The 103,714-nt window shown below is 49.0% G+C and overlaps 2 protein-coding genes and 1 long non-coding RNA gene across 4 annotated transcripts; 1 reads left to right on the forward strand and 2 right to left on the reverse strand.

Annotated features, from left to right (window-relative positions):
- Nucleotides 1–20,264: 20,264 nt before the first annotated feature.
- On the forward strand, nt 20,265–21,345 carry LOC146893508 (uncharacterized). The gene is made up of 2 exons (XR_015002950.2): nt 20,265–20,367; nt 20,493–21,345. It is a non-coding gene; the product is annotated as an uncharacterized LOC146893508 (long non-coding RNA).
- Nucleotides 21,346–35,681: 14,336 nt separating this feature from the next.
- Nucleotides 35,682–37,016, reverse strand: Utf1 (undifferentiated embryonic cell transcription factor 1). The gene is made up of 2 exons (XM_048455357.3): nt 36,367–37,016; nt 35,682–36,256 (listed from the first exon to the last, which is right to left on the reverse strand). The coding sequence occupies exons 1-2, from the start codon at nt 36,923–36,925 to the stop codon at nt 35,796–35,798; spliced, it is 1,020 nt and encodes a 339-aa protein (XP_048311314.1). The 5' UTR covers nt 36,926–37,016; the 3' UTR covers nt 35,682–35,795.
- Nucleotides 37,017–39,366: 2,350 nt separating this feature from the next.
- Nucleotides 39,367–85,581, reverse strand: Kndc1 (kinase non-catalytic C-lobe domain containing 1). Of its 2 annotated transcripts, none has more exons than XM_048455296.3 (30): nt 85,126–85,581; nt 79,212–79,410; nt 78,434–78,492; nt 72,818–72,964; nt 72,338–72,455; nt 70,354–71,087; nt 67,089–67,203; nt 66,312–66,383; nt 66,129–66,190; nt 60,731–60,889; nt 60,180–60,257; nt 59,527–59,620; nt 58,845–58,962; nt 58,182–58,768; nt 57,771–57,915; nt 57,057–57,142; nt 55,575–55,984; nt 53,442–53,535; nt 53,259–53,356; nt 52,820–53,040; nt 50,161–50,274; nt 49,527–49,674; nt 49,241–49,420; nt 48,463–48,669; nt 47,768–47,850; nt 47,374–47,524; nt 43,617–43,739; nt 43,476–43,535; nt 42,493–42,650; nt 39,367–41,138 (listed from the first exon to the last, which is right to left on the reverse strand). In XM_048455296.3, exons 1-30 carry the CDS (start codon nt 85,225–85,227, stop codon nt 40,907–40,909), a joined length of 5,154 nt encoding a protein of 1,717 aa, XP_048311253.3. In that variant the 5' UTR covers nt 85,228–85,581; the 3' UTR covers nt 39,367–40,906. The 2 variants fall into 2 exon arrangements, with proteins under 2 accessions (XP_048311253.3, XP_048311252.3); XM_048455295.3 differs by having other exon boundaries at nt 58,845–59,007.
- Between the last annotated feature and the right edge of the window lie 18,133 nt (nt 85,582–103,714).

A 103,714-nucleotide genomic window follows, 5' to 3' on the forward strand; every position in this document is an offset into this window, starting at 1 on the left:
AGGGTCTCAGGAAGTAGTAACAGAAGCTCCAGATTGAGGTCATGGTTTTACAACTGCCCCCAGAGATCCAGGCACCGTTTCCTTCCTGAGTCAGAATCCGAAGCACGTCACTAGCCGCAGGTCTATCACCTTCTCCACTCTGAGTCACTTTTCAGAACGTTAGTCAGGAAGGCAGTATCCTAACGACTGACTCTGTCAGCAGTGGTCACCTCTGGCCAGCTGCCTGGAGAGAGAAGCTTGATGCTCGGAGCTGAGGCAGGGGAGCTCCAGGAGAACAGCCCCTCTCGTCTTCCCACAGTCCTAGCCAAAGTACACTGGATAGAAGGGGACATCTCTGTTGCATGTGGCATATTTGGGTTCCTAGTGTCCAAGCAAGGAAATCTTCCTTAAATCACTGTAGAACCTCCCAGATGGGGCTTCCACAGCACTAGATATAGAGTCAGGCTTGTATCTCAGGGTGGCAGAAAGAATGGAGAGGGGCCAAGGAGCTTAGCGCAGGCCCAGGCAGCTCTAGACCTGGCCAGCCAGGCCTCCAAGTCCCCGCATGCAGTGATCGTACAGGCCAGCTTCTCCGGGCCAGCTGTGCATACGTGTGCACATGCTTGCATGAACAGACATGTAGCACACACAAACACGGTTGCACCCGTGTGGAGGCTGCTTCCTTGAGGAGTAAACAGGCTATCTCCGGCCAACATTAGGGCTTTAGGAAGCGGGGCCCAGCGTTGTGGGCTTTGGTGTGACTACGTGTGTGACGATGTGTTCGACTGTATGTGACAGTGCGATCCTGCGTATGATTAAAGGTAACGCTGTGTGACTATGGACCTCACGCCGTGGCAAAGTGTGCCTGCATATAACTGTGGCAGTGTGAGTGTCAGTGGTGCTGTGTGGCAGTGAATTTAACTGTGTGACACTGTGTGATTATCTATGTGACTGTAGATGTGACAGTATATACAGTGTGATGGCCAGTAGAGGTGCCAGAACGGTAGCCTCAAGATGGATGGCAGAGATGCCGTCCAGGGGTCTGCGAGACTGTGGCTCTCCTGCTGGCAGGACAGGCAGTGTGCCCCACACCGGCTGTTCCTCCCTGTTCCAGGACGGCCTGCTGGGCCTCACGAGCTGGGCCTGGGCCAGCTGATGGGCTTCGGGGCAGAAAGTGTAACTGGGAAAAGAGAAAGCAAGGCTTTGGGGTGATCTGTCACTCCCTGGGCGGGACTCACTAATACTGGAGTGTGTGTTATGCCAAGGACAAACAGAGATAAACAAGCGGGGCTTAGGTAACTGGGAGCTCAGGGGTTTCACCGGCAAGCCCTGGCTTGCCCACCCAAAGCCAGCACCCCGAGAAGCACCTGGAGTAGAATGGGTGGAGCAGGAGCCTGACTGGAGCTGCAGTACCCCAGGTACGAGGAACTAGGATACCCATTCCCAGGTGACCTGAAAGAAGTCACATAGTCACGCTAGAGTAGGAATCAGGCCCACAGTGGTGGCTTCGTGGTGCCAACCCCACAAGATGCTAACCCTTGGCTACTGTGCCTGAGGACTCCAGATAATTACTTCGGCTGACTTTGCACAGGACCAATGAAAAGCAGGACCGAGAACTCAATCCTGGTCACTCCCTGTGCCCACAACTTCAAGGTTCCTCTTTTGCATCCCTGACCATGATATCATCTGACCTCTTCTTAGCCAGTGAACTCTCAGAAGTACCACCCATGCTATCGCTATGTCTAGAGTCACAAGGGACTCTGCCTTAGCTTCATTTCCAGTTACTGTGACAAAACACCCTGATGAAACAACGTAGGGGAGAAAGGGTCTATTTCAACAGTGGAGAAGCTGCCGCCGCCGCCGCAGTAGCAACTTGAGGATGCTCATCCTATTGCACCGTACTCAGAAACAGGGAAAGGAATGCATGCAGTACTTATGCTCAGCTTGCTTTACTGTACAGTCCAGGATCCAAACCAGGGAATGGTCCCACCCACCGTGGGTGTGTTTTCCCACCTCAATTAGTGTTATCGGGTTACTCCCCATAGACATACTCACATAGACTGTCTTTCAACTGAGACCCTTCCCAAGTGATTCTAGATTGAAGTTGACAAAATTAGTGATTGCAAACTACAGTTTTGGGGGATAGGGTAGCTGGAGCCACTGAATACACCAGGCTGCTTGCTTCAGGGATAAATCCTTGTTTTGCTCTGGCTAGGGACACCTGGTTTCTGCAAGCTGATCGGAGAGGGGAACACAGGGAATGGGGAAGGAGAGAGAAAAAAAAAAAATTGAGAACCTAGGGTGCCACCTGGAGGACACTTGTGGGACTGCAAGTACAGGAGTAACCCAGGCCACAGAGCTGAAAGTCTCCCCAGGACAAACCTGGCGTTGTGCACACTCCTTTAATCCCAGCACTCAGGCAGCAGGGGCAAGCGGGTTTCTGTGAGTTTGAGGCCAGCCTAATATACAAAGCAAGTTCCAGAACAGCCAGAGTTACATAATAAAGAGACCCTGTCGTTACATAATAAAGAGACCCTGTCTCAAAAAAAAAAAATGTGGACAGATGAAGAATTAAGGCCCCCTGCCACAGTACCCTTCCCCCAGATTTACCAGTATCTTTGGACAGAAAATTCGTTGCAAGACCTGGCATGATTGCTGGGGCTGCTGGGGCATTCTTTGGAGAGGACTATAGCTTTCATGATCTAATTGGCATTCTCTTCCCTTAGGGACCTTACATAGCACATTGAGACCCCGAGTGGTTATTGTTTGTTTGTGTTTGTTTGTTTTGAGACAGGGTCTCCATAAGTAGCCCTGGCTGTTCTGGAATTTGTTATGTGGGCCAAGCTGTTCTCAAATTCACAGAGATCCATTTGTCTCTGCCTCCCAAGTGCTTAAAGGCACGCAGTTGGACCCTGAGATCTTTAGAGTTGAAGGGTCGTTAAGGTTGTTCTTCTGGACCCAAATGAAGTTCTCAAAGGGTAACTGAGGCCTTCCCACACCTGGGGGACAGACGCCTGGAGGTCAGCCTGCACTGCCAGCCCAAAAGCCCCAGGAAGTGATCACAGACCTCAGGTTTTCCCTTTGCTCTCAGTGATTGCTCATGGAAATACCCAGTTTTAGCCCTACTTCAGAGAAACTAGAGACTTTTTGGTGAGGTACAAGAAACCAGCTAGTGTCACTTCCCACTTGGTGGAAATGTCTCCCATGAACTTAAGGCCAGAGCTAAGCCCATGAAAGGCTAGGTATAGAGAGAAGCTAAGTGGAGTCACAGGATCCAGTCCTTGCTGTGTTTGCTTTTTAAATTTCATTTTATAAACCAGGCAGCGGTGGCACATGCCTTTAATTCCAGCACTCGGGAGACAGAGGCTGGTGGATCTCTGAGAGTTCGAGGCCAGCCTGGTCTACAAGAGCAAGTTCCAGGACAGGCTCCAAAGTTACAAAGAAACCCTGTCTCAGAAAAAAAAAAATCATTTTATAGTTGTTCCTGCTATGCAATAAAAGAAATATGAAAAATACCAGAACAAATTAAGTGCCCATAAGAAAGGATTCACTCAGGCTGGGCAGTGAAGATGCAGGCCTTTAATCCCAGCACACAGGAAGCTGAGACTGGCAGATTTTCTGCGAGTTCAAATCCAGCCTGGTTACGAGTTTGGGATAGGCTCCAAAAGACACAGATTCTCAAACAAAAAGAAAAGGAAGGATTCACTCCCAGTGTGGTAGTACACACTTGTAATCCTGGTTTTTTGTTGTTTGTTTGTTGTTGTTGTTTTAATATGGCCTCACGTAAACCAGGCTGGTCTTGAACTTATAGAGATCCTCCCACCTTTGCCCCTGAGTGCTAGAACTAAAGGGATAGGTCACAACACCAAGCTGTTTTTTGTTTTGTTTTTGTTTTTCGAGACAGGGTTCCTCTGTGTAGTAGTTCTGGATCTTCTGGCACTTACTGTGTAGACCAGGCTGACCTAGAACTCACAGAGATCTGCCTGCCTCTATCTCCCAAATGATGGGATTAAAGGCGTTTGTTGTTTTTTAGGAGGGTCTTGTTATACAATCCAGACTGGCCTCAAACTTGAAGCAATCCTCTTCAGAGGGCCTCAACCTCTGCGGCCCTGCTCCGCCACTTGGATGCTGAGATTATAATCTTAAACCTTCAGGCCTGTCTTAGAGGACAGTTTTAGGAAGAACACTTCACTGTGCCACTAACTCCACTGCCCCTTCTTAGCTGTTGTCGCCTCTGTGACTTTGTCCTCCTGCATCAGCCCTTTAGTTACAGTGCACTCTAGGGGGTCAGCACTCACTAAACATCTTTATGAAAAGAGCGAAAACTAAACGGGTGGAATCCACTCTTGCAGGACCTACCACACTCCATGCAAAGAGAGCGGTTTTCACGACCGCAGTGCTGCACCCAGAAAAGGAGCGCCTAGAAACCATTTCCCCAGAGCTGAGATACTGACGGGTCAGACCACTGACCAGGACCAAATGCTCCGTCAGCTATGCGAACCTGACCCCTCTTTTGTTTCCCTTTTCTGTAACATCTTAGTTTCCACTTGTTCCTTGATGATGGACCCGGGTCACTGAACCCCTTATCTCTTCCCAATGTGTCCACTCTGCTGAGACCCCTTTTCTGCGTCCTTCACTGCTACTGAGTTCTGTGACTGGCACAGCGGGGAAGTAGTTAAGCCTGTTCCAGTTGCTTTTGTCCCCGAAACTATTAACACTCAAGGATACACAGGGATGGAAATGACCTGCTGTTAGTCCCTTCGTGCCTGGTCAGGTCTGCATTGGCCTGGGAGCCCAGCTGAGCAGTTTCCTCATTTGCAAATGAGAAACCCTGGCTCCCCAGGGTGGTGCGGCAGGGTGTGACAAACAGACTGGACGTGGTTAAGCCGCTTGCAGCTGCTGTTCAGCCAGATCAGCTGCCTTCGGTCTCCGGATGACCCCACCTGGCCAATCTAAGTATCTCTCTTCCTTCCGTGAAGTTTGGCGTGCACCATGAGAAAGTCTCATTTTCCTCATTTTTCTTTTAATTTCTTCCCCTTCTTGGCTAGAAAGGACTCGGGCTCACGTTGATGTTCACATCAACCATTTGCAAGGTCTCCTGGGGTGGGCACCTGGGATGCGGAGCCCCTCTGGTGTGTACAAATCTAAAGACAATCTGTACTGGGCCTGCTCATGAGAGGCCTCTGGCACTTCCTGATAACAGAAAAGCCTGTGAATTCCAGCCGAAGACAGGAGTACTTTAAAGGGTGGGGTTGGCTGGGAGTGTGGTCAGGTCAGCATGTGCTGGCTGCAGACAGTGGAATTTCTCAGCTAATAGAGGTTGGTCCGGCATGACAGTGCTCTCAAATTACCGGAGCTGGAGAGATGGCTGAACAGTTGCGGGCCCGCACTGCACTTGCTGAGGACCAAGTTGAATTTCTATGATCCGCAACTGCCTATAACTCCAGAGGATCCGACACTCTCCTCTAGACTTCTCAAATACATAGTTAGAAATAAAAATTTTAAAACTCAGCCAGGCGGTGGTGCACACCTTTAATCCCAGCACTCGGGAAGCAGAGGCAGAAGGATCTCTATGAGTTTGAGGCCAGCCTGGTCTATAAGAGCTAGTTCCAGGTCAGGCAACCAAGTGACACAAAGAAACCCTGTCTGGAAAAACAAAAAACAAAACAACAACAAAAAAATTTTTTTTAACTCACTTAGATCTAACTGTGATATCATGTTGAAGAAACAACATCATTTAAAACCCGAAAGCTTCATTTCAACTGCTTTAGGTCAAGCCAGAGATTATACCAGAAAACTTAACAATAGATGAAGGAAATCAGAAGTAGGTGTTATGGGCAAATTGGAGAGGATCCTATGCCATAGTGGACAACTTGTTTGTAGTGAAAGATGCGATGTGTATGAATGAGTGTATACTCTGGAGGAGGGGAACATGACCCAGACTACTCATGGGGGGTTCTGATGCTCGGAGTGTCTGGGAATGTTCCTGTGACACTCCCTCTCCCTCCGTGCTGTTGTTCAAAGGTCTGGGCCACATCTCTCCGTGGTAAACTCAAAGTGATTGGCAGCAGGACCTATCAGGACTCCCCCATAGTGGGCACCATGAAAGGCAGGTCACCTGTATAGGAAATAAGTGCAAGGGGGCTGAAGAGATGATTTAATCAGTGAAGTGTGTGCCACACAAGCACAAGGACCTGAAGTTGGATCCCCAGCACCTACAGAAAAGCCCAGTGTAGCGGTACATGCCTGTAACCTCAGCTCTTGAAGGCAGGGCTGGGTTCGGGATGAGCGGACAACAGAGGATTTCTGGAGTTTGCTGGACAGCCAGTCTAGCCTAATTGGCAAACTCCAGGTCAGTGAGAAATTCCTTCTCAAAAAATAAGGTGTGAAATGTTTGAGAAAGACAGCCAACATTAACCTCTGGTCTTCAAACACGCACACACACACACACACTGTGGGTATCCTAAAGGCTGAACAACAACAACAAAGAACTATTTAAAATATTTACCTCTTTTCTGTATCACTCAGACTCTCCATAAGAGTGCACTGTTTTATAGTGAGGAAGAGTGGAAATAATGATTCCTTACAGGCCTGTGAGAGAGCTCCCCCACCCCGCTGCTTGGTCATGCGTGCTTCTGACATGCATTTTCACAAACTGAAAAGGACATATGTGTTTGTAAGAGCTGGAAGAGCCCTGGAGAAGTTGTGGATGTGGCCCGGTGAGTATGGTGACCTCCTATGGCCAGTTGATGCCTTGTGGTCTCATCACCTCTCACTGTGACAAACGGGGACACATAGGTGGAAGGGGGCCATGGTGAGGTGTGTCACCTATTTTGGGGGAACATTTGTTGACCACTCCTGCTAAGCACCTTCACTTTATCCCCTGAGCTGGTCAAACTGAAAGGAGGTTGGGCAGGGTTGAAAGACCTGGATAAATCCAGATCCCCCTAGCAGGAAAATAGAGCCAAAAATCTAGCAGGAAGAGAAGAATCAGAAATCTAAGGTTAACCAGTTCCAGGGTTCCAGGAACTAGCTGAAGATAAAGGTGGATTGTAATCTTGAGAGTAATCTTGAGAGACAAAGAGATCCCCCCCTAGTAATTGTCACCCCCTAGTAATTATCACCGGAACAGGAACTAGCTGATTACGACCTTTGAGAATGATCTTGAGAGGCAGGGAACTGCCCCTTTGTAATCATCACTGGAATTTTCGGAATCTTCTGTGACATCCTCCCTGCCCCCCCTTTCGGATTACTAGGCTATGTGGTTTCTTCCTATAAAAACTACTTCTCCCGGTCACTCGAGGTCAAACTCTTCCCCTGCGTGGGTTATGAGTCTCGGCCCCAGTGCACTGGTCCCCGTCTTGTCATCTTGTCATTAAACCTCGTGTGATTGCAGCAAGGACGGTCTCTCGTGAGTTACTGGGGGGGGGGGTTCGCGTCTTCCCGAGGCTCCAGTGAGAGTCTCCCCAAATTGGGGGTCTTTCATTCTGGGGGCTCGTCCCAGGATTAGTGACCACCCTCGTCTCCGAAGACCCACTTGGAGGTGAGATATTGTCTATGTATCTTTGTCTTTGTGTGCAGGCAGGTTCTTTGTGTTTTTGTGTGCCAGCTGAATTCAGGTTCGAGTTTGTACATTAGAGGTTACAGTTGTGCCTTTGTGTTTTCGTGCCGTTCAGGTTCTGTACAGTCGTGCCTTTGTGTTTTTGTGCTGGTTAAATTCAAGCTCAGTACATTCAGGTTTACAGTCATGCCTTTGTGTTCCTGTTGAATTCAGCTTCAGGTTCTGTATTTTCAGTTTTGCAGTCGCCCGTGTCTCGGGAGGAGACAGAGGGAGTGATCAGCAGACATGCTAGATCACCGACTGCTGCCCTGGGAGACGTCCCGGGAGGTGAGAAGGGACCCAGGGATGCCTGGGAGATTCTCATCTGGGTGCTGGTGAGGATATGGAAGATGGAAGTTCTCCTGGATTGGAGGAACTATGTCCTCTCAGCCGTCTGTATTTCTGGAATGGTTTTGTCTGTCTCAGTGGAGACGGACATCTGCTTGCGTGTCTTGTGTGCCTTTTATTTTCTTACTTGTGACTTTGATGATTGGGACAGACTGTGACATTGACTCTTGAGTCAGTGGTTTTGCCTTTCTAAAGCTTTGTTAGCCCTTCTGTATCTTCGGTCTCTGTTTTGTCCTACATGCAGGTAGCGTGTTCAGTTCTCTGGTGAGATATGCGGGTGGTGTTTCTCAGTTCTGTGGTATGATACATGAATGACATGGTCAGTTCTCTGTAGAGACTGCATGGATAGCGGTCTCATTTCAAAAGTGGGGCTGGTCACACCCGTGAAGCAGCTTGAAGTTTTTAGTTTGTCCTGTATGTCTGTGTAATGTGTGTTGTGCTTTTGTCCTGACGTAGACTGACGCTGACTACTCAAATAATGACTTCTTTGACTTTGATATTGTGACCACTTACAAGACTTTAGATATATGGCCATAAGCATAGGGGTATATTTCATTAAAAAAAAATGAGTCAGCCTCAGTCCCAAGCACATGGCTGCGGAGCAGCATGCTTGTATGGATGGTTGGGCCATTCAGCTTTGCTGTTACAAGGTATTGAGGCTGCCAGACACAGTTGTAGAAGGTGGATGTACCCCAACAGGATTTCAAACACCAAACAAAAAAAAATCTGAGGGTAATTGCTATGACCTAAAGAGGTTAACAATCTTTTTTCCTCAGTGCTGTGTAACACCCTGCCCCCCCCCCCATGCTGATGGATGAGTTCCCTCTGTCTGCCCTGGGAACTGTGCACCTCAAACCTTTGGTTAAAGCTGGCCAAGGCTTAACTCCACCTGTGATGAACTCTTTCAGATCCTATGGGTTATAAGTATTATAAGTATCTGCCATCATTTATAGAGGCTGGTTACAAATTATTGTTGGTTAATGTTAAAATAATTGCTGGTCTCAAATGTTTCACACTGGTACAGGATTTTATGTGCTGTTCTTGTTTAAAAATTATCATTGGTTAATGTTTTATTTTTTTAAAAAAGAGCCTATTGTTGATCTCAAATGTTTCACAGTGGTATAGGATTTTATATGCTGTTCTTGTTTAAAATATAGCCATATATCCCCACTGAGAAAAACCACAAGAAAGACTTTGGTAAGAGTTTTTATGTTGTCTACTGTGTTGTCTAAAAAGCAAGAGAGATTTTGGTTAAAAAAATATGTAAACAGATGGGCCTTATCTAGTTCCCCGTGTATGTTTTTAAGGTCAAACTTAAAGCAGGTAGGGAGCAGCTGACAGTCTATCACCGCAGGGCTCTGCCATCTGTGTTTCTCGAGCATTTAAAGGAGGCTTACAGGCATTATACTCCCTTTGACCCAACCTCTGAGGGTCAGTGGTAGCTATGGCCTTTATAGGACAGTCAGCATCAGATATTAAGAAAAGTTACAATGGTTAAAAGGGTTGCAGGATTATATCTTGCAGGATTTGGTTAAGGAGGCAGAGAAAGTGTTTCATAAGCGAGAAACTGAGGAAGAGAAGGGAGAGAGAGAGAGAGAGGTGGGAGGCAGAAGAAAGAGGACTGGAGGGATCACAGACAAAAGAGAAATTTGATAGAATTTTGGCCGCAGTGGTAGGAGAGAAAGGGAAGATAGGACCTAGACAGATAGGGAACCTGGGCAACAGAAGACCAAAGATGAAGATGGACAGGCACCCCTTAGACAAAGAATGATGTGCTTATTGCAAAGAAAAAGGACATTGGGCAAGAGAATGCCCAAAGAAGAAAGGAAGGGACTCTAAGGTACTGGCCCTAGAAGAAGATGATTAGAGGGGATTGGGCTCAGACACCCTCCCCTGCGCCTAGGGTAACCCTGACTATGGAGGGGACCCCTATGGATTTTCTAGTGGACATAGGGGCTGAGCACTCTGTGCTGTAACAACCATTGGGAAAGCTAAAGAATAAAAAGACTATAGTAATTGGAGCAACTGGACAGAAACAATATCTGTGGACCACCTTACGAACTGTAGATTTGGGGAGAGGACAAGTGACTCATTCCTTCCTGGTTATCCCCAAGTGTCCTATGTCTTTATTAAAAAGAGACTTGTTAACAAAGTTGAAGGCCCAGATCAGGTTTACTCGAACCAGGCTGGAGGTGATTAAAGACTTTCGTGGACTGAACCAGTGACCTTCGCTCCTCCTGCTGTCCTCAATTCCGCTACCCTACTGCCTGAGACTGATGACACCTCATCTACTCATCACTGCGCTGACATTTTGGTAGAAGAAGCTGGTACCCGAAATGATCTGAAGGATCAGCCTTAGCCTGGAAGTCCGAGCTGGTACACGGACAGCAGCTGTTTTGTGGTTGAAGGTAAGCGGAAGGCGGGGACGGCAGTGGTGGATGGGAAGCAGCAAGTAGTCCTCCCTGAAGGACGTTGGCGCAGAAAGCCGAACTTGTGGCTTTGATACCAGCTCTACGCATGGCAGAGGGAAAAGTCTCAGCATCTACACTGACGGCAGGTATGCTTTTGCCACTGCCCATATTCACAGAGCAATATACAGACAAAGAGGACTGTTAACATCTGCAGGAAAAGACATAGACTTGTCCAAGACACCAAAAAGCTTGAAATGCTGTGGCTGAAGGAAATTAGATGGCAGACCTAACTGCTAAATAGGCGGCCCAGGGAGCAATGATTCTGGCAGTCAAAGATTATCATGATGACAGGGAAACCAACTTTAGATACACCCCCGAGGACTATCAAGTTATGGGCAAATTAGGACTGGTAAAGAACCCCATACGGGGCAGTAGAGACAGAGGAGGAAAGCTAGTCCTCCCAGAAAAAGAAGGGCACAAGTATGTTGTTACCAACTTACATGACCTGACCCACTTGGGGGCCAAGAAACTAAAAGATGTGGCTAGGTCCTCTGGCTATTATGTTATAGGACTCTCTGACTTGGCAGAAGAAGTAGTCAAAAGCCGCAAGGCCTGTGCTATGATTAATGCAGGACACTCCATATATGCTCCTGGGAAGAGGCTCAGGGGCGATCGGCCTGGAGCCTACTGGGAAGTATATTTTACAGAAATTAAGCCAGCCAGATATGGCAACAAGTACTTATTAGTTTTTATAGATACCTTTGCAGGCTGGGTAGAAGCTTTTCCTACCAGGACGGAGACAGCCAATGCAGTGGCTAAGAAGATCATAGAAGAAATCTTCCCAAGGTTTGGGATACCCAAGGTAATTGGGTCTGATAATGGACCTGCCTTTGTTGCCCAGGTAAGTCAGGGACTGGCCGCCCAATTGGGGATCAATTGGAAATTACATTGTGCTTACTGACCCCCAGAGTCAGGACAGGTAGAAAGGATGAATAGAATTCTAAAAGAGACCTGCGGGAATGACTGGACAGCCCTCCTTCCCTTTGCCCTGTTCCAGGTTTGGAATACCCCAGGGCGATTTAAACTCATCCCTTATGAGATCCTATGTGGAGAACCACCACTGCTCACTGAGTCGGGTGGAATATATAATCCTGATGCTATTCTTTCTAGACCTTTATTTTCCCGCCTAAAGGCCCTTGAAGTGGTGAGACACCAGATCTGGGAACAACTGAAAGAAGTATGCATCTCTGCCTGGATCCACGCCTCCCACATGAAGCGAGCTCCTGAACTATCTGAATTGCAGTATCTGGGGCTTTTGACAACACTACCAGTCAAGAGGCTTGTGTTTGGAGGACTAATCATAGACGGACTCTTACTGAGGTTATGTAATGAGACTCTTAAGAGCCCTAAGACTCCTGACTCCGGGTACTTGGTTCCTGGTTTAGGTAGATGATGGGCTTGTAGTACAGGCTTGATGCCTTGCGTGTCAATGTTAGTTTTTGATGATACCAAAGATTACTGTGTGCTCGTACAACTGGTATGAGTTTGACAGGCACCCAACTCGCTTTCGACGAGAACCTATTTCTCTGACACTAGCAGTAATCCTGGGTCTTGGAGTAGCTGCCGGTGTTGGGACAGGTACTGCTGCCCTAATACAGGCCCCTCAGTACTTCAATGAATTAAAAATAGCCATGGATGAAGATTTGAGGGCTTTAGAACAATCTGTTTCCAAACTCAAAGAGTCACTGACTTCCCTCTCAGAAGTGGTCTTACAGAATAGAAGGGGATTAGATTTGTTATTCTTAAAGGATGGAGGATTAAGCACTGCTCTCAAAGAGGAATGTTGCTTCTATGTGGACCATTCAGGAGTAATTAAGGATTCCATGAGCAAACTTAGAAAAAGATTAGACAAAAAACAGAAAGACAGAGAAGTATATCAGGGATGGTTTAAGAGCTGGTTTAATAGATCTCCCTGGATGACTACTTTGATATCCTCCTTATGGGACCACTCCTAATTTTGCTTCTGCTACTGATATTAGGTCCATGTATATTAAACAGACTAATTACCTTTATTAGAGAAAGAATAAGTGCTGTTCAGATTTTGATGTTACACCACCAATATGGTGCTTTACAACGTCAAGAAGATGCTGAAATCTAGTTCTATGATTAGAACTAGGCACTAGAAGAAGTGGGGAGATGAAAGACCTGGATAAATCCAGATCCCCCTAGCAGGAAAATAGAGCCAAAAATCTAGCAGGAAGAGAAGAATCAGAAATCTAAGGATAACCAGTTCCAGGGTTCCAGGAACTAGTTGAAGATAAAGGTGGATTATAATCTTGAGAGTAATCTTGAGAGACAAAGAGATCCCCCCCTAGTAATTGTCACCCCCTAGTAATTATCACCGGAATAGGAACTAGCTGATTACGACCTTTGAGAATGATCTTGAGAGGCAGGGAATTGCCCCTTTATAATCATCACTGGAATTTTCGGAATCTTCTGTGACATCCTCCCTGCCCCCCCCCCTTTCGGATTACTGGGCTATGTGGTTTCTTCCTATAAAAACTACTTCTCCCGGTCACTCGAGGTCAAACTCTTCCCCTGCATGGGTTATGAGTCTCGGCCCCAGTGCACTGGTCCCAGTCTTGTCATCTTGTCATTAAACCTCGTGTGATTGTAGCAAGGACGGTCTCTCGTGAGTTACTGGGGGGGGGGTTCGCGTCTTCCCGAGGCTCCAATGAGAGTCTCCCCAAATCGGGGGTCTTTCAGGGTAAAGACAGGAAGGTACGTGGGTGCTGGCCTCCATGGTGCCACCTTGACCTACAGATACCAGCCTCAGAGGACAGTCTGGGCAGCAATGAGCCACCTCTGCCCAACCCGGGATCCCAGAGCAATTAATGACAATGAGCCACAGTCCTACTTATGCCTGCCTTGTTTGCTGAAGCTTGCCAGAAACAGCCAGACCCTCTCTGAATTCTTCTTTAAGCCTAATGACTCTCTTTCATTCCGCTGCCCCCAGTATCCTGGTGGTCCCCTACCCGTGGGCACCTGCCCTAGCTACCCCTCACCTCGGCTAGGTGTAGTGCATCACGAGCTTGGTCTTTCCATACTGTTCTGCCTTGTCTCCCAGACTTAGCTGTGGAAGGTTGAGGGACAGCGGGGCCCTCTAACACCCTTCACCCTCCACTGTCACCTAGCCTGAAGCTGCCTACATCTGGGTTTCTTGGCATTTTCCACACTCCAAATTTAAGCCTGAGTCCCCGTTCACTCACAGACATGCACCGTCTCCCATCAGACAAGTTCACCCATGTGCATGTGATACAACCCTACATGCCCACTGGTCTCTCTGACCCACTGAGCAGGATGTGAACCTGGAGCTGGGGTCAACCTGGACCTGACTTGGAGATAGAGAACCTGTCTACTGAGGCCTATGATTGCCCTTTTTTGTTCAAGGACAACATCCCTGAGTCCAACAACAGAGGACCCAGACCAGTCCAGACTCAGGAGGTACACAGCCTTTCCAACCATCCCAAGGACCAGGGCATGAGTTGCATTGGCTGCATGGCCTGGAAGCTCCCTGGAGAGACGACAGCCTTCAGCCCAGTCAGGTCAGGCCAGGTGGCCTCTCCCTTGATCGGGAGAGACAGGTCTCCTGAGATACTCTGGATGCTGGAGTCAAGGAGACACGGGACCAGAGCCTAATTGTTCCTCAATTTTCTCTCAGCAAATGGGGAAGAACCACAGGCCCAGGCAATGCTGAGGGACCCGAACCTACCACAGTCAGCCTAGAGTCATTCCCGGTTCAGCTGGTTAAGGGGACAAGGGCAGGGTTTGGTGGGACCTAAAGTGTTGATGCCTCCTTACCATGGGGAAGCTTAGCTCTTTTCCAAGAGATCCCGGGAATCAATGGAAGTGACCATGCTGAGCTAGCATCCCGGGACTGGCTATGCTTTGAGCTTGGTGTCCAGACCCATGAGGACAGAAAAGAAGTCAACCAAACATGCAGGCTGACGTGTGTATATGTGATGTGTGCACATGAGAGGGGGGGACTTGGGGTATTTCAAGACACATGTATGATGTGTGTTCCTGGGGGTGACATGCTCATGCATTTGTGTTCAAGATACCCAGTCAGGTGCAGGCTTCTGGCTTCCAGTCAGTTGCACCAGGGTCCCCTGCGGTGGGCAGTCAGGTGAGCATGCTGGACAAAGCAATCCCAGTTCTTCTAGGGTGGAACTTGGAGAACTGTGTGTTTCATGGCCTTGGAGGGCCAGCAGGAGTTCCCACGGCCTGAGTTTTTCTGATTTGCTGGTGTGGGCAGGGGAGAAGGAAAGAAACATCAAGAAGCTGAGATTATTTCCCTAGAGGGAGTGACAGGCTTCAGCCTTGAAATGAAGCCCTGGGGCAGGGACCAGCTCCACCCAAAGCCCAGGGCCATCTGTGCTGCCCCTACTCCCACCTCCAGGGCCAGGAGTAGCCTGGGCAGTACTAGCCACAAAACCCTCTCAAACCCTGAGGACTTTCCCTATTGCCCCCTGTCTTTCCCTGCTGAGGGTGCAGACCAAGATCTAGCTCCGGGCCCCAAATCCACATTCTCTATATAAACTGGATTAAGGTCACCACATTTAGCAGGTGAAAATCCAGAGCAACCAGTTGAACTCAAAGTTCAGATGAAAGAGTAATTTTTGGTTTTGGTAACCTGGAATGGGAAGTATTTATGTTAAGAAATTGTCCATATTTCTTTCCAGGCTCAGGCCTAGGCCATGATGGTGTGGTTCAATGAACCAAGGAGGTGAGGATTATTAGTAAATACAGAAGCAGCTGGGGCTAGAGGGCTCCCTTAAGGGCACTTGCTGCTCTCGCTGCTGTCAGGCTTGACTCTCGGCACCCATAAGGTGATTCACAGCAATCTGTATCTCCAGTTCCAGGAGATCCAGCACCTTTTCCTGACCTACGTGGGTACCAAGAATGCACATGGTGTGCATATATATATATACACACACACAGAAAATAAAGTTGTCTTAAAAATGGGACCATTTATGGTGTGTTCTTCTGGGAAATGGTGGACTGAAATCAGCCAGCACACCACGTGCATTGGCTTCTTCTGTGACATTGGCACCCGATACTCTGGTTCCTGAATGAGTGGCTGGCGAGGCTTGGCCTACAGCGCTTCTGCTGTCACAGTCAAGTTCGCAGACAGAAGTCTGAAAGAACTGAAAGACCAGGGGAAGGGCTACCATTTGACACATCCCCGGTCCACAGTAAGCAGGCCAAATTACATAATAAAAAAAAAGAAAAAGGAATAAAAACTTCATCCGTGTTTTCTGAGATGCAAATCTGGTCATGGTTCCCAAACGTGTCCCATGCTCACACACACTGGCACCAGAGGGCACACATTTGGGGATATTTGGTATCTCTCTCTATCACTCTTTCTCTCGTTCCCGGAGATGATCTCATACAGAACCAGAAGTTAGGCAGGCAGGTTTCCCTTAGGCTGGCTGGCCAGAGAGTTCCCTGGGTCTGCCTGTCTCTGCCAGAGCCAGGGTTGTAAGGACATACACCTATGCCTGACTGATTTTCAGCAGATACTGAGGATTTGAACTCAGGTCCTCTTGCTTCCACAGCAGGTGCTTTGACCCTCGCCCCCAGCCTTCTCCGGAATCTGGCTTGTGTTTATTCAGTATGGCCTTATGGGATCAGCTATTAAACTGTCTCAGAATGGGGACACCTTCCCCACCTCGCTGGGCAGCTTCTTTTGCATTTCTACTTTATTTTGAGACCTGTTTGCAGCTGGTGTGACCCACAAACCCCTCATGACTAGGGTTCAGTGGTAGGATGTTTGCCTCACATGTAGCTGCCCTAGGTTCAATCCCCTGTACCACCAAAACAAGCAAACCTCCCAGGTTCACTATCCTGGGATTTGACAAATGCTTGCAGCTGTGAGCGTCACCTCTTGGGATACAGCATCCTGACAGCCTATCGTTATGATGCATGCAGCTTCTACCTACTGGTCCCCTCTTCATGGCTCTCATCCTTCCTGTGGTCCGAGGAGTGGGGTCCAGTTTGGGATCATCCTTGCTCCACTTTTGGGAGACCAGCAACTTCAAGTGCTCTTGCCTTGGGCACACATCTTGTGTAAAAATTGCCAGGCCATTGGGTGCAGCGAGTTTGTAAGACTCCCAGGGGCTTGTGCCATTTCCGCACTTATTCTGGTGGATGGGTACACTGAGGCCAGAAGAAATAGCTGAGCAGCATGGCTGTGGTGAGCTACTGTTGTGGGGTACATCTGGCAGTCAGCCTAGTCTGTCCTAGGCTTGATACATGGTTATTCCCAGATTATTATTAGTCACAAGGAGGGAGGAGAGGCAAGTTGGGATGCAGGGCATACTGGTATGTGGTTATGTTGGGGTACAGGGAATGTTGGGCTATAGGACATGCTACATACAGTGTGAGGCATACTTGGGGGTGGGGTATACACAAACATGTTTGGCTGCGGTGCCTGTCGGTCTGTGGGGCACACTGAGGTGTGGGAATGTTGGGCTGTGGTACATGGAGGGATGTGGGGCATGTTGGGCCATGAGGCATACTTGAATTTGGGGAATGCTGGGCTGTGCAGTATACTGAGGTGTGGGATTTGTTGAGCCATAGGGCATACTAGGTTAGGGGTCATGTTGGTTTGCCAGACATGCTAATGCGCAAGACATGTCGGAATACAGGAGAGACTGGAAGAGGGGCTCAGCCTTACACAGTGGCCAGTGCAGGGACTGAGGTCTCCACCGAGGCAGGCTGGTAGGCCCTTTCCTGGGGCTGGGGGGGGGAAGCTGCAGCCGGGGAGTCCAACAAGGTTGAGGGTGGACCGCCTTGGAGACTGCAGCCTGGTACTACGTGAGGACAGCTGCAGCTCCCCTCTACCCCACCCCCGCCCCCAGCTCTGAAGGGCACAGGATGGAAGGAGTCAGTGAGGCGCCCTGAAGGCCACGGCTTATCGTCGGAGTTCCGTGCCAAGCACGTCCTCCTGATGCACAAGGATACTTTCTGTCTCCTAAGCAGAGGGAGGCAACCTCGTGCGCTAGCGCAGGGGCCACTGCTGGGGGCTACGCGGTGCCCTTGGCAGCAGGGATCTTCTGATGTGAGCACTGGGTGGGGGTCCTTCCTGGGGCTGGAATTTGGCGGCAACCCCCCAGCCTTACCAGGTGTTGAAAGGAGGCCCATGGAGAACTCACCACGAGGGATGGGAAAAGGGTCCACGTCTAGCTAGAGTCCCTTCTGCCTTCAGAGCCTCTCTCCCTGTCACTGCAGATCTCAGGCTTGGGCCCAGGGGCAGGTGGGAACCTGGCTCTGCAGGCAGTGGGGCTGCCCTAGGGGCTCCCAGCATCCTGTTCACAGGTTTAGGGTTCGCTCAAGGTATCAAAGTGACATGGAGGAACTTGGCAAAGGGGTACCTGTGGGTAAAGCTGATGGATAGCCAGTCCTTGAAAGAGGCTGAGACCCTAGGGGTCACACACAGGACCTTCTGTAAGTTATGGCCAAGCAGGCTAGGCTCAAGCTAAAGCCTTCTTTATCCTTAACTTCTTGGCTTTCAGTAAAATCAGCACAACAATCCAAGAGGGGTCTCTGAAACATGGGTCATTTAGCCTCCACAATGTTTGTGACTCTGTGGCCCATGGGAAACATAGTGGGCCACTACCTAGCCAACCCCCATCCTTCACAAGTCCAGCTGTGGGGCCAGGCCAGAGAAGGACAGTACCTCATATACTTTTAGAGGGACATCAGTTCCCACACTGGGCCACAGTCCAGCTCTCCTGTCGTGAGGTCCTCTGGCCTCTTACAGGGCCTTGCCATTACCAAGTGTTGGCTTTATAATCTGGAAGAGGGGAGAAGACGGAGCAAAGCAGCGAATGCAGCGGTGTTGGAGGGTGTCGGAGACGCGCCTCACCTGTTGTTACCTCACCCGTCTCTCATCCTCTCTCAGTCTCTGCCCCCTGCCCCCATCTCTCCTTTTCCCTCTTCTTCTTCTTTCTTCCCAAATATGAGGACAAGGACACAGCCCAAGGTTGGGAACAACCCCCGTAGCTGCAGCTGTGGAAGGGAGACAGCGGAGGCAGCTTTCATAACATTGTGCTAGATGGCAGTAGACGAGGACGGGCTCTCTGTTTAGGCCCTGTGGGCTCAGGTTCAGAAGACTGGTTCTGAGTGCTCTCTGTTAGGCCCATGATAATTTGAAACTGGTTCTCTTACCTACCAGTGTCCCTGAGAACACTTCCTCCAACTAAGGAGCTCAGAAATGTGTCTGAAACCAGGCATGGTGGGTGGCACACGCCTTTAATCCCAGCCCTCAAGAGGCAGAGGCAGGCGGATCTCTGTGAGTTTGAGGCCAGTCTGGTCTACAGAGCGAGTCCTGAGACAGCTAGAGCTATAGAGAGAGGAAAATAAAACCGTGGGTCTGTATACACCGCACGTGTGTGAATGGGAGCACGTCTGAACTCCGGGGGCTGTACCCCCTTCTCTGTGAAACAGCTCTCCACCACGACAGGGTCCACAGGCCTTTTTAGCCTAGGCCTCACGGGGTTCAGTCTGCAGATCCGGTCGCCCCGAGAGTCCCAAGAGCTCCTTAAGCCCCAACCTCTTTGACAGCCCAGCACCTGCAGTTCTCAGGTCCTCTGCCCTGTGCTACCCAGCAGGGGTCTGAGGCCTTTGTCAGGAAGGCTCTGGGCTATTGGTCCTCCCTGAATTTTCTTGCATGTGCCCATCACTGCGAGTCCTGTCCTTGCCCACTGCTCTCAGAATCTCTGTCAGATCCTGCTCTCTGCCCAAAGGCTGCTGGGAGGCACACCTGCCTCATGGTTACAGATGCAGCCTTAGGCCTGGTTAACCTCAGACAAAGCAGTGTGGCCTCCCTCTGAATATTATGGATACTCGCCATGTGGATGGATTTGGTTATCGCCAGCCCTAACTAGCACTGGCCAGTTGATGCTCACAGACTGTGAGAATGGAGCTGCCCAGCCTGGGCAAGGAGTGCTGTGCATGCCTGGATGTCTGTCGTACTTGGTCTCTGATTCTGCAGATCAGGACTGGAGCTTGAGGCCAACACAGACCCAGGAATGGAAGCACAGAGACCTTGGCTTTGCTCCCAGCAGTCTCTGACTGTCTACACACTGGGAGATGCCCAGCCAGGGCTAGTCCATGAGATGCTAGGGAATGGCCCTTTTCTGAGGTCTCTGTGTGGGTATCCTTGGTTCTTCGCTGTCTCTGAAGAGCCCTCTCTATGTGGTCATGTTTTCTTGCTCCTGAAATCTTGCAGCCATGTCCTCCATACCCCCCTGGGGATTCTGGGAAAGTGACAAGGTTCAGGTCAGCTCCGTAACAGAGAACCTTCCCTGGGCCTTGGGGCTCCTCCTGGTTAGCACCCATTTAACCCTCTGAACAGAAGCCATCAGAGGTCCAGAAGAGGACTTTCCAGGGGCAGAGGTCTGCATCTCAGGGCCAAGCTAAGTAGAGGACAGTTATGACACAGTGTCTTATAGACCTCAAGCCTGGTACCTAGCAAAGTCCAGCCTCAGAGCTGCAGAAGCACCTAGAGACACAGTTATCACTGAGCCGGGCAGGTCCAGGACAGGAGGAGGAGAGCCCTTCTCCCTGGACAAGTAGTTCTCCTCAGTATCCATTTCCCAGGCCCCTGACGCAAGCAAGAGATAAAGTGTTGAGGGGCAGCTGGCCAGGACTGGCCCTGTCCCAGTTCCTGGGCCGGCAGCCCCCTACCCTGGGGGCCCCACTGCCAAAAGACCTACTTGTTCATAGCAGGTCTTTGTGCCCCGGCCTCGCACGTGCGGGGGTGGGACAGGGTCCTTGGCACAGAACAGCTCTCTGACCACATGGGACTGCTGTAGTCAAGGTCTCAGCCATGCATAAATGGGGTGCCCCCGTAGCAAGGAGTAGGACTCCACCGAGCAGCAGCCAAGTCCTCCAACGCTCCTCCAAAGCTCTGCCTGACTCTCAGGCCACCAAGGACCCTGTGCTCCGGCAGTCTGGACCTAGGTAAGACCGGTTTGCCTCTGGGGACACATCCTGGGCTTAGCTGGGCTCCTTTATTATACCCACAGGAGGGCAGCGCCCACTGACTCTGGCCTCAGTCCTAAGCTATTTCTGGTTGTCTTTTGCAGGGGACTGGCCCTTCTGGTGGTTGCTGCTACCTGCAAGTTTGAAAGAATTGTCAGCACGGACTCGCTGGCTGTTCCTTTTTCCTATGCATATACTTCTTTGTGGCTCTTGTCTAAAGAGGTATAGCGCATGGGAAAATGGAGCAGTGAGATCTTCCCCGCCAGAAGGCTAGCCTTAGACCTGCTTCCTGACCAGGCGACTTCTGTTTCCCTCCCACTGGACCCGGGGCTGGGCGCTTTCCTGTCTGCTCCTGGGCACTGTAAGAGAAGAAGAGCCGCACTGCCTTTCCTGTGCCTTCGAGGGAACAGTGCTGGCCCCACAAAAGCAGATCTCAGGGACCAGTCAGGTGTGAGAATCGGAGGATTTGTGCTGGGTGGGGGAACTCTGGGGCAGATCTGACTGATCCCAGGTCTTACAGATAGTGTTAGAACAGCAACTGAGGCAGATCCGTTTGAGGAGTTTGTGTTTTGGCAAACCTGGGTTCTGGGGGCCTTAGAGGGGTGGATGAGCTCAGGACTTGATCTTGGAAATTTTCTTTACAGGTGTGAACTCAGTGTACGAACACGTTTTCACAGTAGGGGGTGAGCATGGGTCTGGTGTTGCAGGAGGTAAAAGGGCCGACTGAGGGTTCACTGGGCACTGGGTCCAGTCTGTGCTGTCACATTAGTACACTTTGGAATGATGGGTGTGGTTGGTTTTTTTTTTTTCTTTTAGCTGATGTTCAGGCTGAGGCTGGGTGCCACTCAGTGACAGAATGCTTCCTATTGATGGGTGAAGAGGTCTCGAGTTCAATTTCCAGAACTGAGAGAAAATAAAAATCAGGAAAGCTGACAAAAATAAAACTTTTGGACCAAACCGTTCTGCTACACTCTTCTTTCTTGCCATGACACTGGTGTGGGTGTGGGTGTGGGTGTGGGTGTGGGTGTGGGTGGGTGGGTGGGGAGTGACATCACCGGTGCCACACTGAAAGTGTCTTATCGAGGGAAGGCTATCAGAGGTATCACATGGGGGTGGTATTACAGCTGGAGGTATCACAGCAAGGGAAGGCCATTACAATACCACGTGGGGTTTGTCACATGGGAATGTCACATTAGGGGAGGTACGTGAGGGATATCACACAGGGAAGATGGACATTGGTAGTGTCACGTTGGGGGAGTCACACTGGATGATGTCACATTGGTGTGGAGGATACTGGGAGTCCCGCATCACGGGATGGGGCATCAAGGGAACAGACTGGGAGATATGATCAAAATGTCCAACCATGAGGAGATGAGTATTCTCCACTTCTGTAGTAGGGCCCTGGGGCTAGCACACGCTGGCTCACTTTTTAGAGGGCCAGATTCTTGGGAACTTGTTCAGTGAAGGAACAGGAACGGTAGAACCCAGGATTGGAAAACTTTTGAGTCTAGAGCAGGGTCTTTATGAAGGAGGAGCATAAGCCTCTGCAAACTGAGCTGCTGAGGCCTTGAGGCCTTTGCAGTTTGAGTCACTGGTCCCAGAGGGTGTGGGCCCTTCATCCCGTTAGCCTACATTGGGCCCAGCAAGATACCGGCTCTGTCCAGCAGCATGGCCCACTATCCACCCCAGGCTGTGCCTCACCTGTTCCTTAACCTTTTCTAAATGTCACGAGTGGACATCTCCCTTCCTGGGCCACTGCCTGAGTATGGGGAAGAGAAAGAAGAGAGGAAGTATTGAAGGGATTCCCAGAGGAAAGTTCCCTGCTTCTGTCCCCAGCCACTAGCGGCCTAGTAGGAGGAGAGATTAAGGGCTGTGGGCAGGAAGGGGGGGGAGTGTCAGCAGCTGCAGCAGGGTCTGTTAGGATAAGCCCTGAGTATAATGACTAAGAAGGGGGGAAGTGCCAGGATCCAGCCTGCTTATGGGAACACTGCAGATCTGGGGAAACCAAGGGCTCTACGGAGAAAAGAAAATGTGGTTCAAATCCTGGGGGCCACCAATGCCACAAAGTCCATGAGAGAGACTCACAGGGGAGAACAGAGTGAGGCAGAAAACAGGTCAGAAGCCTATAGGAGTCACTTGTCCCAGCATGGTGGACTGGCCGGTGACTGCTTCTTTGTGGAGGCTGCTTCCCTGTGAAGAAAGCCACAGTCGCAAGAACCCAAGTTCTCTGCCTCACTGCTCGCTTGGAGCCCCCTGGGCCCTCAAGGATCAACTGTAGTTTCCAGGGTAGTCTGCTACAGGGAGAACAGCTAGCTTAAACTTATTGGTCCATGAGGTGCCCAATTTGCAAGTCCTGACCCACCGAGGGAGCACTCAGGACTGTGTCCTTGGTTAGTACAATAAACAAACTGTCAAATCATGGACAACACCCCCATTGACCTGCAGACCTATCTATAATCAGCTATCTCCAGCTCCCACAGTCCTCAGGGGCTTTGGTTAGACACTCGTCATTGTACATCTCAGGGTAGATTTTTATATAAGCCATGGGTTCATTGTAAACATTCCCACAGCATGATCACAGAGAAGGGGAAGTCTAAGCGTTCCACGATTGCCTTTCTGAGAACGCAGAACCTTAGAACAGGTTTCTATTTCCTCTTTCACTATAACCTGTGATGCATGTGGGCATAACTCAGGAAGGTCAACCTTATCTTCTTGAAGATTGAGTGGGGTCAGGGGAATGAGTGTTCCCTGCTGCGTGTTTCAGTAACTTACATCCCACCTGCCGTGTGCAGGCCCTCAGTATCAGACTGGCAAGGGGAAGTTCACCTTAGACCAGTGCACATTATCATAAATTGGAACCGCATCCCCCACCCCCTACAGGAAGCTGCCGATGCTACCATGGCCATTGGCTAGGACCTCGCTAGAGGGCTTTCAGAGACTCAAGGCCAAGCTGAAGAATATATCACCCACATTTCCTTCCACAGCTTTTTATTACCTGCGAGGCTGATAATCTTTATTTTTTTTTCAGTATGAAAACCAGTTTTGGGGCTGGAGAAATGGCTCAGTGGTTAAGAGCACTGACTGCTCTTCCAGAAGACCCAGGTTCAATTCCCAGCACCCACATGGCAGCTCACAACTGGATAATTACAGGGGATCTGACACCTTCACACCAATGAACATAAAATAAAGATAAATAAAGCCAGGCGGTGGTGGCGCACGCCTTTAATCCCAGCACTTGGGAGGCAGAGGCAGGTGGATCTCTGTGAGTTCGAGGCCAGCCTGGTCTACAAGAGCTAGTTCCAGGACAGGCACCAAAAACTACAGAGAAACCCTGTCTCAAAAATAAAAAAAAAATAAATAAAAAATAAAGATAAATAAATCATTAAAAAACCAGTTTTGCCAACACTTTTTATTGACTAAATTATCCTTGTGGATTATCGTAAAAAGCTTCGCCCAGAGGGAGGTCTGGAAGTGCATACCTTTAATGCCAGCACTTGGAAGGCAGACAGGAGGACTTCTGAGTTCTAGGCTAGCCTGGTCTATATAAAAAGTTCCAGGACAGGCAGGAGTACATAGAGAGATCCTGTCTCAAAAAACAAGACCCCCCCCACATACACACGCACACGTGCACACACACATGTGCACGCACACACACACACCCATACACACATGTACTTTAAACATAACAAGCCCACACCTGGTTTTAGAATCTGTGTACTCACCTATCAATTACTTACAAATTCACTCTTTCAGTCATAGAATAGTTTAAAAACTTCTTCAGCTGAGCTGGACAGGGTGGTTCATGCCTTTGATCTTAGCACTAAGTTTAAAGCTAGCTTGGTGTACAGTGTGAGTTTCAGGACAGCCAGAACTACACAGGAAACCCTGTCTTGGAAAGAAGCAGTAACACTGGTGCTGGAAAGATGGTTCAGTGGTTAGGAGCACTGGTTGTTCTTCCAGAGGACCCAAGTTCAATTCCCAGCACCTACATAGTAGCTCACTGGTATCTGTAATTCCAGTTCCAGGGGATCCAACACCCTTCCACAGACACAACAACAATGCACAAAAAAATAAAATAAAATAAACTATTAAAAACAAAAACCCGAGATGGGGCTGGAGAGATGGCTCAGCGGTTAAGAGCACTACTACCACCTGTAATGAGATCTGGTGCCCTCTTCTGGCCTGCAGGCAGACATACAGGCGGAACATTGTATGCACAATAAATAAATAAATCTTTTAAAAAAAGCTTATTAAAAAAAAAAAACGAGGCTGGAGAGATGGCTCCGTGTTTAAGAGCACTGATAGCTTTTCCAAAGGTCCCCGATTCCGTTCCCAGCACCCACATGGCAGCTCACAACTGTCTGTAACTCCAGTTCCAAGGGATTCAATGACCTCATACAGACACACATGAGGCAAAACACCAAAGCAAATGAAATAAAAACGGTGAGTGGTGGCGCACACCTTTAATCCCAGCACTCAGGAGGCAGAGACAGGTGGATCTCTGTGAGTCTGGGGACAGCCTGGTCTATAGAGTGAGTTCCAGGAGGGCCAGGGCTATACCTTGTGAGGTGGGGGAAGGAAGGAGGATCAATTAAAAAAATAAACAAACAAACCTCTTTGGTCATAAATTCCCTAGTATTTTAGATAGGACTGAAGTCCCATCCAAGGAATGGGAGCGTTCCTACCATGATATACAGGATGAGGCTACCATACCAGGAATGTAAAAAATGAACATCTAAGCCGGGCAGTGGTGGCGCATGCCTTTAATCCCAGCACTTGGGAGGCAGAGGCAGGCGGATCTCTGTGAGTTTGAGGCCAGCCTGGTCTATAAGAGCTAGTTCCAGGACAGGCTCCAAAGCTACAGAGAAACCCTGTCTTGAAAAACAAAAACAAACAAACAAAAAAAGCTCATCTACCAGGCATGATTTGTGAACTCTGCCAGTGGAAGGCCACAAAGTGAAGTGCTTCCTCAAAAGACACACTTTGTCATGGGCATAGCACACAAACCCAGGGACCCACAGACAAAGCTGATCCCAGTGTGTGTACCTGGCTGCCAGGGTCTGGGAGGTGGGATGCACAGGCAGAGGCCTGGGGACTTGACCCACTTGGCAGAACTCCCAGGAGGAGTCAGGGGCACCATGAAAGCCTGGAGCTAGGGCAAGAGTGCTCACGGGTGTAGTAGCTGTGAGTCATGTTCCAGGGTGAGAGTCATGGTATCTGCTGAAGTCCCCAGAAGGGTGCATTCAGAGGGAGTACTGAGTTGGACCTTTGCTCCATTTGATAATTCTGAAACCATGTTTATCTGTAGAAATAAACAAGCCCAGAGTAGGAGTGAGAGCCCAGCCCAGCCCAACCTGATGTTGGCCCACGCACCTGTATCTTTTACCCATTCTAGGGACCCTAGGAATGAACGGGGCTAAAAGATACCCTCCAAAGTACTAAGTGTGTACAGGCTGTGGGGTGAGAGGCAATGGTGTAGGGCTCCTTGTTCAATCCTAGGGAGGAGGAGAGAACACTGGGTCCATGGGGCTTAAATACTGTGCACATAAGGCACGTTTCCTAGTTCAGAAGGGCTTCAATGGCTTGGGGCCTGCAGGTGGTGAGCAGATAAAGGGGATGGAATGGCCCAAAGGCCAAATTCTCACCAGCTGCCCATCCCTGTCCCAGCATCCCGCTCAGTACTGACAGTCAGCCAGTGAGAAAGCTTGTGCACGTGAAGCAGAGTCCAGAGAGACTCAGCCCCAATGACCAAGGGACCCAAGGTTTACTTTTGTTTTGTTCACACAGTTTTGTTTAATGCATCCTACAGTGCTCTTCCTATGTCCACACAGACAAGGCTCAGAAACATCTGCAGCCAAGGTACCCACTGCGTGGGGTGGGGGTGGGGGAGTGGGAAAGGAGGGGGTTGCATCCCCCGCTGATCCGGGGATGCCTGCCCCATGGCAATCATCCACTTGTTTATTACATGAGCCAATCAGCGCAACTGTCGAAAAGAATGCTCCAAATCTACATGAGTTGCTAAGGAATTGAAGCCACCAAGGCAATACACAGTACAGAGCGTTCAGAGGTGGCACTGAAAAAATAAAGCCACCCTCCATGACTTTTGCTGCTGCTAATGGCTCTGTGCTCTCTGGTGTCTGCCTCCTGCATGTCCCACAGTCCATGTCTGGTTCTGAATGACTCAGTTTCGTCTGGAATGTTGCTAGGGAAGACGGCTAAAGGGAAAACTAACATTTTACTGTTTCCCAGGGTTTTTTGTTTTGTTTTTTGTTTGCTTGTTTTTTTTTTTTTAATTTTTTTTTAGACAGGGTTTCTCTGTGTAGCCTTGACTGTCCTGAAACTCACTCTGTAGGCAAGGCTGGCCTCAAACCCACTGATCTGCCTGCCTCTGCCTCCCAAGTGTTGGGCTGAAAGGTGTGCGCCACCATGACCCGGCTATTTCCCAGTTTTTATTCTGGGACTGGAAGAAACTCGGTACTAAGTATTATAATATCCTGAAGCAGTTGCACTTTGGGGGGATGATGGGCATCCAGACTGGCCCTGAACTCAAGGTAATCCTTCTGCCTCAGCTTCCTGAACGTTGGGATTCTAGGTGTACACCTCTACAGGTGGCTCTAACTGCATATTTTATGACATAATTCCAACATTTGTAAGTCATTTCATTTCTTGTGTTTGTATGTTGAATTTTTTTTTGATTTGTTTATTTTGTATACAGTGTTCTGACTGCATGTGTCCCTACAGGCCAGAAGATGGCACCAGACCCCATTACAGATGGTTGTGAGCCACCATGTGGTTGCTGGGAATTGAACTCAGGACCTCTGGAAGAGCAGTCAGTGCTTCCAGCCCTTGATTTTTTTTTTTTTTTTTTGAGACAGGATTTTCCTGTATAGCCCTGACTGTACTAGAGCTTACTCTGTAAACCAGACTGGCATCCATCTGCCTCTGCCTCCTAAGTGCTGGGATTAAAGGCATGTGCCACTACTGCCCAGCTTTATATATTTACTTATCTTATGTGCTTGAGTGTTTTGCCTGCACATATATGTGCACCACATGAGTATCTATGAGCCAACATGTGGGTGCTGGGAGCCAAACCCAGGTCCTCTACAAGAACAGCCAGTGCTCTCTCAATCACCGAGTCATCTCTCCAGACCCTTCATTTCATGTCTTCCTTTCCATTTTCTCTCTTTTCTTTTGTTTTGAAATAAAGTCTTGCTCTGTAGCCCTAACTGACTTTGGGCTTTCTGTGCACACAAGGCTGGCTCTGCGCTCACAGAACCACACCTGCCTCACACCCGAGTACACAGGATTTCGAGGCCTGTGCTACCACATTCAACCTCTTTTACTTCCTGTGCAGGTTTATAGCCCAAACTGTCTAAAGACTGGGATTCTAGGTGTGAGCCACCGTAACGGTTTCCCACATCATGCGTTCTACCTTTCCTGTTTTTAATTAGTTAGTTAACTAACTAACTTTTGAGACAGGGCCTCACTGTGTAGTCTTGTCCGGTATGGAGCTTGCTATGGAGACCTGGCTTGGCTCAGACCCAGAGAGATCTGCCTGCCTCTGTCCAATGCCCAATCCTCTGTTGTTTAGATGTTTCCTAATTTTTTATTCTCACAAGGGTTGGCACTGTGCCTTTTGTACAGCATTTTTTTGTGTGTGTGTGATTTTGAAAAATCACGTTATTTATTTATTTTGGGGGAGGAAGTGGCACATACCTGTAGAGGTCAGGGGACAACCGGAGGGAGGTAGTTCTCTCTTGCCACTAAGTGGGACCCAGGGTTGGAGGCAAGCCCCTTACCCACTGAGTCACCTCACTGAGCATCTTCCAGCAGGGTGCACTGGCATCACAGAGGTCACCTAGCAGGAGTGCTGCCAGGACCCTAAGCTTTCCTTCCCTAAGAAGCTGTCCTCAGAAACAGTAGACAGCCTACAAGGCCCTAGTCTGGACAAAATGGTGTCGCCCTAAAACTGCTACCATGAAGCCCCAGTTTCTACTATAGCTGCACCTCAAGATAGGGCCTTCAGGTGGTAATTAAAGTTGAGAGAGATTTGGGGTCTGCTAGAATCAATTTAACCAGAGTCCTCACCAGAGGGAAACAGCTGGGCAACCAGAGAGAATCAAGGCCATGCGAAGACACACAAAGAGCGGCTGTCAGGCAGCCACAGAGTGGCCTTGGGGAACTAGGACTGTGTTGGAAGCATCCAATCTGTGGGTGTGGGGTTTTGTTTTGGCAACCCTAGCAACCAAAACACCTTTGTCTAGTTCCCTGGAGTCACCTAGAAGGTCCAGAGCTGCGCTTTCAGGAAAACAACTAAAATAAGCTGGCAACTGAAACTGGGAAAACGGGGTGGGGGTGGGGGGGACTCCCATAAAAACCCAGATACAAAGCCACACACGGCTCATGCTTGGAACACCAGCAGGCAGGACTTTTGAAGAAGTTTCAAGCCAGGCCGGCTTAGTAAAGATACCTTGTCTCAAAAACACAAAAACAAAACAAAACTGAGCTGGCAGGATGGCTCATAGAGTGAACCAGCTTGCCACAGAAGTTTGACAACCTGAGTTCCATCCTCAAACCCAAGAGAAGGAGAGAACCTTGTCCATAAAGCTGTCTTCTGACTTCCACAGGGCGCTGTACAGGGCGGATATTCTAGAACATACTCTCACATAGTAAATGTTTTTGTTTGTTTGAAGCTGAGGATGTAATTCGGTTGGCAGAGGATTTACCTAGCATACCTAAGTTTGATCCCCAGCACCATACAAACCAGGCATCACCTAGGGTACACATCAAATAAAACACACAGACACACAGACACACACACCTGCCCTCTCTCCACGGTTCTGCCTGACTGACCTCCCAGCAGCAGAACCACATACATTCTCTTCCGAAGCTTTTTAGCCGGATGGAGGTTGTTCTTTTCCCTACGGGACCAATCTCCGGATTTAAGTCTCTCCACTCCCCTCCCCGATCGCTCCTGCAGCCAACTCTCTTCTGGGTAACCCGCACTAGTCCCGGGTGTCTCCCCTTCACCTTCTTGCTCCTAAAGCACTTCTGGAGAAAGAGCTACCCCGGTAGACACCGTCTCCAGGCCCAGGAATCCGCCCCAGCACTCTTCCAAAAAGGGCGAATTGATTCCAAGGATCATAGGTGTTGAAGAGGCGCGAACCTCAAGTTTAAGCGCTAGCCAGGATCAAGATCCAGAGTTACAGCCTTCACGTCAGGGGCCCACTCCTTCACTCACGTGGCCAGCCCCGCCTTCCTACACTCGGCCCTCCCCCACTGCCCCCAGACTTTCCAACCCTTTCTTCCCCCATCTTTTCCCTACCGATCCTCCACCTCGTACCATCCCTCATTTCCTCCCTGTTGGTCACATCCCCACACTCATCCTTGTCGGCTCTCCAGACCCTCCTTATCCCTTGCCCCAAACCTACATGCTTTAGTGGAGAGCGGAAGGCTGAGTGTGGGGGCTGCGTGGGCATCAATATATTCTAACTTGGCCAACCTCGGGAGAGACCCCCATGTAAATGGAAGTTTCTAGGTTCTCCGAAGGTTGAGTCCTCGTGCGTCTAGGGAGAGGCTGCCTTCGGTCCGAACCTCAGAGTCTTTCGGGAGTGGGGGTGGAGTAGCTGCTCCCAGGACAGAGTGTTTTTCCCTGTATGTTTAGGAAGGGGCTTGCTTCGGTTCAGCCCACCGCCTGTGGTTCTCCACGGTTCTCGGGAGGACTCGGTGAGAAGAGAATGTGGTGAAGCTGGGGCCAAGTTTGGAAAACGCCCCCTCCTCACTAGGAAGCTTCGCGACGTGTGGGAAGGCCCGGTCCCAGCAGGAGAGTAACTGAGAGGAAGGCTGCAGCTGCTGACGGAGCTTGTTATGAACGCTGTGGGCAGTCAGCCCCCTGCTGGTCCTCTTAAGATTAGAGCGCCACCTCCCGGGAGGGGGCTTGTTTCCGCCTTACACCGGGCTTGGCCGTCGTCACTGGCTATACAGCAGTGCTAGGACAGAAAGCTTGGATTCTGCTCAGAAAGCTCAGTCTTTGCTGGCCCCAGGCTTCCAAGCCTCTCACCAACCCCTCTTAATGCTGGTGATTTAGAGGCCCTTAATGTCTCTCGCCGTGTGACCTTTGAGTGTGTGATTTCCAGAATGGCATGCTCACGACTCTCTTACAGTACAGAGAAGCCCTCCCCCCCGTGAGCAGTCCGTTAAGATGCCGTGTTCATAGCATGGCAGTAGAGTCACCTTGACTGACTCTTGAGATGCTCCTCAAAGATAATAAATAACAGGAGTGGGTGCTAGGGGTGAATTTGTTCCTTAAGGTTTGGGAGCTGCTCTGAGACAGATGACTGAGCAAAGAGCCCTCCCTGGCCAGTGCCTCTTTGTGCCAACTTTAGCCCCCCAGGGTTGTAACCCGTGGTGGAGGGAATAGAACTTTGTACTGGGACAAATTTAAATATAAAGTGCACCCAGCACAGATAGGAATAGAATTATGACCCCCGAGACACTTATGGCTGGTAATGTCTTGAATTAAAGGAAATCAAAAATTTTGTTTAGCATGGTTTGGTGGAGCCGGGCGGTGGTGGCGCACGCCTTTAATCCCAGCACTCGGGAGGCAGAGGCAGGTGAATCCCTGTGAGTTCGAGGCCAGCCTGGTCTACAAGAGCTAGTTCCAGGACAGGCACCAAAAACTACAGAGAAACCCTGTCTCGAAAAATCAAAAAACAAAACAAAAAAACAAAGCATGGTTTGGTGGCACACATCTGCTCAGGAGGCAGAGGCAGGAAGATCTCTGTGAGTTCAAGGACAGCCTAAGGTACACAGTAAGATCTTGTCTCAAATAAAATAAAATTCAGTTCTGTGGTTATACTGGCCAGATTCCAAGGTCTCAGGTGAGTTCTAGAACATTCTACAACCCCAGGAAATACTGCACAGCAAAGTGTACTGGGTTCACCAGTGCTATGAGAAAGTCATCAGTGACTGAGACAACACATTTTTAAAAACAAAAGTTCAAGCCCTTGAACTGGAAATGAATGACAGAGATGATGTTAGTGGTTCTAGACCATGAGAAAAGAGATCCGTTATTAAGAACTCACTTAAGTCGCCAGACATGGTAGCGTACTCCTTTAGCCCCAGCATTTCAGAAACAGAGGTAGAGAGATCTCTATGAGTTCGAGGCCAGCCTGGTCTACAAAACAAATTTCAAGACATTCAAGACAGTCAGGGCTATTACACAGTGAAGCACTGCCTTTAAAAAAAAAAAATTAAAAAAAAAAGTCACTTAAGCGTAGGTAGCATATCCCACGATAGAATCATGTTATGGTGCAAAGGGACACAGTGCCTCAAGGCTGAGGAAGGGGCCTGTGCACTCAGGAAACTAGAGCGGCTAGCTATGGGCTGAGGGGTACAGGAAGCATCACAGAGAAGCAAAAGCATGGGACCAGAGAGGGATACGGAGCTCGGGTCTTGTCAGATGCCTCACCAAGCCCCGGTTAAAAGCAGGACCTGCACTGACAACCATGTAGGCAACTGAACATTAGTGAGAAATGATAGAACCAGTAAAGAGGGATTGATTAGTCACAGAGGAACCAATGAGAGTAAATCTCTCCTTTAGATTGGCATGGGCATCATAGAGAAGCAGGAGAATGGAATCATAGTGCCCACAGCTTAGATTAAACAGGAAGGAAATAACTAGACTCTTCATTTAGCAGAAAACTTCCATGGAAGAACAACTGCTGACATGTGTGTGACTGGCTGAAATCAGGCTGCCAATCAAGGAAAGGGATTGTGATGCTCAAGGCCTGGGAATAGACAGAAGATGAAGCTAGATGAACCAGGTATGGTGATGATGCTGAGAAATGGTAGCAGGTGATCAAGAATCAGACAGCCCCGCAGTGGGCATTAGGTCAGCAAGACCAGCCAGTGACTGACTGGACAGCTTCAGGATGTTGGGGGAAGAGCTGTGGGGAAAAGGGAATCTTCAAACCTCCGAAGTCATACAAAGAGGGAGAGCTCAGGGTTTCCAAAACCCTAAGATGTGCTCTTTTCCGATAGGTCAATGTCTTGGTTAGTAAAGCCAATAGTCCCACGGCTGTGAAGGGATTTGAGGATTCATTAGATAAAAACAATTTGCTGGGCATGATGGTGCACACCTTTAATCGTAGTACTTGGTGGTAGAGGCAAGAGGATCTCTGTAAATTTGAGGTCAACCTGGCCTGCAGAGAGAGTCCACGATAGCTGGGGCTGTTACAGAGAAACCCCCGTCTCAAAAAAACCAATCAAATAAACAAACAAATAAATACCACCACCACCACCACCAACAAAATTAGTTACTCGCGGGACATTGTTTACCTGACATAATTCAGAGAAGCATGTGTAGATCAAGCATTAATTCAGACAGACAAGAACCAGGAGATGGGAGATTATGAACTCGAAACTGCAAAGGATTTATAGGGCTCAGTGCTTGCTTACAAGAGCAGTTCATCATTTACATTTGTTAAATTTTAAGAAGAATAGAGATAGGGACACAGTTCTATTGTAGATCCTTACCCAACATGGACAAGGCCTGACCTCTCATTTCCATCACAGCAAAACCAAAACCAAAACCAAAAAAATCTTAAAAGCCACAGAGCCACCTACTTCTGGGATAAAGAGCCCCAAACTGATAAGGTTGTTCACATATAAATATTCATTTATCGACACTGTACTAAGCCACTTGAAGAGCTGACTTTACAGGGCCCCAGATCATATATTAGGCATAAATTTGAGCAAGCATCAAGATGCTGGTCCCCTCAGAGCATAGCTTTGGGGTGGGATGGGAAGTCCACACAGGATGACCAGTGAAGAAGGGGGAAGCCTGGTCCTCACAGTGGAGGGCTCATACACAAAACCTTTGCCTCGAGGACAGCCCAGCGGGAGAGAGCATTACCCGAGGGCTTCACCCCAATTTCTTACAGAAGCCTGCTCCCAACTAAGGGTAGCGGCAGTACTCAATAACTGAGTTGGGAGACTTGAGTTTCTGAGACCAGGCTCAGAAAATGGAAAGGCTGCCCAAAGGAGCGGGTCTGTTTTGTATAGACACCATACTGACAGGCTAAGCACAGAACTCTAAGCAGGAAGCACAGACCACTAGGATGAGGGAGAAAACAAAACACCCACTCACGACCAAGGGCATTTCCGTAACTCCAACCATTGTAAACCCAGGTTGCCAACCTCTCACCCAATGGGAAGGAGACAACTAAGTTTAAAGACTTAAGAAACCAGGCTGGGTGGTGGTGGTGGTGGTGGTGGTGGTGGTGGTTATTAAAGGTGGTGAGCCTTTAATTCCAGCACATGGGAGATAAAGGCCGGGGCGGATCTCTGTGAGTTTGAGGCCAGCCTGTCTGCAGACTGAGCTTCAGGACATCCAGGACTACATAGAGAAATCCTCTCTCGAAAAGAAAGAAAAAAGAAAAGGAAAGATTGGGCTGAGAGTGGCAATTCACAGCTTTATATCAACACTCCAGAGGCAGGTAGCTCTCTGAGAGGTCAGCTTGGTTTACACTGGACCTCAAGGCCAGACAGGTTAACACAGTGAGATTCTGTCTCAAAACAAAACCACAAAAACCCAGGTCAGGTCAGCTAAAGTATTAGTAACAAAACCCAAAACTTTTCATCTCTCTAAGGCCATTAAAAACAGACAAAAATTATACCTCAAGTTTGAAGACCGAGCCAGTTCCTCGGTCTCCTCAGGCTCACAAGTAGCTAGCTCAGCCAGATCCTCGGATGAGTCTACTCCAGGACCAGAGACCAGCTTCTTCAGAACTAAGGTTAGTGTGGGTACACTTGCTGGTAAATACAATTTTATATATATATATATATAATATTTATATATAATATTTGTAGATATAATAAATATATATTATAATATTTATAGATATAAATATATAATTATATATAATATATTTATGTATATTATATATATTCACATATTTTATTATCTATTGAGACAGGATTTCTCTGAGTAGTCCTGACTGGCCTTGGACTCAAGAGATTCAATTCCCTCTACCTCCTGAGTGCTGGGATTAAAGACGTGGGTAAACCCCCCCTCCCCCGCCCCCGCTAAGGGAAATACAATGTTTTAGAGTTGTAGAAGCAGTTGGGCTGTACCTGAGGCCCCCACCTCCAGTGTCTACATCCTGTGGTTCTGCTGACCTCCCAGGTGTTTGTCTGGGCTGGTGGTGTATTTGCAGGGTAGGCTCAGCGGTAAAGATTCAGGGACTTTTTTGTTTTGTTTTTTTGAGACGGGGCTTCGGTGGCTCTGATCTCCCACGTGTTTATGTGCCAGGGAGGTCATTTGAAGGGCAGGCTCATGCATAGGTTTTCAGGAACTTTCTTTTCTTTTTTTTTTTTTGAGACAAGGTTTCTCCGTGTAGTCTTGGCTGTCCTAGAACTCACTCTGTAGCCCCGAGTGCTAGGATTAAAGGAGCGCACCACCACCTCCCGGCTGAGACTTTTTAATTTAATTCTCAATATGGAGCGGGGTCCTCCCCAAATTGGTCTTTGACACGAGGAGGCCCAGTCCCTGGCTGGAGATTCAAGCCAACAGTTCGTGCATAAAGGTACATTCCCAATCTTTAAAAGGGAGTGAACACCTTGGGACCACCTGAACAAACTCCTCAGGACTTCACTTAAGCAAGACTGCAGCAGTCCTGGGGCTCTCAGTGTGGCCGGATGGACCCAGAATTTGTAAAACGGTAACAGTCGGAGGAGGCATTGTCATGCTAGTGAAGGGCCTGCAGCTACATCCTTTTCTAACTACGGCCGAGCCCTCCCCCCACTCTGACTCTAGTCACGGAGGACCTAGGCATGTCAATTAAAATTAGAAAATTCTAACCGAGACGCAAGACTGTGGGACGCAGGCCAAGCCGCCTCTCTTACGGACCAGACACTCAACGAGAATCTTCCCGGGAACTGCGCTGTTGACTATCGATCCCCGTTAACAAGGGCTGGAGTACAGCTTGTATTCAAACTGAGTTTGGCTCAGGAGAGGGTAGAATTCTAGGGACGTTCTACACGTCCAGCCTGCCCCCTCAGCCTCACTTACTGCTGACCAGTACTCCTGGTGGGCGGAGTCCCGCACCTTGAGAACACTAGTAACCCAAACAAGCAACTGTGCAGCACCCCACCAACCCTTCACCGAAACGCCTGCACGATTCTCGGGAGTGGGGCTGCTTAGCCTTTCCCTTAACTTCCTAGTACCCTCTTATCCGCAGGGGTCCATTCTTACTTAGACGTGGCAATGGAACCCAGACTCATTCACAGGATTAAGTACAAAACACAATCTTTATTTTAAGAACCTAGGTTGGGGTGGGGATGGGGACTCTAAATGGGGTCAAGGTAGACTAGGGGTCGGCTCTGAAGGGGAGAACTGACAAGATTTATTGGCGCAGGTCCCCAAGGATGCCCCGCTCGGAGGCTGCACTGCCCAGAATGAAGCCCACAGCCAGGGACACTGTTTGGTCGAAGGAACCTCGCAGCTGCTCCACGTGCTGGTTCAGGGTCGCCAATTGGTCGCGCAGAGGGCCCAGAACTGTCGAGATGTCGCCCAAGTGCGTCAAGGCCTGCAGCAGAGCGCCATTCAGCGACTGCGATGAAACCTGCGGGACCGCACGATCCTGGGGAAGGCCAGGTGACTCATTCGGTTCCTCCGTGTCGTAGTTGAGGGTTGGTGGCGGGGAGGATCCGAGGGCCCGACCGGGCTCAGCAGCCAGAGTGCCGAGGGCCGTAGGGGCTGGGGAGCTAGTAATGCGGCGGGCATCTGCAGACTTCGTAGTGGAGGAGCTGAACCTGAGCGCGGAGGCGGGGTCCGCGTCTTCCGCAGTCACCTGCAGCGTAGCCCCTACGAAGAGAAACGCGTGGTCCCGCTTGTGGTCGGTGTGTAACCTTACCTCCGGGTTCCACTCCTCCCCGCTAGAACCAGCCCATTCCTGCCCGCACCGGTGCTCCTACCTGGCTCGACTGCTGTAGGTGCGGGCGCTAACACCGCGAGGGTAGAGCGGCCGCGGCGCTGGGGACGTCCAGGCCCCGCAGGGCGACGGCGGGTCCGTCGGTGCCCATCGTCGCCCAGCAGCCCCATGAGCTGGCGGATCTGGTCGTCGTAGGGTCCGGACGGCTGACCATGAGAATCTCGGAGTTTGTCCTTGAGAAACTTGTAGCGGCGACGGCACTGAGCCGGAGTGCGCTTAACTTGTTGCCGGGCCAGCGCTGCAGACACGCGGCGGTAGGTGGGCAGAGCCTGCCGGCGGTCCAGCAATAGTGAGCGCCACATGGCCGGCTGCAGCAGCGTGCCCAGAAGTAGCTCCGTCTCTCGGGCACTCCAGGGAGTGCGCTGCGCCGAGCCCGGGGACACGGGAGCCTTGGGAGAACCAGGCTCCGCCATCGCGCCCGGAGTGGGGGCGAAGGCATCAGACGTAGTCACCCGGACGTCCCCGGTCGGCCGCAGCTCGGCGTCGGGGCTAGCTGGCGACGGCGGTGAGAACGAGGTTAGCCGCCGGGGACGAAGCAGCATCCCGGAGCCAGGAGGTGCGCGTATTCTGAGGCTGTAGCCTCACCGAAGGAATCCTCCTCCAGAACCGCCCACACACGCTGTAAGGACCCCGCGCCGCCGTCCTTTGCGTCTGGGACGGGTCGATACGACCCTCCCATCATCCAGCCGCCCCGCCCTCCGCGTCCCGCCCCTCTTGCCCACCTTTTTCCGTTTTGGAGGTACTTGTACCTTGCTTTTTTAGCCCAGCCCTTTTCTAGCTCTTTCCTTCGGGGCCCTAGCCCGACAACAAAGTTTTGCCCCATTACACTAAGCAGAACGTGCAAAACAAAACAACAAAAAACCAAACCCACTTAAAAAAAAAGTTAAAACAAACCAGTTAATGAATCGGAGGTAGTGGCCCACACCTTTAATCCCAACACTGGGGAGGCAGAGGCAGGCTAATCTCTGTGAGTTCGAGGCCAGCTGGTATACAAAGTGAGTTCTAGGACAGCTAGGGCTACATAAAGAAACCTTGTCTGGAACTCCCCCTCACCCCACCCAAAAGAATGAAGAATCAAAAAAAAAATTTCTAATCTAATCTAGGTACAATATAATAAGACTGAGTGAGGAAGATAGCATGTTCTTACATTTGTTATGTCCGTTAATCACTACTCAAAACAGTCCATGAATACCTCTAGAAGCACAAAACTCCTGCACCTTCTGTCTTTGTGCACAGGAACTGTTATTAATTCATATCATTAGTGTGACAGTGTTACCCTTCCTCCTTTCATCTGACTATGGGCTTTGGAAGATGGACAGATTTTGTATCTAATTTACTAACCTAGCAAACAGTGGGGTGTTCATTACTGTAAGGAGGCCACTTGGATGCTGGATTTATAGAGATCAATGGCCTGCTGATGGGATTGGAGTCCTAGTTCACACACACTACAAGGAATCTCTTTAGTATAGTAAAATATATCTACTAATATCAGTCCCCCCCAAAGTTAGGATCAAGAAAAAGAAGCTGTGGGGTGGTGGTGCACGCCTTTAATCCCAGCATTCCCCACACTTGCAGTCGGGAAGTTGCTGATCCTGAGTCTTCAGAGTGAGTGGACTCCAGGACTTTTGGGGCTACACAGAGAAACCTTGTATCAAAAAAAAACCAAACCAAACCAAACCAAAACAACAAGAAAAGGATGCTCAAAGTTAGTGTAGACGTTTTGGCTAGCATAATAAGACAAGAAAAAGAAATGTATAAAGATGGGAAATAATCCCTGGTGACCTGTGGGCTGGTTATACAAGCTGTAGTTTTACAGAGAGCAGTGGAGTCAGAAGGAAGTACCAGACGTGTGCTGTGTGCTGCACCTCTGGGATCTTACTAGTCTCCTGCTGTGGGACAGACTACTACAACATGACTGCTACAATGCATCACTAAACTGTTTCATTATTTAGTGATTTGTGGTCAAGAGCTTGAACAAAGACCAAGGATCACCAGTTGGGCTTCTCCTGACTGGGGCAGGCCCAAATGACCTCTAGCTGGCCATATCAATTCAAGTCAAACCTAGCTGCCTGAGACAGCATTCTGAGCTATTTAGCTTGTTGTTTTCTAGGTGTTCATCACCTTGTTCAACTCGTGGCTCTAGGGTGAGGCAGCTGGTGGGGGGCCATCTTTGCCCATTCAACACACCAAGTGTCCATCTTGAGCTTACACTCGGTATTGTGGTTTTAGGATAGTTAAACTCCATCTTGTGTCGGAGGCTTCCCTCAAGCACAGTACTCAGTACCAGACTCCAGGCTCAGCACAAGGCAGAGACCAGAGAGGTGAGAATCACTGAGCCTTGAAGGCCAATGACTGTCACTTTTTCCTCTTCATAACCGCCAGGCAGATCGCTCTATTGTCATTATGAAAACACCCCTAAGAACCTGCTGGTTTTCATTAACAGCAACAACAACAAAAATTCAGTAAATACATTTAAGAACCCCTGGCCTTAAGCCTGTCGTCTCTGCACTCTGCCCTGAATGAGTACACTGAGCTGCAAGCCACTCCCCACCCCCTTCATGTCTCTGAGACACCGTGGGAGTTCAGGAGAGGTCCCAATGGGTGGTCAAGCAAACCAGCCAGCTCTGTCCTGTCCACAGGCTGATCAGTAGGCACTGGTTGAGGTGGACAGGTTACAGCAGGCATACCCCTCCCCCACACTATAGGAAAATGAGCTGTGATCATCAGAAGTCTTGGTTTTGGGGAGGACAGCTGACTGAATCAGGCGAGTCTCCCATCCCTGGTCCCTATGATAGTGATGGTGTGAATGTCACCAAGAATGTGGTGTGATCTGGAAGTAGGGTTTTCAGTCCTGGGCTGGGTGTATTTCCTATCGAAGTCCTTTGAGACCCTAGGTGAGGTGCCCCTGCCAAGCCAAGGAGGTCTTACTTTAGCCTCAAAGTCAGCGTTGCTTTTGAAATCTATGAAAATAGACCATATGGCAGTAGCTTGGTAGAAATGACTTTATTTAGAAATCTGTACCTCGTGACATCAGGGCGCCATGCAAACAGTGCTGAAGCCAAAAGCCTGTTCACTTCCCCACGCAATAAGTCAGCACCGTTGGAATGCTGGTTTGCGCCGGGCACCTCCTGCACTAGATACAAAGTCTGAAAATGTAGGCGTTGATCAACAGAACGCAATCCTTATAGAAAAGCTCCCAAACGGTTATGTTGCATGTGCATGGCCAGGACTCCCAGTCCCACTTACATCCAGTGTAAGGAGGGTCTGGTGTCTCCAGCAAATTCATGTGAAGAAACACACATCTCAGCATTAAAAATCCAGCATCAGGTCACAAGTCACAGCTTCCTAGAAATACCGCTAGCTGTTTCACTACAAAATCCCTACTTCTAAAATACAGAACAGTCTTGGTCTTGTGGCAGGCAGGGCTCAGTCGGTGCCAGGTGCTTAAGGCGCCTGGACAACCCGCTGCGCCCCATCGTATTCTCAACCCTCCTAGCCAGCGGACCCCTTCCCACTGAGTCAGAGCCCCACACCAGCGGCTGAGGACCCAGAAATCCAGGTGCCTGGTGCCGCGCGGGCAGCAAGCTTCGCTCACACCTTTGTCTGGCTAACAAAGCGCAGAGCAGAGGGAACACAGTGGACGGGTGTGCGCATGCACAGCTGCTGAAGGCTGATAGGCAGCCATTCTCAGGGCTAACGTGGCTCCCAGAGACCCCAGGAAGGCGAGCCTGCATTGGTGCTGCCGACAGTGTGCAGTGTTCTTTCCCCTTTGCCAGGGAGCAAGAGCCTCTGCCCAGCAGCCCTGTCAACTGCAGCTGTTGTAAGCTGGGGGCAGAAGGTAACAGGCCATGGGGAGGGTCAGTTGCTGAGGCAGAAAGCCCAGCTGGGACAGAGGCTTCTCCCACTCTCTGGAGGCAGAGAGGACCAGGGGGGTTTGGCAGGATCAGCTGCAGATGGGTGGGGGTGGGAGTATAAACCTGGCCAAGACAGGTTGCTAGAAACCTTGGGCTCCAGTGATAGGTTCCAGACCCTTTGGAGCTGCTAAGTGCAAAAGAGAGTTTTTGTCCTTCTTGCTGAGTGGAAATAAAAACACTGGTCAGCAAGCAGCTAAGTTTGGGCTCTTCTGGAGTCAGATGTGGGTGTGTATTGGGGTTTGGAGAGATCAATGAAAAATAGGTGAGAGCCACAGGTATAGAAGTCTGAAGCTCTGGAGGGTAGTTTACTCGATTTCCTTTTCATTTATAAGTTTGATTTTTTAAATTCCAGCCAAAACAGGCCCGCCCACCAAACTCTGTGTCCACCCTGCCTTGGGGGTAGGGCCAGGTTGGAGTTGGCTCAGCCCTCCCCGTGAGTGACCTCAGGCTAGTCCCTTGCAGCTTCCACTTCTGTTCTGGGAAGTAAAACAGTTTTCTCCTGGCCACTCAGAGGGTCCGGGCCTCTGCTACCAGACCTGGGAGTTCTTTCCACCTGACCCAGCTTCTGGTCCCACTCGGAGGGAGTCTACACCAAGATGGAGCCCTTGGCTACTGGAACGTGGCTTTCATTCTCCTCAGTTTGTCTTGGATCTTCCGGGAGTGTTTTTCGCCTGGGATCTGATGGAAGTTGGCCCTGTTATCTGCCGCTAAGATGGAAACATCTGCCCCGCTAAAACGGGCAATTCTTTGTTTGAGGTGCGCTTGTAGCTTGGGATCAGGGCTGAATGTGTAGGGGTTCTCCTGGAATGCGTGCACCTGGCTTGCCACCTTGGCGATGTTTCTTTTGTGGGGGGGAAAGAAAAGGTTCGTTAGTTTGCATGTTAGCCAACTAATCCTAATGTCTTCTCAGGAATGGCTCAAGCCAAGCTTTTCCAAAGCACAGCACCGAAGGGGCAGTGTTCTGTACTTATTCACAAGGACACACTTTATGACTGTGCACCCCCCCACTCCCCCCCCCCCCACTCCTTTCGCCCTTCATAAATATTCACTGGCAACCTCTGTGTCGGGCTTCTCCAGTTGAGGTCTTCAACACGGGAAAACAAACCTCCCAAACCTATGCTTATTGTCCTAGCTCTGAAATAAACCTCCCAAACCTATGCTTATTGTCCTAGCTCTGCTCGGGCCTTCTGGCTCCCGTGTACTGGGAACACATCACCGGTAGTTCCCGGAACTCAGAAGCCCGTCCTCCTGCCGGGGACAACAGAGCTGCAGAGACGCATGTCCACCTCAGCTCGAGAACAGTATGTTCATTGCTTTTGTTCTTTAAAGGACGGTCATGTGTGTGCGTACATAAACTTGTGAAGAGCAGATAAGAGCTCTTCACCCACCTTTGTGGCATTCCCTCCGGTCTTTAAATCTCTTTTTGCCCACATAGCTTTCTACTGCAGTAGCCATGTACTGCTAGTGAATTTTCTTTTCTTTCTTTCTTTCTTTTTCTTCCTTTCTTCCTTCCTTCCTTCCTTCCTTCTTGGTGGCTATCTAAAAAGGGGCTCTTACGGCTGATTAGATGGCTCAGTTGGTAAAGTGCTTGCTGTACAGCATGAGAACCTAAGTTGATCCCTAGCACTCATGTGAATAAAAATGCCAGAGGCAATGGCAAGCACATGTGGTCTTGGTATTAGGAATGTGGAGCCATTCAGAAGCCTGAGTCTTGCTGGCCAGCCAGCCTAGTCTTCAGCAAGCCTCAGGTCCCAAGGAGAAACCCTGTCTCCAAAAACAAAGTGAATGGCTCCTAAGGAATCACATCTAAGGTTGACCTTGGGCTTTGATGCATATGCACATATGCACGTACACACACACACATATGCACGTACACACACACACACACACACACACACACACACACACACACACACGGCGAATCTTTCATTAGGCAGGTTGTAGTCACTGTTCACCAGATCCCCTAGGCTTCATCTACCTAGCAGGGCCATTCTCTGTGGACAATAAGAGGAGATGGGAGGGTGGGAGGTGAGTAGATAGGGAGCATGCTGTGCTCACTGGTGGACTGAATTGGACCGGGTGCAGCCCCCTTACCTCTGCTGACTTCATCTGCACACCCCGTGGTCACAGGGAAGCCCCCTCACCTCACCTTGCTCCACCCGTGGGCTCTGCCGGGCAGGGTGAAGGCCCCTTACCTCAGCTTGCTCCACCTATGAGCTCCATTCGTCATGGTGAAGCCCCCTGTCTCTAGCTGCTGGATGTGCATGGCCAGCAGGTGGGCAGAGGGCAGGGTAGGCTGGGCCCGGAAGCGCCGCCCTTCCATCAGACACAGGCTGTCGCTCTTCAGGAATACCTGGAGGACCAGCCAGGGAAGTGAGCATGGGAAATGGATAGTCATCACCTAGGAGGGCCTGCTCACCTGTCCCTGTTAATACCTGTCTTCATAGGGCGTGAGAGCCCCCTCATACCTCACTGAACATACAGTCCAAAATGAACCTGCGGTTTCTGAACTGTAGGTCAAAAGCCCAGGTATCATAAGCTTGCTGCCATGGAAACACTGACAGCCACAGAAAGCTTTTGCCACTCAAACAGCCAATTCCTTACTCCGATTCCAGAAAAGAATCGGGTGGTCACCCTTCCAGCAGGCGCTGCTGTAGGCCCTGGGCTTTGAGTTCTGGGACAGCACAGGCTAGGACGACTCTAGGTATTTGCCTCAGGCTAATGTCTGTGAGGCTCCTGCTGCCTCTGTGGGAATGCACAGTCATTTAATCTGTGTTTCCTGCCTGTCAACTCATGAGGCCACCTCTGCCACTGGGGCAGGCCTCCTACTTGCCCTGGTCCAGGCTCTGTTTGTAGACCTGCATCCCTTGTACCTGTCGCCTGGGCTGGGATGTCAGACCAGTCAGGTAAACCAGCAGGCAGGCGTCTCCATGCTGCAGGCCTGAGACGGGGTCTCACTAGGTGGCTATAGCTGGCCTAGTACTTGCTATGTAGACCAGGCTAGCCTTGAACTCACTGAGATCTGTTTGCTTCTGCTTCCTGAGTGCTGGGATTGTAGATGTGTGCCACCACATGCAGCCTATGTGTTTCGGATTCCCTGCTGTGACCCTGCCGTGAGTTCCCTGGGATGTGTGGAGCAAGTCATTCAGGGGAAGCTCTGCAAAGAACTCGTACCAACCTCCACAGCTTTCAGCTCTTCCATGACCTCAGCAATCTTCGCAGGCAGGATTTTCCAGGCCTGAGAGGGAAGCACAGGTGAGATCTTGGGGCCTTGTGTATTTGCCCATACCCTTAGCCCCCTGAGTCCCACGTGACGCACAGGGGACTGCCTTACAGCCAGGTGCTCCAAACCTCCCAGGATCTGCATGGCTGTTGCAAAGTTCCTCTGTTCGTAGCAAGACTTTGCAATCAGCAGGAATTTGGACAGCAAGTTCACTTGCAGCTGAAACGAGAAAACGATGCTCGGTGTCTTTAAACATGTACAGCTCAGCGGAATTCTGCACAGGCATGCACAAGGCAGTAAGCTTTGCTGCAGAACCAACACGACAAGACTAAACAAAAGAGATGAGCAACAGGAACAACCAAGACCCGCTGAAATAGCCCGTTCTCAACCAACAGAGCCCCATGACTTTGAATTATTTGTTCAAAAACAAAGTGGTGTGTAGATGTGGTTGGCCCCACTGTACTGTCTGGCCAAGCTCCATGTTTCAACAATCCTCTGTAAGTTTATAGGTGCTAAGACTCAGTCTTTGGAGTGCCTTGGCACCCCAGCAAGTGAAATGTAGAGCATCAATACGACATGTATTTTAAAATGATAAGCTCACTGGTCGAAAGGACATGGCGTCTTATTTCAAGTCTCCCAGTGAGAGTTCCTGATCCATAGGTGAACACGGCTCCTTCTCCATGATGTGAGAGACAGCGGTGGCAAAGCTGTCACTGTGGTGCTGTGTATTTAGATGCTCAGAGTCTGGGCTGAGGACCTATCCTCATGTCCCACCCTGCAGACCTAGAAGGACGCTTATGCACCAGGATGTATCACTCTAGCTTTTACCATTGGGTTTGGTGACTTCAGGCTGGGAGGGGCCCTGGGTGCCTGGGTTGGAGCATGCCCAGGGACACTGAGGTCTGTGACGTGACTTCCATCATCTTCTGGTCCTGTACATCACAGTCACATGGACTTTGTTGAGGACCTTTGTTGAGGACCTGACCTTTTTTTTTTTTGGACAGAATCTTTCTTTTTTTTAAAAAAGTAATTTATTTACTCTTATTTTATATACATTGGTGTTTTGCCTGCATGTATGTCTGTATGAGGGTGTCAGATGTTGGAGCTACAAACAGTCATTAGCTGTAATGTGGATGCTGGGAATTGAACCCAGATCCTCTGAAAAAGCAGTCAGTGCTCTCAACCGCTGAGCCATCTTTCCAGCCTCTAGACAGGGTCTTTGTATGTAGCCCTGGTTGTACTGGAACTTGCTATATAGATCAGGCTAGCCTTGAGCTCATAGAGATACTCTTGCCTCTGTCTCCCAAGTGCTAGGGTTAAAGGCATGCACCACCCTACCCAGCTCCTGACACATTTTAATGTCATACATGATACTCATGGCATCACAGATTACAGAAAACTAAGAAGCCCACATCCTTTGTTTCCATGTTCTGGCAGAAGTGTGAAAGGTGAATTCATGTAGCTAGTGTGGGTTTCATGCTGCGGGAGCCCTGATCACTGGGGTTCAGTTATCTTTGGGGGAGTTGTGGTCCTGGTGGTGATGGGAGCCCACCATGGTCTGAGGTCTCCATCCTTCTTGCTGCAGAGGAAAAAAGCTGCATTGCACAGACAGCCTGTGCATCCTGATGCTCGGTCAGATCTGCTGTTTGCTTATGTGGTAAGGAACCCACTTGATCCTAACTTGCACTGACTAGGGGAAGAAATTAGAGCCTTGTGTAACAGAGTGTTTACTGGGTGAAGGTGCAGACCCTAAGGATTGGGAGGACTGTCTTGAGAAGCTGAGGACAATGGATCTTCCTGGGTGGGGACCTGGAAGCAGGTGATAGTCCCTGTGCTGGCTAGATTTATGTCAACTTGACACGAACCGTAGTCATCTGAGAGGAGGAAACTTTGACTGAGAAGATCAGGCTGTAGGCCAGCCTATAGATCATTTCCTTAATTAGTGATTGATGTGGGAGGGTCCAGCCCATTGTGGGTGCTGCCACCCCTGAGCTGCTGGTCCAGGGTTCTATAAGAAGGCAGGGATCTATAAGAAAGCAGGCTGAATAAGACATAGGGAGCAAGCCAGTAAGCAGTGCCCTTCCATGGCCTCTGTTTCACCTCCTGCCTCCAGGTTCCTGGCCTGTCTGAGTGCCTGTCTTCACTTCCTTCCATAATGAATAGTGATAGGAAGTATAAGCCAAATAAAGCTTTTCCTCCTCAACTTGCTTTTTGGTCATGGTGTTCCAACAATAGAAACCCAAACTAAGACTGCCCCTTTAAGACTGCCAGGACATGTCTGTGAGCAGTCAGAATCATCCAGTCTAGCTCATGGCCCATAGAACTTAAGGGAGAACCCGAGTTTGGGCCCACAAAAGCTGGATGGACTTAAGGGAGAGTCCAAGTTTGGGCCCACAAAAGCTGGATGTCGAGCAGATACTGAACAAGTATTAGAATTCCACAAGCTTGCTGAGAGCCTGCAGTGTAGGGATCTGTCAGCGAGGAATAACGGTCAGCAGTTTAGCCAGGATGGTCACCGCCTCAGCGCAAGCAGGGGAGCTCAGGATGGCAAGTCATTCATGACCAGACTCAGAAAAAGATGGGACAAGATACCATGGTGATAGGGGTGTGTTGTGACTGGACTGGGATGGGGTGAGAGAGTGTGTTTGAGGGAAACTGAGTGGAGGAATGGATATATGTGAGGAGGCTTATGGGTGTGAAGAATTTTGCATGTGGGGAACTGTGTGTGTGAGAACTTTGTGTTCAGGAGTCTGTGGGTATGGAGGAGTACTATGAAGACTGGTTGAGTATAAAGGACCGTGGGGGACTATGACGGACTGGGTGTGAGAAAATGAATGTGAGGAACTATGCATGTGACTGTGCATGAGGGAGTGTGAGGATTCTCTGTATGAGAGGCTATATTGTGTGTACGAAGCAGTTCGAGGATTACCCGTGTGAGAGACTATGTATCCAGTGGCTAATCCTTGATGTTCACTTGACTGGACTGGGGCTCTAGTCTACTGATGGTGTCCAAATCCGAATGGACTCTGACAGAGTTGTGGAAGGATGGCATAGCTGAAGAAGTGGGTCTGAAAGGGCGTGTCTTGCTCTGGCCCTTTCCTGTCACGCCATGACATGAGCGACTCCATGCCACCCCTACCGTGATAGACTGAAAGCTCTGGAGCTCTGTGTAAAACAAACCGCCCCTCCTTCTCACTTAAGTCAGACATTCTGTTGCAGTTACAAGAAAGCTGACAGCTTTGTAAAGGGCAGTGTGTAAGGGATTGTGAGTGTGCAAGGGACTGCGTCCATGAAGGACTGTGTGTGCTGCAGGTGATTGATTGCAAAGGGCTAGATAGGCGAACTGTGTGGGTATGAGGGGCCATGAGAAAGAAAGATTGTGAGGGATTGTGTCGATGCATCAGTTTCTCTCTCTTTCTCCCTCCCTGCCCTGCCATGTGTGACTGTGTCTTGTGAGGGACTGTGTGCAAAGATTGTGTGTACAAAGAACGGATGAGTGATTGTGTGTACATAAGAGGCTGTGTACAGTCTCCTGCACAGTGTCCTGCTGGAGGTTCCACACATTCTGCTTTCCAGGTGATCCACAGACCTGGATCATCCCCAGCAGAAAGAGGAGATAGTCTCAAGCTGGGCTGTGACTACCGTGCACTCAGGAGCTCATGGCATGGGATGTTTCTGCTGACATTAGTAAACACCGCGCTCTTGCCCTTTGCCTTGAGTTGCTGTGGCGCTGAGACACAAAGTGTGGATTCCCTGCACCCGGAGAAGGGATTGGCTGTGGTCTCACAGGAGCACGGCCATGCAGAATCCACCCCACAGGTCATTTTGACCCCAGAGCCATGGCAGTGTCTACCTTGGAGGTATGACTGGTCACAATTTCAGCAGCCACCCAGGTGCTGACGTCATCGGCGTTTCTTAAAAGTTGTAGCAGATACTTGTCCTGGACGTAGTTGGGGAGGAACAGACTGCAGGCTTTGGCGGACAGAGACTCAGAAGAGCTGGCTCTGGAAGAAAAACATGGCGCTTATCACCTGGGGGTGTGAGAATGTGTCCTGCCAAGCACTGGGGGTGTGGGGCCTCTGTGCAGAGTGGGAGGAGGGCAAGGTATCCTTCCTTCAGGATAAGAATCAAGTGTCTGCCTTCAGCCAGGACCATTCAAGGAGACCTTGGGGGAATCCCCCTCATCCAGACCCTCTCACCTTCCAAACCAAGGATTCCCAGGGCCACCCTGAGGAGTGAATACTCACTTGGGAATGGCTGCATTTTTGTCCATGACACCCAAGGCCCGTGAATTTAGGAAGTGGACAGGGTGGCACTTTTGAAACAATTCCTGTCAGGGACACAGAAGCAGATGGTCAGCCCACTGCTCCCAAGGGCCTGATGGTCAAGGCAGTGTCCCAAAGAGGGTTTCAGTATTTTGAAGCCATTTGTGCAACCTGAGATCAACCTGCCAAGCATGTCATGGCTCGGCTGGAAGAGTTTCCTGCATGCAGGAAGCCTCAGGGCTTGTGACATTGCCTAGGTCTGATGATAGTGACAAGGATCACTCAGCACTGTCACTTGCCTCATGACATTGGGTTACAGGATGGGGAAGACCTGGGTATGGCCTGCCTATGCATACGTTCAGGGCTGAGGGCAAGAACAGAGGTAGTAGCTGATCAGTGCCCAGGCTGGGCAAGGACCTAAGGAACTGTATTGGCAGGGGGATACCCAGTGCCCTGTGTAGCTAGAAAGGAGAGTCCCGCTGGACACAGTCTTCTTTTTTTAAAGACAGAATGTGTGTACCCAGCAACCCCTCTACTGACCATTCAGCTGTTCTCCTACAAAGTGTGTGCTGTAGCTTCATCAACACCAGAGCATCCCTGGACCCACCCCCCTGACATCAGCTGACCCAAATGTGGAGGTCTGTGTCCCCTTCGTGGTGGTGATAGCTCCCACACACCTGCTGCAGTAGTGTCAGCTGAGTGAAGAGCTGGTTGGTGCTGTACTCTGTCAAGAAATAAGGGCCCTTCTCACTGGCTTTGGCATAGGGGCCGTAGAAGTCTTCAAAGAAGCAGGGCTTAGGCAGGGCTGATGCAATGGTGTACTGGCGCTCCTTATGGTGTGGCAGCACTAACCCGTTGGCCCGGGGCAGCCTCCAGGAGAAGCTCTGCAAATAAGACAGATGCCCACCCGCCTCCAGGATGAGTGGGCCAGGCCAAGCCAGGATGGGGCAGAGTGAGGGTAGGCTGGCCCAACCTAGAACTCTTCAGACTGGCTCAAGTAGAGTCAGAGAGTAAATCCCTTCCACGTAGGTGTGTTGGCAGGATTCCCGTCCTGGTCACTTGAACAGACCACCCACGCACATTGCTTAGATTTGGAGCTATCTCCGTGTACTGGTGGGAAGACCATTTACTGACCCCCGTGGATCCTTCCACTCAGTCTGCTGCCCTGGGAATCAGGACGGTGAGTTCAGGAAGTCACAGTAGGACCCTGGCTAGGATAGAATGAACCCTGCTAATCCACGACTTTCCTTCCACAGGACAGGAAGTGCCGGTCCAGCAGGGAAGTGCCTGGGTCATGCATAAGCAGCACTCATGCGTATGTGTACATATCTATATGTGTGCTTGCATAAGGGCATGTGTGCATGTATGTCTCGTTTCTGCAGGTGTATATGCACATGTCATGCCTTCCAGGATGCATCCCTGCCTAGAAAAACCCTCCCCAGGAAAGATCCCCACCTTCCGGGAGATGCCATCCTCTGAGAACCTCTTGCAGAGGGCATTAAAAGGTCTGGTATCCTCCTCTGCCTCCTTAGGATCCTCTAGGTCTGCACCTCGAGAGGTACAGTCAGCCCGCCGCTCGGTGCCCACCTCCAAGAGGCCCAGCAGGTGCTTGGCAGTGCCATCTAGAGGCAGGATCTAGGCAGAGGCACGGGGTGTCACTGTTGTTCCTGGGACGTGGCAGTGAGTGCTTTTCTCTGCCCAAGCCCAGAAGGCTGACTAGGCTGGCCAGTGCAGCAGTCACCTTGGAAGAAATGAAGTCCTCAAGCTGTCCTAGAAGTCCCGCGTTCCTTATGAAGTCCACGGTGTAGCAGTCTTCCACCCAGGCCTGCAGGACGCAGAGGCTCCGCCTGTAGATCTTGGTGAAGGTCGAGGTAGGATCCTGGTGAGCCCTGGAGGCAGATGGTAAGCCTCAGCATAGGCCCCAGCTGGGCACGTGCAGGGTGAGGAGTTCAGGGAGAGCCCAAGTGATGACAGGCCAGGTGAGGGTTGAGGACAGAGCACTCCCTTCATGTTCACCGCCCACCTGGTCACCCATCTGGTGCCCCTTCCCCCCCCCCCCCCAATCTGCTGGCCTGGGTGCCCTGTGGAAGGAAGCTACGGTTCATAGGCCTCTTTCCATTTGGACTATCCTTGCTAGGCTGGTGAGTCTGGCTCCCTCTTGTCTTCTTGCTTGGGCCTCGACTACCCTGTTTACTTTTGGAAGCAGTGTTCTTCCCCATCCTAGCACATAGACTCCAGCTGCCAACTCCAGCTGGGTTCCTTTACCCATGATCCCTCAGTTCCTCCATCTTGCCCTGACCTTTCCCATCCATGTCAGGGTACTTCACAGGCTAATAGGTCCTACCCCTGTTAGCCAGGAGCCCATGTGGTGGTACCTGGATAGGGTGCTGCTGATGCGGTCGAGGAGGAAGTGAAGGAAGTCGTGCGGTGTGCAGAAGTACCGGAAAGTATAGAGAAACTGCTGGACATAGCCCTCAAGGAAAGCGTCACTGAGGATAGAATGTGACAATTGGTTCTTGGGCCTATGCCAGCTGGGACCCTCCCTCCAACCTTGCCCTGCAGTGAGTGTCCTGGAGTGAGTGGATGTGCCTGTGTGTTCTAAGAGTATATGTGAATACATGTGCAGCCTCTCAGGGTGTGTGTGTGTGTGTGTGTGTGTGTGTGTGTGTGTGTGTGTAAGAGAGAGAGAGATCTGTGTGGATGAGAGCAATGAAAGTATGAGAATATGTGTGAGTTTTCTCACATGCATATATTGTGTGACATGTGTGAAAGCTATGTGTGGTGTAAACAAACTGAGTTCTGTGTAATCTTGTGTATGAGCATGTATGAGCTGTGTGTTTGTGAGCATATGTAGGGAGAGGTGGTAAGTTCTTTTTTTTTTTTTTTAAAGATTTATTTATTTATTATGTATACAGCATTCTGCCTGCTATGTATTATGCCTGCATACCAGAAGAGGGCACCAGATTTCATCACAGATGGTTGTGAGCCACCATGTGGTTGCTGAGAATTAAACTCAGGACCTCTGGAAGAGCAGCCAGAGCTCTTAACCTCTGGGCCATCTCTCCAGCCCCTGAGGTAGTTAGTGAGTTCTATGTGAGAGCAGCACACGATAGTTTGTTGAAAGACTCCTTGGGGGAACCAAAGAGAGTCAGTGACCTAATTTCAAACCCATGCTTTTCGTGAGGCTTGGTGAGCCCCTCCTCATTGTCAGACCATCACCATGGCTCTCAGTGCCTGCAGTTCCGTGTCCGATGTACCGAGGACTGGGAAGACAGGCAGGTGTGCCTGCTCAGTGAGGTGTACAGGAGGAGCTGCTGCCTGAGGTAAGTAACCCTGTGTGCTCCCAGGGATAACCCTTCTTAGTACAGTATGTGTGTGTATTGAGAGGGGATCTGGGGTTTGTTGCATCTCATTGAACATCTCTACCCAAAGCAGTGGTTTCTAGAAAGTCTCATGCAAGGGACATTAATAGGAGCTCTAAATGTGACCCTTCAACAATCAGGGCAATGTGATGGCCGGCAACCGTAAAGGTGAGGGTCTTGTGCAGGAGTTCCAGGGTGGAAGACACTGTCTCCAAGGTCAAGGATGCTTAGTAACTGGTCTGCCTCTCCGAGTTTCCTAAACATGAGGACACTGATAGCCATATTTCAAGCCAGGGACTAAGCGGTCCCCTACCCAGCCTGTCTTGTAGAGGCAGTGCCCATGGAGTACTCAGAGCTGAGAAAATTCCTTGTAAATGTTTACTTCCATGGGAGGCTCTGCCTTCCTCTGCTCTCTGCTCAAACATGCACTACAGACCATAAGCATACATGTTCCAAACTACACAGTATTGCCACCCACCGCATATTCCCATACATGTGTTCACATCCACCAGAAAACACTCCACCCACTCTAAAGGGAGGCTCTTTAAACAGGACGTTCTAAAGGAAGACTCATCGTGAGCAAGTCAACAACTCAGAAGTCTCAGGAAGTCCCTGAAGTTTACCAATACATCACAGCCTCCCCTTCTCTAAGTTATATGAGTAGTAAGGACTGCTGAGGAGACCCAGACCAGCTGAGCTGCCTGGGAGAGGCTGAGACTACCTGTGTGGAAGGGACAGTCTCTGACCAACTGTGGTGCCTGAGAAGTGGATACCATGACCCACTAATTTGCTGACAAGTTGTGCAGTGAGCTCAAGGGTTCTAGCTTTCATGAGTAGTCACTCATGCTGGGGTGAACTTGATATCGCTGCCCTTGAGCCATCATCCATGCTCGTGAGAAGGCCTGGGCTTCTCTAAAGGGAAGTTTGTTTTCCCAGTGCTACCTGCCAATCAGATTTAAAGTTGATAGCCTCTTGCTCAAAGAGGACTCTAAAAGTGTGTCAGGACTATGGAGGTGACAAAGGCCTTTCTGGCTCCAGATCTAGACATAGGACCAGCCGTCAAGGCGAGAAGAATTTTATTCAGGGAGCTTGAATTATCTAGAAATAAGGCAAGACTGGAGCCCTATGGGGTAAGGGAAGCCAGGGTGAATGGAAGGAGGGAGGGAGAAAGGGAGAAAGGGATGAGAGTCCAGTCCCAAGACCCATGAATAGCCCTGCGACCCTGGGCGCCGGTGCATAGATTTGAGGACTCTTCCTGACTTGGGGGCAAGCATTGCAACATTTAGCTCTCAGGCTGTGACCAAAGCAGTGTGCACACTCAGAGAGACAGAAGCATAAAGCTGCCATAGATAGAGCGCTGTGCCCATTAGGGCAGATTTTGATTAGTGCTTTGGATCCAGATGATACCTTGGAGGCCCTTGCAGATGATCATGTTTGACTTTTTGTCTTTTTCACGTTAACCTGCAGCCTGCCCTAGGTTCTCCACAGTGCTGCTCCCCCACCCTGTGACCCAGTATCAGGGCCAGAGGAGGTCTTGAGGGGACTCGGACAATCCTCAAAGTCTAAATAATTACACAACCCATACCAGACAGGACTTTCCTTTCTTTTCTCCTCTTTGTTCTCAAAAGCTTGTGCCCCAGGTCAGAAGGTCCTTCTGGGGCATCTGACACACCTGGAATAGAGGTAGGCCATGAGTCCCAGGGGTGTGCCAGCCTGCAAGATGCGGGCCTTCTTCTGCCGGCCGCTGCACGGGTGCTTGTTGACGTTGTAGAAGATGAGGGAAGAGGACTCGTCCAGGGGGCTGAAATCTAACGTGTCACAGGGGGCCGCTGCGATGTTCACAATCACCGGCAGGGCACAGGGCTCCAGCCCCCAGCGCTCTGCATACATGACCTGTGGGGAAAGGAAGTGAATTATGGCTGACCACTAGATATGTGTCTATAGGTCACTTTGCTACCAACTTAGAGGTGTCAGGGCTTCTCAGTACTTTGAATCCAGGGCCTGTGTGTATGACCTAATATGTCTTGATTCATAGAACGACGGAAGGAAACCCATCTGAGGGCCCATACTCATTCTCGGGGTGGGGGTGGGCAGGACAGACATGTACTTGCCTGGAGGTATTTTTTCACCAGGCCCAGGAACTGCACCTTGGACTTCATTTCTTCTAGCTGTCCTCGAAGTTTGGACAACATGGTCCTTACCTCAGAGCCTGAGGGCAGAGCAGAGTCAGCAGGTGGTTTCCAGACGCCACAACATACCTCGTTTGTTGCAGGTAGCTGGGGTACTGTGTTTACCTTTGTTCCGTTTTTCCTTCTGTAAGAGTTTCTGGTAAAACTTGAGGGTCTTCCTGTAGTTTCTTTTCTCTATCATGAGCTGCTGCTCCAGCTCCTAAGAGGAAGCACAGCGCCTGAAGCCAGAGCAACTGTGGGTTCAGGGACCACTTGTCTTCCACACAAGATGCAGACACAGAAGGCGCACTAGCCTGGTGAGCTGCCTGAGCAGCCACAGGAAGAACAAGTGTGTCTTAGGGCTGCAGCCATTTGGTTGACATAAGAAAGACAAATGAGGGGGCTGGAGAGATGGCTCAGAGGTTAAGAGCATTGCCTGTTCTTCCAAAGTTCCTGAGTTCAATTCCCAGCAACCACATGGTGGCTCACAACCATCTGTAATGAGGTCTGGTGCTCTCTTCTGGCCTGCAGGCATACATGTCAACAGAATATTGTATACTTAATAAATAAATATTAAAAAAAAGAAAGACAAACGAACATCTTAGAAGTGAGCTCTGAGGGGGCTGGAGAGACAAGGCTCAGCCATTAAAGGCTAGGTTCACAACCAAAAATAGGAGTGGGCTCCAGAGGTTCACCTTGAAGCCAGTGCTTGATGGATGATGTCTCAAGGTTGCCAGACCCCACCAGCACCCATGGGTTGACTGTTTGAAGGGGAGGCACAGTGAAGATCCCCATCATCCCCTAGTGCCTATGTTGATTCCTGAGACATGGTCCAATCTTAGGATGTGTCTGTCTCTTGAGGTATCCGTCCCCTCACCCACCAGGCTGGTCGTCCCACCTGGCTGCTTCTGGAGAGTTCTCTAGACTCCAACTCAGAAGGGCCAGGGTCAAGTCTCTTTGTGGCTTCCCTGCTCTTAAGGACCATTGGCAGAGTCAGGATCTACTGAGACAGAGGCTTGTTCAGTAAGCAAAGGCAGGCCCCGTCAGTGTAGCCCCAAACCCCTCTACTGTCTCCAGCCTCCCGGGCTCACCCTGGGCTCAGGGTAGACTAGCTTCCTTCTCTGGTCACAGGGAGCCTCCTCTCCAGTTCCTTCACTTTGTCAGGCTCCTGGGGACACAGACGACAGTATGGACAGTGGGCTTGGGTATGTGGTTGTCATGTCTCTGTGTCTCACGGAAATGAGTTGCGGCTCTGATGTTTGCTCCCTGTTTGAACACACAGGCTATAGTATGTTTCTGCCTATGGCCAGATCTGATTCCGAATTTATTATAAAATTTCAAAAAGCTTTGGTTCCTTGTGTGTGTGTGTTGGGGGGGCGGCATTGAGGAATAATTTAAGCAGGAAGGCATCTGGGTTTAGTTGAGAAAAGGCTGATGAATATTGAACAGATATACATATAAAACAGCAATCAGAAGAAAGCAGAGTAACCAGAAATTGGAGACAAAAAGAAGATAAAGATTAACTGAACCGCAGCACTCCCCTAGATGCCAAAAGCAAGGCCTGTTGGCTCAGCAGAAGCAAGGCCTAGAACCAGGCCAGGATGCTGGGGTGGCAGGGGCTGCCTGTCTGAAGTGTGGAGATGCCTGTGGTTCACATGCCATATATATAGGCATGCTCAAGCTACTGACACACCCTCCTCCCAGCAACAGCTCTGCCTGTCCATGCTAGAGCTATCAAAGTTCTTTTGTATACCATGCTGGCCAGACTCCTTTCTTCCTATTGGCTAGGTCTTTCCTGGCGCTGTCTGTCAGGGACATGAACTTACGGCAGGTATGTTGCTTCTGATGTTTTCTCTCACCTAGGGCCAAGACCCCATATGGAAGAGATTCCTGCCCCTGCAGCCACCTGCAGGAGGCTTAACCCAACACTTATCGCGCTCACAAAGACCAAGTGACCCCCTCCCTGAGTAGTGTCATCTGGAAGGCACAGACATAGCTAATGGGAAAGAAGTCACTCTCTGCTTCCAGCTGTGGGAACATGTGCCCACAGTATAGAACCTCCAACGCAGGCTAAAGGGAGTCAGGCCACCAAGTGGTAGAGCACTGAGAACAGATACAGCCTGGATAGGGTGTTTTCAGAGTCTTGTCATTGGGCCTAGGTGGCCTGGAAGCCTTGCCTGAACAGAAGCCTCTGCCTGTGGCGCTCCTAAGGCCACAGATGCCCTCCCCGTCAGCACTGGGAAGATTCCCCAGACTCACTGGACTCTGGGCTTCCAGTTCTGTGTGCCCATTGGCCTTCTGCCTCTCCAGGTCCTTCACGTAGTTGTAGACATCAGCTCCAAAGCAGTCAGCTTCATAGAAGGCACTGGACCATCCAGGGCTGCAGTTCTGGAAATCGGCTGCACCTGAGGACACAGCCGGACCACCATCCTCCGATTTGGCCAGCCGGGTCACCGTGTCTGAGGCATTGCTGGTTGGCTCCTGGCTTGGGCCTGGCTGCCCATCCACTTCTGCCTCTGGTTGTTGCTCTCGTGTGACTTTTATTGACCTCTGGGACCGAAATCCAACCTCAAAGTTTCCCTGAGAGAGCGTGTCGGAGTCTATATCTGATAGTGCCGTGGGCGAGCAGGGCCCCCCACTGCCCCAGGCTGTGGCTGGCTTCTCCTTGCCTTGAAAGAAAAATAACAGTCAGTGGGTCGCACCCTCACCGCCACCCTCAGCTGTGGAGGAAACCCAGACAACCTCATGAAGGACCTTAGCCACAGCTACTGTGCTAGGTGGAACTGAACGGGGTTGGGGGACACAGCAGTGCTTGTGAAGGGGCAGGCTTAGCCAGGCCCAGCTCCCTCAAGTACTCACCCTGCTGTCTCAAGCCTCTCTGAGACTTGGACTTTCTCTTCTCCCAGAACTGATCCCAAGCGGATATGTTCCCTCAGTTCCTATGTGCGCTTCTAGAGTATTTAAAAGTCAAACCTAGCTCACTTATACACATTTGTTTCATATACAAACCTGTCAGGGTACTCGGAACTCTGGCAACTCCAGAAGCTTCTGTCTGTGCTAGCAGCCTTCTGGCTCCTTGGCCACGCGGGAGCAGGTAGGCTTTGTGCCCGAGACATGATCACCTGCTCCTTGACTTACTTAAATAGGGAGGAAGTCACCACCATGGTCTTATCCTAGTCAGTAGACACACCCAGGTGATCACAGCCCTGCACTGGTCCCTAGGGACCCCCAGATGGTTGGTGGGCCTCTCTTCCTCAAACTGTTTATTGAGGTGTTTTTTGGTTTTTGGTTTTTTTGTTTTGTTTTGTTTTGTTTTTTTGAGACAGGGTTTCTTTATGTAGTCCTAACTGTCCTGGAGCTTGCTCTGTGAAGCAAGCTGGCCTCGAACTCACAGAGATCATCCTGTCTCTGTTTCCCGAGTGCTGGGATTAAAGGCGTGCACCCCTAGGTCCAGCTCTTTGAGTTTTTAAGTTGATCTGGTTCTGGCTAACAATCTAGAAGGCCAGCTCTGGTATTTAAGTGGCTTCTACTTTCAGAGGAGCTGTGAAGAGCCAGTGTCAATGCTGGCCAAGGAAAGGATTTGAAACTGTCCTGTGACATTCCATGCCCTAAGATCCGGGCTGCTTGGATGTCTCCCAGCCCAGGGCTGCCCTTGACAGCAGAAGTCTTCCTGCAGCTGTCCAGGGAACCACACCAAGTACAGTTCTTGCCTGTCCTTGTGATGCAGGCCGTGTCTCTTACCGAGTCCATGCAGTGAGGGCCTTTTGCTTGACACTGAGCATCTGCTCGGCGAGTGTTCTGGCTGGGATCCAGGCTCCTCAGAAGTGCTGGGAATAAGAGCATCAGTCAGGCCCCCGTTTGGATGAGGTCTGTGCAGAGTGGCACCACCATGGAAAGTCACCTGAGCACACTGTGGTAGGATGGGACCCTGTCATCTCCCTGGTGTCAGAACCCCTGGGCACTGGCTCCATAGTGCCCCACTTGGAAGAGGGTGGGTATAGTCCAGAGAACCTTCTCAGCTGTGGAAATGCTATAGGGTTGGGTGCATGGGAAAAGCATGTTTGCCTGTGACTATTCATTTGCTTGTTTGTTTATCTATATTTGTGAAACAGGGTCTCACTATGACTGACCTGGAACTCAATACATTGGTCCCTAACTATAGCAATGCTCCCGTTTCTGTTTTCCAAGTACTAGAATTAAAAATGTACACCACCATGCCTGGCTGCCTAGTACAATTTCACTGTTTAAAAAATAGAACTTCTGGTCACCAGTGACTCCTTCCCTTCCTGCCACTGCCCCCAACCGTGAACACCAGCAACAATCACATGCAGCACCACAGAGTTGCCCTGGGGCAGTCAGAGAGGATGAGGGTGGCTGTAGGCACCGAGCCCACAGGGTTTGGTGGCTCGGTCTGCCCAGAGCTCTGGACGGGGAAGGCTGGGCGCAGGTACTTACCTCTCAGAAGGGGAGGCTGGCCCGTTGACCACCTTGAAGAGGTTCTGCAGCAACTGTTCGTCCCAGTACAGGTCACAGAACTTCTCAGATATGGCGCCACAGAAAGTGGCAAAGGTGAGGTCTTTCAAGGCGTAAATATACTCCCCTGGTTTGCAAAGGATGGCTCAGGTTATATAGGGAGGCTTTTTGGTTTCCTTGCCCTGGGTCACTGGGAGGCAGTCTTAGGGCTTTGGGGTCGGAAAGGTACAGGCCCCAAGGATCTCTTCCTACATGATATAAGCTGGAAGTTGCCCTTGTTTGTCCTGACTGACCTCAGGACCCGAGTCCCCTCCATACTGATGCTCTCTGAACCTCCTCCCTCCACCTCTCCCTTGTCTTGAGCTTCCAGAGAGGCCCCTGGGGCTTCCATACCCATGATCAATGCCTCTAGCCCGTTGTCCAGGTAGCCATCGAAGGCGAATTCCTCCTGGATGAGGCGCATGGCTTCCTGCAGTGAAGGGCAGGCTGTCATCTTAGGGGGTGATGAGGTATCCACACTGGATGGACAGAGTTTGCGGTCTGCTGGCCGAGGCTTCTCAGGATGACCATCTGGGCCCCTAGGGCTGCTGGGACTCACTGCAGTCTTGCCCCGGGGTGGCTTGGATGGGTGTCGAGGGCCTTGGTTGGCTGAGGTGGACCCTGAGGGCAGAGTGGTTCCTAGTGAACCCTGACCATCTGGCCTGTGCTCAGGGGGCAGGGAAGAGGCAGGAGAGCTGGGTGTTCCTGATGTTCCTTTTTGTTGGGTGGCCAGAGAGGGGCCATGTGGGCAGGAGCACTTCTTGGCTGAGCTGTGGGGCACTGAGTCACCAGCAGGGTTGGGTGGCAGCTGGTCAGACATCTTCAAGTCAGTGTCTTCAGCCAGCTCCTGGGAGGCCTGCTTTCCTGTTCCCTCCCTTTCCAGCTGACTGCTTCCATCTTCGGGCTTCTCATTTGGCTCTGAAGACAAGGCAAACTGGTCTCTGTGGAGAGAGAAGAGACCTCAGGAGGGGCCGCTTGTGCCTGGGACCACTGCTAGCAGGGGATGGGGACACTCACCTGGCAACACCCGTGTCCTGAGCCAGGACTATGGGCTTAAAGTGAGTGGCCTCAGAGGTGAAGGCCGCTGGCAGCTCGCAGGCTTCTTTGCAGCAGTGGGGTAGACTAGGCACAGGCCCTGGGACAGCAACAAGCTTGGTATCACTGCTGACCTGCAGGAAGCCTGGGGACGGTAGGCAGTTGGGGCCAGAAGGAGCAGTGGGCCTTTGTGTAACCCTACATGTAAAATCCCACAGCCAGGCACTACATATGATAGGCAGTTCTATGTCAAGCTTAGCCCTAGAGCCTAAGGGTGCGTGTGTGTGTGTGTGTGTGTGTGTGTGTGTGTGTGTGTGTGTGTGACAACACCTAAGAAGAGCTATAGCGAGAAGACAGGACCATAGCCAGGAGGCTGTAATGCTGCTATAAGGTGGGGTCTCTTATCCATCAGCTTAGAGATAATGAAGACTGGAGAAGGAAGGTTGGGACTGACTGTAAAGAGCACCTGCAGGTGGCAGAGTCCTCAGTGAGGGAGGGTAAGGCTCAGGCCAAGGGGAGACAGCACGCTCTGACCAGACCATCCGCCTTATGGGTGAAATGTGTTGCAAGTGTCCACTCAGGGCAGGACTACGATGGAGGACAGGGGTCAGCTGCGGCTAAGGGGTACAGGGCCCAATGAGTGGGAAGGCTTGGGCAGGCCCACCTGGACTACTCTCAGGAGCCGGCTCCATGGGAGGTTTCAGATCAACCACTGAGAAGGCCTTTTGGAGACCGATGGTCTCTTCCTCTGGGTGAACCTGGGGTGGAAGGTAATAAATGGTCAGTTGGGGTCCACTGGGGCTGAGGAGGAGGTATAGTATGGATGTGTGCTTTACAGTAACCAGACACAGCCTCCAGGCTAGTTCAAGGAGGTTCCTGTGGTGTGGGGGAGCTGGCACAGGCAGAGTCGGAGCCATCGGGCCCCTTCAGTGAAGCTGTGGTAGCTTTGTAGGGACTGTGAAGATAGTGGAAAACCAACCCCCAAAGCCTGCCAGAGAGCCCAGTGTTCCCGCCCACTACCTGTAATCCTCAGGATGGGACCCCTTCTGGGTTCCCCTCCCTGCTAGGGGATTACAGATTCCTATGTAAAAGTTGTGGGGGGACCAGAGAGGAGGCAGTCTTTCTGAGGAAGTGCATGCACCATGCAGTGGTTGGCATCACCTCTCAGCAGGGGCTGCTGGGAAGGCAGCTGGCTAGTCACTGCCTCTTCCCTAGATTCCCCCTAAGTCTCCAAAGCAGCTAGAGGCAGGCAGGGCCTTGTGGGAGCAAGCGACAGCATGGCGGAGTCCTTGTGAGTTTTGGGAAGCATTGTCTTGCCTTGCAGGTGGACGCCCGCAGGTGGGCTAGGATCTTGCTGCTGTCCATGCCTCGTTGAAGGAGGTAGCTGCTGCACACCTGAAATAAAGGTGACATCTCTCCAGGACAGCCCAGCAGGGCAGGCATTGGCTCTGTTCCACCTGCCCCATTTCTCCTGATACCTTAGGGAACATTTGTGATGGAGACCTTTGGCCTTTTCTGCATAATCCTAGTCCTGGGCAGCCTGGTGTCTAGATTTCCTGTCATAGCTGTAAATAAAACTGAAGAGCTGGAGTCTCAGATAACAGGGGCTCGGCAGGGAGGGGGGGTGCAATGGGCTGCCTGGTATTGGGGAGTTGAGAGGCAGGCACTGGGAAGAAGGGTCACAGCAGGACTGGATCAGGACCATGTACAAGATGTGGCAATCCTTCGCATGCTGCCTACAGGGGTGAGAGGCATTCTGGAGATAACTGGTTATCAGCTTCAGCATCACAGGCCGGCCGAGGCCATGAACTCCCTACTGGGCCCCAACCTAACCCTTGAGACTTTGAGTAGGCCCTGACTATAGTTACCTTGATGGCCTCGGCTGCAGATGGCCGTTCTGAAGCATGGCGTCTGGCCATATCCAGAAGGAGGGTCTTGAGCCTGCGCGGCAGGGCCAGTTTGTGGTCTCGGGGTACACTGAACTTGGCTGCTGTCCAGAGAACTGCAGCCACACAGTATACAGACGCCTGGACGGTGGGGAGACAGAGGAGGAGAAAGAGGTAGTAACAGTGGGGGCAGAGGAAATCACCAGGCCTGACTGCTCCCACCCCAGGCTACAGATCCGTAGCCTGCTCAGGGCCTGGGACCCCTCCTTGGCTAGATACCTGGAAGCCAGGGTCACAGCCTGGGGGAGTCTACGTGTTTAACAGCAGCAGGTCCCCTCCCCCATTCTGCAAAAGACCCCAGTAGGGCTTGCCATCTCCTTCCTCATGAGGTCAAAAACTCAATAGTTTGAAAACCAGTTTCTAATCTATCACCCAGAACCTGTGCAGCTGGGACTTCCTGCCAATAACAGTGTGCTGCCAAATGCTTAAGAACTGGCTCTGACTGGACAGCCCTGCGGCTCACAGAGCAGTCACTGTCTCTGTGATGGAGGGGTGCACTGCACAGGGTTTGAGATGTTCTCTTTGTCCGGCCAATGGCTCATACTGAATGCTCTGCTCAGTTTTTTACTCAACTGCATCATCAGTAGCAGCCTTTGGCAAATGCATGCTTCCTCACACGTGCCTGGGAGATTGTCTTTGACCTTTTTTAAAATTTTTTTTTTCTTTTGAGTCAGTGTTTCTTTATGCAGCCCTGGCTGTCCTGGAACTTGCTCTGTAGACCAGGCTGACCTCGAACTCACAGAGATCCACCTACCTCTGCTTCCTGAGTGCTGGGATTAAAAGCGTATGCCACCCCACCCCCTTCTCGGATCTTGATAGGTAACAGCAGAGCAAAGCCTAACAGTGGAGAGAGGCACGCACCTTCAGTCCTGGCACTTTGGAGGCCGAAGCAGGTAGATTTCAGAGAGTTGGAAGCCAGCCTGAGCTACCCAATTTCAAAATAATCAGCTAAACCCAAAACTCTGGGTAGAAGAAGATTACTTTTTTCTTAGATCCTGATTTTATTAGCCATTTTTTTTTTATCACTGCTGTGATCAACACCTGAGAAAAACAAGATAAAAGCGACTTGTCCATGTCTGAGTCACTAATATCCTAGGTTTCCTCTGAAGTTTAGGCTTTAGCTCCAAGCGTTAACCTGTCAGGGACACGCCTTGGCCTTGCTTTCCTTTGAAGTCTTTCCATTGAGCCTCCAGGGTTCTTGTAACTCCTGTGCTCTCAGCAAAAACAAAACAACAGAAACTCAACAACACTCCACAGGTGATGCCAGGCATGCCGTCTGCTGGAGCAGTAGCCACTTGGACCATGGCTGTAGGAGTCATATCTGAGGGTCTGGAAGGCTGAGCTCAGTGAAAGGAGTGCCAGGGTCGTCCTTGCAAGCAGGTCACCCTGAAACAACACTCCTATCTTTACTGGAGAGATCTTATAAAAGCTTTTACAACTGGTCCCTGTGGGTGGAATCGGCCATTGCTGAGGTTCCCTCCAGGCATGTTTCCCCTGGTCCCAGCTCGAAGTATTTGTCTTCTTGTTAATGGTTGTAGTCCGTTCAGCAATCTCTTGCCTTGGCCCCAACTTTCTAGATGCTTCTGTTAGGGGCAAACTGCAATTCCACTCTACTTTTTGATTCCAAGTCTCACTGTAAATTCTTGTGAAAATTAGTCTCGGCGAGAATCATGCCACAACCTAAACTATGTGGTATCTTGAAACTTCCTCCATAAATGTAATTAGTCCACTACTTTTGAATTTAGTCTCTTACCGAAGTGATTTGCCAGAATGGAAAACAAGCGACTTCCAGTCCAATTCCCAGTAAGGCCTTCTTTCTACTTGAAATCATGTGCGCCCAGCCTTTTCTGGTGGTATTTCTATCAGCATTTTAAATTAACTTCCTTCCTCTCCCCTCCCCCACCTCTTTTTTTTTTTTTTAAACTTTTTCCGGACAGGGTTTCTCTGAGTAGCCCTGGCTGTCCTGGAACCTACTCTGTAGACCAAGCTAGCCTCGAACTCCGGCATCCACCTGCCTCTGCCTCTGGAATGTTGGGATTAAAGGCGCACACCACCTCTGTCCCACTACTGTATTGAACTTTGTGCTTTTATTTTGCCCTTTGAGCTCTGCTTACAGCTTTCAAGGGCTTCTCTAGTCCGCCTCATTCAGTGTTTTCAAATTTCCACAAACCAATTCCCAGGGCTTTAGAATCACTTTCCAGGTGGTCAGAACAGCCACCCCGATCTCTGGTACCATGACTGTTTACATTATTTACTTTAAAAGCTTTATGCGTACGGGTTTTATTGATTTTGCCTGTGCACCGTGAGAGTGCAATGCTCCCAGAGGCCAGCAGATGTCAGGTCTTCTGGGACTAGAGTTACAGACGGTGGTGAGCTGCCATGTGGATGCTGGGGATTGAACACAGGTCTCTAGAAGAGCAGTCTGTGTGCTTAACCTGAGGGACCAGTTTTTTGTTTGTTTTGCTTTTTGTTTTTTAAAGTTACAATGATAAAATAAGTACTTAGCATATATAAATTTGTTTTTTGCTTGTTTGCTTGTTTCGAGACAGAGTTTCTCTGTGTAGTTTTGGAGCCTGTCCTGGAACTAGCTCTTGTAGAATAGGCTGGCCTAGAATTCACAGAGATTTGCCTGCCTCTGCCTCCTGAGTGCTGGGATTAAAGGTGTGTGTCACCACTGCCCAACTTGAAATACACAATTTAAAGGAGGTGTTAGTCTGCCATGGCAGCGGGATAATGTGGGGCAACACAGTTCTATTATAGTGGCCAGGAAAAGTATGGGTGGGGCAGAGCGTGGTACAGCTCCGAGGATGCATCTCCAGTGAGGACTTACTTCCCCCAGCTAACTCTGCCCCTGACTTACTACCCCCAGCTAGACTCCACCCCTGACTTACTACCCCCAGCTAGACTCCACCCTTGACTTACTTACCCCAGGTAACTCCGCCCCTGACTTACTACCCCCAGCTAGACTCCACCCCTGACTTACTTCCCCCAGCTAGACTCCACCCTTGACAGCTTCCAGGTCATCTCCAAACAGCACCACCCAGAGACAAGTGTTTTAACACACCAGCCTGTGGGAGGCAGTTCATATTCAAACCATAATAGTCTGGCTGATAAACAAAATAGTAACTGAGCCACAATGTGTGCATTTGTAATTCCCCTGATCCAAATATTCTTACACAGCCAACCTCCAGCCTTCACGGATTCACTAATGCACAACTGCCATATTCCAGACACTCGGTACAGACAGTCCAAGAGCAAATCCACAGCCAACTGAAGCCTTGTGATTGGAAAATTGCCAGTTCAATGTTTACTGAAGTTTTTCTTAAATGAAGCCTTCTTTTGACATCTAAAATATTTATGTATATGAGTGTTTTACCTGCATGTATGCATGTATACCACATGAATGTCTGATGCCTTCTGAGGCCAGAAGAGGGCACTGAATCCCCTGGAACTGGAGTTTCAGGTGGTTGTGAGCTGCCATGAGTGCTGGGAATTAAACCTGGGTCCTTTGCAAGGCCGGTCAGTGCTCTTACCAGCTGAGCCATCTCTCCACCCACCGTAACTATTTTTGAATGTTTATCTTATATCCTGCGACCTTGCAGAATTCACTTCTAAGTTTTAGGATGGTTGTTTGTTTGTATGGTAGATTCCTTGGGATTCTACATAAACAACCCCATCTATAGTCTTATTTCTTCAGCTAAAGTTTTTGTGCTTTTATTTTCGAATTGTGTGTGTGGTATTGGCCTACCTAAATGCAGTGCCTAAGGAAGTCACAAGAGGTCACCAGATGGAGTTACAAGAGCCACCTGCTGTGGCTGCTGGGAATAAAACTCTGATCCTCCGGAAGAGCAGCACACACTCTGAACCACGGAGCCATCACAGAATCCCTGGATTCAGGGGCTTGAACTTGGACTGTTAGACTTGCTCAGCAGCTGCTTTACCCACAGAACCCAAGCACAGCACTGTTACTGCCTAGGATCCATTTTTAGTTCTTTTTTTTTCCCTAATGGGCTCTTTTTTTTCCCCTTTCTTTCTTTTTTTTATTTTTCAAATAATCTATTTTATTTTATGTGCATTGGTGTGAAGGTATCAGATCCCCTGGAACTGGAGTTACAGACAGTTGTGAGCTGTCACGTGGGTGCTGGGAACTGAACCCAGGTCCTCTGGAAGAACAGTCTGTGTTCTTAACTTCTGAACCATCTCTCTCTCTAGTCACAGGAGAGAATTTTGATGCAAATGTGCTTGCAGAAGACTCTAGGTGAAAGGTCATCCGGAAAAAACTCACTGCAATTTGAACTGTTTCCCTTATACATAGATAAACTGTTTCTCTTTTCTCTTTTGATTTCAGCTTTCAGAGGTTTTTCTATAGCTTGGTATTGGTTTCTTTAGGTTTATCCCCCCTTTCTTTCCCATTTCTTGAATGTGTAGGCTTGAATGTTTTGCTAAAATTGAATATTTTTTTCATTCATTACTTGCTTACTCTTCTGCCTCACCCACCATTTTCTTTCCTTCCAGAATTCTGATGATATAAATGCTTCATTTTCTAGGACAAGCTCCTCAGGCATGTTCAACTTTTGGTCTCGTGTCTTTTTCTTGTCCAAATACCTATGTTTCTAGCTCCCCTGCAGCTGTCGTGGGTGGATCCTCAGCAACAGCGGCCAAGGCCAAAGTACCTCTGTCCTCTAGGTGCATTGCATAAGCAGCCGGAGCCCTGCCGGAGCCGGCAGGGCGTCTGAAGTCACCTTGCTTTTTCCTGGCCCTCTGGCTAGGAGGCCTGGCCTCTTTGCCTCTGCGGAGTTTCCAAGGGGCCATTTCTCTAGCAGTGGGTCCAGCACGTGAGGATGAAAAACCACTGGGCTTGCTCTGCCCTCTCTGGTGTCACCCTGTTCCCCCACTCCTTCCACCCAAAACCTTCCCGCCTTGCCCCTCAAGGCCCCGCCCTCTAAATTGTCCCTTCCTCTCCCCTCGAGCAACCTGGCCCCCGCCCTGCCCAGTACCAGGTGAGCCAAAGCCAGGAGGATCAGCTAACCTGGTCCCCAGGGTGGTGGTTTGCACCGGGTTCTGAGTGTAATTTAGCTAATTTCTTTTAAAAAATGTTTATAAACGTCTATTAGCTTGTTAATGGTGGCAGGGTCTAGGCCCTTGGGATAGGCGTGTCTCCCGCCCAAGGTTCCAAGGCACATCATTAACTTTCAGAAGACAGCAGTGAACATCGCCCCAGCAGCCCCACACGCGAGGTGGGTGTCGCATTTGGGCCATCAGGCACCGGGACCGACTGGGCAGAGGGCGTGGATGGCGTGAGAGGTGATGATGCGCTTACCTTCTCTGTCACCAGTTTCTCTTCAGACACCTCGGGAGCCAGGAAGAGTGAGTTGTAGGAGCCTAGAAGAGCAACCATAGTTTGGTTTTCCTTCCCACTTTAGTAGATAGCTCTGCAGCTCTGGTCTTCCGCCCCCCCTGCCCCCCCCCGTCCCCACCCCCTCCAAGAGTGGCCCGTGTGTACCATTGGCAGGGGGCGGTCCAAAGAGCACAGTCCCGTCCTCAGCCACCAGCACGTTGTCCAGGCACAGGCGAGCTGCAACAGAGCAGATCAAGGATGCAGCTGCATGTGGGCAGCTCCCTCACCAGCATCAGGGGCCTCGGGGACACAGAGAGATCCCAGGGAGGCCTGTCAAGATTAGACAGGTACCAGAGGGCCTTTCATCCCAACCGGCAGAATTTCCTGGGAACACTGTTGGGGCATATCACCCTCATCACGTTAAGAATAAACAGGAGGGTGGATAGGGATACGGCCCACACTGCTCTGCCCTTGGGAATGGCTGGGTGAGGGAGGTTAGGCTTTTCAAATTCTCCAGACTCATGGTTGAGAGGCAGCTTAACAGCAGATTGTCCCTGGACAATATTGCTCTGAGGATGGCAACCTGGTCCCCCAGGGGCTACCTCCATTGCTGCCCATGGCACCTTGAGAGTACAGACGAACTGTCCGTTTATCTGGCTGTTCAGCAGGGTTGAACATGCAGGGTCACACACTAGCGTAACATCCTAAGCCCTTCCCTCACTCCTGGGGATGGGGGAGGGAGGTCATTGGCTTTAGGACCACATTTTAGACAACTGTCTCCACTGTCCCTATCTGTGCCAAGACCTGGGTGCTTCTCCTAGGGTGTGCTGCTGGAGCAAACCGAATCATCGCCTCTGGCACACGGCATTGCTTTAGCTACTCCCCTCTCTCCCTCCCCTGCTTTTGGGACCAGGACTCAGGCAGAGCAGGATGACCCATCACCTGGGTGCTCCGTGTGCGTCTGTAGAGTCCTAAGGCAGGAGAGGCACAGGGCCCACAGCTCGTACTCTCGGAAGGGCCGGCCTAGCTTAGACAGAAGGTCCTGCAGGGAGAGGCTCTGCGGAAGAGATGGGTCACATAAGAACACTCAGTGCACTTGGTGCCAAGGAAGGGTTTCCATGGAGGGTGACAGGTGTATAGTGATTCAGTTTCCACGTGCAGCATCCCCTATGCAAGGGGCTAGAAAAAGGCTCCAGATTCAAAACAGGTGTGGGGAGTGTGTGGAGAAACTGGAGCCTTTACCCACGAAGTGGTACAGCTGCCACGCGAAAAGATGGAAGTTCTTAGAGAAAGTACAGGGAATCACCCTGAGGTCCAACAATTCCACTTTTGGGTGACACCAAGACCTGAAAGGAAACTGAAATGGACAGTTGTCTTCCCAGGTTCAGGGCAGCACCATTCACCAGCTCCAAAAAGGGGAAGCAGTTCAAACATCCACGGATGGAAGAATGGGTAAAGAAATGTGGTCTAGGGGCTAGAGAGATGGCTCCGTGGTTAAGGTCATTTGATGCTCTTGTGGAGGATCTTTCAATTCCCAGCACCTGCATAGCAGTTCACAGTCATACATACAGCCAAAACATCCATTCATATAAATTAAAATAAAGTTTAATAAAAAGAGAGAAGAAATGTGGTCCATCCATGGGACAGAATATTGTATAGTATTGCTCAAGCTTTAAAAGGAAGAGATTTACTTCCCTGTGTGTGTGTATGTGAGTGTGTTTGGTGTGTGTGTGAGTGTGTGTGTATTAAAATACATAGTATAAAACTTAATGTTTTCACTATTTCTAAAGGCATGGTCAATAGAACATTCAGGAGCTGGGCGTGGCACCTGTGATCCCAGCATTTGAGAAATGGAGTCATGAGGACCAAGAACCCAAGCCCATTCTTGGCTCCATATTGAGTTCCAGTACTGTTTGGGCACCATGAGACAAGAAGAAAAGAGAGGAGGAGAAAATCCCGCAGTGTTGATTATTGGCGGGGTCTTGAGAAAACAAGCTAGACAACAGAACAGAAGCTATTGGATTTCACACACAAGGTCGTATTTGTATGATTATACAAGGCTACCAGGCTGGGCAGAGGGATGGAGGGGAGTCAGTGTTTGCAGGAGGCAGAGCTCAGGTGTAGAAAATGGAAAAACCTCTGGAGCAGTGGTTCTCAGTCTTCCCAATGCTGTGGCCCTTTAATGCAGCTCCTCATGTTGTGGTGACCCCCAACCATAAAATTATCTTTATTGTTACTTCATAACTGTAATTCTGCTACTGTTATAAATTGTAATGTAAGTATCTGTGTTTTCCAATGTCTTAGGTGACTCCCATGAAAGGGTCCTTTGACCTCCCCAAAAGGGGTCACGACACCCAGGATGAGAAAGGCTGCTCTGGAGATAATGAAATGTGAATGTCTTTAATACACTGAGCCATGCACTTAGAGGTGGTTGAGATAGTAAATTTTGTGTTTATGCGTATTTTAACACATCTTCAAGTAAAAGGAACTAATGGGGCCTACAAGATAGCTCCTGCCTGGAGAGGCTACCTGGAGGTCTGTGAACGAGGTCACCACAGAAGTATACATGTTAGCAGAAGCTTTCAGAAGCCATCACCTTCACCTGAGGTGCTAACCACTGGCTCTGTGCACAGGAAGGGTTGGTACATTAGACAGTTCAGTCCTGTGGCTCTCTGCTCACCAGCTCATCTGTTCTGCTTTTGGTAGTGTCCTGTATCCTGGGGTGGGAGCAATGACCCTGGAAGCTGAAGTGAGAGCTCCCAGCTCTGGGGCATCCCTATGCAGGAGTCTGAGAGTTAGAGGGTCCTGGGTATACTCTGTCTGAGGCAGGTTGACCAGATGGTTAAGGTAAAAGCCAGGCTTACTGGTCTATTCTGTTCTCTTCCAAGCTAGAGACCTCAACTCTTCCCCTTGGCAGTGCATTCTCCACCACAGGCTACCCAGCTACCCAGGCCTATGTAGAAGATGATGGTGTGGTCAGGTGGCTGTGCCCTGTGGAGAAATGCTGGTGACTGCGCATATGTGAGTGTCACAGGCCCAGACAGCACTGATCATCTGCATCACCGACCCTACTACACCAGACATCTCTTTAAGAAACCACACTCCCCATGGGGATTCTTCAAGTTCTCAGCAGTGTACAACTGGTAATCTACACCCACAGAATCACCTACCTCACACACTCCTCTCCTTTGGGGCAAGAAAGCCTGGTGGGAAATCGGGCTGATGGTTCTAGATAGACAAATGTATGCTGGGCCACTGGCTCAGGTGTCCTCACTCTGAGAAACACACGAGGACACAAGGCTTTGAGGAACCCATTGAAAAACCAAGAGGGGGGTAGCTGGGTGGTGGTGCACGTCTTTAATACCAGCCCTTGGGAGGCAGAGGCAGGCAGATCTCTGTGAGCTCGAGGCCAGCCTAGTTTACAACAAGAGCTAGTTCTAGGACAGGTTCCAAAGCTACAGAGAAACCCTGTCTTGGAAAACAAACAAACAAACAAACAAACAAGAAAAACCAAGGGGGAAAAACATTCAATGCTGTGGTTCATGTCGGACCTGCAGACCCACACACTAGAATTTCATCCCACTGTGGATAGAATTTCATCCCACTGTGGGACCTAGTCTGAGGTAAAGACTTGGGAAGTGATTGGGCCCTTGAAGCAGCATTACTAGAAGCTGTCTACTTCTATCGTGGAAGATAATGAACCATGGGGATGTACCTACACATGGGTGGATCGGGGCTGAGGAAGATGGTTCTTTCTAGGGTGTCCTGAGGTGAACTTGTACATCTAGAAAGACCACAGGGAGGGGTTCTGGCCTGGAGATCCCATGCCTGGGGTGACATCCAGCCCTTCCCCCACTTTGCATGTGAAGTTCTCTTCAAAAATAGGGAATCCAGGGTTGGAGAGATGGCGCAGGGGTTAAGCTGTTCTTCCAGAGTTCTTGAGTTCAATTCCCAGCAACCACATGGTGGTCCACAACCATCTACAGTGAGATCTGGTGCCCTCTTCTGGACTGTAAGTATACATGTAGGCAGAACGCTGTACATAATAAATAAATCTTAAAAAGATAAATATTTTTTTAAAAAATAGGGAATCCAAAAGACACTGTTAATTATTGGTCAGGAGTGAAGGCAGAGTGGAGCAGGTCCTGTGTGAGCTGCGCGTCCAGGCTAAGGACGAGCAGCCTTTGACCCCTCCTACTCCACGTACCTGTTCTGTGGCTGCATTTTCCATCTGTCTGGATCCTTCTGGAGTCTCCTCTTCACTCCTAGATGTTTGGCTCTCATGGTCTGAATCCCCAGGGTCTACAGGGCAGGGCAAAGGTTTGTACTCTGCAGGTCCCCGGCTAGGAGATGAAGCCTCCAGCTGCCCTGAGGCTCCCGGGCTCCTATGCGGATTGCGGCCTGCATTTGGTGCCTTCTCCAGCTGGACTCCAGGCTCCTCCTGATCTGGCCACAGTCTGCTTTTGGACTGTGCCTTAAAGCCAGAAAGGCCGTTTTTCCCCAGGAAGAGCTTTCTGGGGTCTGGGGGAAAGAACTCAGAAACGGTCAGCTGGTTTCGTGAGCTGGTCAGTGACAGGCAGAGGGTGCTGGCCTCCGCGCTTTCCTGCAGTAGCCTGGGAAATGTCTGAGCCTTCTTCAGCCGGCTTCGCCTGAGGATGTCTTTGTCCAGCTCACCCAAGGGGCACCTGGCATCCAGGACAAGGTTGGTCAGCCCTTCTTGTCCTTGGCTCTCACCATTTCTCATGGGGGCCGACAGCAGTGGTTTGGGGGAGGGGGCTCTGGGACTCTGGCCGGCCTCCTGCTCTGTATCTCTGGAGGCTGGAGGCTGGAGGCCCCTTGGTGAGGACAGTGCCTCTGGATCAGTGCTGAGGTCTCCTGGCATCTTCTTGGGCCCCACATTTCTTGGAGCAGGTCTTCCCCTCCATGTGTTCTCACTGAGGTCTGAATAGAAGGCGGGATATGGTTACTGCAGAGAAGCTTGGATCAGGAGCCTGTGCTAGGGTGGTACCCTGAGAGCCACCCTGACCCTGTCCTACAGGGAAGCTTGGATCAGAAGCCTGTGCTAGGGTGGTACCCTGAGAGCCAACCCTGACCCTGTTCTACTCATTACCGCAGACCCCTCCCCAAAGTCCTGTACCCCCAGATTCCCACTCCTCCCTCAGCATAGGCGTCAGAGGTCCCCAGGACTACAGTCAAATGGCTCAGCCAGTTACAGTCCCTGAATGGAGGCTTCTGGGTCTCCCTCTTGACCGAGCTTCCCAGGGGATCAACTCTTGCTATCTGATTACTTTATCCCAAAGTGCCTCATTTTTCTATTGTGACTACACCAGCCACTCCCTCAGGGGAGAAATGAAGTCTGGTGGCAGGCATAGGGCACACACACAGTCTTCTACACACATGACATGGAGTGCGGTCTGGCACACGCTATGGCACACAGCCTTGCACACACACACACACACACACACATACACTGTGGCACATACATGGTATACAAAGCTGCATACATGGCACAGAGACTCTGCTGCCTGTTTTACTCAGTCTTTTGTCTATGGCTTTGTGCTCAGAAGTTACCCTCTACCGTTGCTGGGGTGACGCTGCCCGTCGCTAGGGCTACAGTATTATAAACACTGCTTCTTGCTTGTCAGGGAGGACCCTCCAGCTACTCTGAGGCTCTGGGTGGTTGTGGAGGCCAGCATGATCCTGAGACTATGATAAGTTCCAGATGAACCACAACAGCTTTGCATGCAGAGGTAATGCATCAGACAAGGCTGGCTGGAGTCACTAAGCCCGAGTTTGAAAATGCCAGTGTGTGCCCAGACTGTACATGTGTACATGTATGTGATGTGCACATGAACGTGGATGTGTAGGCCAGTGTGCACACTTACACTGGAGTGTGTAGTATCAACAGGCATTTGTGCGTTTATATATGCAATGGTATAAACATGTGAGAGTGTTTGCATGGGATACGTACGTGCTGGATTTGAACAGGTGTGTGACTGTGAGTGTGGTATTTACATGGTGTATGTGAGCATGTAAACGTGAGTAAAGGTGCATGTTTTTATATGTGCACACTGCGTGCTTACTTCTGTGGGTGGTTGTGGAGATGTATATGCGTCCCTGTGCACATGTATGAATGTATATGTATGCATGTATACATGTGTAGGCATAGACGTGTAGGTGGTAGCGCTTACCCTGGAATGCTCCGAAGGACTCGATGGAGAGCACCCTTCTTCCGATGGCTGAGAGACTGCGGCACAGGCGACATGAGGACGCAGGCTGCATCTTCTCCTCGCACAGTGCTATGATGCTCTGCGGGTACCAGGGTGCCCCTCAGGTGTGCAGCCCACCAAGAAGGAAGCCTGTCCTCCTAAGACCCACCCAACTGTACAGCTCTGGGATGGCACCCATTATCCCCAGATCAGGCCACCTGTTTCCCCATGTACTTTCTGGTGCATTAAAAACAAACAAACAAAACAGCAAGGCATACATCCTGGCAGAAAAAGAAGATTCTGTTTTGTCCCTGATAGTCTTTAGTAGAAAATGTATAGCCAAAACCAGCTTCTATTTCAACATAATGCATTGCCTCCAGAGGCTAGCCAAGGAACCTGGCTGAGGCTGCAGGGTCTGGGCTGTCTGTGTGTGTGCAGCCTGCACGTCAGCTGGGAGCTTACCTCCAGGTCTGGACGGTCCCTGGGGTCTTCTGCCTGCATCTGGCTCAGCAGTCCCTCCAGGTCTGGGCTCAGCCTGGGCTCTAGCTCGGGTTCTGCCACAAACTCCAAGGCAGCCTTCAGTGTGGCCCCCAGGGAGTAGATGTGAGCCTGTGGAACCAAGGAGTGTTAACACCTGCCCTGCAAGCGACTGCTTTCCCCTGCCAAGACCAGCAAGTCTGCCATTCCTGTGGTTGGCATGCTCCCTGGGCCTGCTGCCCAAGGCATAGAAACCCTGTTCTCCCCAGCTACCCATTTTGCCTTAGGCGTTCTTCACAAGCAGGAAGTGAGCAGGAGGAAAGAAGAGTTTCCTTTTGGTTTGAAAGTTGGCATCGTCTGGTGTGTGCTCAGTACAGAGGGCGGACTCTGTCCAAGGCAGGGATACCAGGTGTGTGGAAGGCCCCCATAGGTGTGTGTGTGTGTGTGCGCACATGCGTGTGCGTGTGGAGAAGTCAATGTTATTCAAGAAGGAGTAGCTTCCCTTTCAATCTGTTTACAAAATGAAATCATGATATGTAGTCAGACTCTTTATTTATTTTTAAACCTTTAATTCACAAACAACCATCTATATTTAAGGGGACGATAAGATGTCTCAATGTATGCTCACTGTGTTGGCTTACCTGGTTTTTCTATTTCTTAAAAATCCTGCTGTCATAATGACTGGATTCCTGTAGCTTTTGTTACTATTATAAAAGACGCACTGAAGTTACCTTTCTACCTTGAAACTATCGATACAAAGGAATCCACTTACTTTGGGCTGTATGCCGGTTTCATACATTGGAAGTCTTTTGTTCTTTTAGGCCCAAATCCTGTGTGCACCTGCTCTAGATTCAGCCCATGCTGTGTGCACTCTGCTCAGGGTCATTGTCTGCTTCACTCTTAGCCGGCGCTGGGATCCCAACTGCCCTCCCTGACCAACACTGCCTTTCCAGCCCTGATAACCCATTACACTCTGTGAGGGCAATGTGGGTGAGGAGAGGGGACTGTAGGCCTGCCTCTCCTGTGCACAGAGTATCAGCATCCTTATCTTTTAAGAGGTACTGTTCACTCACTGCCCTGCCACCTCCCTGTCTCCTTGCTCCCCTGGAACTCATCCTGCAGTCTGCAGCCTGAAGTCAACCTGCTCACAGAGGCCTCCAACCCCTTGATGAAAGCCGGGGTCCCTGTTTCATCTCAGCTTTGCTCACAGGTCCCTGACTCACAGTCTCTCATCTTCACGGTCCTCTGTGAGGACTGTGGTCTCAAGCAAATGACAGGTGACAGGACTGAGCCACCCTGGCTGGCACCACAGGGGCCCATTAGAGTGGCAAGGGCAAGAAAATGGCCTGTGCATGTGGAGGAGGGGACAGTGCAGAGACTGGGGGATTGTTAACTTTTGGAAGCTAGGCAGCCTGAAGGGGTTTTGGATAAGGGGGCTGGCCATACTCAGTTCTGAGAAGACTGGCCACAACAAGCCTGGGAGATTCTAGAACGTGTATTGGGGAGTTGGTCTCAGCAGAAGAAGAGAGAATCAGAAGGGGTGGTTAGATGGTGTTTGGAACACGGAGGGTCCAGGGTGGATACCCGGATAAGCGGGAGCACTGTGGCTCGGGGGATACTCCCTGCTGTCTGGTCTCTGTGGGGAGAACATGGAGAGGAGTGAGAGGAGCCGTTCTGTAGTGAGAAAATATCCAGGTCGGGAGGAGAAAGGAGTAGGGTCTGGGTCTGGATGCATAACAACATTGACGGTGGGGCAGAGCTATTGTTGTGGGTCAGCAAGTGACAGGGGTGAGCAGGTGGTCACCCTGGTCACAATGGGCAACCTCTGTCCAAAGTGAGGCCACTCTGGAGATAGTCCAAAGACCCAAGGCTAACTGTGCAGCATAGGTCTATAGTGGCAGGCCCTGCAGAGCCAGAGAGGAGCAGCACAAAGATGATCTGGTGCTAGAAGGTTCCAGAGTGGGTGTACCTGAGCCAGAGTGTCCAGGACACACACTTAGGCTGTGTCTCTGTCACTGTCTGCATAGCCTAAACTGCTTAGGGCTTCTGGCAGTCCCCCGTAAAGGGCTCCAGAGCAAACCTAATCTAGGGCAGAACAGAGACCCTGGGTACCTTGACTCAGGACATGCAGAGTCTCTCCATAATCAGGGTTAGGTAGAAAGGACCAACTGTTCTGTGTCTAGAGCATAAGCGAGTCGCTGACCATCCAGGGAACTGAAGCAGCTCAGAGACCGGGGGCCACTCTGACACACATCCCCCAGCCTCCTGTTTCTACTCTGGCTAACCACACTGGTGTTCTGCAGTCAACCTACTAGAAATCCCACCCACCCACCCACAAGGCTCAGCTCCCAGGGGAGCCCCTCTCCAGGATCCTCAGGGTTCAGGGGCCACTTGCTCTGCAACCATGGGAACACACTGCCCTTACAGCAAGAGCCTCACTCACCTTCCCTGGAGCCAGATTTCAGTGCATTTTGATGGCTACTAGGGTAAATACTTGGACAAGTAAATAAATAAACAAAAACAGAGTGGATGCCGCAGACGATCCAGACAGATGGATGAATGAGCCCAAACTACATGGAAAAGGCTGCCTCCTGCCCGAGGAACACGAGGATTCATAGAACAAAGGAAACCTGCACAATCTCTCTAGTAGGCGTGCAGGGGACATTGCTTCAGCCACAGCCTGACTGGGTCAGAAAGTCAACGGAGAAAGATAAAGATGCATGAAAAAGTTCCAGTGTGTTCAGAAATACGAAATGATTATAGAGAATGAACGCTTTCCAGTGACTACACTCTCATGGCAATTCGCACCAGCCCTGCTGAGTCCAGCCACAGGAAGCAGGAGAACAAGATGAGATCAACATCTCTGTTCCATGTGGTTGGACAGTCACTGTGTGGGTTGGAGCGCCAGTTTCTCATTGTGATGACTCCCTTTGGCGACTGATTGCAGAGATCTCAGCTTTTGAAAAGTCGTAGGTTTGTATACTTGGCACATGTGTGCCTTCTGTGTTTGTGTCTTCTTAAAAAAGAAAACCCAACCTATTCACATAGCTGAATAACTCCTGTACTGAAAAAAAAAAAAAACCCAGAAGCAAACATGATGTGACAAAGCTCACATGCTGGGGAGGCTCCCAGCCGGAGACAAAGAGGATGGAGGTGGATGAGCACGTTCCCCCCTGAAGTAAAGGAGCAGCCATTGAACTCAGAGCAAACAAAAGAAAAGAGAAAATCAACCAGGGAATGCAGAGGGTGTTCTGGAAGAACTAACAAGGTAAACAGCCTCTGGTTAGACCGGCAGCAGAAAGAAAGAGAAACCAAAGAAGAATGTCCAGGGCAAGGGAATAGAAGTCTGCAGACGTCACAAGATGCACAGGGCATCACCTGCACCTGCAGTGCATTAGGCGCATGTTTTCTTCTGCTGTAGTTTAAAAAAACTACTGTGGCAAAACAAGGGCAGTGCTATAACCATTAAAAATTGATGGTAGTTCAAAATCATTCACAAAGGAAGCCGAGGTTCTTTTCAACGAGCCTTTCCAGACTTCCAAGGCATCGGTGATATTATTCTTGTACAAACAGAACAAAGAATCAAACCCAGAGCAATCACAAAATCTGTGCTGGCCAGAAACATTTGTAGGGTGGAAAAGTACCAGCTGCCCATAAAAACCCCGGAAGAGCCATAATAATCACTGGTCAGTCAGATTCAACAGTACCTAGGAGAGACACAGCACTTGCTCAGGACATAAAAGTGTACACAACGAAGGAAATCACACGATCATTTCAAGGGGACAAAAAGAAATATTTCATAATATGAACTATGTATTCATGGTAAACCTTGGTTAGTCAGAACAGATAGGAACTCATGTAGTCAGGCCAGTTACGGTCCACATGGTTAGATCAGGGTCATCAGTTCCCTGAGGCAGGATGGGTGGTCTCTGCACCAGACTAGAATCTAGATACTAGATGCTGCACTCGCTGAGGATTGGAACAGAAATAAGCTTTGTTCCTGGAGGAGACAATATGAAACACTGCTGGTGATTTGATCAAGGGGGAAAAAAATGAAAAGAACCTCTAAGTTGCTAGAAATAGTCGCAAGATTCTGCAAGATGTTTTGATATTAAAGTGGATAAAGTCAACAAAGGAACAGAAAGCTGAAAATAAAAACCCAGTGGATGGTAGTTCATGTGCCTGACAGATAGCCAGTACACAGAGCTGGGAAAATGACCAGCCATCCCCAGAAAAAGATAAAATGATTTCTAGCTCATACCGGGTGAAAAAAAAAATCAGATGCCACTGATCGGCCATTATAGCATCAGCGTATATAGGACCATCATCTCGTACGCTGAAAACACACAGCTTTGACTTGCCAGTCACAGTTTAGTGAAGCTAAGGAAGCCAGCTTCTGATGGACTCAGTGTGAAGACTAGAACATTGAAACTCTTGGTGGAGAATGTCAGTGAGCGTCTGTTTGACTTCAAGGCCAGGAGGTATGTTAAGGATGCAGACCTTAACGGTGGAAGGAGCACTGGTCACTGTTACTCTGTTGTTGCTGAGAAAAACTGGACAGGTGTGGTGGTGCATCCATTCACCTGTGCATTTGTAAGGTCGAGGATTCAGGAGGATCACTTGAATCTAGGAGTTGTGAACTAGCCTGGTAGGCTGGTTAGTTTTGTATCAACTTAACTCAAGATAGAGCTGTCTGAAAGAAGAGAACTTTTGAGAATATGCCTCTGTGGGGCAGTTACTTAATTAGTAGTTAATGGGGGAGGGTCCAGTCTATCGTGGGTGGTGCTATCCTTGGGATAGTGGGCTTGGGTTCTGTAACAAAGCAGGCTGAGCAAGCCATGGTATGCAAGCCAGTAAGCAATACCGCTCCATGGCCTCTGCATCAGCTCCAGCTTCAGGCTCCTGCCCTGTTTGAGTTCTTGTCCTGACTTCCTTCAATGGTAGAAGTGAAAGCCAAACAAACCCTTTCCTCCTCATGTTGTTTTGGTCATGGTGTTTATCACAGCAATAGTGACCCTAACCAAGCCAACCAACCAAAACAAAACAAAGAAGCTCTCTCCCACAGTGGACACATGCAGACACTGGATCCCCTGGAACTGGAGTTAGGGACGGTATTAGCCACTATGTGGGAGCTGAGAACCATATTTGGGTCCTTTGCAAGAGCAGCAAGTGCTTTTAGCCACTAAGCCTTCTCTCCAGCCCCCTCCCCCCCCACCCCAGAGGCATTTCTTAAGGATGGTGAACCTCTTTTCTGGCTCCTCCCACAAGTCACTGGTGAGACTCAGAGGTCATCTGATTTGACATTGCAATAAGTGAACTCAGTACCACCCTGATAGAGATGTCTGAGGCCACTGCTCCCAAACACCCACATGTTTTCCAGTAGCCACTAGGAATGAAAACAGGGTGCAGCATCCACATGCCAGCTGCAAAAATTGCTAGCCCAAAGTCATGGGTGGAGCAAATACCCATGACAGCAGGTCCCCCAGGAAGCCCTCTACTGGAGACAACCTGTTACACTGAGGCCACAAGACTATGGTAATGAAGGGAACCCCAAAGATGAAGATGGCAAGACGTGGAGAGTCACCACTTACTAATGCTTACCTCAAATGTGTTTCCTGTCAGGTCAAACTCTGGGGGCACAAAGGCACCCTCGGGGTCATCTTGGAGAAAGAAAGAGAAGGCGTTCTGATCTTATCCTTTGGTGAAGAAAGCATCCCACCAACCAGAGCTCAGACCTTGGGAGCCTCCTGGGACAGCCCCAAGGAGGCTGCATCTCCGGGAGCCTCCTTCCCTTTGCTAGGGCTGATGTCCTTAAGAAAGGCTGGCTGTAAGCATCTGAGGCAAGAATACACCATTCTTGAACGAGAAAAGGTCCAAAGTGGAAGGAGAAAAGGAATTTGTTTGGGTTCTTGAAAAAGGAACCCTGGGCTCTTCCTAACTTGAGAAAACCAAACTTTCTGTGGAAGGAGCCTAAAGGGTAGCCGGTCTACCTGGCCAGATAAGTCCTGCCTTCAGGCCCCTGCATGAACTTCCTGTAGGCCAAAAGTGCCAGCCTGGGGCGGGGGAAGTGACCCAGGCATCTTCTTCTGAGGAAGGCCTGAATAGAGCTCAGAACCATGGCTGAGCACTGCTCTGGTTCCCTGAGGGCGTGCATGGCAGTCAGGAAGGTGGGGATTATGGGTGAGGGGCACCCAAACTCAACATCTAGTTTCCATTTCTTCCTCTGTGCTGCCTTGACCAGAGGATTCCAAAAAGGAAACCCAGACTCAGGCACTCCCTTACGGCCTCAGCCGCTTGGTGCCCACACCCAGCTCCAAGCTCCTTCCTCAATGATGCCTGCGGTATCCCAGCCCCCACCGCGTTCCCCTCATCTCCTCACCGCTGAGCTGCTCCATGAAGCACACGTTTCCACTGGTGTTGAATGCCAGGGTGTCAGGCGTGATGCACAAGGTCTGGAAGATGGCTGCGTGGGCGACACTCCGCATCGACAGGCTGCATTCTAGGCACACAGCCCAGGCCTCCTGCTCGCTGAGACCTCTGTCCCGCAGGGAGAGGATGTCAGCCAGAGACACATTTTCCTGCCAAGACAGGCTTGGAGTAAGCCCACAGAGGGCTGCCCCAGAAAGGACCTAGTACTCCGTGCTGAGACTAATGCTCCAGGAAGACAGAGCATTCGTGGTGGTACTTCACTTACGGTCAGCGAAGGCATCTTAGGTCAAGCCCTTTTCAGACAGAGTCATCCTGCTAGTCCTTGAATGTCACAGCCGTGGAGCATTTGATGAAACCACTGGTGTGCTGCCCAGAGCAGGCACACACATTCACAGATACTTGAGTTCACATATGGACACTCACACGTCGCAAAAACACTCCCGTGCAATAACACACACTGCTATACACACCTACACGCACAAGCACAGCTACAGTTGCCCACACATGCTCACACACACTTGGACTCATTCATACCAGACTATCTTAGACCTGCAAGCGTCTTGCCTGGCTGCTGTCAAGTTCCTAGCATCTCCTGTGTGTTTGTGTACCAGTCGAGCTGGGGACTGGTGTGGGCAAAGGATGTGGATACACCTTGTCTGGGGGAGTAGGCTGATGAAGAAGAGGCAGCAGAGCCTTGGCTTTTCCAGCTGTGGCCTTGGGACATGGGGTGCTCAAGTACAGGCAGATGACAGTTCTTAAGGATGCCTGCCTCTAACTGACATTGTAAGGCATCCCCATGATCACAGGTCACAGACGAGAAGACAGAGCGGTTAAATCAACCCAACAAGCAGCCAGCCATATGGATGAAATCAAGAGCAGGACACATTCTCAAGCTGTTGGCCTGAGCCTCTAGGTTCTATGTGGGTGTTAGATCCTGCATATCCACAGGCCATTTCATTCCTGGAGCTCAAAGTGGGGCTTGGGGAGGTCACATCCCTAGACCTCCTACTCCTGCAAGAGATGCTCCCTGACTGTTAAGCTGATTTTCTAACCAGGGCTCAAGTCTATGGTTTCTTTGTAGTACCAAGGATCCCTCAAAACTCAGGAGAATGCAAGCAAGCTCCCAGTGATGCCCACTGAACATGACTGCAGAGGCACTCACACACACTGCACACATACGTGTACAACATCCCTCTATGTCTTCACACAGGAATGTGCATGCACAGTGGACAATACATGGCAACACGCTTGTACATGCATATTCATGCAAGCCTACACAGACACACACATGACGTAGTACGCAACCTGGTAGACCCTGTGGGGCTGAGCTGTGTAGGAGAAATGAAGCCAGCTCACAACGTGAGTCTGAGTCAGTCCCAGTCCCACGGCAGGGCCTGCCGGCACCCCATTGCTGCCGCTCATGCTGGCCAGCAGGTCTGCCTGCTCACAGCCATGACAGGATGTGCCGCCAGCAGAAGGCAGCCCTGCCAGACTTGCTGCTTGGCCATCCCGCAGCCCACATCACTGCCTCCTACTTAGGTCTGTTAGGAAGACACTACTGAAAGTGGGGGGAGCCTGGTCAGAGCAGCTGAAGACCCGTGCCCCTCAGTGTCAATCTGTGGTAGGGGTATACAACTTGGGAAAGCAGGAGCCCCGGGGTCATCTGTATTATTCTGGGAAGAACCCCATGGGTTCATTCATGAGTCATTGCTTCCGGCCGTGGTCAAGGCTTTCTCCAATGACAGATGCTCAGCACCTCCACACATGACATCCTCAGGTCAGGGTCTATTTCCACATCTGCAGATCCCGTTGGAGCTCTGCACTAAGAACTGAGGAACCCCAGGTCTGAATTCTGAACTCTGGGGTCACCTGCCTCTAGGACCTCCAACTGCTCTAGTTTTACTAGGTGGGAGAAAAGACTATATTTTGCCCAAACCTATACCACTGGAGAGGAGCAGGGGAAAGTTTTGGTTAATGGGCCAGGGACAAGGATGACAGACCAGGAGGGACCCTGTTGTTCTCCCCCATAGATAGGAGCCCACCTTGTGTGCCTTCATTGGCTTCTTCAAGGTGTTACCTGGAGATATGGTAGCCAGTCTACCTGCCACACAGCTCAGTCCCCAGTGAAATGTTCTCAGCCAGCTGCAGGCCCCTGACTTTGGCTCCACAAGGTATCATGTCCAGGGGCCATCATAGAGGTGATCTGCTGTGAGTCCCGTGACCAGTAAAGGTCACTTATGCATATGTGGGTCTGGATGGTATTCCCATGCCAAGCACACTCAGGGTCTCATGCAGACCCGGACATTGCAAGCTCCAGGCCTTGCGGTCTCATACAGCCCCTGCCATGGAAATCAGCAGACGGCCTGATCTCCAGCCAACTCAGTGGCTCCATTTCCCTTACATAGGCCCATGTTCTTGGTGGGTGAGAAGTTCGTTCATAGTCCAGCCTGCCCCTCACCATCCTTAGCCTGGTGGCACTTAAGGTGATCCTGGTGTGGGGATCACCTATAGAATTTCCCTGCAGGCAGGGTGACCACTCCTCTGCCTGCAGTGTACTGGTGCAAGCTTAATCTGAGCTGGGCTGAAGGGATGAGACCCTGGGGATTGGGGGCTATGCTCCGGGGAGAGACACTTCAGCTGATCTCTGAGTTCCAGAGGCCAAGCTCTTATCTGGTTACCCCAGAGTGCCCTGCTTAAGGGTTTATATGCACTCATGAGCTCCCCTTCCCCTAGACAGACTTGGAGCTGGGTTTTAGGGACTCTAGGGGTCATTGTGCACATTTTAAGTACATTTATAACCAATTAACTTTTCAGTTTATCATAACAGGACCTGCCAACATAAAACTCAAATTGATGCTGGCAGCATTTGTTGGCAGTCTCAGTTTGTGAGCCTCAGCCAAACCCCAGCAGGGAGGCAGGAGCTTGCAAGGTGCTCTGTGGGCTGTGTCTGCCCCCAAGAGCCCACCCTGCTAGCTCGGGGTTCTTTTCTGGTTTTAGGCTGCCTTCTGCTCAAAGCCCATTTGGAAACATTATATAGACTCTAAGGGAATGGTGGGGGAAATTCCCTATTTGATAGTAGATTTTCTGCTGTGGGTCCCTGTTCATTTTCAGTCCCCAAGGCCAGCCCAGCAGGAGCAGGTTCTGGGAGGCATTTATTTGGTTGGCTTGGAAACAGTGAGAACTCTCTGCTGACACCTAATGTCGCTTGCCATTTTCACCACCAAACCGGAACTGTTCTGCCTTCCTGAAGGCCAATGATATCACCTATCTCTTGACCAACACTACTGGGCCCTCAACCACAGCCACTCGGTGCCTGCCTGCCTTCCTGTCTTTCTGGCAGCTATGGTTCCTCCTACATCCAGTCTTACTGGTTTGTTTCTGATTCCATTTTCCATGTCCAGAAAGGCTGATGTTCCATTTTGAATCCTAGAAATGCCATCTCCTCCAAGAAGTCCACCGTGCATAGCTCCTGGTCAGAGCAACTTTACTGTGCACCCAGGGGCTTCTTGCTGTTATCAGTTTAGAAGAGCAGGGACGGAGCACGGTTTCAGCCTCCACAATGTAGGGGACACACTGGCCCATTCATGGTGAGCTCTAAGTGTCCAGCAGGTTTTCTCATGGGCATAGGCTTGTTTATATACCATGCTTCTCTGGAGAAAATGTTGGGATGTGGGCATGGGTCTTTTCATAACTAGAAAATGCCAAGATGATCTCTGGCCAGCATTTTCCACTCCTGGCACAGAGGAGGGGCTTGCTCACACGTACCAGGGTCTAGTGTGTCGTCGCCGGCCTTGGTGAGGCGTCATGGTAAGATCTTCAGTGAGCATGTTTGGCTCTCTACCAGCGATCAAGAGGTTAGACAATGCGTTCCCAAGTCATTTGGATTTTCTTTAAGTCACGACAGGGTAGAGATATTCAGGGGCTCCTGGAGGCTCCGCAGGGTTCTATTTCTTAGTTGTAGTGGAGAGAATTCTGATGTCCCGTCTCTGCACAGATCTTTGATCTGGCCTCACCTCACCTGCACAAAAGCTGTCATGGCCTGGGTCGCACAGGACCCCAAGGGATTCTCCAGAACTGAGCTGCAGGATGGGTGACAGCCTAACTCTTTGTCTCCCTCCGGACAGTTTTCAAATGCAACCAGACACAGAAGGCCGTGCCAGGTCACAGAGTCATGTGACCTTGATTACATGAATTTAAAAAACCTTAATGGGGACTGAGCTGACTGCAGAAAGCATAGACTCTAGATCTCAGCTGTATTCTTAGATGCAGGACTGTGTTGGCTCAGGGCCAGGCCCCAAAGACTCCTATTTTAGAGAGTAAGTTTTGGTTGTTCAGTTTTCTTGCAACACTGGCTGTTGAAGCCAAAACCTTGTGTATACTAGGCAAGCATGCTACACCTGAGCTCCATTACCAGCCCCTCCTGTTTATGGAAGAAAAGTAGCACTCTTCCCCAGATAAGGACACCACTGAACTTCCCACTGAATGTCACCAAATGGGGGAATTCCAGCTCACGCTCAGGACTCACCACAGTCAGAGGATAGAAACCTGACACTTTGTGTATATGGCAACTCTCCAACCCAGAGGGACAGAAGACGGTCCTAACACAGAAAGTGTCAGGGACTGCTAGACAGAGTGCACTCTGGGTGCAAGGCTCAGCTTCAACCTGTGGCCCTACGTAGATGGAGCGGTACCACTGCCTCAGGTGCCAGGCACGGAGTGAGCCCTCCAAGCTCAGTGGATGATATAAAAAGGTTCAGGGGTTCTCAGATCTGCTCCTGGCGCCGACCAAGAGCTGAGGCTCCCATAGACACTCTAGAACACGTCCTGTCCTCCGGCAGTGTTTGAAGGCTGTGTGCCGAGGGCACCCTTTCTCTCCCATCAAAGCCAGGGCGATGTCCAAAAGGTTTATTTATTCCCTGGCCTCTCCTCTCTGCAGCCTTCAATTGCACCAAATCCAGGCCACTTCAGGGTGGGGGCAGCACCAACCCCAGCACTACTCAGTGGGCCCTGGAGGTGGGGCAGGCAGGAGCGTGGATGTTTATCCTTTCAGCGCCCGCTCCTCCAGAGAAGGGGACCGGTTGGGCTGTCAGGGCCTGGTGCTGCAGACCCCTGGCTTATGCTTCAGGAGGGTTCTGGCCAACTTTCGCTCATCAGATGGCTAGGCCAGCTGCGAAGGTGGGTGGACGGTCTCTAGTACCAGTGTATTCAATGGCTAAAGAGTGGTGGATTCTTCCATAGGGACTCCAGAGCCTGCATTAGAAAGGTCTCCCCAAAGCTCCTGGCTTGGAAGGATCTCCCCAAAGGTTCTTGAGGGAGGTCAAGGTGCCCCTGGAAGCATTTTGGGGGTCTGTTTGCCACGCTTTTCCAAGACATGGAGTTTATGCATGGCCATCATCTAGGAGCCTGGGGGCGGGGCACCTAGCTTCTGCAACCAGGAGGGGCTCCATGTAGCCCAAGCCAGTTCCGGACTAGAAGCTCTCAGGGGACTTGAGGGAGGGAAGTTCCCCAGAGCAGGAAGCACCCTCAGCGCTGGGGTGGGGTCTCATCAGACATTCTCAAGCTCACCTGCTTTAGCACTAGGCCAGCTGAGGAGGTCAGGAGTGCACCTATTGTCCCTACCTGCCAGGAGCCCCAACCCCGAATCTGTTCAAGGATTAAAACCAGGAACCCACCCCTCCAGCAGCTAACTTTTGCAGGGACAGTCCCCATTGCTGTCCCATACAGCATGCCAGCTGTTCTGTGACGAGTGGGGCTGAGGACAGGAACCCCAGGGGCCAGAATCTATACAACAGGAGAGCTGTGTTCTCCCTACTCTTTTTCCCCATCCCTCTTCAGGGGTAGGTGGGTTTCTGGGACCAACTCACCTCATCCTCCGGCAGGGTGGGGAGCGGCTCGAAGTCGTAGAAGTCCAGGTCCTTGCCATCTTCCTCGTAGAAGCCCCGGGAGGCTGGGTCCATGGCCTGCATCTTGGCGCTTAGCAGGGCCTGCGCGCAGGTTGGAACTCCGGCCCTGGATCACGCACCGGTCTGGAATCCCCTCCCCTAGCAGGTTTCCTCTGGGTCAGATCCCCTCTCTGGCGGGTCCTTTCTCTGACAGATCTCCTCCAAGCTGGCCGCCGCCTCTGTGCCTGCCGGGCTGAGCTGGGCACCGCCAGCTACGCGCGCCTGGCCGCCATGGCAACGCGCCCGCCGCCTGCCGCAGTGTCGCCAAACGGTGGCGCGGGGACGCCTGGGGCGGGGCTGGGGGTGGCGCCCTGAGGGCCGTGGTCACTGGCGGGCTGGGGCCGACTTTGAGCTCCGCAGATGTCTCCGACTACGTCAACCTCCGGGGTGCACCCTCCGCCTGCCTGCGCTGTCCGTGACAGTTCGGGGCGGAGTCACTCCGCACAGCAGCTGCCCGGGGGAGGGGGGTGTCTGCACCCACCTGGGCTCACAGAGGGTAGCAGGGTTGAGCTCACCTAGACCACGTCGGGCCCCAGGACTTTCGCAGTTCCCGCCCCACCTACTCCAGGGGCGGGGTTGCTGCAGTCACCTCCAGCGGTAGCTGTCAGGAGGGAGTCTGGGGTAGGTATTAGGTTCCTCAGCTCCTAATGCCTTTCCCTTGGCTGGGCCCTGTGATGGGCAGGGAGTCAGGTGTTCACCCCAAGCACAGCAAAGGACTAGACTGCTCTCCCAAACTTGGCAAACGGCAGGCATTGATCCCCTGCACAGGCAAGTTTTTTTTTTTAGATTCCGACAGTCTCCCCATTCTTCGGGAGCATCTCCTGAAGAACTGCAGGTCAGCCTGGCCCCTTGCTTTGCTGGCCCTGTACCCAGATCCTAGCCTGGCCAGGCACAATAGTAGATGCTTTAATATGTGCTCCTTGAGGGAAAGAGGGTGGACTTACTTGTAACTGGTCATGCAAATCCCAGAGTACAGCACACTCTGGGACACTAATTCTCAACAGCCTGCCCTTAAGGCTTCCAATTACTGGCCATTCATGAGCTTGTAGCCAGAGTAGGTGATGGAGGGTGCTGGAAGCTTGAGCTGGAGGAAACACATCTCGCAATTGTGCTTACTTCACTGGCCTGCTTACTCCACTGACACGGGTTGGCGTTAGGAGGGCAGATGTGGCCAGCAGACCCTGCTCCCACCCCTGGACTCTAGCTGCAACCTGTCCCAGGAGTCTAGATAAATGAGCCCTGTGCGTCAGTCCTCTGCTTTGGGGGAAAGCACCTCCAAAGGTGCCACCTCCCTTCGCTGAAGCTTTGCTGCTTCTCACCCACTCTTTCCCCCAGCTTGAGCCTCCCTGACCTGTGCTCTCTGAGCCCGTACTCCGCTCAGCCTGCACACTCCGCAGCCTGTCCTTCAGTTTACTTCCCCCAGCCTGTGCTCTCTCCACAGTCCGTGCTCCCTGTAGCTTAGTGCTTCCCTCTAGCCCCATGCTCTTCCTGTCTGTGTTCCTTCAGCCTGTGCACTCCTCACCTGGTGCTGCCCTTCCCCCCAGCTTGTGCTTTTCCTTTCTCCTGAATCCCTGCTGTCTTGGAGAACCTAGGTAGATATGACCACAGAGAGGTTCCAGGGCCCGGTGGTTACTGAGGTGGGACTTTGTCAGGTGGTTTCACAGGTGCCCTTGAGCTCTGGGTTTAAGGAAAACACCTAACATTGACTAGAAGGGGCAGAGATAACCCTGAACTTAGGGAGTGGTCACACTGTACAATTCCTGGCTGTCATGGCACAGCATCTATGTTAGGGAAAAGTATATCCAACTTAGGTGAAGTTTGACTACGGAGGCTGACTCAGCTTGGGCTGCAGCAGTTGAACTTGCTCACCAGGCCCTTGTCTTCTAAGCTGAGTAACACCATGGCCCCTTAGTAGGATTGGAACATGAACATTATGGGGGGTGAGGAGAAGACTTCGGAGGGCTTGGATCTACTTTAAACTACCAGCTACTTTCCTGAGCATTTGTTGTGTTTGCCCTTAGCTGGACGTTTAGTTACTCACTGAACATTGGCCCGCATACTTGCATTGATGGCGAGCTCGCTGCTGGGGAAGGACGTGGTCCTGGCTCTGGCTCTCGGTGGCTGGGGAAGCTCTGTTAACCAATCACACCCAGTCAAGGCGTGGCTACCTGGAACTGAGGAAGAGAAACTGAGAGGGACAGGTGCGCGCTCTCTGCACGATTCCCGCCGGACACAGAGGAAGTCGGACTCCCCATTCTTGTGCCGTGAGTTTCCCATTATAACCATTAAAAATATAATTGTTATCCTGAAGCTGGCCTGGTTATTTCCCGTATCGAGCTCATTCGCAACACTCGGTGCTTTGCACATTGTAGGTGCTTACTAGGGTTGTGTGAGGGCGTAATGCTGGAGGTCAGAACAAGATTAGAATGGGCAGTCCACATATTAGCTGATGAGCAGATGGTACCTAAATGGCCAAGCAGCCTCTGGAGGCTCTCGCCAGGAATAGACCACGAGAATGGCTTCCTCCCCTTGTCGGTCCCTGTTCATGCCCTGTGCCTAACATATGCTCGACATTTTCCTCCTAAGGCCTACCCCAGGCAGACAGAACTCTGGAAAAGTGATGACTGTACCTTCAGGAGCCTGATCCAAGCCATGACTTGATGCACTCTGGCTTTCTGACAGGCGGTTTCTTCCCTTTTTGGCTGGTCTGCTCATTCCTTACCCATCCTATCACTCTTTCCTGCAAGACTGCCCCACTGTTTGGAGAGCTCTGCCTACTTCTGTTCTTGGCCTGAGCTATTCCCCCTGCCTGGGGGTTGCCTCCTTTGGCCTCCTCCTGATCTACCCCCTCCACCAGGTATGTGGGACTGTGACCTCTTCTTCAGAGATCTTGCTCTGTACTGGTCATATTCAGACATGATCAGGATTTATCTTGTTCCCCCGACCCCACCTGTTCCCCCCACCCCCTGCCCGGCGAAGGCCGCCTTTACTTCGTGCCAGGACTCAGCCTGACCACTATACCACCACAACACGTGGTGGCAGGTGGAATAGGAGTTTCAAAGTTTGGCTCACACTTTTTTTTCTTATGGGAATTTTGACAAGCTGCCAAATCACACATACATTTTGAAGCCAATATTCATTTTTTTAAAGAATAAAAACACAAAGAATATAATCTCCGGTGTGAGGTAAATATTGATATTCTGAAACAAGGCTGTTAGTCATTCTTATAAACATATCCTAGAGTCTAAGTCCCAAAGAAGCTTTGGTGCCCGCTATCAATCATTCAAGGACTCCAGAAGCACACGCCTCTGTAGTCAGAACCATCCTGACCCTTTTTCTCCAGGCTCACTGCAGGCATCTAGTTTTCCCAGAATTTGATCTTGCTGTCATGTTTCTATTCCAGACATTTTTAATAGATACCTTATCATCATTTGCTGACTCTTCTAGCTTTTCCACGTTTGTTTTCTGGGACCATAGATCCACTTTATGAGAATACAATGCTCGCTGGCTTCGGGGCATAGCCTAGATCTACTCCTTTGTAACCACATGGAAATGATGACACCCACAAGGACAGAAGTCTCCAGCTCAACTGCTCCTCCTGAAGCGAGCCTTAAGGAGGACGTTTCCAGGAACCCGGTGTGACTTTTCACCCCAGCAGGCTTTAAGCCTAGGTCCCCATGTGGACCTGTGGTGAGAATATACATCCAGGAAAGCAGAGACTAGAAGGACAGGAGGCTGCACTCCCACCCAGACATGCTCAGGTGCACACACCTGTGCTCCATGTTTCCGTTTCTCTTTGTGTGTTTTCCACCATAAGCGGATGTCATCGTCTACAGTGATTTCATCTGCCCATTTTATTTTTCTGTTGTGTGTACTGGGATCTTACACGGGTCGTGTGGATGCATTGGTGACGGGCCTCTCTAGTGATGTTTATGAGAGTCAGTCATGTTGTTGAGGATTTGTTCACTGCAGTGGCTGAACTGAACTCAGAGACAAGTACGTATCAGTTGAGGGTGCTGGGTAGCTTCTAGGTTTGAGGGTGTGTGAACAAAGATTTGGGAGCTACCTTTTGTTTCTCATTGCACACGTGCACTTGCTTTGGATAAGACAACATTTAGGAACTGGCAAGGCATCATGGTGCATGTGTTAAGTTTCATGCTTTCCCTAACAAGGATGTCATAGGATTGGGCATCATGTGCCGAGACTAGTTCTTTGCCTTCAGCTCTCCCAGTTTGATTTTGTTGAATCAAATGTGTTCTATTTTTTCTGTCAAACAGCACCATTCTGTCCTCACAATGGCAAAAATTTCTGTACACAAAGTTATCCTTCCTTTTTATGTCTCTTAAAAGAATGTCTTGGCCACGGGTTGGATAAATGACTCAGCAGTTAAGAGCACATTTGCAGAGAACCTGGGTTTGGTTCCTAGGATCCACTCTGGGCACAACAATCATCTGTAACTCCGGTTCCAGGGGAATCTGATGCCCTATTCTGGCTTCTACAGGCACTGCATACATGTGGTACACTTAAAGACAGTACACAAAACAAACAAAAAAGAATTCCTTGGCCATATTTGGTAATTCAGAATTAGCTATTGTGCTCCAGAAACCTGGATTTGATGGGATTGCATTGGGTCTGATTACCTACAAATCCTTCCAAGGAGTCACCATTGTTGTACAGTGTGTGTAAGCTTGTGTGCTATGCGGACATGTGTAAGCAGTGCGGACGACAGAACAAACTTGTGGAGTTGGTCCCCTCCTTCCACCTTTATGTGGGTTCCAGAGGTCAGACACAAGTGGACAATCTTGTGCAGCAGGTGCTTTTTTTGGGTGAGGGGCTGCAGGATCTCACTGTGCAGTCTTGGCTGTCCTGGAACTCACGATGTAAACCAGGCAGCCTTTGAATTCATGAAGAGTCACCTGCCTTTCCCTTCCTAGTGCTGGGATTAAAGGTATGTGATGCCGTGACTGGTCGTAAATTTTTGCTAGTCTTCTGCTTCAGGAGCATGCGCATCTCTCTGCGTTTTCAGAGCCTCCTTGTGTTCTTTTGATTACATTTTGTAGATCCCTGTGAAGGGATTTGTGCATCTTTGACTATATTATTGCTGATATTTGATGTTTGGTGGTGTTATTGCTAATGGGATCTTTGTAAAAAAAAATCTGTAAGTGGATGAGTTACATATGCAAAGTCTTAGGTTTGATCCACAATACTACAGAAAAGTTAAAGAAATTCTGTTTTGCATTGTCCTCTACACGCAACATATGTTTTTATGATTTTGAATAATGACCTTGGCTTTTTATTTATTTCTCTCTTTTTTAGATAGCATTTCTCTGTGTAGCCCTGGCTGTCCTAGACCTTGCTCTGTAGAATCAAGGTGGCCTCAAACTCAGAGATCTGTCTACCTCTGCCTCTGCAATGCTGGGACCAAAGGTGTGCGCCACCATAGCAGGTTGCTAAACCTACTCATTAAATTTGATCTGTAGATTGCCCTGATTTCCTATGCAAGCAATTGTATTATCAGAGAATAGGGAATTTTGGGTTCTTTACCAGTAATTCTCATCCTGTGTCTCTTTCTCTCCAGTTCCTGCCGAGACCTACTGTGCCATAATTGAGGAGAAGTGGTAATAACAGTCTTTGTTGAGTTCCCAGAATGAGAGCAGACAGGATTTCTATTTTACTAGGAAGGATAATTTTATTGTGGGTTTCTGTAACTCCGTTCAATAATTTAAGTTCCTGTCTACCACTGATTTGCCTAATGCATTAAAAATGGGTTTTCTTTATTTTTATTTTCTGTGTATGAGTGCTTTACCTGCATTTGTTTCTATGCACCACATAATACCTGGTGCTTCCTGTTGCAGGAAGAGCCACTTATTTGTCCCGGCCGCCCGGCTAGTTTAGCTCCAAAATAACCATACAGAAATTGTATTAATTAAATCACTGCTTTGCCCATTAGTTCTAGCCTCTTATTGGCTTACTCTCACATCATGTTTTAACCCATTTCTTTTAATCTTTTATCGCCACATGGTAGTGGTTTACCGGGAAAGATTCAGCATGTCTGTCTCTGGCGGCTCCATGGCATTCCTCACCTACTCTGCCTTTCTTCCTCCCAGCATTCAGTTCTGTCTTCTCCACCTACCTAAGTTCTGCCCTGTCAGGCCAAAGCAGTTTCTTTATTCATTAACCTATACAAGCAACACACAGACTGAAGGACCTCTTACACCAGCTTCCAGAGGCCAGAAGAGGCTCTCAGATTCCCTAGAACTGGAGTTAGAAATAGTTGTGAGCTGTGTTGGTACTGGGAATTGAACCTGGGTCCTCTGGGAGAGCAGCTAGTGCCTTTTTGTTTAACCTTTTTAAAAAGTTTTTCGAGATACAGTTTCTCTGTGTAACAACTCTGGCTGTTTGGAACTTTCTTTGTAGACCAAGCTGGCCTCCAACTCACAGAGATTCACCTACCTCTGCCTCCCAAGTGCTGGGATTAAAGATTTGTGTCACCAACACCCGAGTGCAGCCAGTGCTCTTAATTTCTGAGCCATCTCTCCAGTTCCCACTAATGGTTCTTTTTGTTTTGTTTTGTTTTGCTTTTAAATCTTAAGAAGACACTGGATTCCATCAAATATGTGTTTAGTGCCTATTAAGATGATTATGTTTTCTCTTTTGTTCTGTTAATGTTTTGGGTTATACTGACAAATGCCTACTGTTAAACTAATTATATATTTCTGAAATAAATCCATATGAATAGGATATGTTATCTTTCCCAATATTGCTGGGCTTGGTTGAATAATATTTTGTATAGGCTTTTTGTACTTGTTTTTATTGGCCTACATTTTATATTTTTATAACGTCCTTGTCAGACTTAATTAGAAGATTATGCTTACTCATGAGTGGTTGGATAGATTCCTTCTTTTCTGTTCTTTGGAAAAGTTCTTGTAAACTCATATTATTTCCATCTTAAATGGTTGGTAGCATTCTCTGATGAGGCCATCTGGACACTTGGACTAAGATGCTATTTTTCTTAATGTGAAAGTTTCAGATTACAGCGTCATTTCTTTAAGAGTTATGAACTGTTTAACTGTTCTTGTGTTTTCTTAAGGTACTTTTGCTATATTATTTCCTAGGAATTCTTCTGTTTTATTCAACTGTTTAAACTCACTGCTGTATGGTTAAGTGTAGTTTGCATTCTCTGTGTCTCCACTCACTTCTCTTTCTTCTATGGGACCTGTAGTAATAGCCCTGGTGCTGCTGGCATCTATAGTTTGTGCTTCTCTCTTCTATGGAACCTGTGGTGGTAGCCCTGGCACTCCTGGCTTGTTTTTTGAGACAGGGTTTCTCTATGTAGCCCTTGATGTCTTTGGAGCTTGTTCTGTTGACATGGCTGGTCTCGCACTTACAGAGCTCTACCTGCCTCTTCCTCTTGAGAACTGGGATTAAAGGAGTATGCCACCACTGCCTGGTACTTCTTTCTTTCTTGATCAGATTTGCCAGGGTTATTTTAATTAATTTTTTTTTCAAGACAGAGTCTCACTAAGTAGATCTGGATGTTCTGGAACTTACTATGTAGACCAGGTTAACTTCAATCTCAGTGAGATCTGCCTGCCTCTGTCTCTTGAGCACTGTGTTTAAAGGTGCGTGCCACCAGACCCAGCTTTATTAATATTTTTAAAGACTATCTAACATGTGTTTATATATATTTTATGCTCTTCTTTATTATTTAATTTATTCTAATTTTTGGTTAGTTTTTATTTTATAAATTCTTTAAAAATTAAAAAGTAATTTTATTTATGCATGTGTATGTGCCTGATTATATGTGAACCATGTCTGCACAGGTGCCTGTGGAAGCTGGAGTTATAGGCACTGTTGTGAGCCACCCAGTGTGGAGTCCAGACCCTGTCTTCTGCAAGAGCAGAAAATGCTCTTAATCACTCTACTTTTATAAATTCTCGAGGTAAGTGCATTACTTACATATTGACAGCTTCTTTCCTCTCTTTATCCCTTCTCCACCAATTTCTTGATGGTGGAAGTTACAAAATAATTCCACACTAGCTCAGAATTACATATAATAACGGGTTATTTATTTAGAGGAAACTTACAGATCACTGTCCTAGATAACAGTTCTCTGCACCAATGGGGAACAAGAGCAGAGTCTAGCAGCCAGAAGCAAGAGCTGGAAGCAAGAGAGAGAGTGCACGCTTTACAGCTGCATTTATGGCATAAGAGACCGTGCCCAAGTGCACTGGTATCTTAAAGGCTATTGACTGAAGGGGAGGAAGAAGTTCTCACAGCACCATATCTCAAAGGCTATTGGCTGAAGGAGTGGAAGGATCTCCCACAGCACCTCCTTGTTTTGTTTAAATAAGAGAGTTCCAAACCCAATACAAAACTATATACAGATTATCAAGCATAAGATTAGAATTACAACCAGCATGAACAATATTAAGCAAGGAACATATGCTAAATGTCTTAATAAACATTCTATCCTAAGGAGTCTAAGTCTTATATTGAAAATGGCCTGGCTAGATCATAAAGGATGGTAACTACGACTATCTAATCTTCAACCCTATTGAAAGCCTGAGAAGGGAGATAATATCTCTTGAGTAGGCAGGAAGTGCAATCAAGCAGCTTCCAAATTGTGCAGTAGATGACAGAGACAACTGGCTGCCTGAGTAATCACCCAAAGTCTCATTTGCAATGTCGAAGCAACCAACTTTGACTAAGGACTAGAAGAATAACTGACAGACCATTTTCAGAGGCAGGAAAAATTTCAAAACCATCTTAACCTGTCTTGGCAAGATTTGCCAGTCTTTTTTTCTTGTATCCTGCTTGTCCAGTCTGGACATTGTACACTTTGTCAATGGTCAAGGTATGGGCAGTTTCTTACTCAAAGGCCAGATGTGCCAAGAAGAAGACAAACTCCAAGTGGAGTGTCTTTGGTGCTCAACACTCTCTCAGGAATAGATCAGTGTTGACAGGAGCAATCGTGTCTCACATCAACAAAATCCTAAATTATTTAAATGCCATGTTCTACAGATCTTTGAAGTGGTTGAAGGTTACCTATTTATGTAGAATACAATCTCTATGTATCTAAAGAACCTGATTAGTCTGACTAAAATAAACAGGAATGACTATTGACCTATAATACTTAATATCTATATTACTTAAAGATTAAGACTTCATATCAGAATATTAAACAACCTTTAAACAATTGTACAGTAAAGGAGGACAATGATCTCAACATGTAAACAATGTATAAATATCATAATCAGAGGTAGAAATATATAATGCAATATAATAAATATATCCTAAAGTTGTATCAATATAAAAATGTCTTAGAGACAGAAGCATGCATGCATACAATATGACAAAATAACTTTGTATAGGTGTACAAATATTGTAAACAGAAATAAAAAATATAATTTGAACTTGTATCAATATACCAGAAGCTATACCAGTGTAAATTGTCCATAAATAGAAGCTCACAAGTATTCTATTACTCACTATTATTAGTGTGAATAAGTTCACACTAAGTTACTTATTATCCCATTCAACATTCCCTTTTTTTGAGAGCTCTAGGCCTACATAATTTCCATCTCAACCCTCAACCCTATGTAAGTAATAATCAACCCTTAAATGGTGTCTTTAACCATGAGGACAAACTTTGTTGGAGAAGGGGATGTTGCTTTCTAGAACTGCTTCCTGCTGCCATGGGGTGGTGTTCTTTTTTTTTTTTTTAGATCCTGTAAAAGTAAAATGATGGTTAAGTTTCAAGATTGCTGTTTTGTATAATTACAAATGGTCTCTGTGTAGCTGATATGGTCTTTTTGTTTGTTGTTTGTTTGTTTTGAAGTTCTTATTTGAAGTTCTGGCCAGAACATTGTAAGAAGGTGCACCATTTCCACAGCTGGTACCCCAAAACCAGTCTCATAGTAGTGCTATCAGCATCATGATGTCATATCAACCAGGTGGAGTCATTGTGGGGCCCCATCTTCTTCTTGGAAGCTTCAATGATTACTGCAGGAAAATCAACTGATAATAGTTGAAAACTTAGACATTATTCATATAGACATATATTCAACAAAAGATACAATATGGACAAAGTGGACATGAAGAAAAGTAAAATTTCCTTAAAATCTATCTTCTTTCTGTCCCATACCAGATGACTGCTGACATGAAACAGAAATTCTGAATTTTTCTCTTAACAATGTGCTTGGATTTAGCTCCAGCTTCAAAGTCAGCTCTTATTTTTAAATAGAGATGTATACATATTCAAATAATCAAATTTTACCATCAGATAATATTATATCATAAGCCAGATTTCTCTTGGCTTTTTGATTCTTTCTGGATAGCTATGCTTTTATATTTAGGCATCTAGATGTCCAAGGTCTCTTGATTCTTTGATGATGAGTATTTTCCTGCAAAGACAAGAACAGAACCTTGTCCCAACCCTTATGAGGTTTTCTTACCACTTGTATGGTTATCACTTCTGTGGATCATCTCGGGAAGGGAAATCATGGTGTCTGACTGACTCTGTTTTCTTTCTCCAGTAGGTGGGTCTTCTGTCTATGTGTTACTTTCATGGGTTAGTAAAGAAACTTCCTTGGCTTTTTGATAGGGCAGAATTCAGATAGGTGGAGTAGACTGAACAGAAGGCTGGGAGAAAGAAAGCAGAGTCAGCCAGATGCCATGATTCCTCTTCTTGAGACAGATGCTGGCTAGACTCATGCCGGTAAGCCATAACCTCATGGTGGCATACAGATTATTAGATATGGGTTAGTCAAGATGTGAGAGTTAGCCAATAAGAGGTTAGAACTAATGGGCCAGGCAGTATTTAAATGAATACAGTTTCTGTGTAATTATTTTGGGTGTAAACTAGCCAGGGAGCTGGGATCCTGGCAGGAATGCAGCCCGCTGCTCCTTTTGCAACAGTGGATAAATTGTCATTTCTCTTTCTCAAGAGGTTTCTCTTTTTCAAACTGAATCTTTACTAATTTTGATAATATCCATAATTTTTCTTCTTCTATGGAAACAAGAATGAAACCCCTTCCCCAACATAACACATCTCCTGGTTTCCATTATGAGGTTAATAATCCTTGAAATATACCAGCTCATTAATTCAGAAGTTTTTTCTATTACCCAATGTCTTTCCACTGTCATTGTTCCTTTCTCATTAGCATTAAAAAATTCAAGGTTAATAAAACATTATCCAATCTATTTCTAGGGGTATTTTCCATCCCTTTCTGTTTGTTTAGCATATCCTTTATAGTTTGATTTGATCTTTCTATAACTATAGGTCAGGACCTGTAGGATTGTTTGGTATACCTTCAATATTCTTTATATTATAATAAGCAAAAACCTGTTTAATTTTCTCAGAAACATATGCTGGACCATTATCTGTTTTTATTTGTGTAGGTATACCCATGATGGCCATAACTTCTAATAAATACATGATTACTGAATCAGCCTTTTCTGAGCTCAAGGCAGTAGCTCATTGAAAATCTGAATAATCATCAATGGTGTGGTGTACATATTTTAATTTTCCAAATTCTGTAAAGTGAAACATCCATCTGCCAGATTTTATTCCTTTGAGTACCCTCTGGGTTACTCCCTGCTGGTTGGTAATGGTGCTTGCTTATAGAAAGAACAAGTAGGACATCTCTTTATAATCTCCTTTGCTTGTTGCCATGTAATAGAAAACTCTTTCTTTAAACCTTTGCTATTGACATGATGTTTCTTAGGAAATTCTGAGGCCTTATGCACACTTCCAATCAATAATTGATCAATTTCTGCATTACCTTCTGCTAAAGGACCTGGCAGACCTGTATGAGAACAGATGTGTGTTATGTATATGGGACAAAACCTATTTCTGATTATATCTTGAACCTGTATGAATAGTGAAGTCAGTTCTGTATCATGCTGGTATAAATTAAGCAGTTTCAATATGTAAGACAACTCTTTCTATATATTACAAATCAGTAACTATACTGAGAGGTTCTTTTGGACAGAATTATAAGGGCTTAGTTCCACCTCACTTAATTCTTCTGATTTGTAACCCGCCTTCCCTGATTTATTTGTATCAGTATAAAATATATGGGCTCCAGTTATTGGTACATCATGTACAATTCAGGGAAGAATCCAAGTATTTCTCTTTATAAGGTTAAGTCTATCACTTTTGGGACAATTGCTATTAATTTCTCCTAAAAATTAGCACAAGCTCTTTGCCATGGTTCAATTGTCTTACCATAATTTTTTAATTTTATCAGCAGTAAAAGGAACTATAATTTCTGCTGGGTCTATATCTGCTAGTTGACAAAGTCTTAATTTTCCTTTTATAATTAATTCAGAGACTATTCCCACATAAGTTTTAACTTTTTTATTTAGTTTATGTGGTAAAAGATCAATTCTAAGATAATATCTTCCCTCTGCATTAAAATTCCTGTAGGGGAAATTCTGGAAGGCAATATGACTAGAACACAATTAAGATTTGGATTCACTCTATCTACATGTGCCTCCTGTAATTTCTCTTCAATGATGGTCAACTCTTTTTTTGCTTCAGCTGTTAATTCTCTGGGACTATTTAAGTCTTTGTCACCATCTAAGGTTTTGTTTAAATAAACTATTAGGTCAGGTGCTATCCCAACAGTCAGTTGTAGACTGGAAATATCTCCTAACAATCTTTGTTTATTTTTTAAAAAGATTTATTTATTATGCACACAATGTTCTGCATGCATGTATGTCTACAGGCCAGAAGAAGGCACTAGATCTCATTATAGAAGGTTGTAAGCCACCATATGGTTGCTGGGAATTGATCTCAGGACACCTGGAAGAGCAGCCAGTGCTCTTAACCTCTGAGCCACCTCTCCAGCCCTCCTAACAATCTTTGAAAGTCGTTAAGAGTCTGCAATCAGTCTCTCCTAATTTGTGCCCTTTGTGTTCTAATTTTCTGTAAACATATTTTGTAACCTAGGCAACTGACAGAATCTTCTCTTTGTATTTTTTTCAGGTGCAATTTGTAATCCCCATTTAGGTAAAACTTTTTTTTTTTTACTTCTTAAACATTCTTTCTAAAGTATCTGCATTTAAGTTAGATAGCAAAATGTTGTCCATGTAATGGTGAATTATAGACTTAAGAAATTACTTGCATATTATTTCCAATGGCTGATTTTCAAAGTATTGGCACAGGGTGGGAATATTGAGCATTCTCTGTGGGAGAATAGTCTTCTGGCATCTCCTCGTAGGCTGAGAATTATTGTAAGTAGACACTGTGAAAGCAAATTTTCTCAATCCTTTTCTTGTAAAGGTATAGTGAAGAAACAATCATTTAAATCCATAAGTATAAGAGGCCATCCTTTTGGTAATAGAGAAGGCAGAGGAATTCCAGACTTTAGAGGGCCCATAGGTTAAATAACCTGTTGACAGCTCTTAGATCTGTCACCATTCTCCATTTTCCAGATTTCTTATTAACAACAAATACAGGAGAATTCCAAGGGATGGTTGATTCTTCAATATGGTGAGTTTTTAATTGCTCCTGTACTAGCTGTTCTAAAGCCTGCAGTTTGTCTTCCATTAAAGGCTATTGTTTAACCCATGTGGGTTTCTCAGTTAACCATTTTAAAGGCAAGGCTGTTAGTACCTCTGAAGGTTTGCTAGTTGTTTTATGTTCTTGTACAGCCTGAATGGCTGGTGTCCTTGTCTTTAAAAATAGTATCTTATAATATTCTTCCCAGAAACATGAGTTTTGGTACCTGCAGGAATGTTAACCTGAGTATCCCATTACTGCAATAGGTCACGGCCTTATTAATTCACTGCAATATTAGCTACATATGGCCTCAGCCTTCCTTTCTGTCCTTCTGGCCCTATGCATTCAACCCACCTCATGCTTTGTTTCACTTGAGATAGGCCTCCAATTCCTAGGAGTTGAATATCTGCCTCTTGAAAAAAACCAATCTGGATGCCAAGATTCTGGGGTAATGATACTCACATCTGCACCTATGTCTAGTAATCCCTCAATTACAATGTCATTTACATGCACTCTTAGCTTTGGTCTTTGATCATTTGAAGTCTACCAAAATATATGTTTCATATTTCCTACTTGAGTTTTTGACTCATCTTTCAGGTCTATTCCATCATCCAGAATAATATGTTTTTTTATAGTAGGCACTGGATTGTTTAACTTTCCTGGTGAGACATGTTCTCCATAGTGACTGGGAATGACTAGGCCTTGTTTGACATGGGGCCTGTGAGATGTCCCCAAGGAGTTTCCCAGTGGCATTGGGCTGCCTTGTCTGTCTCTTGTTGACCTACATTCATTAGTTCAATGTTGGCCTTTGTCATAGCTACTACATATACTAGAAGGCTGAGTCCTCCTATTTTTGCCATTCCTAGAGGAGAAATTGTTCCTAGGAATTCCATGTCTACAGTTCCTTCTTAGATGTCCTATTCTTACACAATTAAAACATTTGGCATTTTGGTGTCTCCTCATATAATTGGAATTGCTTACCCTACCCAAGTTTCAGTACTATAGTCAAATGTTTCAACATTCATTGTATGCAAGATCCATTCATCTATTGGTGCTGATCTGACCTTTAAAGACCCAAGGATCATCTTACATTCTAAGTTGGCTTATTCAAAAACCAAGGATTCAATTAGTACATGTCTAGCTTTAGGGTCTGTCACTCCTAATTGTACAGCTTTACTTAATCTTTGTAAGAAGTTAGCAAAGGGTTCTTTCTGGCCCTGTTTAACCCTAATATATGACTCAGTCCTCTTTTCTAATTCCTGAATCCTGTCCCAAGCATTTAAAGCTGCTGTATTGCATAGGAACAAGGTGTGTTCATCATAGTGAGCCAGTTTCTGAGGATCAGAGTAATGACCCTTGTCAAGAATTTGATCTTGGAAAGGTTCAAATCATTTTTCTTTCCCCTGTTGTTCTAAAATGTTTACCTCTTCTCTCAGATAACACTTCCAAGCAGCTGAGGTCCATTTTCTAGGATCACTGAGATTAACTGAAGCCAATAGTGTAGCTTTAGTGCTTGAAGCCCACATTTTCAACATTTCACTGACAAAAGGTGAATGTAGCCCATAAGAAACTATTGCTTGCTTTATTTCTTTTAGATCACTCACATATATTGGTTCCCATGCATATTCTTTGACTACCTTAGGGTACTTTGTGCCAGATGGTCTTTCTGAGGAAATTATTGGATATGCAGTTGAAGCTCTGTGTAAGTCATCCTGGGATCTGGCATGTACTGATGAGGCTAAATCTTGTCCTTTACCTTCTGTCCCTGCTCATCAATTTCAATAAATTCCCATGCTCCCCCTCTTCCCTCCTCTCCCCCTCTTTCCTCTTTAATCCTCCCTCTCCCTCCTCAGTTCCCTTCTTCTCTCCCTCCTTTCCTCTCCTCTCTCTTCCCCTCCTCTCCTCCTGTTTTTTTTTCAAAAAATGATTAAGTTTTGAGATTTCCTATGTATGAGTATTTGTTTGCCTGCACCTATGTCTGTGTACCATGTGTGTGCCTAGTGCCAAGGAGGCCAGAAGAGGATGTCTGAGTCTCTGGAATTGGAGTTACAGATGGTTGTGAGCCACTATGTAGATGATGGGAATTGAACTCAGGGCCTTTGTAAAAGCAGCCAGTGCTCTTAATAGCCCCCCTCTCTCTAGCCCCCTCTCTTTGTCTTTTCTTTTGTGAGGTAAGATCAATTCATATAATCCAGACTGGATTCAAACCCACAATCTTCTTGCCTTAGTCTTTCTTGTGCTAGGATTACAAGCATGCACCACCATGAATGTTTAGTCTGCTTGTCTTTTAGTGCTGAGAAGGGTATGCAAAAACCATTCACCGTGATGAGAATCAGATAGTCTACCATGATGCGTTAGTTATAAATGTGCAATTTTCAACTATAGCATTTCCCTATTGAAGTTGTCCTCTATTTTTTTTCTTTTTACATTTTTTGTTTGTTTTTTTAAGACAGGGTTTCTCTGTATAACAGTCCTGGTTGTCCTGGAACTCACTTTGTAGACCAGGCTGGCCTCTAACTCACTGAAATCTACCTGCCTCTGCCTCCCAAGTGCTAGGATTATCTCTATCCTTATGAAGCACATTTCTTCATGAATTTGGGGAAACACCTCATGTTTTTAATATTAATATTACATTTTAATTAATTTAATAAAACATTTGTTTTGTAGGCAATCGTTTTTCATTTTTTAAAAAGTATAATTTATTTTACGGCTATGATCATTTTGCCTACATGTATGTACATGTACAATGTGTGTGCCTGGTGGCTCTGGAGTTCAGAAGAGGGTGTCAGATCCCCTGGAACTGGGGTTATTACAGTTAAGAGCTGCCATGTGCGTGCTGGGAATTGAGCCTGGGTTCTCTGCCAGAGCAGCAGGTGCTCTTAACCAATGAGCCATTTCTCCAGCCTCATCATGCTTTTGTTTTTTCAATTCTTCTACATCCGCCAGTTTATTTGTTATTGGCAGGTGTCGTGATTTGAATAAGAATGTCCCCATAGGCTCTATATTTGAATGCTTAGCCATCAGGCGGAGGCACTACTTGAGAGGAATTAGTAGGTGTGGCCTGACTGGAGTAGATGTGGCTTGTTGGAGGAAGTGTGTCACTGAGGGTGGGATTTGAGGTTTCAGAAACCCAAGCCAGTTCCCATGTCTCTCTCTTCCTGATGCCTGTGAATCCAGATGTAGAACTCTCAGCTCCTTCTCCAGGACCAGGCCTGTCTGCATGCCACCATGCTTCCTGCCTTGAGGATACAGCACTAAGCCTCTGAAACTGTAAGTCAGCCCCAATTAAATGCTTTCTTTTATTAGAATGTCTGTGGTCGTGTTGTTTCTCCACAGCAATGTAACACATCAGGGTATGTGGATGTTGATAAAGATGTAAATATGACTCTGCATGGCCATTTCTGCACTTCAGCTGCATGCAGTGTCTTCTCCGTATACATCAAATACGTATTCTAGTCATGAATACATTTATCCTGGACTATTGATGTTTAACAGTCTGGTGCCACCCTGACCAATCCTGGGGGCTTCCACTGAACACTGGAGAGACTAAATTGTACTCTGGAAGAGCATGAGTCACTTAGTCCTTTCCCCCATTGAAGCTAACATTGTCCTCTGTGGATGTCCCCAGATGTCACTGTGGGTAGCTCTCAGACCAGGCTTGAAGAAGACCAGGCGAACAATGCATCCTTGTCCCAGCTGGCCAGAGGCACAGGGACGTGCCATCTCCCCCTAAGGCCTATGTCTCAGATGATTCTTTTTGCCACAAGGACGGTCTCTGGAAGCTAGCCCAAAGTGCCTACAAGTTGGGGTTAGAGTCATTCTCTGACTCTGGTTTTTTTGGGTGTCTCCCTGGCCTTCTGGTGAGAAATTCATGGCTATGCTGTCCTGGGCTCCCTCTGGGTGAATCCCAACACATCATCTGTCTTTCCAGGTGAAGCTGGGACTCTGGGGTGCACTGTTTTCTCAGTGGTACCCCCAGGTGAAACCTTAGCCTTTACCAGCACTGGCCTCCAGCTCCTTGCTTTCTAAAACTGAGGTGACCATGTGACATTCACACAGTCTCCCAGCTTCTTCCAGTATAGTGTATGAATTAGTGCCCAAATGACCAGCTTCATATAGGATCCAAGGCATTTCAGTGGAGTCTGACAGCTCCCCCCCCCCCCGTGGTGTATCTGTGTGTATGTGTATGTCTCTGTCATGCAGGGCAGAAGATGCTGTGTCTGAGGCCATGTGGAGTGAGTGGCTTGTTAGCCAGTGCAGCAGTGGAGAGGAGTGGATTCAGCAAGCTAGAGGCTTAGGTCTCATTATGAGACCAGACATCCTGAGCACGCCCGAGGCCCGGGGCTCAGAAATTACTCATGGTCGTGATTCTGCTTCCACAGTGATCATTATACCAAGACATACCTATAGTCCCGTGGTGACCCTCAGTGTCTCAGGTAGGTTTTGAAGGCTGACTCTGAATGCCTGAGCCAAGGTGTGGCCCTTTGCTCACTGCCCCCCATTCTTCTTCTCCTCTATAAGAAGCCTTTTGTTTCCCATCCCCTGTGGGGAACAGGGAGTGGGGATGGAGCTGATGCTCCTAGCCGGAGGGGTACGGAGTGCGAGTCGGATGAATGTGGGACCGTGGGTGGCAGTAAGAGCAGAAGGCGGTGAGTTTGGCTACCTGTCTTTGCTGGCTTCACCTGCCCTCAAGAGGGTTTCCCTCATTAGTCTCGTCTGTGCAGCCTATCTCTCTGCCCAGCACAGGGGAACTGATGAGGGCACCTGTGGTCATGTGCCACCAAATGACTCAGGTCGCTAAGACACCCCTGCCACAGAACCCGATTTCTATCGAGCTTACTGGTGGAAATGTTGACATGGATAAGTTTGAGCCTTTCCACTTATGATCCTGGTGACTAGCATGGAGGGTACATTCTGCTGCTTCTGGGCACCTGCTCTGGAGCCTCACTTTCTCCTCGCTCTGAGTGTTCAGAGTTGAATTGTTTCTTTCCACCACTGCCT

Source organism: Myodes glareolus, chromosome 7, assembly GCF_982192425.1.
Source record: "Myodes glareolus chromosome 7, mMyoGla1.1, whole genome shotgun sequence".
Classification (NCBI taxonomy): domain Eukaryota; kingdom Metazoa; phylum Chordata; class Mammalia; order Rodentia; family Cricetidae; genus Myodes; species Myodes glareolus.

Coding starts and splice junctions, on each gene's coding strand:
- Utf1 (XM_048455357.3), bottom strand. CDS start 36,925: ATGCTGCTTCGTCCCCGGCGGCTAACCTCGTTCTCACCGCCGTCGCCA. Junction 36,257..36,366: donor ACCTACAGCAGTCGAGCCAG/GTAGGAGCACCG, acceptor TTCTCTTCGTAG/GGGCTACGCTGCAGGTGACT.
- Kndc1 (XM_048455295.3), bottom strand. CDS start 85,227: ATGCAGGCCATGGACCCAGCCTCCCGGGGCTTCTACGAGGAAGATGGC. Junction 66,191..66,311: donor TGGACCGCCCCCTGCCAATG/GTACACACGGGC, acceptor TTGCTCTTCTAG/GCTCCTACAACTCACTCTTC. Junction 49,421..49,526: donor AGGACTTCATTTCTTCCAAG/GTGACTGCTGCA, acceptor GCCTCTGCCTAG/ATCCTGCCTCTAGATGGCAC.